Genomic DNA, 126,450 nt, shown 5'->3' on the forward strand with positions numbered 1-126,450 from the left:
CAGTGCTGTTCTTTGCTTTGTAATGTCACTTGGTAATTCTGCTTGTTGTAAGATCAGACCAAATCAGGGAGAACTATTGGGAAATTAACGTGACAACATAGGGAGACACCTACGTTGTTAAATTGTAAGTGTCAAAAATGTTGCCAAATTTCTAATTGAGGACTGGAGACAAGTTGCAGATGCCATAATAGAGGAGTGTCCAGGCACTCTGTCCTCATAAACCACTTAAATACATACCAGTGAACCTCAGGTGTCATTTGTAAATTATATTCTCCTATTTGTACCCACGTCGTAGGATGGAGTATGAAGGAAGAAATAATGGGAGCTTGTCAGAAAGGCACACTGTAAGTCAGCCAAGACAGGAGTTAGCTTCCGGATTTTACGGACTAATAAAATGCCATTATGCCAGAGGGTAAGATGCAATTGGCTAAGGTGTATGACAGATATTATTGTTGATTTATGTATACTGAAGATGATTGATTTAAAGTTAATGAAAGGTGGGAGTAATTGATAAGAAAACCTATAATTGACCTGTTTTGAATTGTATACATCAGATTTCATCGGAGAGGTCTAGCTGCTCTATCTCAGAGCTGCCCTGACCCTTTTGGTCATTTCCTAGCGGCCGCTGGTCCAAATAAAGTTACATCTTTAAACTGAGACACTGGCCTTGTGAGTCTTGTATTGTTTAAAGTTAAGGCAGTACCAGCCACCTCGGTAACCCCACCAACGCACACCAATAATCATGGGGGGGGTTCAAACTACATATGGACTGGAAAAATCAGATAGGCAAGTGTAGCCGAGACAAAAGGTTCATAGAAAACTTTTAGGATAGTTTCTTAGAAAAGCACATTATGGAGCCAACTAGAGAGCAGGCTATAATAGACCTAGTATTGTGCAACCGGATAGGATTAATTAATGACCTCATAATGAAGGCACCCCCAGGTAACAGTGATCATAATGTGATTGAATTGTACATTCAGTTTGAGGGACAGAAGAGTACATCCAAGACTAGTATGTTAAACTTAAAGACGGGCAACTATGTGGGCATGAAAGGGGAACAAGCTAAAGTGAACTGGCAAATTAGGTTAAGGGATGGGTCAATGGAGATGCAATGGCAGGCATTTAAAACAATAGTCATCAACTTCAGAAAGCATGGTGGAGGACATGCCACTGTCTACATCAATGGGGATGAAGTAGAAATGGTCGAGAACTTCAAGTGTTTAGGTGTCCAGATCACCAACAACCTGTCCTGGTCCCCCCATGCCGACACTACAGTTAGGAAAGCCCACCAACGTCTCTACTTTCTCAGACGATGAAGGAAATTTGGCATGTCAGCTATGACTGTCACCAACTTTTATAGATGCACCATAGAAAGCATTCTTTCTGGTTGTATCACAGCTTGGTATGCTCTGCCCAAGACCGCAAGAAACTACAAAGGGTTGTGAACAAAGCCAGTGCTTCACTCAAACCAGCCTCCCACCCATTGACACTGTCTACACTTGCCGCTGCCTCAGAAAAGCAGCCAGCATAATTAAGGATCTCATGCGCCCCGGACATTCCCTCCCACCTTCGTCCATCGGGAAAAAGATACAAGAGTCTGAGGTCACGTACCAACTGATTCAAGAACAGCTTCTTCTCTGCTGCCATCAGACTTTTGAATGGACCATCCTCATATTAAGTTGATCTTTCTCTACACCCTAGCTATGGCTGTAACACTACATTCTGCACTCTCTTCTTTCCTTCTCTATGTACGGTATGCTTCGTCTGTATGGCGTGCAAGAACCAATACTTTTCACCGTATGCTAATACATGTGACAATAATAAATCAAAGCAAATCACATCAATATTTCAGAATAAACAGGATAGGTACATTCCAACGAGAAAGAAAAAATCCAAGGACTGGACCGACTATCCGTGCTTAACGAAAACATTTAAAGCTGGTATCAAACTTAAAAAAAAAAACATACAATTGTGCAGTGATGGGTGACAGGTCAGAAGATTGGACAGAATATAAAAAATGGTAAAGAATGGCAAAAAGATTATTTAAGGAGGGAAAAATTAGAGTGCGAGATAAAGCTGGCCAGAGATATAAAGAATTCTCTAGATATTATAAAAGGGAAAGAGTTAACAAAGTGAACATTGGTCATATAGAAACTAAGGCCGGAAATCTCCAGCTGTTCACACCTGCTGCCAGCGAGGATGGAAAGTTTGGTGCTTCGCCAAATCTCCATTCACTGCAGCGAGACCGGAGAATCCCGCTGGTGTGGATGGCTGGAGAATCCTGCCCTAAGTCTGGAGAATTACTAATGGAAAATAAGGAGATGACAGATGAACTGAACAGGTATTTTGCATCAGTCTTCACTGTAGAGGGTGCAAATAACATTCCAGAAATAGCTGCAAATCAAGAATTGGAAGGGAGGGAGTAACTCAAGAAAATTACAATAAACAGGGAAGGATTTAAGGAAGGGTGTAAATACATTGGAAACGGTTCAGAGAAGATTTACTAAACTAATACCTGGAATGGGAGGGTTAACTTATGAGGAAAGATTGGACAAGGCGTATCCACTGACGTTTAGAAGAGTAAGAGGCAACTTGATTGAAGCATGTGAGATCCTGAGGGGTATTGACAGAGTGGATGTGGAGAGGATGTTTCCCCTTGTGTGAGAGTCTAGAAATAGGGGTCACTGTTTAAAAATAAGGGGTCGTTCATTTAATGATGTGGAGATGCCGGCGTTGGGCTGGGGTAAACACAGTAAGAAGTCGCACAACACCAGGTTAAAGTCCAACAGGTTTATTTGGTAGCAAAAGCCACTAGCTTTCAGAGCGCTGCCCCTTCATCAGATGAGTGGGAGTTCTGTTCACAAACAGGGCATAATCTCGTTCATTTAAGACAGAGACGAGGAGAACTTATTTCTCTCGGAGGGTGGTGAGTCTTTAAGAACTTTCTTCCTCGAAAGAAAATCAGCGGTGATAGAATGATCTTTCCTCACACAAATTCTGTGGAATTTCATTTTGCAGCCATTAAGTCTGTGAGGTCATTGTGCAACAGATTCTGTAGGTAATTGGACAATAACAGCTGTTAAATCCACAGGAGATACGTGTTGCATTTTTAATGTCTTTGGAATGTTCCAAAAGATCATTTACATTTGAATGCCCCAACTAGACGAGCAGGCTAACTTCGAATCATAGAATCCCTACAGTGCAGAAGGAGGCCATTTGGCCCATTGAGTCTGCACCGACCACAATCCCACCCAGGCCCTATCCCTGTAACGCCACATATTTATCCTGTTAATCCCCCTGACACTAGGGTCAATTTAACATGGCCAATCAACCTAACCTGCACATCTTTGGAGTATGGGAGGAAACCGGAGCACCCGGAGGAAACCCACGCAGACACGGGGAAAATGTGCAAACTCCACACAGACAGTGACCCCGGAATTGAACCCGGGTCCCTGGCACTGTGAGACAGCAGTGCTAACCATTGTGCCACCGTGTGCCCAACCTTGAGCTGTTTCCAGTACATTAGCAGACAAAAAGAAAGAAGTCACCTGACCCCCTTGACTCAATCTTGTTACAACTCAGATTGTCCATTCTCCATGTTCTTTTTAAAGGAAGTGTGCATTTTTCCATATACCCGTGGACAAGCCTGCCTGGATACAACAATTACTTTTAGGTGGAAGTATTCTGGAAGTTGTTCCATGTCAAGATAAGCTTCTGCCTTACTGTTGTCATGGAGCATTCAGGCGGTCACATAACTGATGGATCGTTGAGGGCAGAGCAAATTTCATGATGGGCTGAATTGTTCTCAATAAAGGGCGGAATTACTCTCAATTCCAGCATTTAATTATTTAGGAACAATTCAACATTGACAATCATATTTATTCATTATTAATTTGGAAAGGCAAGACATACAACATGTCCAAAATTGCTTGGCACAATGCGTGACATTGTAAACAGTTTGAACTTCATTGTCGTCTGATATGAAACTTTCTGGAAAATTTTGGTACACTTGCAAAATCTATCTTTTCTTATTTAAGTAACAAAACAAATCAGCATTCTGTTGAAACATCTGTCACATGTTGCATGTTTATTTGTTGCTGCATTTTGCAATTGCATCATTTTGTGTTCCATTCTATTCTGGGTTCGGTGCACTTTGCAGCAAGGCAGTTGCAAATCTTGTGCAAAACTTAAAATGGACTGCAAATGACATTGTCAGGTTTAAAATGCTGGGTCTCTGAAACATGTTAAAATCGAGTGGTTGGAGAATGGATCAGCAACCCTCAACAGGGGAGGGAAAACTTGCTTTAACAAATAGATTCTGAAGAGCTGTGACTGAAGCGTAAGAAAATTATGAAGAAAGATGCCAATTTTTCTGCTTTAGGTACAAACATGTGGAGAATTTTCCATCGCAGTAATATATCTTCTCTGAAATCAAAAGGGAAAGAAAGGGACAAATTATATACTGGAGGAATCTGTAACCGAACAGGAGTAAAATGGTACAGCTGAATAGGGGTGTAGGAGAATCATAGAATCCCTACAGTGCAAAAAGAGGCCATTTGGCCCATCGAGTCTGCACCAACCACAATTCCACCCGGGCCCTATCCCTGTAACCCCATTTACCCTGCTAGTCCCCCTGACACTAAGGGGCAATTTAGCACGGCCAATCAACCTAACTCACACATCTTTGGACTGTGGGAGCAAACCCATGCAGACACGGGGAGAACGTGCAAACTCCACACAGACAGTGACCCAAGCCGGGAATTGAACCCGGGGCCCTGGCACTGTGAGGCAGCAGTGCTAACCATTGTGCCACTGTGCTGCCCTTACCAAGCTCTGAGGAGTAGCTGATTTCTGTATAATGGAGAGAGTTTGAGAGTTGTATTAGTTGTGATGGCTGCCTACTTTCACGATCCAGCTCAGAGTTGCATGCTTTTTCACGTATGCATGAACATTCTTTGCAATTGCACCGATCATTCCCCATCATAGATAATTAAATAAATGTAAGTTGAAAACACGATCTCATTTCTAAGTCATAGACTTTGACAGTGCATCACTGAAATACAGACTGGCTGCAATGATAGAGATCTTCCCAAAATATGGAATGAACCAAATGGGCAAAATTAATCCAGGCAACGAGGGTCTTGCTCATTGGCTGGAAAGCTGGCGAGATGCCAGATGTCACCTCCTTTGGGGAAATCAATATAAATTTTAAAAAAAGCTACAGAAAGTTGAAGAGAGTAATTGGAAACAATTAAGTTAGGAGATGTTGTGAGAATAATAGGGTGTAATGTAATACCCTTCCCCAGTTGCATTTAATCAGGCAGGATCGAGGGTGCCAGATGAGGACCCCGCTGCCTTCCTGCCATATTAAGTGACTAGCATCAGGCCTACCCTATAATCAAGGACCTCAGAGGATGGAAATCCAACCCACACTCCCCCCACTGAGGACTGCTGGCTAATCAGAGGCCAGCAGCTCCCCATTGAAGGCAGTGCCAACAGGGGCATGGTGGTAGCTGCTGGTAATGCAACCACCAGGGGCGCAGGATTGCCAAGTGACTCAGATCACAGGTGATGAAGGTGGGGGGGGGGGGGGGGGGGGTGGGGGGATATCACAGGGATGGGGTCACTGGCTAGGGGGACAAGGAGGTCAGAGAAAGGTGGGGGGAGTTGGCTGTCATTGGATCCCTACTTTCCAATGCCGGGTCCCTCAGTTAGGCACTGACTGCCTTTGAACGAGGATTCTCCCCCCGAGAGGTCCATCCGCAAACAAGCCTGACAGGACTTGCTTTCAGATTCCTCATGAAGCCACTACTCTGCGTACCACTGGTTGAAAATCAGTGGTGGCAGGATAAGGCCCTTAAGAGGACATTAATTGGCATCGGGATGGGAAGGCCTTCCATGTGCCTTTCCACCATGGACTTAATCCCCCCCCCACTTTCTCTTCAATGGGGAGCCACTGGATTTAATCTGGGAAGAGGCAGGAAGACAGCGGGGTCCTCATCTGGCACCCTCAATCCTGCCTGATTAAACGCAACTTGGGAAGGGTATTACATTACAGCCTATTAGATTTCTCACAACATCTCCTAACCCAATCATTTCCAATTACTCCCTTCAATTTTCTGTAGCTTCATTTGATTTATGCTTTAGGTGTGAAAAGACCAATATTTTCTTCAAGTAGTTTTGCAGTTCGACCCCTTTTCCCATCTATTTATTTATTCAAGATGATATTTCCAAGATATTTCTGCCTGTTTTTCAGTGTATCTTCACACCCACACTGTTTTTCCCTTTGGGGAGGGTGGGGGAAGTGGTGGAAGGATTCCAGAGCTGATTACCAGTCAGTTGAATCATGTTTTGAGTACTTCTTCCATGGCCAACAAGTCCTGGCGTTGGACTTGAACCCGGAGTTTCAGGTCCAGCGATAGGGGCGTACCACTGTGCCATAATTAGACCTCCTTATGACTGTCATTCACGCTGCACAGATACAGGCCAGGGAGCTGTGCTGTTTAATTTTAATCAGCCGGCAAAGGTCAAGTTGACTATTTGTTATTACAATGTATGTTTCTCTGAGACTTGATGAGATAGGAACTTCATTACATTCTTATCTGTTGGAAGACATTCACTTCTTAGCCTTGACAGTCTGGCTTCTAAAAGCCAACTTAGCTGAGTTCTTAGTTCTTAAAAACATAGGCCCTGATATTCTGATTCAGAGCTCGGGCATGGAATGATCAAACTGTTCCCTGGGAGCAGAAATTTTTGGTGGATCTTTTTTTTTTAGAAACCCTACAATACAGAAAGAGGCCGTTCGGCCCATCGAGTCTGCACCAACCACAATCCCACCCAGGCCCTACCCCCACATATTTACCCGCTAATCCCTCTAACCTACGCATCTCAGGACTCTAAGGGGCAATTTTTAACCTGGCCAATCAACCTAACCTGCACATCTTTGGACTGTGTGAGGAAACCGGAGCACCCGGAGGAAACCCACGCAGACACGAGGAGAATGTGCAAACTCCACACAGACAGTGACCCGAGCCGGGAATTGAACCCAGGTCCCTGGAGCTGTGAAGCAGCAGTGCTAACCACTGTGCTACCGTGCCGCCATTCTAAGTTTAATTTTAAATTGCCATGGGCAGAAGCAAATGGGCCTCAGCTCCCGAACCTACATGTTGAGGCATGTCTGGGAAATTCTGGGCTTTGCCGATAATTCTACTCACTATGCCCTTAGAAGACATCAACTGAACTGTAGGCAGTTGAGAGTTTGTGTGAATTCTGTTGAGGCAGAAAGTCTTCATCTGCTACCCGGAGACTAAGGTAATCAATCTCTGATCAACTATCTTAATAATGCATTTTGAAGCATTCAAACTTTCCATTTGCCTACCGCCCTGGATTGGGCCTCTAGATCCATCGAGTGGCATGATTAGTCATGCTGTGCCTTACAACAACAGGGCGGCTTTGTGGCACAGTGGTTAGCACTGCTGCCTCACAGTGCCGGGGACCCGAGTTCAGTTCCGGTCTCCGGTGTCTCACTGTGTGGAGTTGCACATTCTCCCCGTGTCTGTGTGGGTTTCCTCCGGGTGCTCTGGTTTCCTCCCACAGTCCAAAGATGTGCAGGTCAAGTGGATTGGCCGTGTTAAATTGTTCCTTAGTGTCCCAAGATGTGTAGATTAGGGGGATTAGCGGGGCAAATATGTGAGGTTGAGGGAGTAGGCCTGGGTGGGATGTCCCGTCAAAGAGTCGGTGCAGATTCGATGGGCCAAATGACCTCCTTCACCACTGTAGGGATTCTATGAACAGATCAGGACAATCATCACGGAATGAATTTCAGGCACAGAAGGCCTACCTCAGCCATATAAATTATCCTAGCTGTGGCCTTAGAATTTGGGAAGGCATGAGATGCCTGTTCTGCCACATTTACACTGCTAGATTTAGCCCGTTGGCCTTTCAACCCCCATTTATTTAACATTCCAGGACTGTAGTTTTAACTCTCTCAATTTTTCTAGCTCTGAGAAGTGTGATATAAAATATTCTTCTTTGGGTTAGCTAAAAATCCCTCCTGTCTGTTACAAAGCCATGCTTTATATCGAAAATGACTTTATGTATTTATTAGGCTGCAAACCACTGGTGGAGTTTTAAAAGGACTGAATGGCAGGATTCTTTTAAAAAGGAACTTAGTCAACAGCTGCTAAAATGGCCAAACATTTGCATCAGTGTACTTTAAAAATCCCAAACTCATTAAAGAGGAGTCAGCCTATCTAGAAAACCCCAATCCAGACAATGATCTGGAAGGAATGTGAATGGACTATCTCTTCACCCCATTCACAGAACATCCAGACAATCACCAGGCTATAATACTGGGCCTGGAACAAACATTAGACATTGACACTTTGGACAATGCATTCTGGCTGAGAAAGGGGCTTCTCTGGCCATAGTATAACAAAGTCAACTTGTTATAACCTTTTTCAATAAATCTGGGGAGAGGAGATCATGTGACATATTCACAGACCCGCCTTTTGTTTTCAGAAACTGTTTTTCCCCAAGCCACAAGACAGAAGAGGAAGAGAAACCAAGACGAAGGACTCCTGATTTTGGCTCTCTCTCTCTCCATCCATCCAGCAAGGTTGAGCCCTGCCTACTGCTTTGAGCATTCACCTACTACAGGTTGTGTTTTCAAGAACCAACTCAGAAATTTCTGTCTCCAGAAGAACAGAGAAACAGTCCATCAACTTCTTTAAACCATCTCAATAATGAATCCTGAGGGACCATCAGGCACTGCCTGTAACCAGTCAAGTCATTAACCTACAAACTCATATATCAGTAACTTTTATTAGACTTTCAGGACTGCTTAATCTATGCTCCCACTTTCCAACTTAGCTGTGTGTGTGTATATGAACGAATCTTTGGGCGTATGTGGCATGAAAGTTGGAGCATTTTTATTATTTTGTTTCAGATGGTTGTTTAAGTATAATAAATACTATTCTCTTTTCTTTGTAAAAAAGGTTACAAGGAAAACTGTCTGGCTGTGTTTTTTAATAGTCACAGCCCATAAACGGTTAAATAGTTCCTGAATTAGCAAATGCACCCTGTTAAAAAAACCCTGTTGCAATGGAAAAGGGAGTGGGAAAAGAGGGGAGACATTCTACCACTCCTCAGCTGGCACTCTTATTAAAATTCACAGTTTTGAGGAATTATTTGTGCATGCATCCATAGGTATTTCCATCCCTCCACACTCTGGGTTTTTAACATTGAAGTTCTGTTGCTGCAATCAGGTGGGAAGGGGTAAATCGGCTCCTTTCTATTCAACCTCCCTGGTTGCTCAAAAAAAAGGTTTAAGTTTCTTTTTCATGAGGACGTGCCTTTTCCAAATCAGAATGTATTTCACTATTTAAGCTGTAAGCAATAAGGAGCCAGTCAAACACTCACACACACACGCACACTCACACACACACTCACACACACACACCCACAGACACTCACTCACACACACACCCACACACCCACCCACACACACACACCCACACACACACCCATTCACACACACACACACACTCACACACACACACACTCACAGACACTCACACACACACTCACACACCCACACACACCCACACCCACACACACCCACCCACACACACACCCACCCACCCACACACACACACACCCACTCACACGCACACACACACTCACACACACACACACTCACACACACACTCACACACACTCACACACACACTCACACACACTCACAGACACACACACACACTCACACACACACTCACACACCCACTCACACACACACTCACACACACACCTACACACACTCTCACCCACACACACACCCACTCACACACACACTCACACACACACGCACACTCACACACACACTCACACACACACCCACACACACACCCACACCCACTCACACACCCACCCACACACACTCACACAGACACACACACACACACATACACTCACTCACTCACACACACACACGTTATAGAGTGGGAGGATATATTAAGCAGCCATTAAGTCCTATGAAAGTTACTGAAATATGGGTCTTGTAGGTTGATGAGTTGGCTGGTCTCAGGCTGCATTAGATGGTCCTTAGGGATTCATGAATAAGATAGTTCAAAGATGTTAATGCACAATTTCTCTGTTCTTCTGGAGATAAAAAGAATAATATATCGTTAAGTATCTTTTAATGATGCTTGATGCTAGATTTTAAATGCTGCAGCTGGTTACGGTCAACTGGTTTTTTTGGAAGTGGTTGAAGTTGCAATTATTATGAGATCTCGTTTCTCTGGTAGAGTCAGTTTCTTGAACTGGGTGACACATTTATTCCAAAAGTGAGCGAGGGAGAGAGAGCAGCCTTTAGCCTGTTTCCTCTGCTGAAGTCTTTCTTGACACCATCTTTGTCACTTGCAATCTCTCTCCAGTGGTTGCCCAGCCTTGCCTTGAAGCACTTCACCCATTGTGTACTGCCGAGAAGTTTTGAGGGTGTTTGCTTATGGCAGGTATCGATTGTAGGATATGCCCCTCTGTTCCCACTCCACTGAGGGTGATTTATTTCTCACCTTTACCTTGGAATGTGAATTTGCATTTTTAACCAGTTCGGTCTCTCAGTCCAAAATTTCCAGTCAGCTGAAAGTCGAAAAATTATATCTTCAAAAGTAAAGGCCATTGCCTCATAACACACCATCATAAAGGAGTGAAATGAGATTCACTTTAATTTAAAGTTTTTAAAGTTTATTTATCAGTCACAAGTAAGGCTTACATTAACACTGCAATGAAGTTACTGTGAAATTCCCTTGGTTGCCACAGTCTGGCGCCTGTTCAGGTCAATGCACCCTAACCTAATTACAATATGTAAAAACACAAAACAACAAAAATACACATTCACTTCCAGTCACTCATTTAGTCTTGATCTGGAGTATCTCATTATCTCTAAATGAATCTCTGGACAGGGTATTCATGATCACATTCGATTTCCCGGCAATGCTGGTAATTTCGAGGTGATATGTTCAGAGAAACAAACTTCAACAGAACAGGCCCGCTTTCAGCGTTTTGACTTTTCCACAAAGGTCAAAGGCTTGTGGTTGGTATACACTCTGGTCTCACTGTATCTATAGTGTTTGAGAGTCAGTTGAAACCCGAGGATTTCTTCTCCTTCTGTGGAATAAAATTTCTGATGTTTGTTCAGTTTTTTTGGAGAAGTACCCGGTTGGTCTTTCTCCTCCTGATTCATCGTCCTGGAGAAGGACGGCCCTTCCCCTGAGGTGAGCGGCATCGATGACTGCTTTAAATGCTTGGTTAAAATTTGGAGCTGCTAACACCGGTGCCTTCATTAAAATGGCTTTCAGCTTCACAGAAGCTGTCTGGCACTTCCTGGTTCATACCACTATTGCTTATTTCTGTAGCAGGTCTGTCAGCGGGGCAGCTCTAGTATTAATGTTTGGGACGTAATTCTGGTAGAACAACCCAACCCTAAAAATCTCACGATTTCTCATTTTGTTGTGGGAATGGCAAACTGTACGACTGTTAGTATCTTTGCAGCTCTGGGCAGTACCTGTTGCTGACCTAACATGTGTCCCGGACAGGTCACCCGATCTTTAGCGAGCTCGTCCTTTGCGAGATTGACCACTAGGTCAGCTGACTGTAATTTCTGGAAGAGGCTTCCAGTAGCTCTAAGTGAGTTTCCCAGGTGTCACTGTACATGAGGAGTTGTCTAGATATACTGCACAATTGGACAAGGCTGATTCATCAGCCTTTGAAAGATGTCTGGGGCATTTCTAAGTCCAAATGGCTTGGACTGGTATAGCCCATGCAGAGTCACGAAGGCAGAGATTTCCTTTGTATGGGTGGCCAAGGGAACTTACCCGTATCACTTGAGTAAATCTATTTTTGTAATATCGGCTGCGTTACCTGCTCAATCTATGCAATCTTCCAGGCAGGAAGGTAGCTCTGGCCACTGCATTGACCTTTTGGTAGCCAACGCAGAGCCTTGTGGAGCCGTCTGGCTTGGGCACGAGTACAGCAGGGAGCTCCAGCTTACAGCCAGGCTCTATCAGTTGGTGCTCCAGCATGTGGTTAATCTCCTCCCGAACCTGGGCCAGTTTTTCAGGATTCAGACGATGGGCATGTTGACGTAGGGGAGGGGCTTGTTCCACATCCACATCATGTAGGGCTAAAGAGTGCAGCCTTGGCTTGTCTCTCCAAGTATTTTTAAATGCAGTCAGCAGCGTATCAGACTCCTTCTTCTGCATTTAGGTAGGTGAACATGGTGCCCAATTTTGCGAGAGGTTCTGTATTTGCTAGCCGGGCAGTGTGGGGTTCAATGTGGGCCTCACTCACATCTTCCTCCAATTCATCCTCACTGTTCCTCTCGCCCTTCAGGTCTCTCGTTATTGGACCGACCGTTAACAGCTTGTCCCCTTCTTGGCTGGGGTTTATTTCATCATGTGACATGGCCTTTGGTTTTTTTTCCTGTGGTCTGTGGTGTCAATTAAATTACACTAACCATCTCCCTAAGCATCTTTGCTACTTTGAATGAGCCACTGAACTGGGGGGGGGGGGGGGGGGGGGCGATTCTTCCAGCCCGCTGCACTGTTTTTGCAGTACAGCAGGCCGAGAGACTCAAATGGAGGCCATTTTGTGGGCTTCCCGCTGGGTGCCACGGGTTCCATGAGTCTCTGGCAGCTGGATTTCCGGCGCCATTCTGGCGCAAAGCTGAATAAATTATGGTAATCCTCATTTTAATATTATTTGCATCTAGTTAGAGGGCCCGGGACTGAAGTCTTCAGGCCCGCTAGTGTCTCCCTTACCGCCAGGAGTGTATCACTCCAGCAGGGTTTACAATAGCTCCCCACTTGCAGGAAGTTGGCAGCCCAACCCCGCTGGAGTGAGGGGGGCCATGAAGGCCTCCCCAGAGGGTTGGGGGGGTAAGGGGGGTTGCCCCCTGGGTGTTGCCAGCCTGGCAGTGCGAGCTTGGCCCCCCCAGCACTGCCCTAGGGCATCTTGGCACTGCCCACCAGGCATTGGGCAGTGCCAAGGGGGTGGAGCCTAATGGGAGCGGGGACTAATGGTGGCGGGGCCTCTGGGGGTGATCAGCGGGGATGGGGTGGGGGGGACCCGCTGCCACTCTGCAGAGGGATCAGTGACAGAGGAAGGGAGGCCAGTGATTGGGACTGAGCATCGGGGTGGGAAGGGGGCTGTTGGGACATCGGGACTGCCGGTGGGGAGGGAGGGGAGTGTGGTGAGATTGAGAAGGGCTTGGTGAGGCTGGCCTGGACACGTTAGGGAGGGCCAACGATTGGGCCGTGGGATGGTCATACAGCCAGCGATAGGGGGGTGGCGGGGCTGGCCTCGATTGGGAGGCCAGCAGTGCGGGGTTACTGGGCTTGCGCCGATCCCGGCGCTGACAGATTGGCGCATGCGCAGTGGATCCCTCAGCGCTATGCTGCCAGCCTCTCCAGTGGGGATAAGCCCTTCCCACAGGTTTTGTGCGAGATTCACACAAGTGCACTCTGCGAGAGTGTGGGAGATTCATTTTGAAAATCCCGCTAAAAAAACCCAGCGGGATTTATTCCGGTTTTTACACGAATTCAAACTTTTTGGGGGAGAATCCCACACCTGATCTTTTAGTGGTTCACCCAGTATTGGGTAAGGAGCAAGCTACCTTGTAGTCTCCTGGCTGCAAGGGTTCGGGCCCTGGCATGATTGTCCGCCTGTTTTTTCGTAACAGTCTGGGAGATTTTTAAATGCTCTCGAGCCATTTCACAGGCTCTCATGGGAACACAGTTCAGTAACCTAACAAGGAGGCAATGATAGTTTAATTTAATGCTCTCTTCATTCGATGGCCAGTTTCATGCACTTCCACAAGAAGTTTCTAGTTCGCAGTCAGGAACTGGAATACCAGCTGATCTTCCTCTTTCTGCTGAGCCAGCCCCCCAGAATCAGTTAACCTCAGCACATATGAGAGATTGAGCTAGGGGCTAGTTTACATGCCTAAACTATTCACCAGATAAATTAGCTACTGGTTTTAAATCATGCTTTAGGATGCTACTATGCATGCTGGCCTGGGTATCAGACGAGCTTATGCAGTTAACCATTTCCCCTTTTAGCTTGTGGTTCAGTCTAAAATAAATAACATTTTATTCATAAAAAGCTTCAAAGCCTAAACAATAACGCTGGAGGCTAATGTAATGTATGGTTCATCAGCCATTTTATTGTTATACATTCGAGCAACTAAGTCTGAGTTCCTGTCCATTCTTATAATTTCAATTTAAACAGGAACCAGGTGTAGTTTAAAACAAATGTGAAACCATAGCTATTTCTGTCATAAGCTAATCAAAATCAGGAAACGTCACAGGAAAATATTTGGTTAGTTTAATTAATCTTAGTGAAAATACTTAACATTTATTTTGTTGTTCTCGGGGTAAAATGATTTTATCCATGAAGCATGGTATATTGTGACAATTTAGATATTCTTTATCATTTGTCTGACATGGGCCATTTTTTTATTCCTTCCTGAGGCAATGTGAGCCAGACAATATTGAACTCACGAACAGACAGATTGTACGTATCAGCTCAGAGTGTTCAGGATCAAGTGAGTGTTGTGCAGTCATACACATTCAACTCAGATTTTGTAAAAGATTACGTGTTTGGCACTGAAGAGTTCAAATAAAGCCCGGAGCACCTAAGTGAAGAATGTGCTGTACGATTTAAAATGACATCACTATGTACAGTGAGGGTAGTTTTTCTCTCTCTCACACTTGCTCGCTTAACAAACACAAGCTATTCGTTTGCCTATTCTCTGTCTGTCCAAACACGTTTGAAAGCAGTAGGGCAGCTCATTTGCATCATTGACCTTCGACAGCAGGCTTGCCCAACCTTTTCACATAGAGTCATAAAGGCATAGAGGTTTATAGCACGGAAACAGGCCGCCCCTTTTTTTAACCCCTAAGCTGGTCCCAATTGACCCATATCCCTCCATATCCAGAGAAAAAAGTCCCTCCATATCCATCTTACCCATGTAACTGTCTAAACGGTTTTTAAAAGACAAAACTGTACCCGTCTCTACTACTGCCTCTGGCAGCTTGTTCCAGACACTCACACCCCTCTGTGTGAAAAAATTGTCCTTCTGGATCCTTTGTATCTCTCCCCGTCACCTTAAACCTATGCCCTCTAGTTTTAGACTCCCCTACCTTTGGGAAAAGATATTGACTATCTCGTTGATCTGTGCCCCTCATTATTTTGTAGACTCCTATAAGATCACCCCTAGGCTCCAGAGAAAAACGTCCCAGTCTATCCAGCCTCTCCTTATAACTCAAACCATCAAGTCCTGGTAGCATCTGTGAGGTCCACGTTTCAATTCTTTTCTCACTCAAGGGGCCAATGAGCAAATTTTGATTCGTCATTAAATATGAATTTTAAATGATCAATGTCAAAGCAATAAATTGATCGTTTAACAAAATGCAATAAATAAAAAGTGCCAGTATAAAGTGCCAAGAAGCAGGGTTAACCAATAAGACCTTATTTACCTTTACATTTAAGACAGTAAGAAGTCTCACAATACCAGATTAAAGTCCAACAGGTTTATTTGGTATCGCAAGCTTTCGGAGCGCTGCTCCTTCATCAAGTGAGTCACTCACCTTGTGATACCAAATAAACTTGTTGGATTTTAACCTGGTGTTGTGAGACTTCTTACTGTGCCCACCCCAGTCCAATGCTGACATCTCCACATCATTACATTTAAGAAGCAGAGCTAGACAGGGACAGACTAGGCCCCAGGTCCCATCACAGAGAAGGGCTAGGGAAGAGAGCTGATCTAAAGAGTTGGACTCACCCAGCACTGATCTTTCATTCACACTTCATGCTGGCCTCAGCGGAATTCATACAAAAGTGGGGGTTGGAAGCGGGTTACCTTTCAGCTTGGGCAACACAGTGGCTTATAGGGCGACACGGTGGCACAATGGTTAGAGCTGCTGTCTCACAGGAACCCAGGTTCAATTCTACCCATGTCTGCATGGGTTTTCTCCGGGTGCTCCAGTCTCCTCCCACAGTCCAAAGATATGCGGGTTAGGTGGTTTGGCCATGCTAAGTGGCCCCTTAGTGTCCAAATGTGTGCAGGTTAGGTGGATTAGCCATGATAAATACATGAGGTTACGGGGATAGGGCAGGGTGTAGGCCTGGGTAAGATGTTCTATCAGAGAGTCGGTGTATGTCGATGGGCCGAATGGCCTCCTTCTGCACAATAGGGATTCTATAGTTTTATAACTGGGGTTTCCTCCTCTCCTGGCCTGCATTGCGAATAGGTTTTTGGGAAGGAGAAGGAGGAGAGTAGGGTGTGTTTGTCCAGCTCACTCTCAGTCTCAGGGTTCTCACTCTCACCCACTCAGACTCGCCCACTCATTTAGTCTCACTCACTCACTCAGACCCACCCTCTCAGCCTCACTCTCCACCTGGGCCCTTGAAGTTTGGGCACTTTCAGGAGGACTCAAGCAGGAGATAATGGCTGGGCAGGCCCTCCTCCTATTGGTGGGTCTTTCTGACCTGCACCCGCTCCTCAGACTTCCCCAGCCTCCTCCCAGTTCCATCAACTTCCCAACCGCCACCTGGTTGCTGTACACCTGTTGATTCGGACTTACCACTCATTTCGCCAGCCCTCTCCCAGGCCCTGGCTTCGCTAGTTTGGGGAGGCCTGCACATCGATCAGTGCTATCAGGAAGCAGCACAATCTCAGCTCATGTTTTCAGCCAACTCTGTGTGTGTTTGCAGATTTTTATATTTTGATTCTGTTTTTAAAAAAATATATACCTATGATCAATTAAATAAGCAAATAAGAGGAAGAGGCCCAGCTAAAACAGACATATTCAGGTGAGGACCTGAATATTAAACCAGACTTAAAGTTTATTTATTAGTGTCACAAGTAGGCTTCCTTTAACACTACAATGATTGCCCAAAGGAGGCAGAGAGTGGGTATAGATGGGTCTTTTTCTAAATGGAGGTCGGTCACCAGTGGTGTGCTCCGGGGATCTGTTCTGGGACCCTTGCTGTTTGTCATTTTCATAAATGATCTGGATGAGGAAGTGGAGGGATGGGTTGGTAAGTTTGCCGACGACACGAAGGTTGGTGGGGTTGTGGATCGTCTGGAGGGATGTCAGAAGTTACAGAGGGACATAGATAGGATGCAAGACTGGGCGGACAAGTGGCAGATGGACTTCAACCCAGATAAATGCATAGTGGTCCATTTTGGTAGGTCAAATGGGATGAAGGAGTACAATATAAAAGGAAAGACTCTTAGTACGGTAGAGGATCAGAAGGACCTTGGGGTCCGGGTCCATAGGACTCTGAAATCGGCCCTGCAGGTGGAGGAGGTGGTTAAGAAGGCGTATGGTGTGCTGGCCTTTCTCAATCGAGGGATTGAGTTTAGGAGTCGGGAGATAATGATGCAGCTATATAAGACCCTCGTCAGACCCCACTTGGAGTACTGTGCTCAGTTCTGGTTGCCTCATTAAAGGAAGGGTGTGGAAAAGATTGAAAGGGTGCAGAGGAGATTTACAAGGATGTTGCCTGGATTGAGTGGCATGCCTTATGAGGATAGGCTGAGGGAGCTCGGTCTTTTCTCCTTGGAGAGACGAGGGATGAGAGGAGACCTAATAGAGGTGTATAAGATGTTGAGAGGCATAGATCGGGTGGACTCTCAGAGGCTTTTTCTCAGGGTGGAAATGTCTGCTACGAGAGGACACAGGTTTAAGGTGCTGGGGGGTAGGTACAGGGGAGATGTTAGGGGTAAGTTTTTCACACAGAGGGTGGTGGGCGAGTGGAATCGGCTGCCATCAGTGGCGGTGGAGGCGAACTCAATAGGGTCTTTTAAGAGACTCCTGGATGAGTACATGGAGCTTAATAGGATGGAGGGTTATAGGAAGGTCTAGAAGGTAGGGATGTGTTCGGCACAACTTGTCGGCCGAAGGGCCTGTTTGTGCTGTAGTTTTTCTATGTTTCTATGTTTCTAATGAAGTTACTGTGAAAATCCCCTAATTGCCACATTCCGGTGCCTGTTCAGGTAGACTGAAGGAGAATTTAGCATGGCCAATGCACCTAACCAGCACGTCTTTCCGACTGTGGGAGGAAACCGGAGCACCCGGAGGAAACCCACGCAGATACGAGGAGAACGTGCAGACTCTGCACAGACAGTGACCCAAGCTGGGAATCAAACCCGGGTCGCTGGCGCTGTGGGGCAGCAGTGCTAACCACTGTGCCACAGTGCTGCCCCCTGAAACTGTACTTGAAAGAAAGTGCACTGGCTGTGATCGTGCCAATATTGCACCTCCTCACACTCCCCTTTTTGGGACTCCAGTAGCTGCGACTATGATTTTCCTCATGGCCTTCCCAGATCACTCTGCCAACTTGGCCCCTGTTGTTCCTTTAGGGGCCACAGTACAGGGGAGGCGAGAGAGAGCCATGCTGTGAAAAATAAAGGAGGAGCCACTCACACTTTTGCACTGTTCACTGCTCTTCCAATCAGAGACTGTTTGTCTCCTGAATTTGAGGCTGATAGGCTGACCAGTGAGCCCATCTGCAATAAAAGTGGGTGAGAAACGGCCTGTGATTGGAGGAGCAGCACCTTGCAAATTTTTATAGAACTTTCCTGTAGTTTGAACAGCGAGTCTGCTGACCGGATGGGCTTCAGTGGCTGGATTGTGACCCGTGGGCTATGGGTTGGACAAGCCTGTTCCACAACATATGGAATTGTATCGAAAGAACTTTGAATCTCAAAGCTTCCATATTATCATGTTTTAATAGCAAAATATAGCGACTGCTGGAATCTGAAACAAAAACGGAGAAAGCTCGAAAAACTAACAGGTCTGGCTGCATAAGTGGGGAGAAAAAACAGAGTTAACATCGCGAGTCACCATGACCCTTCTTCAGAACTAAAGAGAGGGAAAAAGAGGTGGAAAATCTGGAGCAGTGATTAGCTGGAGCTTGGAGAGATTATAGCAAAATTTAAGAACAAGTTTTTGATTTGATTTAATTTATTATTGTGACATGTATTGGTATACAGTGAAAAGTATTGTTTCTTGTGTGCTGTACAGACAAAGCATACTGTTCACAGAGCACATAGGGAAGGACAAGTGAGGGTGCAGAATATAGTGTTACAGTCGTAGCTAAGCTGTAGTGAAAGATCTACTTAATATAAGGTGCGTCCATTCAAAACTCTGATGGCAGCAGGGAAGACACTTTCTTGAGTCGATTGTTACGTAATCTCAGAGTTATGTATCTTTTTCCTGACCGAAGAAGGCTGGCTGCTTGACCTGGTGGGGGAGAGAGAGGGAGGGTTTTGCATAGGAAAAAAATATATTTTAGGATATAAAAAGAGTTTAGGATGGAAGAGAAAGATGGAGAGGGCAGCACGGTAGCACAGTGGTTAGCACTGCTACCTCACAGCGTCAGGGACCCATGTCCGATACCCGGCTTGGGTCTATGCAGAGTCTGCGCGTTCTCCCCGTGTCTGCGTGGGTTTCCTCTGGGTGCTCTGGTTTCCTCCCACAGTCCAAAAGACGTGCTGGTTAGGTGCAGTGGCCATGCTAAATCCTCCCACAATGTACCCGAACAGGCGCCATACTGTGGTGATTCGGGGATTTTCACAATAATTCACTTCATTTCACTGTTAATGTAAGCCTACTTGTGACATTAATAAATAATCTTAAACTTAAAAAGTCACAGTTTAAAATTGTTGAGCTGAATGGTGAGTCCTGAGGGCTGCAATGTGCTTAACTGGAAAATCAGACACTGCTCCTTCAGTTTGCATTGGGTTTCACTGGAGCAGAAAAACCCTCTCCCGCTGGGCCATCTGTCACTTACTCTTAAGTTTTGCTACATTTTTTTTTCAACCTCTCCCAGCTCCCATTAATCACTGTTCCAGCTGTTTCACCCCCTCATATATAATCATTTTTGCACTGTGGCACAGTGGTTAGCACTGCTGCCTCACAGTGCTAGGGACCCAGGTTCGATTCCTGGCTTGGGTCACTGTCTGCGTGGAGTTTGCACGTTCTCCCAGTGTCTGCGTGGGTTTCCGCCGGGTGCTCCGGTTTCCTCCCACATTCTGAAAGATGTGCTGGTTAGGTGCATTGACCTGAACAGGTGCTGAAGTGTAGGGGAAATTTCACAGTAATTTAATTGCAGTGTTAATGTAAGCCTTACTTGTGGTTAATAAATAAATAAACCTTAAACTTTTATTCTAAAGAAGGGTCATGCGACGCGAAACGTTAATTCTGTTATCTCTCCCTTTGGATGCTGCCAGACCTGCTGAGTTTCTCTAGCTTTCTCTGATCAGGTTTTATTTATTAGTTACAGCAATGGGTGTAATATTGGTTAGCAAATGGAAATAAAAGAAATAAAGGGCAGGATCTTTCCTACTGTGTGTTTCACAGTGACTGAGACAGCCTGCCATTGGCCGGCAGTGGGACCTCCTGGTTCCGCCATTGTCAACAGGGTTTCTGACTGAATGATCATCTCACCGCCAGGGCAGGGGTGCATCCTCGGCGGGACCGGGAAATTCCAGCCAAAATATTTAATGAAATTATTCAGCATTTCATATACCAATTTTGTTTAAACTGCTGAAATACTGGAGAAAAGGCTTACTTTATGCAGCCCTTAATATTGTGAGAGCTGCTTAAAGTTTAAAGATAGTAATCACAAGTAGGCTTACATTAACATTGCAATGAAGTTGCTGTGAAAATCCCCTAGTCGCCACACTCCGGCCCCTGTTCGGGTTACACTGAGGGAGAATTTAGCATGGCCACTGCACCTAACCAGCATGTCTATCAGAATGCGGAAGGAAACCAGAGCACCCAGAAGAAACCCACGCAGACACGGGGAATATGTGCAGACTCCGCACAGACAGTGATCCAAGCCAGGAATCGAACCAAGGCCCCTGGAGTTGTGAGGCAGCAGTGCTAACCACTGTGCCACTGTGTTGCCAAGGAAAAAGATATTAGTGGTTGTAAAAATCATTTGCTGTTGATAGTATGTAAACATGTCAATGAAGGATATTATGAGAAAGTGATTGTCCAAGGGGGGAGGGGCCTTTTATTTTAAATGATGGACTGGAAAAATTGAAGATTTGGTTCTTTCCTTTCTCCCCTTCAAAACATAGAAATGCTAGATGCAATAGTGTCATGATCGTGTAAAAGACATTTCCTTTAAGCAGTCCATGAACTAAGAATTTGGGCACTTGCGTGCAGCCCTTTTTTAATTGTGGAGTGGTTCAGTTTGAAAACAACCCAGCAAACAAGCTTTAATCTTAAACAAGATAAAAGTTATATTATTACAAAAATGGTTGCTGAAAGTTACTCACCTAAAAGTGATAAAGTCATTAACTAAGATCTTTTTGAAAGATTAAAGGCAGATAAAGATACTTAAAAGATGATATTTCAAATGGGCGGCACAGTGGTTAGCACTGCTGCCTCACAGCTCCAAGGACCCGGGTTCAATTACGGCTTTGAGTGGCTGTCAGTGTGGAGTTTGCATGTTCATAGAATAGAATGTTCTCCCCGTGTCTGCGTGGGTTTCCTCCGGGTGCTCCGGTTTCCTCCCACACTCCAAAAATGTGCGGGTTAGGTGGATTGGCCATGCTAAAATTGACCATTAGTGGCTTAGCAGGGTAAATGCACAGGAAAGGGCCTGGGTGGGATTGCTGTTGGTGCAGGCTCAAATGGGCTGAATGGCCTTCTTCTGCACTGTGGGGATTCTATGAAAATCAGTCTTTGTGAGATATCATCACGGGCCCATTGCTTAAACTCCTTCGTTCCAGAGTGAAGGAGTTGGAACTTAATGGCTGGAATTTTACCGGGCGGCACGGTAGCACAGTGGTTAGCACTGCTGCTTCACAGCTCCAGGGACCTGGGTTCGATTCCCGGCTTGAGTCAGTGACTGTGTGGAATTTGCACATTCTCCTCGTGTCTGCGTGGGTTTCCTCCGGGTGCTCCGGTTTCCTCCCACAGTCCAAAGATGTGCGGGTTAGGTTGATTGGCCATGCTAAAATTGCCCCTTAGTGTCCTGGGATGCGTAGATTCGAGGGATTAGCGGGTAAAATATGTAGGGATATGGGGGTAGGGCCTGGGTGGGATTGTGGTCGGTGCAGACTCGATGGGCCGAATGGCCTAGTTCTGTACTGTAGGGTTTCTATGATTCTATGGGAATTGGAGCGGGCGAGCAGCAGACCATGGTCCTCGGGCAGGATTTTAAGGGTTCGGGATGAGCGAGGCCATAAAATCCTGCCCAGTGTGTGGGTTAGCAGCAGTGATGTCTTCTGCAGTCGGCGGTTTGGAGGTTTGGCTTTTGAGGTGGACTCAGCAGGTCAGTAGGTTTCTGGGAGAGAGAGAAAGTTTTCCATTCCTCACTAATTCTGCAGCTATGACACAAGGAGGTTGCCAAGACTATTTCAGCAGAACAACAATTGATTCCTTAATACCTTCCTCTTTGTCCATCCTTAGCCAAAGACTCTGTCTAAAACAATGGCCGCGATTCTCCCATCGCGACCCGCAACTTTCCTAGCGAGTTGTGGTGGGAGATGCGCATCGCCGGCCTTGTACCGGGATTTGCGCATCTGCCGGGAACGCATGCGCATCTCCCAAACCCGGCGAACATTCGCCGGTCAGACCACGCTGGAAACCAGAGGGAAGGCAGGTAAGTCATTTAAATCTTTTTAAAATGTATTTTAAATATGTTTATCAGTTCACTTTCAGGAACTTTCCGGTCCCGTTTGAATCTCCCACCCCGCAGGAGTACTTCATTCTGGCGGGGTTTACACTAGCTCCCCATGTTCGGGGAACTAGCGGGAGAGCCCACCGGAATGAAGGGGGGTCAATCGGGGCCCCCCAGGGGGTCGGGCGGCAGGGGGGGTGGTGCCCCCTGGGTGTGGGCAGCCATAACACTTGCAACTCGGCCAATGTTGTCTACCTGATACATTGATGGATCCCCCACCTCCACTGATCACCCCTGGGTCTGCCCACAATAGGCCCTGCCCCCTTGGCACTGCCTGATGCCCGATGGGCAGTGCTAAGGTGCCCCTTGGACGTGGGCATTTTGCCCCTTGGGCAGTGCCGGGGAAAGGATGTCCCAAGGCATGGTACATTGGGGAGACCATGCAGACGCTACGACAATGAATGAATCAACACCACTCGACAATCACCAGGCAAGAGTGTTCTCTTCCTGTTGGGGAACACTTCAGCGGTCACGGGCATTCGGCCTCTGATCTTTGAGTAAGCGTTCTCCAAGGCGGCCTTCACGACACACGACAGCGCAGAGTCGCTGAGCAGAGACTGAGAGCCAAGTTCCGCACACATGCGGACGGCCTCAACCGGGATCTTGGGTTCATGTCACACTATCAGTAACCCCCACAACTTGCCTGGGCTTGCAAAAGCTCACTAACTGTCCTGGCTGGAGACAATACGCATCTCTTTAACCTGTGCTTAACCCTCTCTCCACTCACATTCTGTACCTTTAAGACTTGATTACCTGTAAAGACTCGCATTCCAACCATTATTTTGTAAATTGAGTTTGTGTCTTTATATGCCCTGTTTGTGAACAGAACTCCTGATGAAGGAGCAGCGCTCCAAAAGCTAGTGGCTTGTGCTACCAAATAAACCTGTTGGACTTTAACCTGGTGTTGTGAGACTTCTTAATGGGCAGCCTGGCAGTGCCAGTCTGTGTCCCCCGGCACTGCCCAAGGGGCAAAATGCCCATGTCCAAGGGGCACCTTGGCACTGCCCATCGGGCATCAGGCAGTGCCAAGGGGGCAGGGCCTATTGTGGGCAGGGCCTAGGGGTGATCGGTGGGGGTGGGGGGTCCTGCTGCCACTCTGTAGACAGGATCTGTCTGGGATGGAGGGAGGCCAACGAAGGGGGTGGTCTGCTGGGGGAGGGGGGGCTACCTCTGGGAGGGGTCAGCGGGAGGAGGTGTGTCTGCCGGGGTGAGGGGTGTGGGGGGATCGCCACTGCTAGGGGGGGGGGGTGGGCTGTGCATTGGGACGCTCCAGGACGGGGGGGGGGGGTGCGGGATTCAGGGCTGGCCCAGGAATTGGGGGCCGCAGTTGGGCCCTGGGGGTGGCTGGAAGGGCAGCACAGCTGTGATCACGGGCTGGCCAGCGATCGAGCTGGCCAGCAAACGGGGAGTCTGACAGATTGGAACCACTGTGCATTGCAGAGTTCCAGAACTGTCAGACTCTGGCGCGAATAGGCCCATGTGTTTTTAATGATAGATCATAGAAGAACATAGAAAAACTACAGCACAAACAGGCCCTTCAGCCCACAAGTTGTGCCGAACACATCCCTACCTTCTAGACCTACCTATAACCCTCCATCCTATTAAGCTCCATGTACTCATCCAGGAGTCTCTTAAAAGACCCTACTGAGTTCGCCTCCACCACCACTGACGGCAGCCGATTCCACTCGCCCACCACCCTCTGTGTGAAAAACTTACCCCTAACATCTCCCCTGTACCTACCCCCCAGCACCTCAAACCTGTGTCCTCTCGTAGCAGACATTTCCACCCTGGGAAAAAGCTTCTCAGAGTCCACCCGATCTTTGCCTCTCAACATCTTATATATCTCTATTCGGTCTCTTCTCATCCTTCGTCTCTCCAAGGAGAAAAGACCGAGCTCCCTCAGCTTATCCTCATAAGGCATGCCACTCAATCCAGGTAACATCCTTGTAAATCTCCTCTGCACCCTTTCAATCTTTTCCACATCCTTCCTATAGTGAGGTGACCAGAACTGAGCACAGTACTCCAAGTGGGGTCTGACGAGGGTCTTATATAGCTGCATCATTATCCCCGGACTCCTAAACTCAATCCCTCGATTGATAAAGGTCAGCACACCATACGCCTTCTTAACCACCTCCTCCACCTGCGGGGCCGATTTTAGAGTCCTATGGACCCGGACCCCAAGGTCCTTCTGATCCTCTACCGTACTTTCCCTTTATATTGTACTCCTTCATCCCATTTGACCTACCAAAATGGACCATGACGCATTTATCTGGGTTGAAGTCCATCTGCCACTTGTCCGCCCAGTCTTGCATCCTATCTATGTCCCTCTGTAACTTCTGACATCCCTCCAGACTATCCACAACCCCACCAACCTTCGTGTCGTCGGCAAACTTACCAACCCATCCCTCCGCTTCCTCATCCAGATCATTTATGAAAACGACAAACAGCAAGGGTCCCAGAACAGATCCCTGGAGCACACCACTGGTGACCGACCTCCATTTAGAAAAAGACCCATCTATACCCACTCTCTGCCTCCTTTGGGCAAGCCAGTTCTGGATCCACCGGGCAGCAGCCCCTTGGATCCCATGCCCTCTCACTTTTTCTAGAAGCCTTGCATGGGGGACCTTATCGAACGCCTTGCTAAAATCCATATAAACCACATCTACCGCCTTCCCTTCGTCAATGTGTTTAGTCACATTTTCGAAGAACTCCACCAGGCTCGTAAGGCACGATCTGCCCTTGACAAAGCCATGCTGAGTATTCTTGAGCATGCTAAACCTCTCTAAATGCTCATATATCCTGTCCCTCAGGATCTTCTCCATCAGTTTACCAACCACTGAGTTTAGACTCACCGGTCGTTAATTACCTGGGCTATCCCTATTCCCCTTCTTGAAAATAGGAACCACATCCGCAATCCTCCCATCCTCCGGCACCTCTCCCGTCTCCATCGATGACGCAAAGATCATCGCCAGAGGCTCTGTAATCTCCTCCCTTGCCTCCCACAGTAACCTGGGGTACATTCCATCCGGACCCGGCGACTTATCTATCTTGATGCCATTCAAAGATTCCAGCACAACCTCTTTCTTAAAGTCCACATACTCAATCCTTTCAGTCCACCGCACGCCCGCAGTACATTCACCCAGGTCCTTCTCCTCTGTGAAAACCAAGGCAAAATACTCATTGAGTACCTCTGCCATTTCTACTGGTTCCGTACAGACTTTCCCGCCTTCACCTTTTATAGGCCCTATTCTGTCACGTCTCATCCTTTTACTCTTCACATATTTATAGAATGCCTTAGGGTTCTCCTTAATCCTACCTGCCAGGGCCTTCTCGTGACCCCTTCTGGCTCTCCTAATTTCCTTCTTTAGTCCCTTCCTACAAGCCGTATACTCTTCTAAATCCCTATCTTCACCAAGCTCTCTGAGCCTTTTGTACGCTTTCCTTTTCTTCTCGACTAGGTCCCGCACAGCTTTCATGCACCATGGTTCCCACTGAGAGATCTGACACCTGTCCAGGTTCATTGGTCAGTATCAGATCAAGTACAGCCTCTCCTCTTGTAGGCTTGTCCACCTCTGCTATTATTGCAACTCTCCAGGATCTGTTTCCCTATCTGCTCCTCCACCTCCCTGTTACTATTGGGCGGCCTATAGAAAACTCCCAGCAAAGTGACCGGTCCCTTCCCACTCTGAACTTCCACCCACAGAGACTCGGTGGACAATCCCTCCACAGCATACACCTTCTCTTATTGATATTCACGATTGGGACCTCTGCAGTGCACAGAGTGCGGAGATTTGGGTGAAAAGCTGAACTGACAAAACAGTCGGGATTTAAAAACAGTTTTCCTGCCAATTCAGCACTTTTGGGAGAATTGCCCCCAATGCTTCTCGAAGTTCTTCCTGGGGTTTTGTACACAAAATGTGTGTTTTTAGCCAGGCTTTATACCATTCCAAAATTTAAAATGGCTGCTATCCCAAACTGTCAAATCATGCTTCCATTTTAGGTATTGGGTTAGGTCCCCTCTGGAGGCATAGTCCCACCCATTGTCTTTTTAAAAATCTTTTAGGGACCCATTGTCTTTTTAGCTGAGGTAATTACCCTTTCAAATATCTCAGCTATTAACTTGATTGGTTCTCATTCTCCCAGGTTTGGAAGGTATGGAAGAGCTATTCACACCCCCCAGGGAAGCCAGAATGAGTTTCTGTTGAGCCTTGTAGAAATGCAAGTTGAATTTCAAACATCTTCACATGTTTGGATATGTCTACCTGCAGTCTACTTTGAGCCTGTTAGAGTTTGACCACATTGCAGTTGGGAAAGGTCAAGTGACTCGTGGCAGCCATCTTTAAGACACATGTCTAGTTAAAAAGGTAAATTAGCTTTTTTTTTGCAAAATCCTATTATACCACAACCACTGGGGCAGGACAGTGGTTAACACTGTTGCCTCACAGTGCCAGGGACCTGTGTTCGATTCCTAGCTTGGGTCACTGTCTGTGTGGAGTTTGCTACCAAATAAATTAGGCATTTGCTACCAAGTAAACCTGTTGGACTTTAACCTGGTGTTGTTAAAACTCTTACTGTGTTTACTCCAGTCCAACACCGGCATCTCCACATCATGTGTGGAGTTTGCACATTCTCCCGTGTCTGCATGGGTTTCCTCCGGTTGCTCCAGTTTCCTCCCACAATGCGGGATGTGTGGGTTAGGTGGATTGGCCATGCTAAATTGCCCTTTAGTGTCACGGGGACTAGCTAGGGTAAATGCATGGGGTTATGGGGAAGTGGCTGGGTGGGATTGTGGCTGGTGCAGACTCGATGGGCCAAATACCTGCCCTGTGGGATTCTATGATTCTAACTACACCTCCGTGACACTAATGATTGTGAGACTGGAAGTGCATATGTATGTGTGAAGAAACAGATTGTTTTAAAGAACAGGAACATGTTTGGGAAACTCTGGTTCCTGCAACACTTTGATGACATTGTGGGATATCCAGAACAAGGGTGCATAACCTTAAGGTCAGAGCTGGGCTGTTCAGGGTGATGTCAGAAAGCACCTCTTCACACAAAAAGTAGTGGAAATCTTGACCCCCTCTCCCCAAAAGGTTGTTGAGGATAGGTCAATTGAAAATTTAAAACCTGAGATTGACAAGTGTTTGTTAGGCAAGGGCATTAAGGGATCAAGGTGGGTCGACAGAGTTAAATTACAGATCAGCCATGATCTAACTGCATGGTGGAAAAGGCTCAAAGGGCTGAATGGTCTATTATCTCAATATTCTTATGATTTCCAAGCCTGGTAATAATTCAGTTTCAAAAAATAATATCAGATGCCTTTGTGAATTGTTGAGTTTCCCAATTGTATATCCACGTTTATTCTGCATTTCATATTTTAAAATTGCAAGTAAGAGTGTGTTTGCAACAAATGCCTATCCACAAAGGCTTCTTTTAAAAAGGAATATGTTAGCGTAAGATTCCCTGCTGGCCAAATTTAAAGAGGCATTTCCTGGCACGGAAGTTGAAGAGAGTACATTAAGTAGTAAAGGCAGTGTCAGTAATCCTAGTACCAGACAGATCAGGCAAAAGCAAAACAGAAAGCAAAGGAAGTCCAGGTTAAACTGTGTTTATTTCAATGCAAGAGGCCTGACAGACAAGGCAGATGAACGCAGGGCATGGATGGGTACATGGGACTGGGATATTATAACAATTACTGAAACATGGCTAAGGGAGGGACAGGACAGGCAGCTCAATGTTCCAGGGTACAGATGCCAAAGGAAAGATAGAACAGGAGGTAAGAGAGGAGGGGGAGTTGCACTTTTGATGAGGGAAAACATCACGGCAGTACTGAGAGGGAATATATCCGAGGGTTCAGCCACTGAGTCTATATAGGTTGAACTGAGCATTAAGAAGGGAGAAATCACTTTGATAGGGTTGTACTATAGGTCCCCAAATAATCAGCGGGAAATTGAGGAGCAAATATGTAAGGAGATTACAGATAGCTCCAAGAAAAATAGGGTGGTAAATAGGGGATTTTAACTTTCCCAACATTGACTGGGACAGGAGGAATTTCTCATTCAATATGTGGATGGCCCGACTAGAGAGGGGGCAAAACTTGACCTCCTCTTGAGAAATAAGGAAGGGCAGGTGACAGAAGTGTTAGTGAGGGATCACTTTGGGACCCGTGACCATATTCTGTAAGTTTTAAGATAGCTATGGAGAATGATAGGTCTGGCCCAAAAGTTAAAATTCTAAATTGGGCAAGGCCAATTTTGATGGTATCAGGCAGGAACTTTCAAAAGTTATTTGGGGGCGTCTGTGGAAAGGCAAAAGGGTGTCTGGTAAATGGGAGGCTTTCAAAAGTGTGTTAACCAGGGTTCAGGGTAAGCACATTCCACTTAGAGTGAAGGGCAAGGCTGGTAGAAGTAGGGAACCCTGGATGACTCGGGAAATTGAGGCCCTGGTCAAGAAGAAGGAGGAGGCACATGACATGCATAGGCAGCTGGGAAACAAGTGAATCCCTTGAAGAGTATAGGGGGTGTAGGAGTAGAGTTAAGAAAGAAATCAGGAGGGCAAAAAGGGGACACGATATTGTTTTGGTAGATAAGGCAAAGGAGAATCCAAAGAGCTTCTACAAATACATAAAGGCCAAAAGAGTAACTAGGGAGAGAGTGGGGCCTCTTTAAGGTCAATAAGGTCATCTATGTGCAGATCCACAAGAGGTGGGTGAGATCCTAAATGAATATTTCTCATCAGTATTCACAGTTGAGAAAAGCATGGATGTTAGGGAACTTGGGGAAATAAATAGTGATGTCTTGAGGAGTGTACATATTACAGAGAGGAGGTGCTGGAAGTCTTAAAGCGCATCAAGGTAGATAAATCCCCGGGACCTGATGAAGTGTAGCCCAGGACATTGTGGGAGGCTAGGGAGGAAATTGTGGGTCCCCTAGCAGAGATATTTGTATCATTGATAGTCACAGGTGAGGTGCCTGAAGATTGGAGGGTGGCAAATGTTGTGCCTTTGTTTAAAAAGGGCTGCAGGGAAAAGCCTGGGAACTACAGGCCAGTGCGCCTCACATTTGTGGTGGGTAAGTTGTTGGAAGGTATTTTGAGAGACAGGATCTACAGGCATTTAGAGATGCAAGGACTGATTAGGGACAGTCAGCATGGCTTTGTGAGTGGAAAATCATGTCTCACAAATATGATTGAGTTTTTTGAAGGGGTAACCAAAAAGGTAGTTGAGGGCAGTGCAGTTGATGTTGTCTACATGGACTTTAGCAAGGCCTTTGACAAGGTACCGCATGGTAGGTTGTTGCATAAGGTTAAATCTCATGGGATCCAGGGTGAGGTAGCTAAATGGATACAAAATTGGCTTGATGACAGAATAAGAGTTTTAACAATACCAGGTTGCTACCAAATAAACCTGTTGGACTTTAACCTGGTGTTGTTAAAACTCTTACTGTGTTTACCCCAGTCCAACGCCGGCATCTCCACACCACTTGATGACAGAAGCCAGAGAGTGGGGTTGTAGAGGGTTGTTTTTCAAACTGGAGGCCTGTGACCAGTGGTATGCCTCAGGAATCAGTGCTGGGTCCACTGTTATTTGTCATTTATATTAATGATTTGGATGAGAATATAGGAGGCATGGTTAATAATTTTGCAAATGACACCAAGATTGGTGGCATAGTGGGCAGTGAAGAGAGTTATCGAGGATTGCAACGGGATCTTGATCAATTGGTCCAGTGGGCTGATGCATGGCAGATGAAGTTTAATTTAGATAAATGCGAGGTGATGCATTTTGGTAGATTGAACTAGGGCAGGACTTACTCCGTTAATAGTAGGGCATTGGGGAAAGTTACAGAACAGAGAGATCTCGGTACAGGTTAATACAGGTGGACAGAGTGGTGAAGAAGGCATTCAGCGTGCTTGGTTTCATTGGTCAGAACATTGAATACAGGAGTTGGGACGTCTTGTTGAGGTTGTACAAGACATTTGTAAGGCTACATTTGGAATACTATGTACAGTTCTGGTCACCCTATTATAGAAAGGGTATTATTAAACTAGAAAGAGTGCAGAAAAGATTTACGAGGATGCTACCGGGACTTGATGGTTTGAGTTATAAGGAGAGGCTGGATAGACTGGGACGTTTTTCTCTGGAGCAGAGGCTGAGGTGTGATTTATAGAGGTCTATAAAATAATGAGGTGCATAGATCAATTAGATAGACAATATCATTTCCCAAAGGTAGGGGAGTCTGAAACTAGAGGGCATAGGTTTAAGGTGAGAGGGGAGAGATACAAAAGGGTCCAGAGGGGCAATTTTTTCACACAGAGGGTGGTGAGTGTCTGGAACAAGCTGCCAGAGGTAGTAGTAGAGGTGGCTACAAATTTGTCTTTTAAAAAACATTTAGACAGTTACATGGGTAAGATGGGTATAGAGGGATATGGGCCAAAAGCGGGCAATTGGGACTAGCTTAGGGGTTTTAAAAAAAAGGGCAGCATGGACAAGTTGGGCTGAAGGCCTGTTTCCATGCTGTAAACTTCTATGATTCTATGACTACGAGCTTCATCACAGACTGGAATGCTCCAGTTCATAGAATTTATAGAATCATTACAGTGCAGAAGAGGCCATTTGGCCCATCGAGTCTGCACTGACTCTCTGACAGAGTATCTTACCCAGGCCCTCTCCCCCACCCTAACCCTGTAACCCCACACATTTACCATGGCTAATCTATCTAACCTACACATCTTGGGGCACATAAGGGAATTTAGCATAGCCAATCCACCTAGCCTGAACATCTTTGGACTATGGGAGGAAAGCGGAGCACCCGGAGGTAACCCCTGCAGACACGGAGAGAATGTGCAAATTCCACACCAGAAAATCCAGCCCGATGAATCTGGTCACGACTGCTTGTGGTTTGCAGGAGCTGGCTGCGTGCAAATTGGCTGCTGCATTAAAAGTTTATTTATTATTATTGTCACAAATAGGCTTTTTAAACACAGCAATGAAGTTACTGTGAAAATCCCCTAGTCTCCACATTCCAGCGCCTGTTCGGGTTCACTAAGGGAGAATTTAGCATGGTCAATGCACCTAACCGGCACATCTTGTGGGAGGAAACTGGAAAACCCGGAGGAAACCCACACAGACACGGCGAGAACATGCAAACTTCACACAGACAGTGACCCAAGCTGAGGATCGAATTCAGGTCCCTGGCGCTGTGAGGCAGCAGTGCTAACCACTCTGCCGGCCACGGCACAATTTCAACCCAAGTCGCACATCTTTGGAGTGTGGGAGGAAACCGGAGCACCCGGGGGGGAAACCCACGCAGACACGGGGAGAACGTGCAAACTCCGCACAGACCAGTGACCCCGAGGGCCAGAATTGAACCCGTGTTCCTGGCGCTGAGAGACAGCAGTGCTGACCACGGTGCCAAGCGACAGCTTGAGGAATACGAGCCACCCTGGGTGTAAAGTGCTCTGGGTGTGTCCTGTGGGTGGGGGAAGGTGCTATATAAATGAAATTTCTGTTCTAATCTGCCCCCCCCCCCCCCAGTCTCTGGCTGCTGAGGGCTGGGCCCCTCTCTGACGTCAGAGGCTGGGAGGCAGCAAGATGGCGGCGGCTGGCGGGCGGAGCTGAGCGACTGAGAGGGCGGTTCGGCAGCGGGGAGGCCGCCTCGCCAACAAACACCCCCCCCCCCCCCTCCGACTGCAACAACACCTCCAACACTACCACTCTTCTCCCCGGGGGATTATGCCTTATCGCCGAGGCCGGGACCTGAGTGCAGAATGCTGCGTTCCACCGAGTTTTTCCGCAGCATCGAGTGTCCGTTTTACGGCGCCGGGCCCGGCTCCTGTAACCGGCCCTATTGTCACTTCAGGCACCGCAGCCACAAGCCCAGGGACAGGCCGGAGGGAGACGGAGCGCCTCTAGCAGCCGACCGAGGTGAGTGGGCCAGGAGGGGGAGGGGGAGGGGGAGGGGGAGGGGGGGGATTCTCACCTTGTCCGTGGAGGGTCTCCATTTAATCCACCTCTTCCCCAAATCTCCCTGGCCCACTCATTAAAGGGGGGCTTTGGATCATTACTCAGGGGTGGTCTTCATGTCTTGTGGGTACTGGGGGGGTGGTCCTCTTGTTGTGGGTACTGGGGGGGTGGTCCTCTTGTTGTGGGTACTGGGGGGGTGGTCCTCTTGTCGTGGGTACTGGGGGGTGGTCCTCTTGTCGTGGGTACGGGGGTGGTCCTCTTGTCGTGGGTACTGGGGGGTGGTCCTCTTGTCGTGGGTACTGGGGGGTGGTCCTCTTGTCGTGGGTACTGGGGGGGTGGTCCTCTTGTCGTGGGTACTGGGGGGTGGTCCTCTTGTCGTGGGTACTGGGGGGTGGTCCTCTTGTTGTGGGTACGGGGGGTGGTCCTCTTGTCGTGGGTACGGGGGGGTGGTCCTCTTGTCGTGGGTACGGGGGGGTGGTCCTCTTGTCGTGGGTACGGGGGGGTGGTCCTCTTGTCGTGGGTACTGGGGGGGTGGTCCTCTTGTCGTGGGTACTGGGGGGGTGGTCCTCTTGTCGTGGGTACTGGGGGGGTGGTCCTCTTGTCGTGGGTACTGGGGGGGTGGTCCTCTTGTCGTGGGTACTGGGGGGGTGGTCCTCTTGTCGTGGGTACTGGGGGGGTGGTCCTCTTGTCGTGGGTACTGGGGGGGTGGTCCTCTTGTCGTGGGTACTGGGGGGGTGGTCCTCTTGTCGTGGGTACTGGGGGGGTGGTCCTCTTGTCGTGGGTACTGGGGGGGTGGTCCTCTTGTCGTGGGTACTGGGGGGGTGGTCCTCTTGTCGTGGGTACTGGGGGGTGGTCCTCTTGTCGTGGGTACTGGGGGGGTGGTCCTCTTGTCGTGGGTACTGGGGGGGTGGTCCTCTTGTCGTGGGTACTGGGGGGGTGGTCCTCTTGTCGTGGGTACTGGGGGGGTGGTCCTCTTGTCGTGGGTACTGGGGGGGTGGTCCTCTTGTCGTGGGTACTGGGGGGGTGGTCCTCTTGTCGTGGGTACTGGGGGGGTGGTCCTCTTGTCGTGGGTACTGGGGGGGTGGTCCTCTTGTCGTGGGTACTGGGGGGGTGGTCCTCTTGTTGTGGGTACTGGGGGGGTGGTCCTCTTGTCGTGGGTACTGGGGGGCTGGTCCTCTTGTCGTGGGTACTGGGGGGGTGGTCCTCTTGTCGTGGGTACTGGGGGGGTGGTCCTCTTGTCGTGGGTACGGGGGGGCGTTCCTCTTGTCGTGGGTACTGGGGGGCTGGTCCTCTTGTGGGTACTGGGGGGGTGGTCCTCATGTCTTGTGTCGTGGGTACTGTGTCCAAATTAAATTATGCTGCTGAATTTGAATATCCCCTGGGAGGAAGTGGGAGGGCCTTCCTTCCTGGTACATGCTTCAGTGTTTTGGTTTGTGTTATGTTCAGTAAGGTGTCAAGGCCAGGCAGTTTGGAATCAGCTTTTTAACTCCCAGCGAGAGGGCAAGAGTGAATTGTATTACCAGGTTAATTTGTGTGCTGATCTGAGGTATGTATATCTGCTTGATGTGCTTGAGGCTGGAACTGACTCTCTCCAGATTAAAAAGGTGTGACATTTCTCTGAAAAAATGTGTCTATGTAGCTTGACCTCGTTTGTAATGAATAGTTTGTCATAGTTAAATTTATTTAGCTTATCAACCAATCCAGATCTAACTGCTGTGATCAACGTAATGCTACACAGTAGGAGTACCGGGGTGGGCGGCAAGTAGGCAGTGAACTCCAGCTTTCTTACAGTTTTAATTATAAAACTTGGTGAACTGATCTATCATTATTGGATCAATTGTACATTTAGACACAGTTCAAAGAAAATATTATCTTTGATATGCAATGCATTAAATTTAGATAAATCCACCTGAGATACATCAGTTATTTTCACAGATATTACAAGTATACGATTTCATGCAGAATAATGATATGCATTTTCCTGACTATTATAGATGTTTAAAGATCATAAAGAATCATAGAATCCTACAGTGCAGAAGGAGACCATTTGGCCAATCGAGTCTGCACCGACCACAATCCCACCCAGGCTCTATCTTCATAACCCATGCACATACCCTAGCTTGTCCCCCTACACCTGACATTAAGGGACAATTTAGCATGGCACCTAACCCGCACATCTTTGGACTGTGGGAGGAAACTGGAGTACCCAGGGGAAAGCCACGCAAACACGAGAGATTGTGCAAACTCCACACAGTGACCCAAGCCGGGAATTGAACCTGGGTCTCTGGCGCTGAGAGACAGCAGTGCTAACCACTGTGATACCATGCCACCCTGTCACTACTCAGTGACTACTGGTGACTATTCTGCTCTTTGTCAATGTGTTTCAAAAGGAGCTCCATAACCTTCACTCTTCTTCTGCTTCAAATGTTTTCCTCTTCAAAATTGAATCATCTCTACCTGAACTTCTTCCTGTGTTTCAACAGTTCATTGTAAAGAAATTTATCAAAACTTCAGTGCATTTACATAGCAACTGTTTTAAGTTGGTGGTCCTTCACAGGATAATCTTTCTCTGTTCACTTTATCAAAACCGCTTTTAACTTTTAAAAATCACTATTCCATCATATTTTACTTTCTTTGGTAAAAATGAAAATAATCCCAGCATCTCAAGTCTCTGTAACTAGTTTCTCATAAAAGTTACCATTCTAATGAACTTACTCTCCGTATTCCATATCTTTAGTCCCTATTCTATAACAATGCATCCAAAACTGGACTGAGATTCCGACTACAGCCTTGTACAAATTTACCTTCACTACTTTGGCCTTGTTCTTCGTCCTCCTATTTCCTAGAATCACTACAGTGCAGAAGGAGGCCATTTGGTTCATCGAGTCTGCACTGTCTCCCAAGAGCATCTTGCCCAGGCCCCTCGACCCTGTCCTATCCCCTTAACTCCATACATTTACCATAGCTAATCCATCTAACCTACACATCTTTGGACTGTGGGAGGAAACCAACGCAGACACGGGGAGAATGTGCAAACACCACGCAGATAGTTATCCAAGGCTGGAATCACACTCGGGGCCCTGGCGCTGTGAGGCAACAGTGCTTGTCACTGTGCTGCCCCACAGTATAAAACCACTAATATTGGTTTGTTTATTTTTAAGCTCCATTTATCCCTCCTTGCAATTTCTGCTCCTTTACAGCCTTTTGCATCTTTGGGTGGCACAGTGGTAGCACTGTTGCCTCAGAGCGCCAGGGACCTTGGTTCAATTCTGGCCTTGGGTGACTATCTGTGTGGAGTTTGCACATTTTCCCCATGTCTATGCGGGTTTCCTCCAGGTGCTCGGTTTCCTCCCACAGTCCAAACTTGTGCTGGTTTGGTTTATTGGCCAAGCTAAATCGCCTCTTAGTATCAGGCGGATTAACAGGGGAAATACATGGGGTGGTGGGGATAGGGCCTGGGTGGGCTTGTTGTGGGTGTAGGCTCGATGGGCCAAATGACGACCTCCTGCCCTATAGAGATTCTATGATTCAATTGAACATATATTCTAATTCTTTTTCCTTTATTAAAGGCATCGCACACAGTTCTCCGCATTAAATTTTATACACTTTGTTGTTGCCTCTTGAAGTCTTTTACAATTCACTTTATTGCTTGCCTTTTCCCACACTGATATCGTTTTTGAAAATGTTTTTCCAGTACTCCAACCTAAATCATCTAATTGTGTACAGGCAAAAAAGTTAATTGATTTATGAAATCGGGGACTTCCAATCTTGCTCCTATCTAAGTATCAGCTGTTGACCTTACGTTATGGCCCATTAGCAAACACTCTAATTAATTATAATTTCCTGATGCACCATATTCTTGAATGTTTAGTAAAGTGGAATGTCCTTGAAATTTCATGTGCAGTACATTTACTCATATTGCCTTAATCCAATTGATCACTTCTTCAAGAAATTATGTTAAATTTGTCAAATACATCTTTTCCATTAAAAAAACCCAATGCCAACTGTTCTTGGTTAACCTTTGAAGGTTAGGTGACCTTCTTACCTGAAAGCTAAATTTAGATTTTTCTTCTAAGACTTGCTGGAACATTATGAATGTAACATTATTATAGGTTCTGATTTTTTTTGTTGCTTCCTTAGCATTGTATCTTGATGAAAGTAATTGACACATTACTTGACACTTACTCTTGGCTGAGGCTGATTACCTTTGCGGTATAGTAGAAAGTGAGAGTACATCAGAGTGTTGGTCATCTCAATTTATTTGCAAGTGTATACTTGGAGTTGAAGGACTTTAAGGAGAAATAAGTGAAAAATATTTTTCGAAATTTACAGGAAACTAGAAAGTTTTGGTTAAATGGAGCCGAAGTTCAGTGGTAGCAATTTTGTCTCTTATCGATAGACAATGGGTTCAAGCCCACTCTAAAGATTTGGCCACATAATATGGTGTAGTATTGAGGGGTCTGCTGTTTTGTAGGTGCTGTCTGAGATTTAATATTCAATTGAGATACAGTCTGTTCTTTTGTTTTATCTCCGAACCATCTTGAGCTTGTGAAAAGCGCTATATAAATGCAATTTCCTACTTTAACGAAGACCTTCGGAAAATGTACTTTTGTGCTATGTGCTTGATGATAGAACTGCTACATACTGAGTTGACCTATATTTGATGATACAAATAGTAACTGTGATCACAAAATTGTCACAATCTTAAATGCATGCTGTGTCTAGTGCTGTAGGAGATTGTAGAATTTGTTTTAATATACTGGTCATTTTATTTATGCATTTCATTGAATCATACAGCATAGAAGGAGGCTATTTGACCCATTGTGTCTGTGCTGTCACTGTAACAAAACTATCCAATTGGCCACAATCTCTGTGGCCCAGAAGTTTTTTCCCCTGTTCAAGTACAGATCCAACTTCCTTTTATCCAGATCATTATAACTTGTGTTTAATAAATTTATGTTATGCAGTGTTTTAAAAAAAAATTCTCCTCTTCTCCCCCTGTTTCTTTTATAGATCCATGTTGGTTGACGTGTTAACCCAAGCATGTTCTTCCAAGTGACAATTTTGCCCTGAATTAAAGTTTTCGTTGACCTGTTAATATCTGATTCACACTAACTCATTTTCCCTCATGTACCACTCCCACATCTAAGGTGCATTTAAAAATTGTGATTAAAGCCGCTTCTATTTCCAACCTTGGGCAACCTGGGACTTGGGTGATTTTTCTATTTCTGACTGCTGTCAACATTTAACATTTTTCTTTTGCCATTTTTATCCTATCCAATTTCAATACCCCTTTCTTTCCCATGACATCGGCAGCATTCTCTTTTGTGAAGACTAATGCGAGGTATTCATTTAGTATCTCATCTGTATCTCCACAAGCTTTCCATTTTTGTTCTTAATTAGATCTTTCCTTTATGATTAAACATAAGAGATAGAAACAGAAAAAGGAGGCTAATGATAACTATCAAGTTCATAATAAGGTAGAGAATCACACAGAATACAGAGCATGCAGAGGAGAACCAAACTATATTGTTGTTCTTTCACTGCCACTGGGTCAAAAACCTGGAACTCCCTAACATTGCTGTGGGTGTATCTACACCATATGGACTGCAGCAGTTTAGGAAGACAGCTCACTCCACCTTCTTGAGGACAGTTAGGGATGGGCAAGAAATGCTAGCTTTGCCAGTGATATTCATGCCTCACGAATAGAAAAGAATAAGAGCCTCAGCGTTCCCTTTTATGTTATCTGCTAATCTTTTCTCGTACCCTCTCTTTGACACTTTTACTTTCTTTTTCGGTTTTCCTCTGTGTGCTCTGTTTGATTCTCTATCTTATTATGAACCTGACAATTATCATTAGCCTCCTTTTTCTTCTCTCTTTTTAATCATCAAGCTCTACCTTTGGATGTCTTTCCTTTTTCCTCTTCAGTATGTACCTAGACTGCAGCTGAATGATGTGCTGTTTGAAGGATCGACCTTCCACTGCTCCACTATTCCCGAAAGAACAAAAATAAATCTTTAAACTGAATGAAGTGGATCTCTGAGCAGTACACGAGCGAATTGTAAATTGGGGAAGAAAACAATTCCACAAAGAACCAGAAATACAACAGGAAGCAGGGAAGAAAACACCAAAAGATTCGGAAATGGAGCACCAACACAATACTTCCAAATTCTGTTCAGTCTTGCCAAAGCTGGAAAACTACTTGCTGAGGGCTTTGTGTAGACTGGATATTTTTTTAAATCTCAAGAGCAGCCAAGAGTGTTTGGAGCCTGCACAAAGCAAAGTTCCACAAGGAAACACAGTAGAGAGAATTCAAACTAATCTACACGCTATATTACACAAACTTTGTTCAAATATTGATTTTCCTGCAAGTAAATTGAAATTTCCAACGTGTAAAGCATTTCTTCTTTACTTCATTCTCATTCCAATCACTTGATTATTTCATCTGGTGTAAAGAAAGAAATGCATTTACATTTTACATCATCTATCATAATTTCAGGATGTTCCAAAGTACTGTGTAGCTATTGAAGTCTGTTGAAGTGTTGTCACTATTGCACTATGGAGAAATGCATAAATCAGTGTCAAATTTAATGCCTGTTATGGTTCAGGTCAGAAACTCCAAAGTGTTTTATGAAGCCCGCCTGAACCATAGGTTTTGCACCTTGAATTTGGCTAGGGTAAGCATGAGATGTTTCACTTCAGGTATGATTCAAGTGATCCACTAGGGAGCTATTATCAAACAAAGTTTATTTAAGAATATAGTCAACATGTACAGTAAGAAAGTTAGCAAGAACTTTTATCAATTATAAACAAGAAACAAAACAACCACTATAATGAATAACCCTTAACAAATATATATAAGCTGTCCCAATCAAAACAACCTCCATAAACAACCCTTTAACAGGTTCAATACAGTGAGGTCTACTGCTCAAGTGATAATTGGATTGAGGCTGTTAGTTGAATTCTGCAGTCAAATGCTTTTGAGACTCAGAACAGTTTGAAGACAATACAGCCTTCCAAAACACCAGGGAGACTCTGGTCCAGCCCCCCAAAACAGCAGTTTTTCACTCTTCAGGAAAACAAGAGAAGTTCCAAAGAAAAAAACAGAGAGAGAGAGAAAAACACTTTTTAGCTTGCTGTCCCTTCTAAAACTCAAACCTGCAGCTCCAAACTGAAAATGAAACTTTAAACTCACTGACAAAAACAGTCCAAACATATATGGCCATCTTCCTAACAATGCAGAATCATAAAACTAACCCCAGAGTAACGACGTACAACCCCATTTAAGCCACTTAAGTAGCAATAAAAGGACTCGTCGTAGTCAGCTCAGCAACAATGACATCACTGAAGCTGTGAGCTAAGAAACATCTGAAGCTGTGAGCTGCAGAAATCATGTTTTTTTAATAAAGCTTTCTTAAAGGTACATTAACATCAGAATGCCTGCCACATTTTTGGAACAGATATCAACTATTACGCAAATATTAGTTTTTGACAAAGAGCTGAGGTCAAAATGCAGCTGACTGAAATTATGTTTACCTTTCCCTAAAGTTACTCTGATGACAAATATCCCAGTAAATAGTTACTGCGCACAGTTTGGCCTCCTATATTGTAAAAATAATTTGAGGTTCTCAAGATACAAACTGATTTATAAGGATGACACTAACATTAAAAAAGGTTGAACAGGCTGGGGCTCTTTAGGAAAGAGATGCCAGAACGGTAACCTGATGGAGGTCTTTAGGTAAGGAAAGGGTTTGATAGGATAGATGTGGAGTAGATGATTCTACTTGTAGGGAGACCAAAACTGGAAACCATGGTGGCACAGTGGTTAGTACTGCAGCCTCATAGCGCCAGGGACCCACGTTTGATTCCTGGCTTGGGTCACTGTCTGTGTGGGGTCTGCACGTTATCCCCGTGTCTGCGTGGGTTTCCTCTGGGTGCTCCAGTTTCCTCCCATAGTCCAAAAGACATGCTGGTTAGGTGGATTGGTCATGCTAAATTCTCCCTCAGTGTACCTGAACAGGCGTCGGAGTGTGGCGACCAGGGGATTTTCACTAACTGCATTGCAGTGTTAATGTAAGCCTACTTGTGACTAATAAATAAACTTTAATGTTGCCATTAATAAATACAGTAGCATTCAGGAGAAACTTCCTTGGAGCATATTTGGAATCTGGATCTCACTAGTTGAGCTGAATAGCATAGATGCAGTTAAGAAGAAGCTGGATAAGTAAACCAGGGAGAAAGGAATAGAGGTTTTTGCTAATGGGGTGGGTGAAAGTTTTGTGGAGCATAAACACATATGAGGCAGTTCAACTAGGTGATCCCTTTCTGTGCTTACATTTCTATGTAATGCAGATGAAGTTGTAGACCAGATATTACAATGCTCTATTGATAAACAATATATTTTGCTTCTGACATTTCCCTTTTATCCACTCGTAATATAAATACTTTCACACTTTACTGCACACCTGGAAAAGAAAATGACTGACCTGTATAGCCTTTATACCAGAGATGCCAGTGGGTCAACATAACTCTGCCTGTGATCACAATTACTGATGAACATTATAGTTTCCACATGGAATAAACTTTATAAAGGCCTTGTGCAATTTAAACTTTATTAACTTTAGATTTACAGAGATCTGTAAATTACATTTGAAAGAATTCATAATGTTTTTGGCAATGTATTGACTTCAGTTCTGCTAGCCATAATACTTTTCACTTTTTTTTCTACAGTTGCTATTTTAATTAGTTTCAGAATCTGCAAAAACAATGTTGCAGCATTAACATTAAAAGAAACTTTGAATTGCACTTTTTAGGTGCCATTTGTAGCTTTCTTCGATGTAAATGATGTGTTTGAGAATTCAAAGGCAGCTTCTATTTGATTAGAGTTGCATAGGAGAAGAGTTGTTATACTAAACTCCCTCTTTTGAGATCTTGACATTGATGTTTCTCGGTCCAACTTGGCTGAAACTCGTTAACTCAGCACAGACTAAGAATTTTATATGTTAACTGTTTGGCCTGTATGATACAGCTGTGTTGCAATTATCAGCCTAGTTTTTGGAGAACCTTAGAATTCTCTTTTTTTAATAAAGAATTCATTTGGACATTACATCTTTAAGTTGTCATGTAAAAGTCAAAGTTGCATTTGTTTTGCAGTTAAGTTTTATTATCTGCTGCTGGATTTTGAAATTCTGTAATAACAGTACCGCAAGTTTAGAAACAAATCGTGGAACGTGGACAGTTTTTTGAAGTGTTGTCCAAACACTAATTTTAGCATTATACTTCCTATTGAACTGACAACAGAATGCTTCAATCAGGCAGACGGGTAGTTGTGCAGAATTGCTCGTCACCCAGATTTAATCAGAATCGCCAAAAGCAACATGTCCACGCATGTTCGTGCGTGTGTGCAGTGTAATAAAGGCAGGAAATGTTGGAGATATACAGCAGGTCTGGGGCACCTATGGAAGGAGAAAGAGTTAACGTTTTAGGACAAAGACCTTTCATCTTGAAACATTAACTCTGTTTCTCTCCACAGGTGCTGCCAGACCTCCTGAGTATTTTCCAGCATTTTCTCTCTTTACTTCAAGTTTCCAGTACCCGCGGTATTTTGCTCTTGTATAACTTCTCTGTAACTGATTGGAGAACAGCAGAACTGCAAACAAATTTATGATTACACTGAGAATGGAAGGAAAAATATTGTGTCATGTGTAACTTTTTTGTAGTTAAAATTGCCAAGGCAATCTTAAAAGGGAAATCGCATTCTCAGGGTTTCCTACCTATAAGACCATAAGACATAGGAGCAGAATTAGGCCACTCAGCCCATTGAGTCTGCTCCGCCATTTAATCATGACTGATTTTTTTTTCTCATCCCCATTCTCCTGCCTTTTCCCCATAACCCCTGATCCCCTTATTAATCAAGAACCTATCTATCTCTGTCTTAAAGACACTCAATGACCTAGCCTTCCACAGCCACCTGTACAACTATTTCAGTCCTACTTTGGAGTTTATGAAATCCTGAAGGACACAAAAAATAAGTGAATGCTATAAGCAGTTTCCGCTTAGTGAATTGTATAACTTGCATATATGTTTGTATATAGTGGGGTAGATTTTTTATACCATTTTGTCTGCTGTGGCATAGCTCAGGGAAACACTATTTCCCTTCCTGCTTGTTTCCCACATAGTTTCCCCTGTTTTGTTACTTTTCTCTTTGACTTTTTGCTTCCCTTGCTCCAAGTCTTTACATGCTTTCTGCTATTGGGGAGGCTGACCACCTCTGGTGCTATATATTTGATCTCACAGATGTGATGGGAAAATTTTCCTGGGCTATGAAATATTGAATGTTCACATAAAATGGGTTTTGCAGTTTTGATTAGGAATCCTGAAATCTTTTAGTTTGCTGCAAAAACATAGATACTATCGTTAAAAAAAAAAATTGCGACCTATTGTTGTTTCTGTGCATGTTTGTCCTTGAGTCCAATTACTGCTTTTTAAATCTTTTGTTCCTTCTCACTTTCACACTCTCGTTTACCTCTCTCATTCTGTCCTTCCTCATAATTCTACCCGTCTTCCCCCTCACGTGCAACCTAAGCCAGTCTTAGGCTCTGATTTAAAGTTGCAGCAGGAATGGAGGAATGTGTGACGTTGTGTATTTCTCTGTTTGCATGTATGACCCGTGTGCCCCTCATTCCCTTCTGCACCAGGTGGATCTGAATGAGTGGACTGGTGGCCTGGGGTTGGGAGGGAACAGTTGGGTGACTGAATCTGGAAAGTAATGGGAATAATAGAATCTGATATTAGTCCAGTATTTTGGAGTAGTTTGTAGGCCCCCCCGAACAGCAATTATATTGTTGGACAGAACATTAAACAAGAAATCATTGGAGCTTGTAACAATGGCAACATATTAGTTATGGGTCTTCTTGTAGATTGGCGCAATCAAGTCGGCAAAGATGGTGTGGCAGATGAATTTGTAGAGTGCTTTTGTGACATTTTCCTGCTGCAATGTGTTGTGGAACCAACATGGGATAAAGCTAATTTAGATCTGGTATTGTGCATTGAAGCAGGGTTAATTAGTAGTAAAAGATCCACATAATACAATTTGAATTCTGCATTAAGTTTGAAAACAACATACTCCAATCATAATCACGAATCTTAAACTTTACCAAAGCCAATTACATAGGTATGAGAGGAGAAGTGGCAGAGGTTGGGCAAAGGTATGATGGTAAATAAACAATATAAAACTTTTAAACAATTCTAAATGTTTAACAAAAATGCATTCTGTTCAAAAACTCCGTGCGAAAGATCATCCCGTGTCTTACTAAGAAAGCTAAGGAAAGTATTAGACTAGAGAAGAGGCTTACAATGTTGCAGAAATCAGTACCAAGTCTGAGGATTGGGAATAGAACAAAGAACAATACAGCACAGGAACAGGCCCTTCGGCCCTGGTCCAAACTAGACCATTCTTTTGTATCCCTCCATTCCCACTCCGTCCATGTGGCTATCTAGATAAGTCTTAAATGTTCCCAGTGTGTCCGCCTCCACCACCTTGCCTGGCAGCGCATTCCAGGCCCCCACCACCCTCTGTGTAAAATATGTCCTTCTGATATCTGTGTTAAACCTCCCCCCCCCCCCCCCCTTCACCTTGAACCTATGACCCCTTGTGAACGTCACCACCGACCTGGGGAAAAGCTTCCCACCGTTCACCCTATCTATGCCTTTCATAATTTTATACACCTCTATTAAGTCTCCCCTCATCCTCCATCTTTCCAGGGAGAACAACGCCAGTTTACCCAATCTCTCCTCATAACCAAGCCCCTCCATACCAGGCAACATCCTGGTAAACCTCTGTACTCTCTCCAAAGCCTCCACGTCCTTCTGGTAGTGTGGCGACCAGAACTGGACGCAGTATTCCAAATGCGGCCGAACCAACGTTCTATACATCTGCAACATCAGACCCCAACTTTTATACTCTATGCCTCGTCCTATAAAGGCAAGCATGCCATATGCCTTCTTCACCACCTTCTCCACCTGTGACGTCACCTTTAAGGATCTGTAGACTTGCACACCCAGGTCCCTCTGCGTATCTACACCCTTTATGGTTCTGCCATTTATCGTATAGCTCCTCCCTACATTATTTCTACCAAAATGCATCACTTCGCATTTATCAGGATTGAACTCCATCTGCCATTTCTTTGCCCAAATTTCCAGCCTATCTATATCCTTCTGTAGCCTCTGACAGTGCTCCTCACTATCTGCAAGTCCTGCCAAACTTATTGATCACCCCAGTTACACCTTCTTCCAGATCGTTTATATAAATCACAAACAGCAGAGGTCCCAATACAGAGCCCTGCGGATCACCACTAGTCACAGGCCTCCAGCTGGAAAAAGACCCTTCCACTACCACCCTCTGACTTCTGTGACCAAGCCAGTTCTCCACCCATCTAGCCACCTCCCTCCCCCTTTATCCCATGAGATCCAACCTTTTGCACCAACCTACCATGAGGGACTTTGTCAAACGCTTTACTAAAGTCCATATAGACGACATCCACGGCCCTTCCCTCGTCAACCATTCTAGTCACTTCAGAAAACTCCACCAGGTTAGTGAGGCATGACCGCCCTCTCACAAAACCATGCTGACTATCGTTAATGAGTTTATTCCTTTCTAAATGCGCATACATCCTATCTCTAAGAATCTTCTCCAACAACTTCCCCACCACGGACGTCAAGCTCACCGGCCTATAATTACCCGGGTTATCCTTCCTACCCTTCATAAATAACGGGACCACATCAGCTATCCTCCAATCCTCTGGGACCTCACCTGTGTCCAGTGACGAGACAAAGATTTGCGTCAGAGGCCCAGCGATTTCATCTCTCGTCTCCCTGAGCAGCCTTGGATAGATTCCATCAGGCCCTGGGGATTTGTCAGTCTTTATATTCTCTAACAAACCTAACACTTCCTCCCTTGTAATGGAGATTTTCTCCAACGGTTCAACACTCCCCTCCGAGACACTCCCAGTCAACACATCCCTCTCCTTTGTGAATACCGACGCAAAGTATTCATTCAGGATCTCCCCTACCTCTTTGGGCTCTAAGCATAATTCCCCACTTTTGTCCCTGAGAGGTCTGATTTTTTTCCCTGACAACCCTTTTGTTCCTAACGTATGAATAAAATGCCTTGGGATTTTCCTTAATCCTGCCAAGGACATTTCGTGACCCTTTTTGCCCTTCTAATTCCCCATTTGAGTTCTTTCCTACTTTCTTTGTACTCCTCCAGAGCTCCCTCCGTTTTTAGCTGCCTGGACCTAACATACGCCTCTCTTTTCTTTTTGACCAGTCCCTCAATTTCCCTGGTTATCCATGGTTCTCGAATCCTACCCTTCCTATCCTTTTTTACAGGCACATGCCTGTCCTGTAGCCCTAACAACTGTTCCTTAAAAGACTCCCACATGCCAGATGTGGATTTACCCTCAAACATCCTCTCCCAATCAAGAGCTGCCAATTTCTGCCTAATCCCACTAAAGTTAGCCTTCCCCCAATCCAACACCTTACCCTTGGGACACCACTCATCCTTTTCCATCACTATCCTAAAGCTAACAGAATTGTGGTCACTATTTGCCACATGTTCCCCTACCGAAACTTTGAAGACCTGACCGGGCTCATTCCCCAGTACTAGGTCCAGTATAGCCCCCTCTCTAGTCGGGCTATCTACATATTGTTCCAAAGAACCCTCCTGTACGCATTTTACAAATTCCTCCCCATTCAGAGTCCCAGCTCTCAGCGATTTCCAGTCTATACCAGGGAAATTGAAGTATTAAAAACCAACAAAGGGCCACCAAAAAGTTTAAAGGGGAAAAAGTCGGAAAGTAAACTAGCCAGGAAAAATAGATAGTAAGTAAAAGCTTTTTATAAGTATATAAAAAGGAAGAGAACGGTTAACTTTAACATTGGTCCCTTAAAACAGTCAGGAGAAATTAACGTGGAGACTGAGGAAATGGCAGAAACATTGAACAAATATTTTTGCCTTTCTTCACAGTAGAAAACAAGTTGTGCTAGAAATAGAGGGTAACCTAGGGGCTAATTTGCATGAGGAAATTAATGTAATTTATATTAGAAAAGTGCTGGAGAAACTTGTGGGACTCAAATCCCCAGGGCTTGATGGTCTACAGTCTGGAGTTCTAACCAAGATGGCTGCAGAGATAGTGGGCGTGCTGGCAATGATTTTCTAAAATTCCCTAGATTCTGGAACGATTCCAGTGGATTGGAAGTTAGGAAATTTAACATCACTAGTCAAGAAAGAAGGGAGAGAGAAATCCAGGAACTACGGGCCAGTTAGCCTGACATCTATCACCAGGAAGTCTTATCAATGCACTGAGAAAAGCACAGTTCAATTAGAATAAGTCAGCATGGTTTTACGAAAGAGATATCCTGCTTGTCAAACTGAGGTTAGAAACATAGAAGATAGGAGCAGGAGGAGGTCATTTGGCCCTTCGGGCTGATCATCCAACTCAGTAGCCTAATCCTGCTTTTTCCCCATAATCTTTGATCCCATTCATCCCATGCGCTATATCCAGCCGCCTCTTGAATACATTCAATGTTTTGGCATCAACTATTTCCTGTGATAATGAATTCCACAGGCTCACCACTCTTCGGGTGAAGAAATATCTCTTTGCTCCATCCTAAATGGTCTACCCTGAATCCCCAGGTTGTAACTAGTAGGGTAGAAACATAATAGGAGTAAGCCATTCGATCCTTCGAATCTGCTATTCAGTATGATCATGGCTGATCTTCTATCTCAGTGCCATTCTCTCATACTCCTTGATGCTTTGAGTTTAGAAATTATCTATTCCCTCCTCAAATATATTCAGATGGCCTCCGCAGCCTTCTGTGGTAGATCATAGAAACCCTACAGTGCAGAAGGAGGCCATTCGGCCCATCGAGTCTGCACCGAACACAATCCCACCCAGGCCCTACCCCCACATATTTACCCGCTAATCCCACTAACCTACGCATCTCAGGACTCTAAGGGGCAATTTTTAACCTGGCCAATCAACCTAACCCGCACATCTTTGGACTGTGGGAGGAAACCGGAGCACCCGGAGGAAACCCACGCAGACACGAGGAGAATGTGCAAACTCCACACAGACAGTGACCCGAGCCGGGAATCGAACCCAGGACCCTGGAGCTGTGAAGCAGCAGTGCTAACCACTGTGCTACCGTGCCGCCCAGAAGTCCATAGGCTCACCACCCTCTAAATGAAGAAGTTTCTCCTCGTCTCAACCCTAAATGGCCTACCCTCCTTACTAAGGACCTGTACAGTTGCAGTAAGACATCCTTACGCCTGTACTCGATGAAGGTCAACATACCATTTGCCTTCCTAACTGCACACTGTACCTGCATGTTTGCTTTCAGTGACTGGTGTACAAGGACCCCAGGTTCCTTTGTACATCAACATTTCCAAATCTATTATAATTTAAATAATACTCTGTCATTCTGTTTCTCTGTTCGAAGTGGATAACGTCACAATTTATGCTATAATGAATCTGCCATATATTTGCCCACTCAGTCAACTTGTCTAAATCACCTTGAAGCCTCTTTACATTTTCCTCACCACTTACATTCCCACCAAGCTTTGTGTCATCAGCAAACATGGAAATATTACATTTGGTTCCCTCATCCAAATCATTGATGTATATTGTGAATAGTTGGGGCCCAAGCACTGTTCTCTGTTGACCCCACTAGTCACCACCTGCCACTTCAAAAGAGACCCATTTATTCCTGCTATCTGCTAACCAATTCTCAATCCATGACAAAATGTTACCCCCAAGACCTTTTGCTTTAATTTTGCACATTAACCTCTTATGTGAGACCTTATCAAAAGCTTTGGGGTTTTTATTATGTTAATGATGCTATATAAGTGCAAGTTGTTGTAGTTATTATGACAAGTGTATAACTTCGTGTGTATGTACTAATGTCTTTGATATGGATCAAATAATCCTTTGTAATGCCATTGACGCGGCTTGACTAACGGACTACCTTGAATTTCTTTGCCATCATCCTGTATTTATTTATTTATAGTAGTCTTTCAAATTTAAAGTTTCAAAAATAAAAATCAATAGCTCTATCCATAATGTAAAGACATTGTGTTACAGGTACTGTTTTGAAATTGCTTACTTAGAACAAAACAAAGCTGCAGACCCAAATTTAACTGTCAGCTCTGAGTCACTCTTGCATTATGTTACATAGAATATACAGCACAGAAATAGGTCATTCAGTCTATGGTCTACACAAACTTTAATCAGCACAACCTCCTAGACCTTTCTCACAGGACTTGCAATTCACAACAATCAAAGTTGATAATCCAATGCAGACTAAGGGAGTGCTACGCTGTCAGATGTCATTTACAGAGGAGACATTCAACTGAGACTCTGTCTGTCCATCAGTTGGACGGAAAAGATTCCACAGCACGATTTTGAAGAAATGCAGGGGAATTAACTGAGGGCCAATATTTGTCCCTCTATCGAAGTAAAAAAAAACTATCTGGACATTATCACATTGCTGTTTGTGGAAGCTTGCTGTCTACAAATTGGCTGCTCCCTTTACTGCATCACCAACATAAAGCACTTCATTAGCTGGAAAGAACTTTGCACCATCCTGTGGTTGTGAAGAGCTTTCTGTAAATAAAAGTTTTCATTTCCTTTAAATGCATCTGTGCTATTTGTCTCCACTATTGTTGTGCTAGCAAGTTCAATATTTTAGTAAAACAGTTGAGTTAATGATTGCTTTAATGTTCAAATCATTTTAAATATTGAAACTTCATTTTGTTGGTCTACAATGGATTCAAAGCTGAAGTTGATGTTATGATGGTCTCCAGCCCTTGCGTCAATGATTTGCTTTATTTCACATACAGATTACAGTGCACACATGATGTGTGTGCAAAGCTGATGCCACTACCCATCCTAACCATATCATTTTTTAAACAAATGGTGTTGCATCCCCTTTCTCTCTTGTCCCCACCCCCCCTCTTGTTTTGCATCAATATAGTTTGTACATTTGGCAAATGTAGATCAGTCAACAAAAAGGCCCTCCATTCCATCACTGGTCTTATGACTTGAGTATTGGCTAGCACCCAGATAGTGTTATGGAATACCGTTCATAAAAGGGAACTAGTGTTGCTGTTAAAAATTGTTTTATAAAGTGGCTGTTGTGATGAGGTCTGTCTGAACATAATTTTGGATCCTGTTGTAATGACTTTTTTCACAAGGTTCATACTAATCTGGGTCATGAAAAGAATAGTTTCAGATCAGTGGTACTGCAGTTTGTGCAGAATTGCCCAATTGCTGGGGTAAAGTAGTCTGGTGCAGAACACACAAATGTTCAATTGTATGCTTATTCTGGTGTGCACCATGTAAATTATATGGTAGAAAAACTTTAGACCCCAAATTTCCAACCCTAGTGGTTTCATTTGGGTTCCTTCTTTTATACAGACATTGGAGTGGATGTGGTTGGTTATGTTGCTGGTTTAGCAGGTTACTCCATGAGTCATATATGATTTCAGTTCTTGTCTTTTATGGAACATTGATGTTGGTCACTGCATTTATTTTCAACCTCCTGAAGGAAAACAATATGGTGGCGTCATGAGCTTTAAATCTGACCATTTCTATCAGTTGTCATTGTTGAGGGTCCCATCACCTGTCAATGTTTTTGCTCAAGTAATCAATGACAACTCCATTTTACCAAGAGGCTACAGTATGGGGGTAGCCCTATTATGTGAATTGAAGAGAGAGTTGGATAGTCATTTACCTGGAGCTATTCAACTACATCTCATCATAACTTGCTGCATCCCAGGAGATGGATCTCAAATCTGTTTTCTCGGATAAGGTGGATGTTAGTGAGTGAAAACAAGTAAGATACTTTTTCTGCATCCTTACAATTCAAAGCCTTTTTTTGAATTTAACTTGTTGGAAATATGATAAAAATGTGGAGAGGGCAACAGGGCATCTGGATCTTGAGTGAACGGCAGGGCCAACACTTAATCCCAAAATTAAAGGTTCTGTGGGGAATAACTCACCTGATGCCCAAAGACTGTCCACCTTCTCCAAGCACAAATCAAGAGTCTAATGGAATACTCTCCACTTGCCAGGATGAGTCTAGCTCTAACAACACTCAAGAAGTTCAACACCATCCAGGACAAAGCAGCTTGCTACCTCTTTCACAAACATTCAATCCCTTTGCTACCGACGAATAGTGGCAGCTGTGTACCATCTACAAGATGCGGTGCAGGGAACTCATCAATGTTCCTTCGGCAGCACTTTCCTAACTCATGACCACCATCATCTAGGAGGACAAGAGCAGCAGATACCTGGGAACACCACCACTTGGAAGTTCCCCTCCAAGCCACTCACCATCCTGACTTGGAAATATATCACTGTTCCTTCACTGTTGCTGGGTCAACATCCTGGAACTCCCTCCCTAACAGCACTGTACCTACACCTCAGGGACTGCAGCGGTTCAAGAATGCAGCTCACCACCACCTTATCAAGAGCAACTAGACAATAAATGCTGGTCTAGTCAGTCTCGTCCATGTCCCCTAAATGAATTTTTAAAATTGCAATAACTAAGGAGATTAAAAAAAAACAGGACTGGCTGAGATGGAGAGTGAATTACAGTCAAATTGGGCACAAAGCAAAATGAGTAAAGGAGATATTGGATTGAGAGAGAGAAAGGGAACATGGAGAAAGTAAAGCAAGAAGGCACATTTAAAATTTACAATTTAAAAATCTTCTTATCTGAATTTTTTTTAAATTCTTCCTTTCTTTGAGTTACAAAGCCAGTGAGCAGAGTGGACAGGGCAAACCCTTAATCCATCTCCTTTATTTCAAAAGCCAATTCAAATTGAATCCATTTCACAGTCCCCACAAATTGGACAGACTAGATGGAAGCTGACAAAATAGGCATTACACCTGATCCTATGCTTGATCTTAGCCAAAAGGCTGTATCTGAATGAGGGGCCAGAGAGGTTGGTTGACTCTCAATGCATCAACAATTATCACAGTTTAAAGAGTGCCTGTGATGCTAATTATCAGATTTATGAGTTTACTGGACAATTAATAAACAAATCCAGCTAGTCTTAAAATGATGGGGAGGATGAGGGCAAGATGCCATTCATGCAAAGCAAATGGAATGGTGTAAATAGATGGATATTCACAACTGACGCCACATCTCCTAATCCCTGAACTTGTTGGCCAATGTTCACGATAATGATGCATGGCATTAACATACTGTTGTTTTTCCAGCAAGACTCATTGATTTTACGTAGTGTGTGGCTGAGCCAAGCAGATCAGGAAAGACCCAAATGCAACCCCTTGTCTATATGATAAGTAACTCCTCTTAACTGAGGTAGCTACAGATGTCTTTTGTGTCCTTCATAGGAAAAAGTAGGAAGAAATGTCAAGCAGGTTTTCTACTTCTATTCCTATAACAAGTGGCATCTATTAGTGCAATTAAGTAGTTGCTGGATTGACATTGGTTAAAATGGATGTAACCGTTCAGTGCACTTGGATGAGATATGTGAGGCACCCATGCAATGCTACCCCAACAAGAAATCAGTGCCTTCAGACGAAGAAAGAAACATGTTCATAAAACAAATACTGCTAAATAGGACAATCAAAAGTGTAATGTATTAAGTTATTTCCATTTGTCTTTTGAACATTTGTTTTGATTTTCTTTACAATGTCTTTGATGTCCTGGAGCTCTGCTTTTCTGAAGATGCTGATGCAGAATGGTGTATAAAGCATCAAGAACCTAGACAGGAATGGGTCATCCCCCACATCTGTTGCATCGAATTACTGTTATGTGTGCTGAAACTATGTGCTTGAAAAGTGATTTTTTTTCAAAGATGATAATTAAATTGAATCAGAGCCTTTTAGTTAATGGAATGAGTGTTCAACTATTCCACTTCAAACACATCTCTTTCAAAGTGGTGTGTTAACCACACAGGCATAGTGTTGAGATGGTAAATTTTACAACAGTCCATTTGACCATATCTTTCATTGAACAATCAAATAATTACAGAATGCCATCTTGCCAATCACATGGCTGGTATGTGAAATAAATGTTGAGAGGAACAAATTAAATGGGATTTAAACATATTTTGCTAAATCATTTGATTAAAACATTGTGAAAGCAACCACACTTGGGCTTAGTCCTGGTCTCATTTTGTGTCACTTTAAACAAAGCTAATTCAACACCCCTCAGCAATAGATTTAATTTCACTTCAATGCCCTTACAGGCTTGGATTGATAAGGCCAACCATTCCACCTCTACATTAATACATTCATTCATTGTATCGTCAGAGATCACTGGAAAGCATTTGGGAGTGAATGAATCTTACCTCACTAACTGGAGTGCTGAGACAAATTGCAGTATGTCAACAGCTGCCTGGCTGAAATAAAAAACACAAAATGCTGGAAGCATCAACAGATTAGATAGCATCTATGAAGGAAAGTGACGTTAAACATTTTGTTTCCTTTTGACCCTTCACCAGAACCCCAACTGCCTTCTTGGGTGGACAATTGGCAGAAGATCTAAAACATTTAACCCTACTTTCACCTCTCCGTAAATACTCCCTGACTTGCTGAGTGTCTCTAGTAGTTTCTCTTTTATCTCTATTTTCCACATCTGCAGCATTTTACTTTTTGCTGCCTAGATTAGATGGCTTAACCAACCATGGTGGCACAGTGGTTAGCACTGCTGCCTCACAGCGCCAGGGACCAGGGTTCAATTCCCGGCTTGGGTCACTGTCTGTGCAGAGTCCGCACGTTCTCCCCTTGTCTGCATGGGTTTCCTCCGGGTGCTCCGGTTTCCTCCCATAGCCCGAAAGATGTGCTGGTTAAGTGCATTCTCCCTCTGTGTACCTGAACAGGTGCCGGAGTATGGCGACGAGGAGATTTTCACAGTAACTTCATTGCAGTGTTAATGCAAGTCTACTTGTGGCACAAATAAATAAAGCTTAACTTTAAACTTTGAAATTAGTGACTGCTTTGTCTGTATCATTGAGTGCACGTCACACAATACTGTTTCTACATGGTTTGCCTCATTTATGAGCCGCACTTTGTATCAGGCTCATGACAGCACCCTAGCCTCTCCATCAGAAGGCTGTTGGTTCAAGCCTCACTTGAACGTGCAATCTAGGCTGATAATCCAGTGCAGCACTGCATTGTCGGATATGCCAGTTTTCAGGCAAAATGTTAAATCTCGTTTGCCCCCTCGGGTGGTTATAGATGATCACATTGCTCTAGAGCAGAAGAGATTTACTGGATTCATGGCTAATATTTATCCTTCAGCCGAATACCACTAAAATCAGGTTAGCTGGTCTTTCAGCTCAGTGACATTTGCGACATCTTGCTGTGGTTAAACTAGCAGCTTTCAAAAATAATTAATTGGATGTTAAAATGCTTGGAATATTCTGAGGATTGCTTGTACCCTCTGGTGCTGAGCACAACAGCATTAGGTTGAGTCTGATTTGCTCATCCATGTTGGAAAAATTGGCTGCTTGGAGGCGAGAGTCAGTATGCATAGAAAGGGAAGTTCAGAAACATAGTGAGTAACAATTTGAATGTGGTTGGTATGACATTTTAATATCATCATGGTACCTCTGAGCATTAATTGACTTTTAAAAATACATGTGGTTATATTTGTTAGCTTTGAAGTGACTATACAATTGCAATCCTTTATTGAGAATTCTCTCTCCTATTTCTGACCAAAGGCTCTAAGGAACTCTTTGGCTCTTGTTTGGCCTTTTCACATGGGTAAGTCTGGTTGATGAGCAGCTTATTTAACTGTAGGTGGCATTGCAGCCAGGCATGAGCCTTTCCTCACCTTACTCCCACAATGGGGGATGTTTTAATAGTGATCAGTATACAAGTCAGTTGTGGAGCAGGGGTTGTCTTTTCATCCCCACCGTAGGGCAGAGGTGCGCCTAATGCCTTCCCAATGGACGTGGGTAATTCAGCACAGGTAATGGCAACTCGCCTGTGTGGCTCAGTCGCAAAGCTGCCGTTACGTTTGCATGAGTCGCGCCTAGATATTTTTGACTTGAGCTGAGTTCAACTCCCCATGGTCCCTCAACTGGGACCAACAGTCAAGAGTTGGGAGTTTGCACACGGTTAGAAATTGCAGTGTTGTGCGCTCAGTAAGTATACTGTTCTTAGGGTTGATTTTTGAATGCAAGCTCCTTATAATCCTGCAAGGAGCGTCCTGGAACAATTTCGTTGGGAAGAGTGGGGACTGTGAATACAGTCCAGCCTAAGCTGTGCTTGTCTATTGACCCCAGAAAACCACATGCTCGGGATTTAGAGGAGTTCTGGTATAAGAATTGTTGTTGAATTGAGAATAACTGTGTTGCTTTAATTTGCATCTCAGAAATTTTCTCCAGATCAGTGGAATCATGTAAGTGGTGTCAGTAATTAATCTGTGTATTCTTGAACACTGCTCAAAATGAAGTGCAAGTTGAAGGTGAAATCATCACTGAGGCATGTGCACTTTTCTCATACTGAGGTGTTTTTAGGGGATGGTCCAATGAGATATTAGCAGCTGCGTAACCCTGGGATCTCTGATACCGCAAGCATATTATCTTCAGAAACCAAGTGGTCCCTTGTCGGCAGTGCATATTGCAAATATGAGTGGTGCAGAGAGTGGTACGGTGCAAAGTTAAATTCTAGGAAGACATGAACAAATATATCTTATACTTGTTGAGCAACAAGAATCGTGGTAAATGATTGTTTGTCTGTCCGTAGATCTATTTTTAAACTTTGGAAAAGAAATAGCATGTGGGATTCTACTTTTGGTCAATCCTTTCTTGATGTAGATGATGTTTAAAATATTTGATGTGGATTGTAAATGTGCAACTCTGTCAGAACATGTTTTATAATTTCTGGTGCAAGATTGTGCTTTTCTAGCAAACCAGGTTTGCTAGCAGGTTGTGTATTGCTCAGAACAGGTACAACTACATCAGACTATTGCTTCATTTACGCGTTTATTTAGAGCACGTTGTTAAATGAAGCAATGAATTTTTTCTTTCTTGTTCAGTGTTACTAGCAATTAGCTGTTGGGTTACTTACAAAACAGTTGTCAAATATTAACTAATATGGCAACCTTTGATATTTTTGTGCATACAGTGAGCAAAGTAGTTGCTCAGCCTTGGATTTTTGTGCCTGCCAGTCAGATCCTGAGTGCAATGGCTGTGATGATGCGACTGATTTTGTTTGTTCCAAAACGAGTGATTTTTATTTATGTATCTTAGTCTGACCCTTGTTGGAAAATACACAAGTATAAATGTCAGTTGGCAGTAAGATTCAGCTGTGGCTCCCTGCCTACCCCTACCTTATCCGCTGAATCTACAAACAAAAATGATCTTAAGGTAGGTACCAGAAAGCTGACGTTACCTGCAGATCTATACCTCAATGCTAGTAAATAACTTAAAAACGAGCAAGGATCCTGTTTGATTTTGCTCCAAATGGGATGCTGGTGCCAATTATAGTATTTGTATTTTTGTTACAGCTGAGATTTTCTAATCCGTATGGATCAGAGTGTGAAAATGTGACCATAGCTCAGTATAAACTACAGTTTGCACTGTCAGGGCGTTCAAACTTTGTGCATCCCTAAATTTTATATCCCTTTAGTCTGCTGAACTAACCTAGTTATTTAGTTGATTGTAAGAGCTGACAGCACACCTACACTGCTGGGTCTGTTCTCCAACTCAAAAATCCCAGGAAATTATGATGTGTAGGAGTTACAGAACAGCACAATAGTAAAATTATCGTGCCGTGTGAATAATGACGCAATTGTGTTATGCAGTTATTCACACGGCGGAATGATTTCCTGGAACTTTTTCCCTTTTTGTCAAATCTACGAATAGTTGATAGTCATAGCATCACTTTCCCATTCACGTCAGTGACGGTGGTGAATTTCCTGGATTTACGCTGGTTTTCTCACCACAGCCCAATGGCGCAGGTGGACCTGTGGTCGCCTGCTATTGATGAGAGCACCAAGTCCAAGATTTCTAATTAATGACCGTCCTTATACTGGGCCAGCCCCTTTGTTATAGGGTTCTTAATGTTAAGTTTCTTACTGTTTTAGGGAGGGAAGAATTACATGAAAGCAACATGGGGACATTTTCCAACAATGAGTATGCCATTGTCTTTCTTTGTGATGTGCTTCTTAAAAATCAATGCCAGTGACTTTGCAAATTTGAAGATGCCCTTTTTGTATTTTAGATCAACTTTCCAAAGACAAAAACATGATTATACATGTTTAATAATACAGTAGAGTTAATGACTCAACTTCAGAAATCTGGTGACTGCCTTGATGACGTTTATTAGAACAACTTGTCAGAAGCAGTTTAGTTAGTCTCCTCAACTGCTGAACATCCAGGCATGAGACATGGAATAAAATATGGTGTGGAGATGCCGGCAATGGGCTGGGGTAAACACAGTAAGAGTTTTAACAACACCAGGTTAAAGTCCAACAGGTTTATTTGGTAGCAAATATGAAAATTAGCAACGAGAAATAGCAACGAAAGCTAATGGCATTTGCTACCAAATAAACCTGTTGGACTTTAACCTGGTGTTGTTAAAACTCTTATTTTATTTTATGGAGCAGGAACTGTCTGGCTTTTTGCAATGTGACATTCTGCAACCTCTCTTGGAATATATTTGGTTGTTCACATTTTTTATTCAATTTAACTGATTTTTAATAGATTACATTCAACAACAAAAAGGTTGACAGGTGAAGTAGTGGAATGGAGTTTTTTAAAGAGGGAGCTGTTATGCTAGCTGTGAAAACAAATTGTTCTGGATTGGAATTTGACAGTAACACTTGGTCTGTTACATGCAGATCAGACCAGATAATAATTCTTTGAAAACGTTCCACTGGTGAAAAATAACGTTGATGACAATGTTATAAATTGGGTGTATAGCAGTTTAATTGGAACCAGTACCTGGTATTAAGAAAAACTGTTGGGGAACTAAAAGTTGGTTGGGAAAGTCCCTTTAATAAATGATTTGGGCAGTCTTCAAAAATGGATATATTTAAGTTTCAGTTTAAGTTTGTATCAGAGAGTGATGATAGCTGTGCTTCAAATAAACTTGGTTTCAGGTCAAGACGCACCAACCAGTACATTGTCCTGATATTTGTAGCTGCAGCAGGAATAGCAGCATGCATATACCCATCTCACCAATAACGGCTGCATGAGAACACTAGAATGTATGCAAAAAAAGAACTATCAGTGAATTTTTAAGAGTTATAAGGGTATGGTTGTAACACTTGTTTACTCTTTTTGGTTTATATATTTTCACGTCTGTTGAAAGAGTTGCTCTGCAACACACTTTCTGTGGTGACAATGGGTAAGCAAAGAAAAATCCTCCCTTATCAATGGTACTTTTGAAGCAGTTCTTGAAATGTGTGTGTCTGGGGTGTCTCTCATTAGATGCTAAATTGTTGGTTCTGTTCTGCTTCTAAGTAGAGAATTATCTAGCTGCCATTCAACATCCACCCCCAGAGTCAGTCAGTCCCGGAACTTGGAAAAATATTGCACTGGGGGGAGAGAAAGGTACAGGTGGAGAACACGCACAGCTTTGCATCACAGTTGCAACTAGCTGAAGTAAATGCTGTGAACAGCAGAGGAAAATTGCTGTTTTGAGACTATTGTTTGTGATTTCCACCTGGTTGCAGCACGTTTTGCTGCCTACTCAATTCAGTTAACATTAGGCTCAGTTTAATGCAATAAAAATGCAAACATCTTAATTCTCACTTTAGGTTATCACCAACTGTTTCCTTTTCTCTTCATGCCACTCTCATTCAAATTAAAAAGTTATGTAATATTTTTGATTTGGTAAGGAAGGGCAAGAAATTGAAATAGTAATTACCTTACCATGTGGAAATAATCTTTCTTTGGATTTATGTTAATCCAATGGCTTATTCTAGTGTTACATTGAAAGGAATAAACTGTATTAGTGTATGATAATTCAGTTTTGTGGATTGTTTTGAACCCTTTACTTAATATTTACAGTACTTTAATGTTTGTCTTTCTGTAGAACTTGGTTATGATCCATATAATCCTGAGCTTCCTAAGGGTTCTTCCAGAAATGGAGATGGGATATCAGGTGACCTTACAGAATCCAGCTCCAGTACGCTTGAATTGGAACTGGTCAACAAAGCCATTGAAGTTGTCAAGAATGAAGTTGAACAAGAGCAGAAAAAGCTATGGAGATATGAGGATCTTCTGGATGCAGAGGAGTATGTCCCTTCAACACCATCAACACAGAAGGCACTTGGCAAGACCAAGAGTTGCAAAGAGCTTTCACCTGTTGAGGATAAACTGACAAACTCTTTGGAGTATAATCCAGACAGTTACTGTCTAAACAGTAATGTGGAGTATACCCCTACTCCACTTTCAGTTACTGCTTGTTTCAGTAAATATACTTTGGATACAGATGATGAGGCTGATGCAAAGGGTAGTTCGTTAAAATATGTTCCAACGCTTGTGACTAAGCCAGTCAAATATGCTACCTCTGTACCCAGTAATAAATATGTGATTGACAATACCAAGCCATGTACTGATTTAGAGTATGATCCTTTGTTGAACTATTCAGCACGGCTGATGAGCAAAAAAAGAACAAAGGAACAGGGAACCAAGAGACCCAGAGAGAGCAACTCTGAGGAGCACAAAGCTGCAGCAAAGAAACGTTGCCATCGCTTGAAGTCCAGCAAATGTGATGTGGAGTTCCCAGACTCTGGAGATGAACTTAATAATAGCTATCCAAAAAGTCATGGGGACACTTCAAATCCTGCGTATGGTGACAATAAGTCGGATGAAGGATTATCTTTAAAGGCCAAAGACTTGAATAAACGATCTATGAAAGAGATTGCAGTTCAGTATGATGTAGACGATGTTTGCTCTTTTGAAAGCAAACAACAAGAGAATCGAGGGAAGCAGAAGTTGAAAGCCACCAGTCATTCATCTAAGATTCCAAAATGCAACAAGGAGGAACTTAAAGGGCGAGAGCGTAAAGAGAAAAAGGATAAAGGTAGCCTAGATGGCTCAAAACTGAAAGTGAAAAAGGACAAAATTGACGGCACTAAAAGCAAGTCTTCCCACCACTCAGAGAAAGCTAGCAAAAAGGGGAAAATAAAATGCGATAAAGACAGACTAGAAGTTAAGCAAGAAAAACAAGGGGATAAATTAAAAAGCAAAGAAAAGAATGGTGATAACTTGGTTATTGAAAAGAAACACAAAGGTGATGAGAAGCATAAGGTCAAGGAAGAAAAACAAAAGATTAAAAGTGATGGAAGTTTGAGTAGAAAGATGGAAAAAGGAAAATCTAGCAAATTGAATGGGGTAAAAAGTGAAAACCAATCAAAATCTAGATCAAACAGTTCGACAGAGAGTGCAGGAAAAATCAAATGTCATGGAGTTAAGATCACAAGTATCCCGAAATCTGACAAAAATGACGACTCAAAATCCAAAACGTTGATGCATAAAAATGGGATTCATGTCGGTACTAAAAGGAAAGGTGAGGAGATTAGGGGTTCAAAATCTGTGAAAGATAAAGCAAAACATTTGGAAAACCGAAAAGAAAATGCATGCTTTGCAAAGCGAACACTCAGTCACACAGACTTGTTTGGTGATGACAGCAGTGATGACGAAAGCACCAGCAAACCCCTCACTGCCGTAACTTATGAATCGGACTCTGACCGAGACCCCTATTCTAGTTCCAGTGATGATGAAACTGGGGGAAACTTAGAACAAAGATCTTTGTCTTCAGCGGATGAGATTGATTTCCCTGGTCTTGAAAAGGATTTTGAATTTGAGTCGGATCCTATGGAGGAATGCCTGAGGATTTTCAACGAGTCTAAAGAAGTGAAGAATGAAGATAAGGGCAGAGTTTCCAAGCAGGTAAGATTTTGATTGTCTGCTTTGTTATGAAATAGTAATAGTATGTCTATCTATGACATTTCTTTGTTTCACACACCACATAGTGGAGTATTAAGGGATGCTAAAGATGTCTGTAATCTCTCGCTTGATTTCAAGGAGCAAGCAATTTGACTTTAAATGCAGCACATCCTCAGATTCACCATAAGTACTGTTGCAACAAGTTCTAAAATTATTATAGAAACATTATACTTGTTCCTGTCTGTCACATTTCTACATAACCACATTTATATGATTCATTTAGTTTCTTAAATACTACTTCTTTAAACATCCAATTATTCTTAAGCAGTCAGCTACAGCAGACGTTATTTTTGAAAATTAATTTTTCAAACTCGTTTTTAAAAAAAACAAACCGCTTAACAACAATATTTCAACTTGTAATATTTTCTAACTTTGGTTGTGAGACTATATAGTTTCTCTGAGACTTATCATCTAATTTGATTTGATTTATTATTGTCACATGTGGTACATACAGTAAAAAGTATTGTTTCTTTTGGGCTATACAGACAAAGCATACTGTTCATAGAGAAAAAAGGAGGGTGCAGAATGTAGTGTTACAGTCATAGCTAGGGTGTAGAGAAAGATCAACTTAATATGAGATCGGTCCATTCAAAAGTCTGATGGCAGCAAGGAAGAAGGTGATCTTGAGTCGGTTGGTACGTGACCTCAGATTTGTGTATCTTTTTCCCCATGGAAGAAGGTGGGAGAGAGAATGTCCGGGACGCATGGGATCCTTGATTATGCTGTCTGTTTTTCCTAGGCAGCGGGAAGCATAGGCAGAGTCGATGGATGGGAGGTTCGTGTGATGGACTGGGCTTCGTTCATGACACTTTGTAGATTATTGTGGTCTTGGACAGAGCAGGAACCATACCAAGCTGTGATACAACCAGAAAGGATGCTTTCTATGGTGCATCTGTAAAAGTTGGTGAGAGTTGTAGCGAGCATACCAAATTTCCTTAGCCTCATGAGAAAGTAGAGGCGTTGGTGGGCTTTCTTGACTATAGAGTTGGCGTAGAAGGACCACAGCAGGTGATTGGTGATCTGGACACCTAGAAACTTGAAGCTCTCGACCATTTCCAGTGAAATCCGACCCACTACTGTGATGTCATCAGCAAACTTGAAAAATGGAGGTTCATCTCCGCAGTGTCCAGAGCAATACCCCTTTATTCTTTCCGCTCGCCTCACTAGCGATTAATCCAGGATTACTCTCCCAGTGTTGTCATTTTCCAACATACTTTTCCTCAATGTTGCCACTAAGAAGAAATCTCCACCAATTCTTGAAAGCTCAGGAGAACGTTGGTGCTGCTTAACTCAATTGAATCCAGTACACTGATAATCCCAGTATATCATATAACAATGCAATTTGACTGATTCAGTTGTCACAAAATGGTGGCCCTGGTATTGAATGATGTGGTATCCTCTCAATGGAGATGTAATAGTATGGATGTAATCCTTGTATCAACATTTTAAGTCTATGTGTACAACAGGAAAACTATATGTTAGCAGGAACATTTCATTTGGGTCGAATTGCATCATTCAACATTGAACTTTCTAACATCAAAAATATGATTTTAATCAACAATATTTTATAAAAGTATAATTTACAAGACAGTTACATTTATTAGGATATTTTATACATTAAATGCATGATGAAAATATAAGTTTGTGCCTTCAAGTGAAAACTTAATGAAGGTGTCAAAGGCATCAGCCTTTGTGTAAAAAAAAAAATGTTGACTTTGACTTGATATTATTCCCTAGAGCAATGGCCCGAATTTTGCAGTCAGCAGCAAAGTAACAGCACTTGCCACTGACCTTGAAAGCTTCCCACGGAAATCTAATGATCTTTGTGGCATTGATTTCACCTTTTCTGATGGTAATTTGATTCTGGTGCCAACTGAAGGGCGTCTCCTGAGTCCAGCTATACTGATACTATTCAGCAGCCAGTCGTATTCTCACGATAGCAAAGCAGGAAGTCAAAGTGGCTCATTATTCGTCACTGTTTAACCATTTTACAAAGCGGTAAAGATTGAGACATACACATGGGATGAAGATAGAAGCTAAAATAGAAATTTTTAAAAAATGTTTTAAAAACTAATGGAATTGTTACCATGAAATTTGACATTCCACAATGATTAGGCTTTTTGGAATCAGAGAAGTTGTTCAGTACTTATTACAATAACATGTATTCACATGTTATTTGTGACGTTTACATGGTGAGAATGTTGCTTTCCGTATGTAGGCTGTAATATTGTCAAAATTATCCTCATGAATTTTCACTTTAATGTAAAGGAGGTCTTTTGTGGTCGTCCTCAGCAAGTTGATAAATTTTGTGTGGTTGAAGAGCAAAAAATTCTGGTTTACCAGTGGAGCAATGTTGTGTTCTCTTGAGCTCCTCCAAATAGAAGTTGGGTCTCCTCTAGGAGGGGTGTAATTGGGAAGAGATGCAATAAAATTATGGAGCTAATAGCAAGTTATTTTTGTTCCTTTCCCCAAAGGGGTTTCTTTTATTCTGTGCTTTCCATTCCACTATGCCGTAATTGATAATTAGCTGAAGCAAAAGGTGTTGGTCTTCCCTGGGGGATAAGAGTCCTTCATATAATTCATCCGTTATTGCTAGACTTCTATTTATAGTATGAAACAATATATAGTATACTGAACATTTGACTCTTGTATTGATCGCAAAGCTGCTCAGTGAGCAAGAGGGAAGATTAATTAGAAAACTGCTGTAAACCAAGCCAAGCATTCTCTACAGATTTCCACCATGCAAGTTAACAAAAGCATCATCCCATTTTATGAGTTCATTCAGATCTGGTTGCTCTCCAGTTATATTTCTGAAATCATCATTGGCCAGCAATGACTTTTCAACAGATACCTGACTTCCAATTAGTGCTTCAAGTAATGCAGTGGGGCTACTTTTGTTCGCAAAATCTCCACCACTTTTTTGTGCAAATCAGGCTTCCCAGCATTATGATTATTAACATGTGTCCTGACTGACTTTGTCTATCTGCTGCTAACCAGTTTATCAATTCTTGGTTTGTTTCTTCGGCCTTTATACTGATCCAATGATCCAAAACACCATGAGTGTTTTAACAGAACAACTACTAACATAGCTTTTCCTGAAATAAAACTGCATCATGACATGCATGTTCCATCTGCAGTCAGCTGGTGCTTCAAAGTTTTTATAGAAAAAAGCTCTTGTGATTCCGTTTGCAGTTATCCTATGAAAACAGCTCAGGTTGGAAGCTTATGGACTAATGTTGCATCAGTAGCAGAAATGAGAAATAGCAAATTTTTGACACGTTGTTATAGAGTGGCACAGTGGTTAGCACTGCTGCCACTCAGCGCCAGGAACCTGGGTTCAATTCCGGCCTTGGGTGACTGTCAAGTTTGCACGTTCTCCCTGTGTTTGCGTAGGTTTCCTCCTACAGTCCGAAGATGTGCAGGTTAGGTGGATTGGTCATGATAAATTACCCCTTAGTGTCCCAAATGTGTCAGTTAGGGGGATTATTGGGGTAAATATGTGGGGTTACGGGGATAGGGCCTAGGTAGGATACTGTTGGAGAGTTGATGTAGACTCTCTAGGCCAAATGGCCTCTTTCGTTGGGATTCTGTGAATACATGACAAATTTACATAAAGGCAAAATAAATTTTATTACTACACGTTTTCATTTAGAACGCACCACTTGTTTATAGCTGACACTCGAAGACAACTCGGATATTACTTGACTTCACTGTGTTCACAAACTAAAGCTCAATCATTTTATCAACTTACAAAGTTGAGGATATCAAAAGACTGACTTGCCATCAGTTACTCTGCCATTACCCAAGTCAGGGGATTAGCCCTAGTTTAATAAAGAGTGCAGGAGGGCATGCCAGGGGCAGCACCAGGCATACCTAAAAATGAGGTGTTAACTAGGTCAAACTACAACACAGGGCTACTTGTGTGCTAAACAGAGTAAGAAGCAAGTGGTAGACAGAACTAAGTGATCCCATAGCCAACGGATCAGATCTAAGCTTTGCAATCCTGCCACATCCAGTCGTGAATGGTGATGGACAATTGAATAACTTGGGGGAGCCCAGCACGTCAGTGCAAACGATTAGGCTGAAATATTTGCAACAGTCTTCAGTCAGAAGTGCTGAATGGATGATCTATCTCTGCCTCCTCCGGTGGTTCCCAACATCACAGATGCCAGTCTTCAGCCAATTTGATTCACTCCATGTGATATCAAGAAATGGCTGAAGGCATTGGATGTTGCAAAAGCTATGGGCCCTTATAATATTCCAGCAATACTACCAAAGGCTTGTGCTCCAGATCTTGTTATGCCCCGAGCCAAGCTACAGCACCGGCACCTATACAGCAATATGAAAAATTGCCCAGATATGTCCTGTACATAAAAGGCAAGATAAATCCAAGGTGACCAATTACTGCCTCCTTGGTTTACTCTTGATTGTCAGTAAAGTGATGGATGGAGTCACCAACAACATTATGAAGTGACGCTTGCTTAACAATAACCTGCTCACTGATGCTCAGTTTGCGTTCTGCCAGGGCCACTCAGCTCCTGACATTGCAGCCTTGGTTCAAACATGGACAAAAGAGCTGAACTCCATAGAAGAGTGAGAGTTACTGCCCTTAATATCAAAGCCACATTTGACCGAATGTGGCGTCGAGGTGTCTTAGAAAAGTCAATGGGAATCGGGAGAGGAGGGACTCGTACCTAATGGTAAAGTTGGATTCATATCTAATGCAAAGATTGTGGTTGTTAGAGATCAATCATCTCAATTCCAGGACATCACTGCAGGTGTTCCTCAGGATTGTCCTATGCCCAACCATCTTCATATGTTTCATCAATGACCATCCTTCCATCATAAGGTCTGAAGTGAGGATGTTCACTGATTATCGCACAATGTTCAATGCTGTTTGCCACGACTCAATACTGAAGCAGTCTATGGCCAAATTCAGCAAGACTTGGACAATGTGCAGGCAAAGGCTGAGAAGACACAAGTAACATTTGTGCCAGGAAATGACCATCTCCAACAAAAGAAAATTTAAGCAAACCACCTTGACATTCAATGGCATTATTATCGCTGAATCGCCTACCATCATCCTAGAGGTTACCCTTGACCAGAAATTGAACTAGCCATAAATGCTGTGGCTACAAGAGCAGGTCAGAGGCTAGGAACTCTGCAGTGAGTAACACAACTCCTTACTCTCTGAAGCATGTCCACAAGGCACATGTCAGGAGTGTGATGAAATATTTATAGAATCGTGTAGAAGGAGGCCATTCGGCCCATCGAGTCTGCACTGACAACAATGTCACCCAGGCCCTATCCCCGTAACCCCACGTATTTTACACTGCTCATTGCCCTGATGCTAAGAAGTAATTTAGCATAGCCAATCAACCTAATCCACGCATCTTTGGAGTGTGGGAGGAAATCGGGGAGAATGAGCGAACTCCATATACACAGTCACGCAAGGTTGGAATTGAATCCGGGTCCCTGGAGCTGTGAGACAGCAGTGCTAACCACTGTGCCACTTGTCTGGATGGATGCTGCTTCAACAACACTCGAAGCGTGGCACCATCCAGGACAAAGCAGCCTGCTTGATTGGCACCCCATCCACAAACATTCACTCCCTCCACCATCGAAGTGTGTACACGGCTGCCATTGTGCTACCCAAAAGATGCAATGCAGGAACACACCAAGACTCCTTAGGCAGCACCTTCAAAACACAACCAACCACTTAGAAGGGCAAAAACTACAGACAATTGGGAACACCTCCAGCTGGAGGTTGCCCTCCAAGCCCCTAACCATCCTGACTTGGAAATATACTGTTGCTGGGTCAATATCCTGGAACTCCCTCCCCAACAGCACTGTGGGTGTACCTACACCACATGGACTGCAGCAGTTCAAGGCAATTAGCGATGGACAATAAATGCTGGTCTAGCCCACAATGCCAGCATCTCATGAATGAATAAATGAAAAATTGTTTTCAATACCCTGAAACACTCATGCAAACACAAGGAGACCACTCTTACTCATGTGTCTCCCATGCTCAGGTTCCCTGCAATACTTTTATTATAATAAAAGCAAAGTATTGCAGCTGTAGGAGATCTGAAATAAAAACAAAGTGCTGGACAAACTTTGGCATTACCTGTGGAGAGAATCAGTAATGTTTCAAGTAGCTGTGAGGCAGCAGTGCTCACCACTGTGCCATGGGTGGCACGGTGGTTAGCACAGCTGCCTCACGGAGCCAGGGACCTGGGTTCAATTCCAGCCCTGGGTCACTGTGTGGAGTTTGCATGTTCTCCCCATGTCTGCGTGGGTTTCCTCAGGATGCTCCAGTTTCCTCCCACACTCCAAAGATGTGCGCGTTAGGTTAATTGACCATGCTAAATTGACCCTAGTGTCAGGGGATTAGTGGGGTAAATATGTGGGGTCACGGGGATAGGTTTTGGGTGGGATTGTGGCCGATGCAGATTCAATGGGCAGAATAGCCTCCTTCTGCACTGTAGGGATTCTATAATTCTACGAAGTCCAAAGTGATGACTTCAGAACTCAAAATACCTCTTTATTACTTGAATTTACCTTCTCTCAGTAACATATTTAACTTGCTTTCAAAAGAATTCAAGGACTCTGTGCACATTGTATGCTTTGGTAATCTCTTGCCAAGAATGAGGATTCTGTGCAAATAAATACCTCCTAGCATCTAACATAACTCCATGCCTATATTTTTTATAAACTTGTCCCATCCTATAATTCTTAAATAATCCATCCAACTTGATGGAATCAATTCCCTCCTTCAATTTAAAAATGTATTTTCTAAGACTGTTTCTCGAATGAAAATTCTCCTGGAACCTGTCAAAAGTTTATTGGCCAAAGAATGAAAATGATTTTCATCACCTTCTCCTGATGTATCCCAGCATGTCTGAGGACCAGATGAACAAGACTCTGCAAAAGTGGTCAAATCAAACTCTTGTTGGCCAAGTATTGTATTCCTAATTTTCTATTTCCTCGCAGTAAGATCCAAAGCTGCATTTGCTTTTCCAAATCTGACCAGTGACTTTTTTGCTAGTCAGAAAGTTCTGGAAACCACAGCATACGATGACTATTGCCACCATCCACAAATTTCCTCAAAGAATTCAGAATAAGTGAAAGTGGGTCTCCATTTCCTAAAATACTGAGATTCTCCAGGCGCAGATGCACTTGTCTTTTTCAGCACCTTCCACTGTCAGAGTAAATGTCAGAGAGAGTGCAGTGCCTTTTTCCAGTCCTATTCATTCTTGGGTCTGACCCATAATGCCCACAGTCTGATTACTTCTCATCTTAAATATTGGAACTGCTCCCTCTGAGTATTCATGATGTGGAGATGCCGGAGTTGGACTGGGGTAAACACAGTAAGAAGTTACTGTCAACAGGTTACCTGTTGGACTTTAACCTGGTGTTGTGAGACTTTTTACCCTCTGAGTATACCAGACTTATCAAATACATAATGCTATCTTACATAATTTCTTTCAACATCCTAGAACAAAAGTAATCTGATTCAGTAACTTTATCCTACCTAAGATCATTGACTTCTATAGCATAAAACTTAAAAGTACCCATATCTGGAATTAGTGGTACTGATCAGGGAAACAAAAGTATCCGTGTAGCATGTCGACTCCTAGAAACATAGACTAGTACAACACAGAAGGAAGCTTTTGACCCATCTAGTCTGTGCCAGGTCTTTCCAAGGACAATCTAGTTAATCCCACTCCCCCCTCACCCCATATTTCTCCCAAGTTTTTTTTTCTCCATTTAAGTAGCTGTCTAATTATATATTAAATCTGTATCCACCAACCTACCAGGCAATGCATTCCAAATCCTAAACACTCATTGTATAAAAACATTTTTCCTCATGTAGCCTCTGGCTCTTTTGCCAATTATCTAGAATCTGTGTCCTCTGGTTACTAACTTGTTTATTATTGGAAACCGTTTCTCTTTATTTTCCCGAGCTAAACCCTCTGCTTAAAGGCTAAACTTGTTGCACGTTATTTCTCAGGCTGCAAACAGGTCAACATGTGCTTATGGTATATAATTTTCTACATTAAAATTTTGCAAAAGATGGTCAGACTTCCAGACAAATGTGAGGTAATGCATTTTGGAAGGTCTAATATAGATAGGAAAGATACAGTAAATGGCAGAACCCTTAAGACTATTGATAGGCAGAGGGATCTGTGTGTACAGGTACACAGGTCATTGAAAGTGGCAACGCGGGTGGAAAAGGTAATCAAGTAGGCATACGGCATGCTTGCCTTCATAGGCTGGGGCATTGAGTTTAAAAATTGGAAAGTCATGTTGCAGCTTTATATAACCTTTTGTTAGACCACACTTAGAATATAGTGTTCAATTCTGGTCGCCACACTGCTAGAAGGATGTGGAGGCTTTGGAGAGGGTACAGAAAAGATTTATCAGGATGTTGCCTCGTATGGAGGGTATTGGCAATAAGGAGAGGTTGGAGAAATTTGGTTTGTTCTCACTGGAACGACCGAGGTAGAAGTCTACAAGATTATGAGAGGCATGGACAGAGTGGGTAGTCAGAAGCTTTTTCCCAGGGTGGAAGAGTCAATTATTAAGGGGCATAGGTTTAAGGCGCGAGGGGCAAGGTTTAAAGTAGATGTGCGAAGCAAGCATTTTTACACAGAGGCTAGTGGGTGCCTGGAACTCGCTGCCAGGGGAGGTAGTTGAAGCGGATACGATAGTGACTTTTAAGGGGCATCTTGACAAGTACATGAATAGGCTGGGAATAGAGGATACGGTCCCCGGAAGGATAGGGGGTTTTAATTCAGCAAGGTTGGTGCAGGCTTGGAGGGCCGAAGGGCCTGTTCCTGTGCTGTAATTTTCTTTGATCTTTGTTCTTACCATGCAAATGGTGGACTCTGTTATTTTGGCACCTTTAAATAAAGGATGATCAACACTGCTAGATAGACCAAGGAGTGGGGTGTGGAGAAACTGGTGGATACAGTGCCAGTTGGTATGCATGTGCACCTGGCACCTGGCTGATCAGCCTCAGGAGTTACTGAACTTCATTTTTCTTTGACTTTATTTTTTTCTTTTATTTCTGGCTATTGTTTGAGTATCTGTTCAGCATGTATACTGATGGTGGATTGAACACTTTGTTTAGCTCTGGTGGAAGAATTACTATGACCATTGTCTGAAATGAGTAGAGAACTAAGTTGATATTTTGTTGTATTACACTGTACAAGCTTAGTTTGACAGTGAAAATACTCTTCCCAAGAAGGACTTGTGTAACAGCTGCTGCTATTCAGTTACAATATATGAAAACATAGAACACAGAACAGAGAACATTACAGCGCAGTACAAGCCCTTCAGCCCTCCATGTAGAGCCGACCTGTGAAACCAATCTAAAGCCCATCTAACCTACACTATTCCAATATCATCCATATGTTTATCCAATAGCCATTTAAATGCCCTTAATGTTGGCGAGTCCACTACTGTTGCAGACAGGGCATTCCACGCCCTTACTACTCTCTGAGTAAAGAACCTACCTCTGACATCTGTCCTATATCTATCACCCCTCAATTTAAAGCTATGTCCCCTCATGCTAGCCATCACCATCCGAGGAAAAAGGCTCTCACTGTCCACCCTATCCAATCCTCTGATCATCTTATATGCCTCTATTAAGTCACCTCTTAACCTTCTTCTCTCTAATGAAAACAGCCTCAAATCCCTCAGCCATTCCTCATAAGACCTTCCCACCATTCCAGGCAACATCCTGGTAAATCTCCTCTGCACCCTTTCCAATGCTTCCACATCCTTCCTATAATGCGGCGAACAGAACTGTACGCAATACTCCAAATGCGGCCGCACCAGAGTTTTGTACAGCTGCAACATGACCTCATGGCTCCGAAACTCAATCCCTCTACCAATAAAAGCTAACACACCGTACGCCTCCTTAACAACCCTAACAGCCTGGGTGCCAACTTTCAGGGATCTATGCACATGGACACCGAGATCCCTCTGCTCATCCACACTACCAAGTATCTTGCCATTAGCCCAGTACTCTGTATTCCTGTTACTCCTTCCAAAGTGAATCACCTCTCACTTTTCTGCATTAAGGGGCGGCACGGTAGCACAGTGGTTAGCACTGCTGCTTCACAGCGCCAGTGGCCTGGGTTCGATTCCTGGCTTGGGTCACTGTCTGTGTGGAGTTTGCACATTCTCCTCGTGTCTGCGTGGGTTTCCTCCGGGTGCTCCGGTTTCCTCCCACAGTCCAAAGATGTGCGGGTTAGGTTGATTGGCCATGCTAAAATTGCCCCTTAGTGTCCTGAGATGTGTAGGTTAGAGGGATTAGCGGGTAAATATGGAGGGATCTGGGGGTAGGGCCTGGGTGGGATTGTGGTCGGTGCAGACTCAATGGGCCGAATGGCCTCCTTCTGCACTGTAGGGTTTCTATGATTTCTATGATTAAACTCCATTTGCCATCTCTCAGCCCAGCTCGGCAGCTTATCTATGTCCCTCTGTAACCTGCAACATCCTTCCGCACTGTCCACAACTCCTCCGACTTTAGTGTCATCCGCAAATTTACTAACCCATCCTTCTACGCCCTCATCCAGGTCATTTATAAAAATGACAAAATCCTGGGATTTTCCTAGTTTTACTCAACTTGTAGCTTGATACTGCACAGCAGCTGGAATACTGTGTGCAGTATTGGTCCCCTTATATGAGGAAGGATATATTGGCATTGGAGGGAGTGCAGAGAAGGTTCACCAGGTTGATACCGGAGATGAGGGGTTTGGATTATGAGGAGAGGCTGAGGAGATTGGGTTTGTACTCGTTGGAGTTTAGAAGGATGAGGGGGGATCTTATGGAGACTTATAAGATAATGCGGGGGCTGGATAGGGTGGAGGCGGAGAGATTCTTTCCACTTAGTAAGGAAGTTAAAACTAGAGGACACAGCCTCAAAATAAAGGGGGGTCGGTTTAAGACAGAGTTGAGGAGGAACTTCTTCTCCCAGAGGGTGGTGAATCTCTGGAATTCTCTGCCCACTGAGGTGGTGGAGGCTACCTCGCTGAATATGTTTAAAGCGCGGATGAATGGATTCCTGATCGGTAAGGGAATTAAGGGTTATGGGGATCAGGCGGGTAAGTGGTACTGATCCACGTCAGATCAGCCATGATCTTATTGAATGGCGGGGCAGGCTCGAGGGGCTAGATGGCCTACTCCTGCTCCTATTTCTTATGTTCTTATGTTCTTATCACACAGTTGGAGGGGAGGGGGACATGGTTCGGTGTGCATCATATGTAATAAAGTCACAAACTCAATTGATAAAAGTAGGCTTTTTGTTAGAAGTAGCATAGGAAACTAACTCCTCCATTTTTCTGACTAACTTAAATTGTGTTTGGAAGTGTTCCATGACTTTCAAATTTGTACTACACGTTTTGTTTTTGTTTCGTATGTAGGTGTCTATGGAAAGTAATGAAGAAAAAGAATCCAGCCTAACCACACTTTTCCCAGGGCAGAAAAGGAGAATTTCACATGTTTCAAAGCAAGAAAATGTAAGTGGAATATTAAGGTTATACTGTCATGACTTTGCATATTTAGGTCACTGCCTATCACCCTGCATTAGGTTTCCTACTTTAACTAGCATCGGAGTTAAGAATGCACTGCAAAGGTGAATGCGTGTGCTTGCTGCGCACCCATCTATGCATTCCCAAATGATGGGCTGAGAAGCATTTCAGAGAGCAGTTAAGAATCATTGCTGCAGGTCTAGAGGCCAGACCAGGTGAGGTTGGCAGATTTCCTTCACGAAAGGACATCACTGAAACCAGATGGGTTTTTCCAGCAATTGATGGGGGTTTCATGGTCGCCATGACTGAAACTAGCTTTGCTTTCGATTCCTTTCAATTAAATTTAAATTTCACCAGCTGCCATGGTCGGGTTTTAACCGATATCCTCAGGGCATTAGCCTGGGCTTCTGGATTGCTAGTCCAGTGACATTACCATTAAACCACCATCTCCCCTTCTAGTTGGGCTGAAAGTCCTGTTTCTGTACCTGTGCTTTGAATACGATGTGCTTTGCCATAGTTTGATTTTTAACTCATGAACTCTGGAATTATAGTTGACATTATTGTATCTTGCCTAAACTCAGTGATGAATCAGTTACTGTAATAGTCTCATGATTTAGACACATTTGAGTAGAACTTTGCTCTCAAGCTTCAACATGATGTGTGAAACATGATTGCAAACTTCCATTTTAGAAAGAAAAACAGAACTTTCTTGCAATAATAGAAATGCATGTGACAACATTTATTTTTCCTTTAGGTGGAACCAACCAAGCCAGTCATCCGTCCTTTTCGTAGACTTACTGCTCAGGAGGTTTGCTATCAACGGAGTTTGATGGCCCAGCAGCAAGCAGCACAGCTGGCAGAAGTGGAAAAAGCAGTTAGCACCTCTTCCACCAATCGAGGGGAGAAGAAGAGAATTGCACATAAGCCAAAAGCAGACGCAGTGCCATCAGCAAAACAATGTAAGTTGTCATTTCTGTTTTTGTGTAATACCACATGTAACTACTTTGATTCTGTTATATTTGTAATCCCTGGAATAATTCTGTGATCCGTGCTCTCTTCCACCTCTGATCTGTGACCAATTCGCTCTTCCATGTGTCTCTGGGTCTGCATTAATGACCATTGATTGTTGACCATCGCAATTCACTGTTTTCTCTCCAGCTAAAAAGGCAGCAAATACAAATATGCAGTAAGGCTGTTCCACACGAAGTAAAAATGCTCTATTAAAATAGAATTCATTCATTATAATTCTTAGCTCTACAACCTTTTGGAATCGGACACTTTTGATGACTAGTAGTGCCAAGTAATTGAAGGCAGGAGTTTTGGTGCCTAATTTCTTACTAGGTCTGTGATACGAAAGCCAATTTTGGGGCCCCAACTTGCACCTTTTCTGACATCAAATAACACACAGATTAAAGGTCACACCTTTTGAGTCATAGAATCATACAGAGGCCTTTCAGCCCATCGAGTCTACACAGCCAAAACTACACTGAATCTAAACTAATCCCACTTTCCAGCACTTGGCCCATAACCTTGAATGTTTTGATATTTCAAGTGCTCATCCATGTACTTGTTAAAGTTTTTTTTTGAAGTTTCCTGCTTCTGCCACCCTTCCTGGCAGTGCATTCCAGAGTCCCACCACCCTCTGGGTGAAAATAATTTCCTTCAAATCCCCTCTAAACTTCCTGCCTCTCACCTTAAAATTATGCCCTCCCATTATTGACCCTTCAACTTAGGGGAACACTGTTCCACCCTGTCCATACCCCTCATAATCTTACACACCACAATCAGGTTACCCCTTTAATGCACCGATTGCCGTACAAGTGTTTTTCATCTTTCAAAAATGGCAAATACCAATAATGTGTATGCTCGTGCTGTCAGAGTATTGCATTTGTACCTAAAGATACAATTGTGAACTTTATTATCCTGTATAAATGTATGGATATAATATTTACTGTTGAATTGTCAGAGTTTTAGTAATTTGTTTTGTGTACTTTAGCTCCAGTAAAGCTGAAGATGGAACCTTTAAATAGAACTGTAGAATCTCCTAATTGCCCAAGGAACAGCAGCCTCGGTTTTAAGTCTCAAACCATTGCTGGTATGGCATCTAAAACGGCATCTAGTACAGCACAGAGGAGGGTAGCACATGCCCCCACTTTGAAGGTAAACTTCCACATGTTGAATCTATACAAGCTAGAATACAGATATTGGAGCATTTAGAAGACTAGTGCAGCAGTTTTGTTTTTCTGCAGCTTCTGATTCCGGTTCTGTTGCAGCAATTAGTTTGAAATTTTATTTCTCTATATCGGTTTAATATCCCCTCCTGTTTTTCTCCTCAATAGCTTCCTCTTTTTTAAATTTGGAATTGTGTTGTGGGGTTTCATTGTCATCAATAGCACGCTGGTACATTCTGCCCTGCCTCTCCTGTGTGCCACGTAACCGGCACTAGTCTCCGCGAGCTACTTTGCTTTAGGCTGTCATTCCTCATAACACATGGCATTGCCTTGCATTAACGGCTGCACAGTGCGAATTTTCTATCTGCCATCTGGTTTGAGTTTTTCTGCTTTCATACAATATGGCACCATCACAAAAATCAGTGTTAGCATCCATTATCTGAAGTGAAACAGGACTGATTCTCTGATCTCTCGCACTCGTTGTTGAAATATTCAAGGAAGAACCAGTCTGGTGCATCTACTTTGCAAAACAAATTTGTAAATGATTCCCTAGCCAACAGCCTCTGAGAATTTTGCGTGCTTTGGAAAGATTAGTTTTGAAAGCAAGGTGCCAAAGCAGATGTTGCCAGACCCACACATTGCCAGCATTTTCTGTTTACAGTTCAGATTTTTTAAGGTTTATTTGTTAGTGTCACAAGTAAGTTTACATTAACGCTGCAATGAAGTTGCTGTGAAAATCCCCTAGTCGCCACACTCCAGCGCCTGTTTAAGTACACTGAGTGAGAATTTAACATGGCCAACGCATCTAACCAGCACGTCTTTCAGATTGTGGGAGGAAACCGGAGCACCCAGAGGAAACCCACACAGGCATGGGGAGAATGTGCAGACTCTGCGCGCACAGTCACCCAAGCCGGGAATCGAACCCGGGTTCGTGGCGCTGTGAGGCAACAGTGCTAACCACTGTGCCACCGTGCTTTTGCCTTTGTGTTATAATTTAGGTAATGCTGTCTTATCTGGAGGCTTGCAGCTTCTTTTGAAACTGATCCTTCGAAAGCTTGCAAATTCTTGGTGCTGTTGGCTGTGGATCATTTCTTTCAATTTTGTTTGCCATAGTAGATGTGTTGGAAAAGTCCTTTTTTTTATTGAATATTCCAACAATGTGATTATGACCGATCAGAGATCTGTTTCACTCTGATACGTATTTTAATCTGTCTGATTTGTCAATTTCTAGCTTCAAGTATTGTAGATGCTCATGCTGAGTTTTCTGCGGGAGAAGGTAAAAATATGCAATAAACTTTGCCCAACAAATGGCCTCTTTCTGCACTGTAGGATTCTATGATTCTATAAGTAGTTGATTGCAATCTGTGACTGTAGTTCTGATGTGTGCCATTTCATATTATTTGCATGCGGTTTAGAGTGGTGATCTTGTAGTTCTTCTAATTTGTCTCTAATAGTGAAATATTTGTTCTAGCTCCTTTTGTGATAGTAATATTTTGGAGTTTCAGTGAAGTTAGTAGTAACTGAATTTTTCAAAAGAAGTGTCTTGGGCTTACTGATATATTTAGACCTTACAATTGGCACAATGTGTCCTCCAATAATTCCGACTTTGCAATTGTAACTAAATTTCTGTTGTGGACACCAGCCTTTATGTATCGTTATCTCTAACCAATGTGAAACGTGTTCGACATTGTGCAAACTTGTCTTACGGAGGGCCAAGATTTTTATTCCATCAGTCTGAGACAGTCTCGGTTGCCCTTTGTTTTGGAAGGATCATGAGCCCCGAATTATAGGAATGGACTGACCAAATGTTCAGTCAAGGGACTGCTTTAATGAGATGAAGGTAGCCATGATGTGGAGATGCCGGTGTTGGACTGGGGTAAACACAGTAAGAAGTCTCAACACCAAGTTAGAGTCTAACAGGTTTATTTGGTAGCAAAAGCCACTAGCTTTCGGAGCGCTCACTGCTCCTTCGTCAAGTGAGTGGGATTTCAGTTCGCAAACAGGGCATATAAAGACACAAACTCAATTTACGAAATAATGGTTGGAATGAGAGTCTTCACACGTAATCAAGTCTTAAAGGTACAGACAACGTGAGTGGAGAGAGGGTTAAGCACAGGTTAAAGAGATGTGTATTGTCTCCAGCCAGGACAGTTAGTGAGATTTTGCAAGCCGTGGGGGTTACAGATAGTGTGACATGAACCCAAGATCCCAGTTGAGGCCGTCCTCATGTGTGCGGAACTTGGCTATCCGTCTCTGCTCAGCGACTCTGCGCTGTCGTGTGTTGTGAAGGCCACCTTGGAGAACGCTTACTCGAAGATCAGAGGCCGAATGCCCGTGACCGCTGAAATGTTCCCCAACAGGAAGAGAACACTCTTGCCTGGTGATTGTTGAGCGGTGTTCATTCATCCGTTGTCATAGCGTCTGCATGGTCTCCCCAATGTACGATGCCTCGGGACATCCTTTCCTGCAGTGTATCAGGTAGACAACGTTGGCCAAGTTGCAAGAGTATGTACCGTGTCCCTGGTGGATGGTGTTCTCATGTGAGATGATGGCATCCATGTTGATGATCCGGCACGTCTTGCAGAGGTTGCTGTGGCAGGATTGTGTGGTGTCGTGGTCACTGTTCTCCTGAAGGCTGGATAGTTTGCTGCGGACAATGGTCTGTTTGAGGTTGTGTGGTTGTTTGAAGGCAAGAAGTGGGGGTGTGGGGAAAGCCTTGGGCGAGATGTTCGTCTTCACCAATGATATGTTGAAGGCTCCGGAGAAGATGTCGTAGCTTCTCCGCTCCGGGGAAGTACTGGACGACGAAGGGTACTCCGTCCGCCGTGTCCCGTATTTGTCTTCTGAGGTGGTCGGTGCGGTTTTTCGCTGTGGCGCGTCGGAACTGTCGATTGATGAGTCAAGTGAGGTTTTTCGCTGTAGCGCTCGACTCATCAATCGACAGTTCCGACGCGCCACAGCGAAAAACCGCACCGACCACTTCAGAGGACAAACACGGGACACGGCGGACAGAGTACCCTTCGTCGTCCAGTACTTCCCCGGAGCGGAGAAGCTACGACATCTTCTCCGGAGCCTTCAGCATATCATTGGTGAAGACGAACATCTCGCCAAGGCTATCCCCACTCCCCCACTTCTTGCCATCAAACAACCACACAACCTCAAACAGACCATTGTCCGCAGCAAACTGTCCAGCCTTCAGGAGAACAGTGACCACGACACCACACAACCCTGCCACAGCAACCTCTGCAAGATGTGTCGGAACATCGACACGGATGCCATCATCCCATGTGAGAACACCATCCACCAGGTACACGGTACATACACTTGCAACTCGGCCAATGTGGTCTACCTGATACGCTGCAGGAAAGGGTGTCCCGAGGCATGGTACATTGGGGAGACCATGCAGACGCTATGACAACGGATGAATGAACACCGCTCGACAATCACCAGGCAAGAGTGTTCTCTTCCTGTTGGGGAACACTTCAGCGGTCACGGGCATTCGGCCTCTGATCTTTGGGTAAGCGTTCTCCAGGGCGGCCTTCATGACACACGACAGCGCAGAGTCGCTGAGCAGAGACTGATAGCCAAGTTCTGCACACATGAGGACGGCCTCAACCGGGATCTTGGGTTCATGTCACACTATCTGTAACCCCCACGACTTGCCTGGGCTTGCAAAATCTCACTAACTGTCCCGGCTGGAGACAATACACATGTCTTTAACCTGTGCTTAACCCTCTCTCCACTCACATTGTCTGTACCTTTAAGACTTGATTATCTGTAAAGACTCGCATTCCAACCATTATTTTGTAAATTGAGTTTGTGTCTTTATATGCCCTGTTTGTGAACTGAAATCCCACTCACCTGATTGAGGAGCAGCGAGCGCTCGAAAGCTTGTGGCTTTTGCTACCAAATAAACCTGTTGGACTTTAACCTGGTGTTGTGAGACTTCTTAATGAGATAAAGTCAGAACAAGTTTAAGTTCTCAGCTAAGCTAAAGCAATAAACTCGGGCAGTGATTTACAGTCTATGTAATTCTCGTATTATGACCGGATGGGGTCACACAAGTACTTCACTTCTTGTAGCTTTTGATCTTCAGGTTATTTTCTGTTCTCTTTCTTCCTCTTCCTCGTCTCTTGTCTTGTCTTGTTTTCTAAATTTTTCCACTGTGTGAACCAGATCGGGAGGCACTGTTTAATCCTGGCTCTTTTCTCGTTAATCTCTCCCTTGTCCAATCATTTTCTGCCTTGCGATCATACTTTTCTTGACCAGCCAGGAACCGTTTTATATGGTTTTTGCTAACATTACATATTTATATAATGCCTTTTGTATTTACCCCTATATCTCGAGCCTTTCACATACCGTACTTTCTTATCTCGTAGAGAAAGACATCTACGTTCCATTCTTGCGCAAGCGGTTTCTCACAGGCAGCACTGAAGGTTTCACTGTTTGTTACAGCAAGCAGCAAAGCTTGACAAGCTCCCAGAGTCCCTCCCTCTACCTTGGCATCTTTTCTATATTTCACCACACTTCTCAGTTTTCCCACTTTATTGAACGACCAAAGTCCTAGATGTTAGTTTCAAATAACAAAGTTAGATTTTAATGATTAGATCTTTGGTTAGTAACCTAATAATCTTACATTTCTGAAAGAGCTGAATCCTAACTTATTTTACCCAATATTCCTTAACATGTTTCATATCCTCAGGACATCCCAAAACACCTAATCTGTTGCTTTTAGAATGTGTTGGCTTGTTTTGCAGGCAGAAACAGCTACCACTTTGCACTTGGAAAAGTTCCAAAGCAATATTGCAATAAATGAACAAGTGATGTGTTTTTGTGGAGGTTGAAGGATAAATTTTGGCCAGGGCACTGGTACAGTAATCTTATTCAAAGAAAAATGCCATGGTGGTGTTCTTCTGTCTCATCTGAAAGATAGTTCTTCCAAAAGTGCAGCAACCCTCAGGACAACATTGGGCCATCAGCTTAGAGGCTATGCTCAAAATCCAGAGCTTTACATGAATTCATGATCTTATTTGGAGGTGAACGTGCGACAGTTGAACGATAAGGATTCTTAAAACTTTAGAGTTTTAATTGGCTAAGATATTCTTTAATCAGTGAGGTACCAAAATGAGTTTGAGGTGTTATTTTTGGCAATAAATGTTGTAATTGCTTAAGTTTTCAGTCTTTTGGTGATCAGAGCAATTTTGTATTAGTTTTTTCTAATGTTGTCTATTTGTTTAGCACTCTTTTAGTCATCATTGTGCTATAATAATATATCTTCTACATTATGGATCTCAATTTGGATTATCTAACACAACACTTTCTTCAAAGTGTTCAAAATAATTAACTTTTTGTTCTATTATTTATAGATGTGTAACAGAAGTAACTTGTATTTTGGAATTAAATTTTGGTTAGAAAATGTAGAAGTATTTTTGTCGAACTATGATTTGAATGTTTCAGTGTTTATTTCTAAAAACGGGACATTGAGTTTGAGTTCAAAAGAGAAACCTGCTGAGATTTTCCAGCATTTTCTCTTTTGGTTTCAGATTCCGCAGTAATTTGCTTTTATGTTGTGTTTGAGTTACTTGCTCTAAGTAACTGCTCTTTGAAAAGAAAAAAATTGTCGTCACATTGATTTGAATATTTATTTTTATTGTATAATAACCGCTTTTTGGAAACAACCTTTTTCACTTGCAAGACACCTGACCATTTCTTGCAATTTAAATTTGTATTAGAAATATTTATTTACATGTCTTTAAGATGTAATGTTGTTACAGGGTAGCAGTGAGATTTTCTATATGGAGTAATTATTGATTAGGAGCGCTGCTGCATTTTCAGGAGTATCATTGAGCACCATCTGTAACTTGTAAACTGCTGATAGTGAAACTTTGGGTTTATGTAATCATCAGTACCCAGAAGGTTGTGCTGCAATATCATTGAAACATGCACTGTTGTTGTGTATGATATTGGTGCATTCATCTGTGCTACTTCCATTCCCACCAGCATTGAGTTTTTCCATTCAAATTTGTACTATCTTATTCAATGATGTCATCACCTTCATTGGACTAAAATCAGAACAATACTTGCAACTTGGGTGGCAACAAATAGACAAATGTTAGAAAAAAAACGAATACAAAATTGGATGAGAAGGTGGCTCAGTGGTTAGCACTGCTGCCTTACAGCGCCAGGGATCCGGGCTCGATTCCTGGCTTGCGTCACTGTGTGCGGAGTCTGCACGTTCTCCCCATGTCTGCATGGGTTTCCTCTGGGTGCTCCGGTTTCCTCCCACAGTCCGAAAAAACAGGCTGGTTAGGTGCATTGGCCGTGCTGAATTCTCTCAAATAGGCACCCAAGTGTGGCGATTAGGGGATTTTCATAGAAGCCCTACAGTGCAGAAGGAGGCCATCCGGCCCATCGAGTCCGCACCGACCACAATCCCACCCAGGCCCTACCCCCCACATATTTACCCGCTAATCCCTCTAACCTACACATCTCAGGACTCTAAGGGGCAATTTTTAACCTGGCCAATCAACCTAACCCGCACATCTTTGGACTGTGGGAGGAAACCGGAGCACCCGGAGGAAACCCACGCAGACACGAGGAGAATGTGCAAACTCCACACAGACAGTGACCCAAGCCGGGAATCGAACCCAGGTCCCTGGAGCTGTGAAGCAGCAGTGCTAACCACTGTGCTACCGTGCCGCCCATAATTTCACAGATTTTCACAGTAACTTCATTGCAATGTTAATGTAAGATTACTTGTGATACTAAAATAAACTTAAGCTTAAATCTTGAAATCATCAGTTTTATTAAAACATCATGAGAATGAATGGATGGTGAAATACCTAGATAATTTGCATCTAATTATCTTTGAACTGTTGCCTCCAATTAATATGCATATCCTACACCTGGAGGCAACAGTTCAGAGATAATTAGATATGAATTATCTAAGTATTTCACTATATATATAATATATATTTAAATGTTGCCTGAGATTAGGGAGGAAAGTAGTGTATACTTAACTGCAGGATTAACTGTCCTATCTTGTTTGCAGCAAAAAACTAGTTTGCACTTAGTGAGTTCTCCAAGGGGAGGGCAACTCTCAAAGGCAATTCTAGATGGGCAGTAAAAATGCTGGACTAGCCAGCGACACCCACGTCCCATGAAATAATTTGTAAAAATTTAAGGAATGAATCTTGTATAGAGGTTTTCCTTTTCTCTGAGGGAAGGGTACAGTGCAACATTTACACAAGGCAGTGTTTACTTGTATCAAAATCATGTTGGCACCTGCTATCTGAAAAGTGGGGCTAAGTCTGTTGCTAAAAAATATTAGGAAAAGCACCAGAGCTAAATAAACCATCTCCTTTGCTATTTTTCTCCAAAAACTAGTCAAGCTTGAAGAGACCCACAATTCCTACAGAATATGGCTCCAAAGTTCCTACCAATGTGAGACAGCGGTATTTGAATGTGTTCATTGATGAATGTTTGAAATTCTGTGGATCTGAACAAGTGGCCTTTGAAAAGGTACAAGATTTTATATCTATGGTATGTTATTAAAATAATGCTTGGGAAATGCATGCCAATTCTAATGATGAAGTCTTCCAAGAATTTACGTAAATTGTTAAAAATTTAACAGTTTGTGAAGGAGCTTATGTCAACTTGTTTTTGCATAAATGTGCTTGTTTTAATCTGGGACTGCTGTTTGGTTACAATTAAGAATAAATTCGTCGTTGTTTACTTAATTTCTCTTGCTCTCGTAAAATATAACCTCCAGATGTTGAAAATGACCTTCGGTCGAGCAGCATTTGCAAAAAGAAGGATGATGCTGTGAATATAAAATCCACCGCAACTTGCATTTATCTGGCAACTTTTAAAACAGTCAAATATATCCCATAATGTTTTACCCAGGATATAAAGTGTTAAGCAATTTTGGGGGAAAAAAGTGACTTAAAATTGGGTTGGAAGAAGGTTTTTACAAAGAATTAGAGAAAGCAGAAGTGTTTGGTCAGCTGGTTCCAGAGAATAAGACCAAGATGGCTGAAGACTCTGCCACCAATGGAAAGACAATAGAATGGTGGGGTTTGAGAACCCAAACTATTGAGATGGGGAGCTGGAGGAGATTGTAGAGGTAGGATTGAAAAGGTTGAGGAGAAATTTCAAGATGAATGTAAGAATTTTAAATACAACATTTTTAGGGCATTTTTTAAAATTCTTGCAGTGTTCTGTGACAGTACTTTTTTTTTTACAAACTGCTTAGCACGAGGAAATTTGGAACTTTAACCTAGTTGTGTTTGCTGTCTTAACTCTGCTTTTGAAAATCTGCTAAATTTGTAGCTTGCCGCTCAGGTTTGTACCTTACAGTATTACTTCAACTGAGTAAATGCAGGTTAATCTTGCTACAGTAGAAAATGGGAACCCATAATATCTCCTCAATGTGGATACGTCTTTACGGTTGTATAGTTAATTGTTATGTATAAAGAATACTTGACCAGCTGTGATATTTCCACTTGAATGTTGCAGGCTTTAAGTGAAGAGAAGACTGTATATCAACGAAGTACTAGCAGGACAGTGTACCTGAATGTGGCTGTAAATACCTTAAAGAAGCTGAGGAGTCAAAATGATGCCATACCATCACCTACAAAGAGTATGTTGCTATATAATAGTTATCAGTTTACTTCCCGTCAGGCTATAATACTTCTGTCTTTTCTGTTTTCTCCTCTTTACTCCTGAAGACATTGACTATTTAGGAAGGTACAGTTTCACTGACTTGCTCAGCTGTTTGATTACATTAGTGATCGGCATGTCTATAATGACTCTCTTGACCATTTAATAGAGGATTTAATAGAGATTTAATCTGGACACAGGTGAGGTCCCAGAGGATTGGAGGATAGCTGATGTGGTCCCGTTATTTAAGAAGGGTAGGAAGGATAACCCGGGAAATTATAGGCCGGTGAGCTTGATGTCCGTGGTAGGGAAGTTGTTGGAGAGGATTCTTAGGATGTATGCGCATTTAGAAAGGAATAAACTCATTAACGACAGTCAGCATGGTTTTGTGAGAGGGAGGTCATGCCTCACTAACCTAGTGGAGTTTTTTGAAGTAGTGACTAGAATGGTTGACGAGGGAAGGGCTGTGGATGTCGTCTATATGGACTTTAGTAAAGCGTTTGACCAAGTCCCTCATGGTAGGTTGGTGCAAAAGGTTGGATCTCATGGGATAAAGGAGGAGGTGGCTAGATGGGTGGAGAACTGGCTTGGTCACAGAAGACAGAGGGTGGTAGTGGAAGGGTCTTTTTCCGGCTGGATGCCTGTGACTAGTGGTGTTCCGCAGGGCTCTGTATTGGGACCTCTGCTGTTTGTGATTTATATAAACGATCTGAAAGAAGATGTAACTGGGGTGATCAGTAAGTTTGCGGACGACACAAAAATGGCTGGACTTGCAGATAGTGAGGAACATTGTCAGAGGCTGCAGAAGGATATAGATAGGCTGGAAATTTGGGCAAAGAAATGGCAGATGGAGTTCAATCCAGATAAATGCGAAGGGATGCATTTTGGTAGAACTAACGTAGGGGGGAGCTATACGATAAATGGCAGAACCATAAAGGGTGTAGATACGCAGAGGGACCTGGGTGTGCAAGTCCACAGATCCTTGAAGGTGACGTCACAGGTGGAGAAGGTAGTGAAGAAGGCATATGGCATGCTTGCCTTTATAGGACGGGGCATAGAGCATAAAAGTTGGGGTCTGATGTTGCATTTGTATAGAACGTTGGTTCGGCCGCATTTGGAATACTGCGCCCGGTTCTGGTCGCCACACTACCAAAAGGATGTGGAGGCTTTAGAGAGAGTGCAGAGGAGGTTTACCAGGATGTTGCCTGGTATGGAAGGGCTTAGTTATGAGGAGAGATTGGGTAAACTGGGGTTGTTCTCACTGGAAAGACGGAGGATGAGGGGTGACCTAAAAGAGGTGTATAAAATTATGAAAGGCATAGATAGGGTGAACGGTGGGAAGCTTTTTCCCAGATCGGTGGTGACGTTCGCGAGGGGTCATAGGTTCGGGGGGGGGGGGGGGGGTGGAGAGAGAGGTTTAACACGGATATCAGAAGGACGTATTTTACACAGAGGGTGGTGGGGGCCTGGAATGCGCTGCCGGGCAAGGTGGTGGAGGCGGACACACTGGGAACGCTTAAGACTTATCTAGATAGCCACATGAATGGAGTGGGAATGGAGGGATACAAAAGAATGGTCTAGTTTGGACCAGGGAGCGGCGTGGGCTTGGAGAGCCGAAGGGCCTGTTCCTGTGCTGTATTGTTCTTTGTTCTTGTTCTTGAGTAAAAAGAGCTCAATGTTCTTGCTCTATGGCATCCACAAGAGCACTTGCACAGTAACTTTCATATATTTGTGGGCGGCACAGTGGTTAGCACTGCTGCCTCACAGCGCCAGGAACCCGGTTCGATTCCTGGCTTGGGTCACTGTCTGTGCAGAGTCTGTATGTTCTCCCCGTGTCTGCGTGGGTTTCCTCCGGGTGCTCCAGTTTCCTTCGACAGTCCAAAAGACATGCTGGTTGGCTGCATTGGCCATGTTAAATTCTCCCTCAGTACACCCTAACAGGCGCCGGAGTGTGGCGACTAGGGGATTTTCACAGTAACTTAATTGCAGTATTAATGCAAGCCTACTTGTGACACTAATAAACTTTGAAACTTTAATATAGAAAAATATTTCTATAATAAAAATATTTCAATGTTAGGTTAGCATAGGATTCAGCAATTCAGTTGAAAATGGTTCAGAGGAGGAGCAGGTGGTGAGTCACATGGAAAATCTCAAGAGGATAAGGGGTGAGACAGGAGAGAATCTAGAGAAACACCTGGCACTAGGGCAAGGGAAGACCTGGGAGGAGATTTGACTTGGTGGGCAACTCGAGGTCTGTGGGCAGCAGTGGTCACTGAATGGATGATTTCAATTTTAGGTGAGTCTGAGTTCCTCTCCCCTTTTGGAGGAGAGGAATGGAGGGCCGAAGGGCCTGTTCCTGTTTAATGCTTGAAGTCAGCCAGACTTGTTGGATTGCTGAACCAGTTGTCTACAGACATGCGCATGTCTGCACCACTTGTACTTAAGGAAGCAGTGATGGGATACATCTGAAGCATGACTGGGGATGGGGAAAGATTTTGCTCGGGACAGTGACATCAAAGTTAGATGTAAGGTCGAGGATGGAAGCACAAAACCTAGGTGTTAGGGAACTTGAAAATGCAATTATAAGTGTCTTGAGGGTGGGGGAAGGGTAGTATTTTTATCAGCTAAAGAATTGGAAGGATTTGTGGGTGATGAGGTCCAAAAGGAAGTGTATGTTAATGACTTTTTAAGTCAAACCATGAAAGTAGAGGGATGCTGTGAGACCGCAACATCAAAACACCATTAATGTGATAGCATTTAACCAGAGGGAGTAGGTGAGGAAAATTGGGAATGTGAAGTGAATTGAGATGATGTTTGAAATTAGAGGATTAGCAGATGTGCAGTGCCAAGGCTGAGGAAGAGTGGTGCATCTGGAGAGAAATTCGGGATGGAATTGGGAATGTAATAGAGCATGAGGGAATGTAATAGAGCATGAACATTTTAAAGGTGAGAAAGAAGGTGCCGGAGGAACAGGGAGGGCTAACAGTGTAATTTGATGACAATACCAAACTGCCACTCCAGCAATTTGGGCAGGGAAAGTGAGGAGGCTTCGGTAAGAAGCAAGATGTAATAACCCATGAGCCAGGTTTCTGCCAATCCATGGTGACAATGCTATTGTCCACAATGTTGTCATTGATGAAAGGGCCTTCTTTGCGAGTGAACGGACGGGTGATCTAAAGTGAGATGTGGAGAGAAGCAGTAATTTTTGACCTGCTGGAAGAAGTTAAGGGGGCAATGGTTGGTGTCAGCAGAAATTGCTGGAGAAATCCCTATCGCAGATTGAGCTTTCACCCAAACTCTTATTGAAGTGCACAGTAGGACAGCTGGTTTTGTAAGCAGAAACCTCAAATTTCATTCTCCAGCATGTATTGATCACTGTTGCTAAAGTCTAACCGATAACTACTAATTGCAATCTTTCAGTTATTGAAGAATAGATGGAATGTCGATCACATTCACCTGTCATCTTGAAAGGATGATGTGGAGATGCCGGCGTTGGTTCTAATCTTGAAAGGAAAGGTTCTAATCTTGAAAGGATCCAGACATATGCTTATTAGGCTAAATCTACTTAGTCAAATTTATTTTCCAGTGAACCTAATATAGACAAAGAAAAGAAGACAGCAAGATATTGATGTAGCCAATCTTGCACAATCTGTCAGCTATTTGAAACAAGGAGATGTAAATAATGACTGTTAAACTGTAGATTCTGCAACAAATCTGCCGACAGTCGGTGACATCTTAATTTAAGAAGTATTTTAGATACTTCACCGAAAGGTATTTCTGAACTGGTTAATTTTACTTTCAAAGATTGGCCTTTTAAGGATGTATTTGGTGCTCGTTTACCACTGGTATAAAGCGGGTTGGCTTGTCACCAACTTTATAGTTTCTGCCCGAGTCTTAACTTGAGAGTCCAACCTGAGAGTGGAAGGAAATAAAATGAGATTCCGCTGTGGACATCAGCCCAATCTGCTTCACTTCAGAGTAATTTGGGGCCTTTGCACTTGATTCATGCTGCGCCCGTTTAGTGTTGCAAAGTGGAAACCAATTGCTGAATTTATGTGAAATGAATACCTCCCCCCAAGCTGTTTGAAAGCAGTTTGGTATCCTTAGTTTCAGAGTACCCAGATGCTGCTTCGCTGTTTTCACTGAGACAGCCCGTTTAGGTGATTGGTGTTGTAAATGTGAATGGGTGCTTTCGGGCAACACCAGCCTTCTGATACTCATGGCTTTTACACTTTCCACATGAAACTGACGAGCTTTTGCAAAACATCAATTTGTTCAAGAACCGTGTTCAATAAGATTTCAATAATCTGTGTTTCAAACGATGGCACTTGGAGGGGAAGTATGTAGGAAGTGTAAAACGCATGGAATTAATAAACTGCACTCCTGAAAATTTTGTCAGTTGACACCATTCAGAACGAGGTGCTGCTTGTTGGTACATCAAGCAATGCTTCGTGTTACAGTTATAATAAAGAAAGCTGTTGGCAAGAAAACCAGGGACAAATGACTCTAATAGAGAGAAGCCTTTGGGTTCTTGTTTTTTTTTCTCTCTCCTGGAATGTTATTAATTACTGACTAAGCACTCTGAAAAGGTTCTAATTAATTCTATTTCCACTACTGACTATGCCTTCGCTCAGAGCCTGTTGCTGTATGTGCCAACAAGAAAGTCCAGTCACATGAAACAATGCTTGGGGGAAAGTTGGCCATGAAGACAAGTTTCACTCTAAATCGATCTGGAAAACAGCAAGATGTTGAACTTGCGGGTGAGTGAAAGTTTCTAAAATATTTGGTACTGGCCAGATTCGTATTCGTATTTATCTGTTCTTCTGCAATCTAAGTTGAACCTGCATGTAATGTGATAATACAGTGGATTGGAATCCCCAGTATGCTGCGCTGTGGTTCTGAACAGAGTGCCCTGCTGATCTTTGCCACGATGCTGGCGAGGCACTGAATGAAGATCAGACACTTCCCCATAGCAAGCGAAGAAATTGACAAGGAAACTCCATCTGGCCAGTAGCAAAAGCAGCACTGGCGAAAGATTAGCAGCAGGCCCCTATCTGCCACATGATCTGTTACTATAAAACTTTGACGATTAGTAACCACATCTAGGGGTGAACTGCAAAAATTGTCATCCAGATTGTGTTCAGTCATAAACTGCTGTCAACTTTGCTGTGAATGAATGCAAGTCTTATTTCATTGCAGGTGCGATGCTGTACAAGAGACTGACCGAGTATGTTTTAACGGAAGAACAATTGCAAGAAAATAGCTACCCAAGGCCCCATCCAGAGAAGCCTGGTATTGCAGTGCTTTATAATCAGGATGAGAGAAAGAATAACACGGACCGTAAGTAAATGTATACCACAAATAAAAGTTACTTTTTTTTAAAAAACCTTTTAAAAAAACCTTTTAAAAGGCACCAACAGATTTTTCTTTCGAGTACTTTTAACTTTTGTACTCTGAAAGTTAAAGTGTTCAGAGTAAGCAAACCAACCAACTCTCTTCCAGCATCCACAAAATAGCTTTTATTAATGGCCAAAAGAAACTGTAGAGCTGGAATTTTGAAGTAGCAGTAAATTTCTCTTGCTTATCTTACAAACTACAATTTTCACCCTTTACTGTAAAGCTCAATGGCGATTTTAAACTCCCCTAACTGCTTTTAATTACCAGAAACAACACTGTTCATGATGCTGTCTAAAATCTCAGATTTGTTTTCATATCTGCCAGTTTCTTCCCCCTTCTGTTCTTCTTGATGATGCCTGAGCAACTTTTAAGAATCAAATATCCCAAACTTCTTATATCGGTTGTCATTATTGTCAAAATATTTGTTGCTAATTGCCATCCAAGGTTAAGCTCAAGTGACATTTCTTCGTGTGTGTGCCTGAACCTAGCCTTTTGTCTGCTTGAAGGCTCAACTGAGTTGTGTGGATTATGTAATTTTTGCATCGGGGTAAAGCCGGGCCTGTGTGAGTTTCAGCTGACTTCAGGATGCTGCAGCTGCAGGTCATTAATGATTATTTAATGCAACCACAGGCGCCTGTGCATATTTGTTGAAGGCAGTATCCCTTTAAGGGGCTGCCCCTTTTACTTTGTCCCTCAGTTTGTTTGATTTGGTTTAATTGATTTGTACAGAAGAGTTGTGAAGTAATGCATTTTGGAAGGTCTAATACAGATAGGAAATATACAGTAAATGGCAGAACCCTTAGGAGTATTGATAGGCAAAGGGATCTGGGTGTACAGGTACACAGGTCACTGAAAATGGCAACGCAGGTGGAGAAGGTAGTCAAGAAGGCATACAGCATGCTTGCCTTCATCGGTCGGGGCATTGAGTTTAAAAATTGGCAAGTCATGTTGCAGCTTTATAGAACCTTAGTTAGGCCGCACTTGGAATATAGTGTTCAGTTCTGGTCACCACACTACCAGAAGGATGTGCAGGCTTTGGCGAGGGTACAGAAAAGATTTACCAGGATGTTGCCTGGTATGGAGGGCATTAGCTATGAGGAGAGGTTGGAGAAACATGGTTTGTTCTCACTGGATCAACGGAGGTTGAGGGGTGACCTGATAGAAGTCTACAAGATTGAGAGACATGGACAGAGTGGATAGTCAGAAGCTTTTCCCCAGGGTGGAAGAGTCAATTACTAGGGGGCATAGGTTTAAGGTGCGAGGGGCAAGATTTAAAGCAGAAGTATGAGGCAGATTTTTCACACAGTAGTGGGTGCCTGGAACTCGTTGCCAGGGGAGGTAGTGGAAGCGGATACAGTAGTGACTTTTAAGGGGAGTCTTGACAAATACATGAATAGGATGGGAATAGAGTGATATGGTCCCCGGAAGGGTAGGGGGTTTTGGTTAAGTCGGGAGGCATGGTCGGTGCAGGCTTGGAGGGCCAAAGGGCCCGTTCCTCTGCTGTAATTTTCTTTATTCTTTGTTCTTAGTTGAAATCCTCCCAAATGCCCCAACCGTGAAAACTCAGTGTCACCCTGGGGGAGAGGCCAGATTTGGTGTTGGGGACTACTTTGAGCAAATTGACTTTTGAACCGGTGTAATTAATCATGGAATTGAAGTGCACGTGACTATGTAAGCCAGTCATACCCATTTCAACTTCCATGATCATTTTTGCTGTTATTGTCAATGTTACCCAGTGCATCTGGATGGAAAACATGCAGAAACCCCAGGCCCGAATTGTGGTGGACTATTTAACTGCAGATGCATCACATCGGAGCCACTGTCACCAGGCATTGCATTAAGCCTAAAGTGCAAAATTAGACCATTCAACCCAACTGCTCTATGCCAGCATTTATGCTGCACACCCTCCTCCCATCTCATTTCATCTAATCCTGTCAGCATACTCTTCCATTCTGTTCTCTCTCGTATATTTCTGTACCTTGTCCTTGGATGTCGCTATGCTATTACCCTCGGCTGCCCTCATTCCACATTTTGCCACTCTGAGTAAAGATGGTTCTCCAGAATTCCCTATTGAATTTATTAGTGACTCTTACGGTCCCTGGTTTTTGTATATTCTAAGTGGAAACACATTCTCTGTCCAAGGTCACCTCTTTGATATTTATTTCTACAGAAAAGAGCCCCAGCTAGCTCAGTTTTTCCAGATAATTATGATTTCTTCTTTTTGATATCATCTTTACAGAACTCTCTTTTCTTTTCATCTTCTCTAATGCTTGTATATCCTGGTTATAATACGGATATAAAAACTGTACACAGTACTGCGTGGTCTTACCAAGGTTCTACACAAGTTTAACATGACTTTCTTGCTATCCAATCCTCTGTCTAAAAATGAACCCCATTGTTTGGTTTGTTTTTCTCAATGGCTTATTAACTTGTTGCTATTTTTAGTGACTTGTTTATCTATATCCCAGAATCCTTTGCTCCTCATCCTTGTTGCGTCTTCTACTGTTCAGGCAGTATGTAGTCTCTTTATTCTTTCTACCCAAATGCACCATCTCATACTTGCCTGTGTTTGTTTCATATTTAATCCCAAGATGAACCTCCAACCACATTATTTAAGACCACGTGTTTCCACATCAGTAATGTTGCCCAACTTTGCCCTGTCTCAGCTTATTTGCTGAAATCCTTGAGCATATCTTTGTCATCTCAAGTCCAATATTCCAACATGTTCCTAGCTGGTCTCTCGCATTGTATCCTTTATGAATTTGAGATCATCCAAAACTCTGCTGCCATATCTTCACTCACACTCAGCCCTGTTCATCTATCACCCGTGTGCTCACTGACTTGTCTTGACCCAGTCAAACAGCATCTTCATTTTAAAATTTTCACCCTTGTTTCCAAACCCTCTGCGCAATTCTGGCCTCTTGAGTATCCCCAATTTGAATGTTCCACCATTGGATGTGTCTGTTAGGGTAGAAAATAGTTAACAGTCAGGTTAGTAACTGTAGGTTAATTGGTTAAGCACATCTCTGGCTGTATATAAAGGGAAAACAGATGTAAAATGGTAGAGATTTACATCAGTAAGAATAAAGCTCTGTAGAAGAAGGCAAGACATAGACTGAAATTTTCCAGCCCTTTCAGAAGGTGCGGGGCATGCCAAAACCCTGTAGAAATTGGTGGGACTGGAGGATCCTGCCGCCGGCCAATGGTGGGCTGCCTCTGGAAAATATGCTGCATGGGCACTGGAAAATCCCACCTTTGCTTTCTGTCTTTGTTTCGCGACTAGCCATTGGAGTTTAACAGTATCTTCAGCTGCCTAGGCTCTAAGCGCTGGAATTTCTTTCCTACACCTCTTTGCCCCTCTGTTCACTTTCCTCCTTTAAGGCACTTTTTTTTGGCCATCTGACCCAAGATCACCTTCCAGTGCTTGGTATATTGGTTTATAATGCTTCAGTCGGAGTGCCTTGGGATATTTTAGTACTTTAAAACACAATATAACTGCAAGTTGTCATTGAAATTCATTTACAAACTAATCACCCATTCTGCAAGTTTATTTACACACTCCTATCCAGCATGGGTTCTTGGATAGTGATCAGGCGATTAAATTCCCCAACTGATTTAGCCAATTTGTCCCTCCTATACCTGCTGAAGCTTAGGTTGGCAGATTCAGTTGCTGACACCCTAAACCAGCTAACCTGTCGAATGAGCATGGACGTGATTTCTAAAAGCAGAAAGACTCTATGGACTTTTAAAGGCTTAGTATAATAGTGTATAATTTAAATGTAATCGATTTCTAAAACCTCTGCAAGTGGTTGTCAGTTCCAGGTGTCAGATTACACCTGCCACTTGTCTACTCAAATAAGTTGTCCGAATATAAGAACATAAAACTGGCCTTACCAGTTAAAGCGGAGAAACATTTTTATAATGGCTCTTTAAAATCAATTTGTACGAATGAAACATCCATGATGTTGCATAAGAGGAGTTATGAGCAAGTGAAGCTGCGATGGAGGGCAGGGAATAATTAATTATACCCATGGTGCATTTATGTAATGGAGTCCCTGTTTAGGAGTCTCAAAATTTATCCTTGCATTTACAAAATTTTTCCACGCTACTCCATAATAAATTCTGTTGAATCTTAGTAATTGCAGTTCCGAAAGCGTTAAGAGTTGGTTGAAGTATTAGAGTTTCTTTATGTGCAAGTGGAGGAAACTGACGTGCAAAATGGAGGTGTTGCAGCGCCACCTGTTGTGGAGCTGTGTTTGCAGCCTACAAATAATTTCACTATAAACAATTTCCACTATAAACAAAGGGTTTTATAAAGGAAAAATTGTCAAGTATGACAGTGTATGGTTCTATAATCAGAGATTATATGCAGGTGAAAACCTTTTACACCGGTTGAGTGAGTAACTAACAAATGCTTAAAGGATGTGTGATGACAACTTCTGGAAATTCCATGTAGCTGAATATGTGTATTCGCACTTTACTGTCTAAAATATGCATATTTCATGTCTGTGTTATAACTTTAGCTCTAATAAGGATCTGCTGCCGCTGTGGAGCTGAGTATAATGTTTCCATTAGTGGGGATTGTATCCGCAAAGAAGAGTGTAACTACCACTGGGGACGATTACGCCGACATAAAAGTGAGTACAATGTTGATATTTAATTGTGGAAATGATGTAAAGAGAAAGCTTGTTGTATGATCAGGGCACAGTTTTATGTTACACCAGTGAATATTTGAATATAATTTTGTTTTGCTCCGACCAGTTTAAGAATCTTCTATCATGTGAGCATATTGGAGTTAACATGTTACATAAAATGTACAGCATAGAAACAAACTATTCATTACAATTGGACTTCACTTGTGTTTACGCTCTACACTCACCTCCTCCAACCTGCTTCACCTAACCCTATCTATATGATGCCATTCACCTCAGCTAGTCCTTGTGCTGTAAAATTCCATATTCCAACCACTCGGAGAAGATGATCCCCTGCATTTACTGTTGGATTTATTGGTGACTAACCTATGTTTATGACCCTTAATTTTGGCCTCCCCCACAGCTGAAGACATTATCTACCTTATCAAACTTTTTAAAAATCTGATTAGCAGATTACTGCACTAAAATAAACCCTGCTTCAAAAGATCAGTATTCACTAAATTTTTTGCTCTTCTTGGTGGTTAATGCACAAAATGTCAATAGAAAGTTGTTTACATGTGTTGGTACCATATTATTATAATCTTGTAATGATACTTAAGGGAAAAATTCAGCTTTATTCTACAGGTAGTTGGTATCTCTGGAGGAATTCAACTCAGATGCTGGAAGAGCAGGATAATTACTAATCTTAGCCTTAAAAGTCGTAATGTTAAGTAGAGTTAATGGACTTTTGTTTATTTATGTTCCCCTGTGATTTATGATTAGAATGATTGACAGGGTCATGTGATGTCATTTATGTGCAGTCCTGGGTCTGTAGCAGATAAAAAAAGTTTTTGCAGAAAGCAGTTATGTAGGAAGTGAGAAGGATTCTGTAGGCTTCTGGAACTCTCTCTCTCTGAAAGCCATGATGTGGCGATGCTGGCGTTGGACTGGGGTGAGCACAGTAAGAAGTGTCACAACACAAGGTTAAAGTCCAACAGGTTTATTTGGAATCACGAGCTTTCGGGGCGCTGTTCCTTCATCAGGTAAGACTCTCCTGATAAAGGAGCAGCGCTCCAAAAGCTCATAATCCCAAATAAACCTGTTGGACTTTAACCTGGTGTTGTGAGTCTTCTTACTGTGCTCGCTCTGAAAGCTCCAAGACTGTTAACAAACTTTAAAGCATTTATGCCTGGGTTTGCTAACTTTATTTAAAAGTGAATTTGAGCTATGTATGAATTTGGGCTTATTTTAAACTGGAACAGTCGTAAGCTAGAAAGTAAAACTGCTTCCTTTCATTTTTAAATGTTGTTCAACTGTTGATTGTTAAGTTGCTTCATTTGTTAGCGTAATATTTAAATTGTTATTAATTAAAGTTGCTTTCGCTATAAAAATCCCTCCTTTGTCAGTGGAATAATTCCTGGAAGGAAATATCCTTTCCTCACATTTTTGCCAAAATAGAAAAATTGTTGGGGGTCTGGCTTCATAACATACCATGAGGTTCTGATTCGGGGCCCTAACAGAAATTGAGGGCTCCTCTGGAATTAAAAAGCATAAGGGTGGCATAGTGGTTAGCACTGCTGCCTCACAGCACCAGGAACCCAGGTTCAATTCCCGGCTGGGGTCACTGTCTGTGTGAAGTCTGCACATTCTCCCCGTGTCTGTGTGGGTTTCCTCCGGGTGCTCCGGTTTCCTCCCACAGTCCAAAGATGTGCGGGTTAGATGGATTGGCTCTGCTAAATTGCCCCTTAGTGTCAGGGGGACCAGCTAGGGTAAATGCATGGGGTTACGGGGATAGGGTCTGGGTGGGATTGTGGCCGGTGCAGATTTGATGGGCCGAATGGCCTCCTACATCATAGGATTCTATGATTTCCATGAACTCCTCATTTTGCTTGGGATTATTGAATTTAAAGACAGGTGAGTGTGGAGAACTGATGCTTTCTATCAGGTGTTGCATCAGGTGTTGCAATAGGGAGTGTCTTGTGAAAAATAGCTCTTTCAGTGGCGAAAGATTTTCTGGGTATGGAAGAGTTCACTCGAGTGGTTTGCAAAGGCTGGTCAAAACAATTTGACCCACACGTGACAGTTCCCTCCCCCCAGGAAATCAGCCCTCAACGACGACATACCAAATTCCTGTAATTCTACCTACTTTTGTCATCTCTGAATACCACATCCAGATCCTGGGAATTCTATTTTCAAAATTCCCCAGATGTCCTTTCAAAAATTGACCTTCACCTGTCTCCAATGTGGAAAAATTCTTTCATCAATTCTCCTGTAGATACTGGACTTTTTAGGTGGTGAAAAAGTTGCCGTAAAATTTAGTACATAATTAAACAAATTATAATAAGTGCCACTGATTTCTAATTTCCATAAAAATGTGCATGAAATTATAACTTGAGATTGTTAACATTCCTAAAGGACTATGCTCTGTTGCGTAACTGCTCCAGTATCACTGTAATTGGGTCCAGAGTGTGCAGATTTAATCATCTTGGGTGGAAAAGGGATGGCATGTGACCCAAAACCAGAATAATTTGGAATAACTTGCCTACAAGGACCACCTCACTAAGGTCAGAAGACCAAGAGCAGAAATAGCCACTTTAATAAGCTGGGAGGTTTACCTTGTGCTGCTCAAACATGATGTGGAGATGCCGGCGTTGGACTGGGGTAAACACAGTAAGAAATTTAACAACACCAGGTTAAAGTCCAACAGGTTTATTTGGTAGCAAAAGCCACACAAGCTTTCGGAGCTCCAAGCCCCTTCTTCACCTGAAGAAGGGGCTTGGAGCTCCGAAAGCTTGTGTGGCTTTTGCTACCAAATAAACCTGTCGGACTTTAACCTGGTGGTGTTAAACTTCTTACTCTGCTCAAACATTGCATAGCTCTCTGGTACTTAGTTGTGAAATTTACACTCTTGAGAACTGAACTGCTCCCACACACAACCTAGTTGATCTTGCAACTAAAGAAGGAGAATAACAGCAGGTATTGTGGGACCAGCCAGCACCAAATGGCTGCCTTTGTTCACAATATATTATGAAGCTCATGAAAAAGGTTAGGGCATGTGGAGAAAGTAGATACGTGGCCGAAAGGATAGCAAGAGGAGTAGTGGTAAAAGGTTGTTATTTAGATTGGAGGAAGGTAGAAATCATTGTTTCACGAGGATCTGTGCTTGGAAAACGGTTATCCGTAATTGACATCAACGATTTGAACTTGAAAGCAAGTCACTAACAAAATACCAAACTTGGGAGGAGTCCACAGCTAACACTAAGGAAGAAGGCAGCATAATTAATACAATGGAACCTTAGAAAGCTTGGAGGTGGGGCATTTAAATGGTAAATGAACTTTAACACAGATAAATGTGAGATGATGAACTTTGGCAGGAAAAACAGAAACATCACTTGTACTTCAGGGAATAAGAAACTGGAGTAGATGAGCAGCAAAAGGATCTAGGGACACTGGTGAACAAATCACTAAAAATAAACTTCAGATTAACGTAGGAATTAAATTCTAACAAAGCACTAGGGTATAATTCTAGAGGCATGGAATTTAAAAATAATAAAGTTATGTTAAACTTGTATTGAATGCTGGTCAAAGAGTACTGTGTACTATTAAAAGGGCTTGGAACACTGGATAAGTTGATAGAAGACTTAGAAAGATGGCACTAGAGCCGCGAGATTATAGATATCCAGAAGGATTGAACAGTTTGGGACTTTGTTCTTTGGAAAAGAGAAGAATTGGAGATGGCATGATAGCAGTCTTTAAAAATTGAGTTGAGCAGGGTAGGTGTGGCAAGAAGGTTTTCCACTTGTGGGAGAACGCAAAGCAAGGAGCCATAATGACAGGCTAGGTACTGATAAATCCAAAATGGAAATAAGGAGACGTTTATTTATTCGGAATGGTTAAAATGTGGAATTCTCTACCCCAGGTAATAACTTGGATGTTTTCAAAAGGCAAATGAACAAGCACATGAGAAAGAAAAGGAATATAAAGATGCACTGAAAGGCAGAGTTGAGGCAAATGGACCCATCAAATTCCAACACAGATTAGCACAAATTACCTATTTTGTGCTGTCTATTCTATGTAATTTTATGTAATTTTGTTACTTTCCAGGCTCCACAATCTTGATCTTGAAAGCTGCTGGGTGGTGAAGGCATGTGTTTTGATATTTTTAGTTGTAGTTTATCTCCTTTTATAAGTTTGTATCATGTTTTTATTACAAATTGCTCATACAAAGTTCAGCAAATTGATACTAAATGAACATTCTACCTCTGACAGAAAACATACAAATGAAATTCAAGAGTTGATTCCTTTTAAAATTGTGCAAGTATTTTCTAATCTTATTGTTTATATTGCAGTACCTGGTGGTTGGGAAACACAGTACAACTGCTGTGGAGGAGCAGTGGGATACGCAGGGTGTCAGACAGCTAAGGTAAGAAAGACTGATTAAAGGTGATGGATCATGAACTCATGAACTATTAGGAACAGAGAACGTGTTGAGAAATAGTCCAATCCACAGGTATCTGTAGAGATGTGTAAATTAATTGCAGATCAGAATGTCCATACTATTCAATTTGGTAGCGGGCAGCATTAAAACGAGTATATCAACATCTAAGCTTAATGCTGTTAGTTTTAGTTGAAGATTTCTTTTAAAAAAATTTTTTACTCCATTCTTAAAGTTACAAAGCCGACGCTCAGAGTGGACTGGGCAAACATCTCCTTGCTTGCTCCAAAAACCAAATTCAAATTGAATCCAATTCATGGTCCCCACAAGAGAGACGTACAAGACCCAAGCTGACAAAAGGTTTGCACCGCATCTTGGGCTTGATCTGACATTTGATCTCAATCAAAAGGCTGAGATTGGAATGGAGAGGTTAATGGTATCTGATTTTTGATTAGGCTGTATAAATTGCTTCCCCCATACTTGATCAGGTGATCTGCAGCTAGTGCACAGTCAGTTGTGATATTAGCAAAATTGTTGAGCTCCGAGGCATCCATGTGTATTACTCTTTCTATGTACGAGTATCAAATGTCTTCATACCTCTAAATGAGAATATAGAACCATAATTTATATGGTACCTTAAGTCATCTAAAATGCTTTTCATCCCATGAGCTGTTTTTGAAGTATAGTCACTGCTGTACAGGCAAATACAGCGGCCAATTTATACGCATATCACACAAATCACTATCTAGTTGATTTGTTTTTGTCATTTTGATTGAGGAAGGATGTTGGCCACAATTTTGGAGACTTTTAATAAATAACGTGGCTGCTCATTTCATGGTACTCTATCAGGAAGAATCACATTATAAAATATACAAGTGGCACTCAAATGATTAGCACTCAAATTATGCATTCCAGACAGCTTTATCTACTTCATGTATTTTACACCTCAAGCAATGGATTGACTATATATCTTTCCTAAGGTGATGGGACGAAAGGGATCAAAGGATAACGGGAAAGGCAGGATCTGGATATTGATTTTTGATGATCAACCATGATCAAAATGAATGGTGGAGCAGGCTCGAAGGACCAAATGGCCTACTCCTGTTTCTAGTTTCTATGCTTCTATGAACTCAAAATGGACCGTAGTGTTCCAAATGAAGCCTGGTCTGTAAGCTGTATGACTGACAGTACTTGGCTACTCATAGCAACAAATGAAATGGGGGCAAAAGGCATTACAACCCCTCGAGTCTGCTTTGTCATTCAGTAGGATTATGGCCAATCATCTAACTCAATTCCCGGCCAATCTCCAAATCTCTTGATTTGCTTTGTGTCTGATATTTGAAATGATTTGTGACAAAACACAATAACCCAGATAGCCCTTTGATCTTTTTTTTCGAACAATAAGCAAACTTTTATAAGTTTTATTTTATTCATTCGTGGGACATGGGTGTCAATGGCTGGCAAGCAGTTATTGCCCATCCCCAGTTGCCCTTGGAGGGCAGTTGAGAGTCAGCCACATTGCTGTGGCTCTGGAGTCGCATGTAGGCCAGACCGGGTAAGGACGGCAGATTTCCTTCTCCAAAGGGCATTAGTGAACCAGTTGGGTTTTTCTGACAGTTGACAGTGGTTTCATCGTCATTTGTTGATTCTTAATTCCAGATGTTTTTTATAGAATTCAAATTCCACCGTCTACCGTGGCGGGATTCGAACATGGGTCCCCAGAACATGAGCTGAGTTTCTGGATTAATAGTCTAGCGATAATACCACTAGGCTATCACCTCCCCTTCAGTGGCAGCAGAGAAGGGAGATAGGTATGCTGTCAACCCCCAGAGACCAGTGACACAAATGCAGAGGTTGCAGCTGTGGTTCTGATTTCCCTTTTGAGCTGTAGTTTCTGCTTGTTTGCAGACAGGCATGGTGTTACATCCATGATGATTGTTAATGATCTGTAAGGTCATTATGTGAGTAAATTGTGATTGAAACTTGTGACTGTTATTTCAGTCCCCGTTGTAAACTAAGGTTGGATTACTGCAATTAATGCCATAACTATGAAGGAACTTCCAGAGGGGCATTTTATTGAGGCCGAAATGAACATTTCAAAGAAACGTTGTGTAATATATTGAAGCATTCCCTTTTATTAATCTTTTATATTAGTTTGAATGTATTCTTCTTGCAGCAACATGTACAGGATGGTCGTAAAGAAAAATTAGCTGGTTTCATGAAGACGTTTGATAAAGAAATGCCACCAGATGAAAACCCAGGTATCTTTGCCCTGGATTGTGAGATGGTAAGGACTATCAATGTACAGCATCAGTATGTGTATATATATGAATAAAAGTATGGATTTATGCCAGTTGTTCTTCATACAGCCAAGTTCCTAAAATCAGCTGTGTTTGAAAGGGAGGAAGGAACAGGAGCGAGTCATCATGGTCAGTGATACATAGCAGCATTGTTAGTAAAGCCATGAGAGCAGGTCACCTGTTATTGCATGACTAATGCAGCCCAGAGACAGAGGGAAAATATAGAAAAGGATCCTGAAGGTATAGGATGCATTGCTGTGCATTGTTATTCAGTACTCAACACTTTAAGTAACTGAGCAATATTGAGCATCCTGGGATATGATCAAGAGCCATGAATCAACCAAATTGGAAGCACTAAAATGCTGACCTATATAGAGGAGCAGAACAGATACTTATGGCATGAGTGAATTCTGTGCAATGCAGAAAAATATAAGCGGGTATACCTTGTTTTTTCTGCACTGTGCATCAGTTGGTTTTGGTGACAATCTGCTCTACTGGTCAGATGACAGACTAGGACAGGTTTCCACTGAATTTGCTAGTTCACACTACATTAATGGTACAGTATAGATGTGCAGAAATATTTTGCACCAATGATGCCTTGTTCATTCACATGTTGGAAGCATTACAATCTATTCAATAACGAAAAACATCAACAGTAAGTTTCTGGACTCTTAACTTTGCAAAAGGTTATCCATCCTGAATTAGTATTACATTCTATAGATGTCAGAAATGCTATTTTATATACCATTTAACTAACAAAGGATTTGGGTATGTATGTCATGTGAAACTTTGCTTTGTATTATGGCTTTCCTTCTTCATTTAATAACCAGATGACTTTCTTTCCAGTGCTACACAAAGCAAGGTTTGGAGCTGACAAGATTGACTGTAATCAACCCAGATCTAAAGGTGGTGTATGATACGTTTGTCAAACCAGACAGTAAAGTCATTGATTATAACACCAGGTATGTTTAATGATTAAGTGGCAGCTCTTAACTTGTTACACTTAATTTATCATTAGAAACTCAGCCTTTACTTCCTGCAGTATTGTTTGTAGTGTGTGTAAATGATCTGGAGGAAAATGTGGGTGGTCTGATTAGTAGGTTTGTGGATGACATGAAGATTGGTGGAGTTGCTGATGGTGCCAGGGATTATCAGAGGATACAGCAGGATATAGATTGGAGACTTGGGCATAAAAATGGCAGATGGAGTTTAATCTGGACAAATGCGAGGTGATGCATTTTGGAGGATAAAATTTAGGTGTGAATTATACTGTAAATGGCAGATTCCTTAGGAACATTAACATACAGAGGGATCTGGGAGTGCAGGTGCACGGTTCCCTAAAAGTGGTCACACAGGTGATTAAGAAGGCATATGGTATGCTTGCCTTCATCGGCCGGGGCATTGAGTACAAGAGTTGGGATATCATGTTGCAGCTATATAAAACCTTTGTCAGGCCACATTTGGAGTGCTGCATGCAGTTCACCATAATACCAGAAGGATGTGGAAACTTTGGAGAGAGTGCAGAGAAGGTTCACCAGGATGTTCCCTGGTCTTGAGGGTGTTGACTATGAGGAGAAGTTGAATAAACTAGGATTGTTTTCACTGGAAAGATGGCGGCTGAGGGGGTGGCCTGATAGAGGTCTACAAAATTATGAGAGGCATAGACAGGGTGGATAGCAGAGGTTTTTTCTCAGGGTGGATGTGTCAATTACACAGAGGCACAGGTTCAAGGTGAGAGGGGGAATGTTTAAGGGAGATGTGCGGGGGAAATTTTTCACGCAGAGTGGTGGGTGCCTGGAACGCACTGCCAGAGAAGGTGGTGGAAGCAGGCACATTGACACCATTTAAGAGGCATTTGGATGGGTACATGAATAAGGAGAGAATAGAGGGATACGAACCGAGTCAGGGCAGAAGGTTTTTTCTGGTTTAGTTAGGGCATCATGATCGGCACGGGCTTGGAGGGCCAAAGGGCCTGTTCCTGTGCTGTACTTTTATTTATTCTTTGTCTTAGTTAACTTGGCCTTTTATAAGATGAGTCACTGCCAAGAACTAGTTGCAATAATAAGGGATGACCATAACTGTGGAAAAAGATTGCTGGTCATTTCCACAATATAAATTTTGTTTTTGTAAGTAGTTTTATGGACTTGAGATGTTTGCACTGAAAATAAGAGATCAATCTTGATCCAATTCGTAATTTCCATACTTTCCAGCAACACTAGAGTTGTTCAGATGTAATTTGAGGGGAGGCAGTAATAATCCAAATCATATCCAATTTCCATGATAAATATGAATGTAAACTTTCCTTTTAATCCAATTCCTCCCATACTTGGTGTTTCCTTCCCACCATACTTTTCCAGAGGTTTGGCTCTTGCTGGGAACGGGTTGCATGCCATCACCATACTGATGTCTGACCTCACCCAGATGCAAACTCTGAAAGCCCATTTAACAATTGTCAGCAGGTCATTCAGCCCAACAGGGCATGGCAGTTAAGACGAAACCTGTGAAGAGATGTACATGACTTAACAGGAGGGCATGGGATGTTCTTATTCCCTTGTCCCTTTACCCCTTTCCAATCACTGCTGCTCGAATTAGGTCAGCTAACTCAGCGCAATCAAGGATCAAATCTGAGTCGGAACTAGCTCCGTATCTTCTGAAGGAGCGCATCTATCTCCACTTGGAGAGGCAAAGCTTGATCAGGGATAGTCAGCATGGCTTCGTCAGAGGGAGGGCATGCCTAACAAATTTGATTGAATTTTTTGAGGAGGTGACCAAGTGTGTAAACGAGGATAGTACAGTCGATGTAGTTTATATGGATTTCAGCAAAGCCTTTGACAAAGTCCCACGTGGGAGACTCATAAAGAAGGTAAATTCATGGTCAAATGGGCAGATGGAATTTTACATTGGACATGCTAAATTGCGCCTTAGTGTCCCGGGATGTGTATGTTAGAGGGATTAGCGGGGTAAATATGTGGGGTTATGGGAATAGGGTCTAGGTGGGATTGTTGTCGGGGCAGACCCGATGAGCCGAATGGCCTCCTGCACTGTAGGGTTTCTAAGGCGGAAGGGCAACTTAGTAAGGTTGTGATAAAAAGTATATGGGACATTTGCCTTTATCAATCGAGGCATAGAATACAAAAGCAGGGAAGTCATGTTGGAGTTGGATAGAACATTGGTGAGGCCACAGCTAGAGTACTGTGTGCAGTTATGGTTGCCACATTATAGGAAGGATGTGATTGCACTGGAAGGGGTGCAGAGGAGATTCACCAGGATGCTGCCTAGATGGAACGTTTAAGTTATGAAGAGCGGTTGGGTAGGCTTTCGTTGTTTTCGTTGGAGCAGAGAAGACTGAGGGTGACCTGATTGAGGTGTACAAGATTATGAGAGACATGGACAGAGTGGATAAGGAGCAGTTGAAGGGTCAGTCACGAGGGGACATAAGTTCATGGTGAGGGGCAGGAGACTTATGGGGGATGTGAGGAAAAACATTTTTTACCCAGAGGATGGTAATGGTCTGGAATGCACTGCCTGGGAGGGTGGTAGAGGCGGGTTGCCTCACATCCTTTAAAAGGTACCTGGATGAACACTTGGCACATCATAACATTTAGGGCTATGGGCCAAGTGCTGGCAGATGGGATTAGGTCAGAGTTCAGGTGTTTCTAATGTGTCGGTATGGACTCAATGGGCCGAAGGGCTTCTTCTGCGCTGTATGATTCTATGATCAGGTAAAGTGATGCACCCATTACCCGAGCCATTGGGAAAGCAGTGGAGTGGTGAATTTCTTGTAAATTGATTGTTTTAAATGGCATTCTCCGTGGGGGTAGGAGTGCTTCTGCAGGAAAGACTTGACCACTTTACATCATTGGGTGAGAAAAAATACTTTAAATTATGAAATAACTGTTGTGCGTATGGTTTGGTATTGAGACAGTGCTTTGGTTTTGGATATCAGTGACTACTGGGCTGCAGTTGTTCTTCTCAAGATTAGACACATCTAAATCCCTTGATTGCATTGTTCATTTGTTATTCACTCCAGTCCATCATTTCTACTCTATTGTAAAACCTTTCAATTCCATGCTTATGAATTTTGGGTACCGATCTACTTTTAGTCAATTACATTACTGAACCTTCTATTCATGAAAAATCTTATTGCCACTGGCTTGGAGTTTCCTCCTTGAATGTTGTGCCCAGTTTGCCAGTGTCAGTTAAGATCCAAGTATCCTCCCAACCTCACTAGACTGGTCAAATTTGAAATGAGTGTTTTTGCTGATTTATAATCAGAATCCAAGGTAAGCAGCAAACACATACCACGTTCCTTTAAGCACGAACATTTTAGTTTCAACTCATTTAACCATTTGCTCAGCAAGTTTAAGAAGCTGTATTCAGGCATGCCTTTCAATTCTTCGTTCCAATTAAAATTTGGGAAGACTGAAATTGTCTTCAGCCCCTGATACAAACATCATTCCCTGGCCGCCAATTTCATTCTTGTTCCTATCCCATCCCATTTCCCACCCTTCATAAACTTGAACTCATTCAAAACTCTGCTAGCCATATCTTGGAACCAAATCCTGTTTACCCATCACCTCCTGTGCTCATTGACCCAATAGGCTCCTGGTTCAGCAGTGCCTTGGGTTTTAAAGCCCTCCATAGCCTTGTTGTCACTCAACATTGTTGCATCCACCAGCCCTACGGCCGTCTGAGAGCCTTGCATTCCTCCAAATCCACTCTGTTGGATTGTATGAAGGACAAGTATAAAAGATCAAGGTGGCGGGCATATTGTAATTAAGCACATAATTCACATGCTCAAAATTCAGCGATTCTTTTAAAGCCCATTACTTGTCTGCACCCAGATTGCTGTTGTATCTCTGCCCTGGTGTTTCTTTCATGTTGACATTGTGTTTAAAGTGAGGCAACTCATTCCTTTTCTTCTATTTATGTAGATTTTCTGGTGTAACAGAGGAGGATATGGAGAATACAACAATCACTATTCGTGATGTACAGGCAGTATTACTGAACATGTTCAGTGCTGGAACTATATTAATTGGGCACAGCTTGGAAAGTGATTTATTTGCACTAAAGGTATGCATTGAAAAGAAATTCTAATTTAATATCCATTCTCCAGCAAATAATGAGCTGTTAACCTGAGCCTTGCAGCAACATTTCTGCAGCAAAAGACAAATGGCATGTTGGCCTTCATTGCGAGAAGCTTCGAGTACAAGAGCAGGGATGTGCTGTTGCAACTACACAGGGCCTTGGTGAGGCCACACCAAGTGTGCAGTATTGTGTGCAGTTTTTGTCTCCTTTTCTGAGGAAGGATGTTCTTGCTCTCGAGGGAGCGCAGCGAAGGTTTACCAGGCTGATTCCGGGGATGGCGGGACTGATGTACGAGGAGAGATTGACTAGGTTAGGATAGTTTTCGCTGAAGTTCAGACAAGTGAGGAAGGATCTCAGAGACTTATAAAATTTTAACAGGTCTAGACAGGGTGGATGCAGGAAGGATGTTCCCGATGGTGGGGGTGTCCAGAACCAGGGGTCACAGTCTGAGGATTCAGGGTAGACCATTTAGGATGGAGGTGAGGAGACATTTCTTCACCCAAAGAATGGTAAGCCTGTGGAATTCATTACCACAGGAAGTAGTTGATGCCAAAACATTGAATGAATTCAAGAGGCGGCTGGATATAGCACTTGGGGTGAATGGGATCAAAGGTTATGGGGGAAAAAACAGGATTAGGCTATTGAGTTGCATGATCAACCATGAGCATAATGAATGATGGAGCAGACTCGAAGGGCCAAATGGCCTCCTCCTGCTCCTATCTTCTATGTTTTTAAAATAACTTGGCAAGAATTTACTCTTCCGTATTTAGAAAAATGGGCATTTTATGTTTTGTACAACATTAGAAATTTGTATGTTTTGAGTAACCTTAATAATGGAAATGATCTTGCTTTTTATATCTGAAGCATTCATGCTTTCTACAATATTTATATTCAGTTAATGCATATTCACAGGGCATTGCACAGTGCAGGGCAAGAGTATGTGTAACTCTGAATATTACAAAGTATTTACAAACCCATACCTTACTGTATGTGCTTTCACAAGTTGGGTCTGAATGTCCTGGCTTCAGATCTGGCAAAGGCTGTAAAATTTGTTCCAAGTGCAACAGCACATTTGCAATCACTGATGTTCGTAATTATTGCATAAGGTGCTTGATACCAAAACCATTAACTTTAATATGGCCTTTATTGTATTCCTTCTGTTTTATGCATTTAAGTCAGAAAAAATATGAAGCAAAGTTCCCTCTAAGCTAGCTAAGGTGGCGGGTGAGCACAAGTTGGTCCCTCTGCGCGACTGCAAAATAACTTTTTTTTTAAAAAATTAGCAAATGTAGCTTTAAAGAATGCACAACTTAGTATTACAGATATTGAAATTATGGACTTTTGTATTGGTCTTATAGTCACATCATGTTACACTTTGCTTTTGACTCTATTTTGGTCAGAGCAATAGCTTCTCAAACTATTTGTGTCACAAGATGAAGTTGAATTTCTGTACCTGGTTTTGAATGAAGAGTTCTGTTACTGAGCAACTGGCTATTTTAATTGCATCTATTTTTTTTAATACTCCTATGAAACTTTTCTTTCATTCTGAGTTTTTCTATTTTTGTTGTTTTGATACAGAATTGTACACACACTTGCCAAGGTTAGATAATTTTCTTGTGTGCAATTTACTGTATTATTTGCCATCTAAAATTTGCTGACCAGTTTAATCTAAAAAATTTTCATTCTATGAAGTAATGTTACTTGATAATTAAAGCACTTTTTTTACACAAGTGTTCTTGCCTGTTTTGCCCACCTTTGGTGTTGCTACAAATGTCAACAGCTTCTGGAAGAACTAAATGCAATTCCCTCTGGCTGCTTCTGACCATCATTCGTACTGATTATGTATCTATTTTTAAGATAGTAAACACAAAGAATTTTTGAAAAAGCAATGATGGTGACTGTCAGCATTCATCATCATTACTCTTTCAGTGGGAGGGGCATGTAAGATGAAGTGGATGCCTATCCTACCAATTGGATTGGCTGGCAGCTGCAGAGCACACTACCTCTACCCCAGTGAGAGGTGGAAGTCCCACTCCGCCCTCATTAATCCACCCCTCAGTGTTTTATGGCTGCAAGTCAAGTACATGTTCCACATGCCAACGTGGTTTCCAAAGCATGTCATCCCCCCCCTTCCACTCCACAACCACACATTATTCAGCCCGTTGTGTTATGATCCCACCAATCCAAGCTTGTAGAGGTGTATCATATCTTGAGGACAAGATGAGGGGTCATACGACACCAGGTTACAGTCCAATAGGTTTATTTGAAGTCACAAGCTTTGAGAGTGCTGCTCCTATGACTCTCTCCAACTTCTACAGATGCACCATAGAAAGCATTCTTTCTGGTTGTATCACAGCTTGGTATGGCTCCTGGTCTGTCCAAGACCGTAAGAAACTACAAAGAGTCATGAGCGACGCCCAGTCCATCACGCAAACCAGCCTCCAATCCATTGACATTGTCTACACTTCCCGCAGCCAGCATAATCAAGGACCCCGGACATACTCTCTTCCACCTCCTCCTGTCGGGAAAAAGATACAAAAGTCTGAGGACCTGTACCGACTGACTCAAGAACAGCTTCTTCCCTGCTGCCATCTGACTTTTGAATGGACCTACCTTGCATTAAGTTGATCTTTCTCTACACCCTAGCTATAACTGTAACACTACATTCTGCACTCACTCCTTTCCTTCTCTATGAACGGTATGCTTTGTATAGCACGCAAGAAACAATAGTTTTCACTGTATACCAATACTTGTGACGAATCAAATCAGATACCAACACAACCTCTCCATCCCCCCTACCAACGCAATCCTCCCAACCAACCATCCATTTACCTTCTCCCTGTTCTGTCAATTTCACTGGGCTCTTTAGACCTTCTTGCTTTATGGCAGCCAGTGCAGAAACAAAGAGGGGCATGGCCTCCGAGTTTGTTGGATTTGCAATGTACTGTGACCTCCAGGAACTCTTTCACTCCAGGCTCCAAGCAGCTTCAGTCAGTGGAAGTTTGAATGAAGTTTTCCAGAGTGGGCCAGTACAGCTTAAGCTTTTGTAATTCCAGTGGGACAGGACTTCACATCCTTAGTAGGAAATTATGACCCATCATGTAAATTTGGATATCATTTTTCCTATTGGCAAAAATATCTAATTACTATCCATTTGCAGAACAATTAAGGTCTTAATCCTTCTGTTCATCTAAGAATTTGGCAAGTTGTCAGGGTGCTTTTAAGAGTGGAAAGCTAATGCCCTCTCTAATGGATTAAAGTCTTACAGATTGCAGTGTGAAAATTTGAGTTATTGGATTGTTTACCAAGCCACTAGCTTAAGTAAAAGCAAACAAAAACAGCCATTTCAAGATAATTTGTTAAAGCATTACCAGTGCTGCAAAGTTAGACCATATATCTAAGGTATTTAGACCAGGTGTGGTGCTCCTTATTTAATCCTGAGTCCATGTTTCCAAGCAGAAGTGCACATGCTTAATCTTGGATGAGCACAGGATCAGAGTCGGCTTTGATGCCTCACCAGTCAAATTGCTCCCTGTTGTTGTTTGCTGTTTAGATTCAGGCCTTAAAAATTACTATTTCATGAAATATCAAAGGGTGTTTGACACCATTGGAAACCTCTCCTAACATAGAATCACTGGCTTCAGGAAAGGAATGCTAAATTGGTAAGAAGCAGCATAGAAAGGATATCATACAAAAATGTATAGTGTTTTAAAAGTTGTATATGTATTCATGAATGTGTGTACATAATATGTATGTGTGTACATTAGATAATATCCCTTGCTTTGAGGATGCAAAGCACTCTGAGGAAAATTGGCTTAGTTCATATACCACAGAAGCGGAGTCCAAGTTGTTTATGTAGCCAATAGGATACTATTTAAGTTTAGAATTTGATTAAACCTGAAAAATACATAGCAAACTTTTACTTGTTACAACCTGCATGAGGTCTTAAACAGCGAGTCCATACCCCCTCAAGTGGACAGAAGATACCATGGGACTATTTTGAAGAAGAGCAGGGGAATAACCCTTGGTCTCCTGGCTAAGAATTGTCCTGATGTGGAGATGCCGGCGTTGGACTGGGGTAAACACAGTAAGAAGTTTAACAACACCAGGTTAAAGTCCAACAGGTTTATTTGGTAGCAAAAGCCACACAAGCTTTCGGAGCTTCAAGCTCCGAAAGCTTGTGTGGCTTTTGCTATCAAATAAACCTGTTGGACTTTAACCTGGTGTTGTTAAACTTCTTACTGTAATAATTGTCCCTCAGTCAACATCATAAAACAGGTTATCAGGTCATTATCACGTTGGTCTTTGTGGGAGCTTGCTGTGTTTTTATTCATTCAAAGGATGTGGATGGACTTCATTGGCTAGGTCAGCATTTCTTGCCTGTCCCTAATTGCCCTTGAGAGAGTGCAAATTGGCTGCTGCATTTCCTACATTGCAACAGTGACTACATTTTTTACAAAAGTACTCCATTGACTGTAAAGTGTTTTTTTTCATATCTTTCTTGAGGCATGGGTCCCATTATTGAACTTCATTTTCAAGTTTTCTTCCCTCACTACCTTGGAAGTCAGGGAATAAAAATACATTCACATGGTCTTTTGCTTTTCCAACTTCTCTATCCTCTCAAGTCCTTGAGTGTATTGTTGCCTCTCAAAATCGATGCTCATCTTTAACATGTCTGGGGCCCTATCACAGTATGAAACAGACCTAATTAAAATCACATGCTAACCCCTGTGCCTGTGACCATTTGTAAACTTTCCCTCCCTTTCTGCTTCAATCTGTTCTGCAGTCTTTGCCACAGTTAACCACACAATCCTCTATTGTCTGTCCTGTGTTATCCAGTTGAATAGGACCTTCCTTGCATGGTTCTGTTCTTATCTATCAAATCGTCTAGTGACTTCTCTTCTCACTCCTGCGCTGTTGCCTCTGGAATCCCCCAAGGACCTACACTTGGCCCCTTCCTATTTCTCATATGTATGTTGGTTCTGGGCAACATTACCTAAAAACCAATCAGATTCCACTTGTATGCTGATAATACCCAACTCTACTTCACCATCACCTCCCCTCTCTTTCGCTCCATTGTCCCTGATCTTCACATTGTGTCTGGCATCCAGTACAGGATGAGTAGAGGTTTACTAACCTTAAATAATGGAAGACTGAAGCTAGGTCTTTGGTCCCTGCCAAAAGCTCCTTTCCCTAGCTACCTACTCCATTCCTTTCCTCAGCTATTGTCTGAGGCTGAATCATTGTGAGGCCACAACCTCGGTGTCATATTTGATAAAGATTAACTTTTGACCATACATCTGCCCATCACCAAGAGCATCTACTTTCACCTCAGTAGAAATTGCCAGTCTCCACCCCTGTCACAGCTTATCATTCCCTTCTTTGTTACCTCAAGACTTGACCATTGCAAACCTCTCCTGATTGTTTTCTCATCTTCTGATGTGCATAAACTTGAGCTCATTCATAACGCTGTTGCATATGTTCACTGACCTGCATTGGCTCCCAGTTGTAAAATTATCATGCTTGTTTTCAAATCCCGCCATGATTTAATATCTCTATAATTTCCTTGAATCATGCTAGGTTTCTGTATTCCTCCAATCCTTGTCACTTGCACATCCTTGATTTTAATCACTGCATTATTCACAGTGGAGCCTTCAGCTGCCTGAGCCGTAAGCTCTGGGACTCTCTCCTTAAACCTCCATGCTTCTACCTCCCCACCTTTTACGATGCTCCTTAAAACCAACAATTTTGGCTAAATCTTTAGGTACATGTTCTAATATTGTGTGTGATTTTGGTGTCAAGTTTTGTTTGATAAAGCTCCTGTGAAACACCTTGGTACATTTTATCATGTCAACAATACTTTTATAAATGTAAATTGTGATTGATACATTTTAAGTATAATCTTTTGAAAAGTTTAAAATAACCATGGGAGCAAATTGATTCCCATTAACTATGGTGAAAATAAGTAGAAGTGACAGCATAGACAGTACAACTGTGTTTCTTCTCTTCCAGCTTATACATAGCACAGTGATTGACACAGCAGTTGTGTTTCCACATCGACTGGGATTTCCGTATAAAAGAGCACTGAGAAATTTGATGGCAGACTACCTCAAACGCATCATCCAGGATAATGGTATGTGGTGGTTAGTGAAGAAAAGGCAGTGCATGTATGATTATCTATGAATTAAAGCAATTGGGAATGGGATTTCCAATAATTTTAGGCTTTGGAATTATTAGTTGTTTATTGCCTGAGGATACCATAAATGTCTGACAACTTCAAATTAAGTAAAGATGCTGTTAGTTCCTTTCAGACTAACAGACTGCTTGTAACAAAACACTGCACCTTAAAGCAGTCCAGATCAGAAGCCCTGAGGTATGTTATGAAGCAAGACTAGACCCCAATAGTTTTCAATTTTGTCATAAATCTGAGGAAAGGATGCTTTACTACAGGAGTGATTCTACTGTAGTAAAGCTACAGAGTGGCCAAAAATAGTGGAGAAACAAGTGATTGGGAAAAATTTAAGAAACAACAAAGAGAGACTAAGAAAGCGATAAAGAAAGGAAGGATAGACTATGAAGCTAGGCTAGCAATTAATATAAAAAATGATAGTAAAAGTTTTTATAAATATATAAAAAGGAATAGAGTGGCTAGAGTGAATGTTGGACCCTTGGAGGACGAGAGGGGGGAGTTAATAGTGGGAAATGAGGATATGGCTGAGTCTTTAAATAAGTTTTTTGTGTCGGTCTTCACGGTGGAGGACACAAATAGTTTGCCAAATATTAACGATAGAGGGTTGGCAGCAGGAGAAATACTTAATACGATTAATGTTACCAGAGAGGCAGTGCTGGGTAGACTAATGGGACTGAAGGTGGACAAGTCCCCGGGTCCGGATGGAATGCATCCCAGGGTATTGAAAGAAATGTCAGAGGTAATAGTGGATGCGTTAGTGATTATTTATCAAAACTCGTTGCATTCTGGGGTAGTGCCGGTTGATTGGAAAACGGCTAATGTTACGCCGCTGTTTAAAAAAGGAAGGAGACAAAAGGCGGGTAACTATAGGCCGGTCAGCTTAACGTCTGTAGTAGGGAAAATGCTGGAATCCATTATTAAAGAGGAGATAGCAGGGCATCTGGATAGAAATGGTTCGATCAATCAGACGCAGCATGGATTCATGAGGGGAAAGTCGTGCTTGACGAACATGTTGGATTTTTATGAAGATGTGACTAGGGCGGTTGATGGAGGAGAACCGGTGGATGCGGTGTTTTTGGATTTCCAAAAGGCGTTTGATAAGGTGCCCCATAAAAGGCTGCTGAAGAAGATTAGGGCACACGGAGTTGGGGGTAGTGTGTTAAAGTGGATTGGGGACTGGCTATCCGACAGGAAGCAAAGAGTCGGAATAAATGGGTGTTTTTCCGGTTGGAGGAAGGTAACTAGTGGCGTGCCGCAGGGATCGGTACTCGGGCCGCAACTGTTTACCATTTGTATAGATGATCTGGAGGAGGGGACGGAGTGTAGGGTAACGAAGTTTGCAGACGACACAAAGATAAGTGGAAAAGTGAATCGTGTGGAGGACGGAGAAGATCTGCAGAGAGATTTGGACAGGCTGAGTGAGTGGGCGAGGATATGGCAAATGGAGTATAACGTTGAGAAATGCGAGGTTATACACTTTGGAGGAAATAATAACAAATGGGATTACTATCTCAATGGAAACAAATTAAAACATGCTACCGTGCAAAGGGACCTGGGGGTCCTTGTGCATGAGACGCAAAAGCCCAGTCTGCAGGTACAACAGGTGATCAAGAAGGCAAATGGGATGTTGGCCTATATTGCGAGGGGGATAGAATATAAAAGCAGGGATGTCTTGATGCACCTGTACAGGGCATTGGTGAGGCCGCAGCTGGAATACTGTGTGCAGTATTGGTCCCCTTATATGAGGAAGGATATATTGGCATTGGAGGGAGTGCAGAGAAGGTTCACCAGGTTGATAGCGGAGATGAGGGGTTTGGATTATGAGGAGAGGCTGAGGAGATTGGGTTTGTACTCGTTGGAGTTTAGAAGGATGAGGGGGGATCTTATGGAGACTTATAAGATAATGCGGGGGCTGGATCGGGTGGAGGCGGAGAGATTCTTTCCACTTAGTAGGGAAGTTAAAACTAGAGGACACAGCCTCAAAATAAAGGGGGGTCGGTTTAAGACAGAGTTGAGGAGGAACTTCTTCTCCCAGAGGGTGGTGAATCTCTGGAATTCTCTGCCCACTGAGGTGGTGGAGGCTACCTCGCTGAATATGTTTAAAGCGCGGATGGATGGATTCCTGATCGGTAAGGGAATTGAGGGTTATGGGGATCAGGCGGGTAAGTGGTACTGATCCACGTCAGATCAGCCATGATCTTATTGAATGGCGGGGCAGGCTCGAGGGGCTAGATGGCCTACTCCTGCTCCTATTTCTTATGTTCTTATGTTCTTACTGACAAATTGGGGTCTTTTTAACAAAGCAAGCTTTATTCATAATACAGTTTAAGTATAACTCTAACAAGATGAAAACAATTTAACTCCAAACCATTGAATAATCCTTAAACATGAAAAGAAACAACTCTTAACTTCTAACTTTTCAGTTCCAATTAAGCAGTATTTATCTTATAGCCTTAAACCCCACTTTAAAAATAGTTAGCAAACCCAGGCATACTTGCTTTAAATTGGGTAAACAGCTTTGGAACTTCCAGAGAGAATTTATAGACAGAGAGAACGCTTGTAGGCTTCTGTTTTTAAACAGCCTTTTCCAGCAACTGAACACACAGCTGTTTGTCTCAGCCACAAATCTAGCTCTCCCCATTTCAGGTATCACATGACTATATGACCCTGTATACCTAACTCGCCTTTCCATTACTTTAATCAAGAAAATACCGCAAGGGTCTTTTTCTTTGGTAAACAAAAGCTCATCAAGTCTTCTGCAAAATAATTACTTTGGTGGCTAAAATGAGTAATTATTCTGCTTTCCAGCATCTGCTGTATTCCTTTCAGACTAACAGACTGCTTGTAACAAAACACTGCACCTTAAAGCAGTCCCCCCCTTAAACATAACACATATTAATAGCACAGTATAATCACAGCCTATTTTCTTTCTCCTGAAGATCTGAAATCTGTACAGTTGCACTGGAAACACACTTAGTTTTTCAACTTGTAAAAGATTGGGAGGAATCCAATAACCATCGTTTGTATTATGTTTTGAATGAACACGTTATTTGTTGAAGAAATTAAATAGAATTCTATATCTGTCGCCTTCCCACTGGAAAAACACTAGTTATGAAGCCATGATTCAAATTTCATTTAAAGTTCCTCTGTGCATAAGTTTTTTTATATTTTAAACATTTTTTTTAAATTGTTGAACTTGTACATTCTCAATATTATGCATTACATCTTGTTGGATCCATAACTATTGGATATCAGTGCCGTGGGTAGGCCAAGAAATAACCCTGAGCCACAATTGCACTATCCCCAAGTGAATGTTTTGGAGTAGAGGTCTGATGAGGGAGAGCCCATTCTTTCTTGATTGCTTATTCTTTGTTGGTTAGAGTGTGTTATGGAAATTACATATTTTCAAAGAGGATAAAATTAATACCAACACACAGGCCAGGCAGCGCTGCATACTTTGCTGCAACTGTCACGAGCATGAATTCCATCTCGAGCACCAACTGAATTTCTTAATTTTCTGCCCTTTGTCACTTTGAAGACAGTTTGTCTTTGCTGTGGAATCATGTTGTCTTGGAACCAATTTGGGGCAGCAATATTCAGTAGCCTTGGTAACGTTCAAAGCCATCAAAGGGAGTTGACTTTCATCCAGCTGCTCATGTTGGATTAAAACTTCTTCCTGGAGTGCTAAGACCCACCATATTGCCTTGCCCTATGCCCTGACCAATTTTCCAGCTTTCATCACGTAACCATCTCTATTAACAACGTTTTCTTTTCCACAGCATACAATTCAGATAAAATCTGGTGATCGTAGACAATGTAATGTATTAACATTTACTTTTATTTAATGATCCAATATTACTTCAGTTGGTTCTCCAACTAATGAGATATCACCATGAGACGTAATCTGATGATAAACCCTATTAAACACAGCGCACTCTGTCACTGTGGACTCTGAGAATTCTAGACCATTACAGTATGTAATCTCCTCTATTTTGTTCATTTTTGTTACCAGTTGAAGGACACGATTCCAGTGAAGATGCTTGTGCCTGCATGGAGTTAATGATGTGGCGATTGAAAGAAGATGCAAAATTGAGAAGATGACATCTCCCGTCTCTTTTCACATGTGCAAAGGACTGACATTGCCAACAAAAGTCAAAGATACGGATGTTGTGATTTGTAATAGTTTTGCAGAACAAAAGGCAAAGTTTAGGCTGTTAAAAGATGATCCAAAACTGCCTTTTTTGTTTACAGTATTTATTTGTTTTTATATATGTAAAGATCTTGTCACAACAATTAACTCCACACCCATTGTAAATGTTCAATGACCACAATTAGACTTAGTAGCATTTTGACATTTCTTTAAAGTGGCATTCCACGAAATGCAGTCATTCTTGCTGCTAACTAACTAGTACGTATGGGTAAGTATAACTCAGTAATACAAAGCCAGTGGATTTTAAAAAAAATCCAATTTAAGAAAAACATTTTGACTATCGACCCAAAGATAGAGTATGCTTTTTCTTAACTTCTCTGTTTCATTTCTTCAATGTTGTGTTATGTGATTTTCAATGCTGAAAGGATTAAAAATCTGATTCTTTTATATGTAAAGCCTGCTGAATAACTTTTTCACTTTAGCTGCACACAATTTTTCAGAAGTGTTTTTTGTAAGACTGATTTGGTAAATTATCTATCGTGTCGACCGTTACATTATACTTGGAATACAGCAGATTTTTGAGTTGTTGCTCGGATATAACTTCCTCACTCCTTTCTTGCTCCACTCCAGAACTTAGAACAGACTGGCTGACATTTTCTTTGTCTCCTGCTTTCATTAAGCATCACCTCACCTCTCACCTCTCTGTTATGCTTTTTAACTGGTCATGCAGGTCCACATTGAGACAATTGTAGACAAACCAAGACTTGTTGGCTCCCAATTTCGTATCTATTGCACTGTCTAATCATATGTTACTGCCTAATTCCATACTGACAGATTTATTGTGGCTTTGTTCCTAGTTTGGTCAAATGCGTGTTATTTCCCATGTGATTTTCTGTTTGTTACTGCACCTTTATTTCTTCACACTGATTATTGTGTCTGAAATGAGAGAAATTATTGGGACTACCTTTAGTGACTATATTGTAAAAATGTGCCACATTGTTTAGTACTGGCATACAGCGAGGACACAGTTGCCCAACACCATCTTTTGTGCACAAGTCTAAAGTCTCAATGCATTTCAGAAAGAAAGTTCGACCGAATTTGGATTTTTTTTAACCATAAATATTCGACTGTTTTTATTAGCTTAAAATTGTACCTTAATGGCAATATGTCTTTAACAAAACAGAAGTACTGCTTTATATGCCGAATATTAGATAAATTGAACTTGCTTAAAAAGCTTCTATGATAGCACTCTAGATCCAGCAAGGATTCAGGCAGGACTTTAGTTGTACATTATGATATTTGACCTGCAGAATAATCATGTACTGATAGCTGCAGTTGATTTTATTGCTTATCCAGTAAATAGTAGAAATATTATCTTTTTAAAGTTTTTATATAAAAATATATATATATATGTAAATATGCGTTTGTGTTTTCAAGGGTAAAATACTAGAGATTATAGATAAAGTTTACTAAACTATACCAGTTTATGAATATCATTGGGACTGTGTTGCACCTTGTAACTGCTTTACATATTCCTAAAATGGTTGTTAATATTATACTTAAGGTGGCTTGGCACACTGGAGTCTGCCGTGAACTATTGTTTAAAGGCAATAGTTTTCGATCTAAACTTGACAAGGTAGTATGACAGTCATTGAGTAATTTTGGGTACTTTGCAACATGTGATAAAGGGCTAACACTGCAGGAGGAAAATATGCAACAGTGTAAAATAAACCTTGCTGGTTAAGAGAATTACAGCGGGCTCCCTGACAGCTCAGTGTGGAAAAGAACCATACAGGCAGAAAAGGTTCTGTTTTAGTCCCTAATGTATGCTGCAGTGTGTGACAATAAGGATACTAAACCTAACCTCTGAGCTAAGGAAGGGAAGATCAGCCAGCGTTCCAAATCTAATGATTAGCCACTGACTGTGCATGTACAGTCACTGAAGGCCAGGGTGGAGTACTGGGATCTGTCAGTTTGCATGGAAACATTTATTGCATCAATTAATACTTTCCTATTGAGAGGGGAAGATGATGCTTTCACATTGTCTTTTCTACAACTTTGAATAGTAAGTAAAGACAAACATCTGCACTGAACATTCTTGGTGAGGAAAACTTAGCATTTTAATTCTTCAAAATTATTTTTATCGAGCTTTCTTAACGACTAAGTCAACAAATGCATTGTGTGCTGTGGTTCCAAAGCCATACAAAAGAAGGTCCTAAATTCTAGTCCTGGTTTGAACAACGTTAACTGATCCCAGTTAGAGCAGCGGTTGGGCCACCACAATTCGTCTTTGATCTTTTCTTTAACCCGAAAGCGCAGTCACTTTGGGATCTTGTGCTTGATTGCTGCCCAGTCGCTATTGCTAGAAAGACCATGGCCATAGGTGTCTGGTGAGGACAGAACCTGACTTAACTGTGAAGGACTGTAAATGACAATAGCCTCCTAACACTTGCTGTGGCCACTTGAATGAGGTACTGACTGGAGTGCTGCTGACACATAGGGAATTGACCCCAACCGGAATTGAGAAAGAAGCAAATGGGAAATCTGTATTCCTATTTATGTTGTTTAAACTTTTTGTTAAATGCACAATATTTCAATATTGTTTAGAGCTGCAGCTAAAAGAAATTCACTGTCTTAGGCTTTCTCCTTTTGGCTTATTTCAGAAAAGGTGATGGTGTTGAAGGGAATTAAGATGAATTAAACTCTTAAAAATGAATGCCTTGTCTGCCCTGTGTTTGCAGTAACTAGGTAGCCTTTACCCACATTTTCCCAGGCTTTAAATAAATTGGGAAACTTCTTTCTTTCGACGCCCAGGCTGCTAATCAGGTGGTTTGAGTTTGATTTTCTGTTTGCAATGGCACTCGTTTTGTTTCAGAAAACCAGATTCTAGACTACTAATTAGCCACTTCACAATAACAAACAGGACAATTGTAGAGTTGCACCTTTTGCTTGCTGTTGAACAGTTGTTAGTGTGAGGGAAAAGCTTTGGGCCAGTGAGACCTATCATAGTTTAAAGCAATGAAAAGAGTGGGCTTATGTTGGAATTTTTTTGTTGGGGAGAAATGATGAAGTAAGCACGTTTATAAAGCTGTGTTATAATTGGTAGCAAAGTTTGAAGAAATATTATTTATCAAGATCTTTTAATTTCATTACTGTAAATGCTAAGTTTGCAAGTTTCATTTGAAATCTGCAAGTGCTGGTGAGAATATTTGGAAACATCATCACCTTTTTTGTTTAAAGAGCCCCCAAATCGGTACTAAACACGACATCCCTTAATAATTTAATCAGTTTAATGTGTTAGGTGAATAATATTTGTGTTTTTTTTTTACATGTTTAATTTTGGATGTAAAATACTAAGATTCTATGGAAATAATCCAGTGAGGGAGGAGGTTATGCTCTGAATTCGTACAGAGCCCTGATGTACAGTAAGCATGAAAATGCAGTGAGTTATGTAAAGATTTATAGTATTCACAAGATGTTCTATTTGTAGGCCTTTATGACTGGTCTCTGAACAGAAAATAACTGCTAATGATTTGGAAAGACCAAGTGAAAATTTTAAATACAGTGCTGAGTTTTAAACCAAGTTGGATAGAAAACTAAACTTCTGTAGTGTCGACTAAGCATTATTAAGAGGTGGAACTGTGATTATATATACATATATATATTCTGTAGTAATTTACATTCCCTGTTTTGCAATAAACTTTTTTTTTTTAAAAAACGCTAAAGGTTTCTTGTGCACTTGCTTTACATTTTAATGTTAAAATGGCTCTTTAGGATGCATCTTATTACAGCGAGAATGAAGATTGCTACCGGGAGCCTGATGGCTGAACTATTCCTGCTTTCAACTGGGCAGTTTTGAAGCGATTGTTTGTGTCACGTTGCTTTTCTCAGGAATTAGCTACCTGGAATACTGTGATCAACCATTCCATTTCATTTTATTTGAGGGGGTCAGGTTGCTGTTGCAGAGAACTTTCACCCTAACTTTTACTGTGCCCCCTCCACCCCCCCAAAAAAAAATAAAGCTATCGAACAAATCAACGGAGAAATCCATGATCCAAAATTTCGGAAGGAGGTAAATGGGAGAAAGGCAGCCTCTATGGGTGATAAAACAGGAGGTGAAACAAAACATTTGAAATGTTTGAGTGGGTGTTGAGTATTATAACTAATGCCGGATGCATCACTTGGTGTTCATCATTGATTTGCATTCCCTTGGTTGCAGACTGGTGGATGAGTGCAAGGTATTTGCTAATTTAAAACCTGCTTCTAAACAAACTTAACTCATGAGAATATTGTCTTTTTAACATTTTTTTAAAATGCTAACATTTTTTAAGCTTATACAAGTAACTCACCAGTGCAGGAGTTTAATTGAAGAATTTCATCACATTGCATTTGTCCCTTTTTAAACAGTTACTGACATTTTATCTTAAACTGGTATGTCTTAAATTCTGTTGGTTAGAAAAGCTCAGGTTTTGGGTGAATGTCTGCTGCATGTTTTTTTTTTCCAGAGGATAGCCTCATCTGTTGACCTCTATACAATGTCCATGACCTTTAGGGTTATAGGTGACCAAGGGGATCGATTTTGGTAATCAGGAAGTCTTTTAACTTTTTCTTTATTGTGTTTTTGGAAGCACGTGGTATGTTGTCATCTGTTTCTTAAAGTTGAAAGGCTACATTGTGGTGGTATTGATCACCAATTGAATTTTGCAGAGCAGTGAAGAGCTTTTAAGTGCTTAACTGACCAGTGAATACCAATGTTAATTTCTATATTGATTGGTGATTATCAAATTAACCTTGGACAGATTGGCTGAGCATCTGTTGTAGAAAGATAAAGCTGATGCAAATGTTAGAAACCAAGTTTTCACCTGCCCCACACGTATAAAAATATTGCCCACCTTAATTTCAATGTTGGATTTTATAAACTAATCTAAATAATAGTGTATTGCAATGAACATGCATTCCAATATCTAAATTTGCCAGCATAGTTAATTTGAGTACAATTAAGGATTCAGTAGCACTGAATTCCTAATCTGAATTCAACATGTGCACCAAATAGTAATTTTGAAACTAAGTAAAATGCACAATTCCGTGTTCCAGTTGTTCTTTAATTACTCAGTCAATTGGCTAAGAATGATGAAACAAAATTAGATCCGTATTTTTGTGAACCAGTTCAACTTCCTTTAAACTGAAACTCAGTGTTGGACAAGTTAGGCCAAGTGCAGCTCTAAGGACTTTGGTGCCCCACTTCTGTCAGCCTGATGAGAGGTGGAATTAATTCTCGTGAGTTACTTCTCTCTGCCATCAGTCAGTAGCCTATATGCGACTGAAAAAAAAAAGTAATAGCCCAGGACACTGGGAGGAATGAAAGGAATTTATTATCAGATATAAACTCAGATTATTTGTGCAATAATAACAGCACATCAAGGTCAACGTTGATTTAGAAGAAGATCGTGCTTGACCAGAGAATGTGACATTCAGCTGGGTCTCCAGCCATATTGCAGAAAGTATTTGACAACAATCCACTTGAAAGACCATTGGTTAAGCTCAAAGCTGAGTCCAGTGAAAATCTTGTACATGAGTTTTTAATCGATTGAAGAGTGGAAAACACTGCTTGCTAGAAGCGATTTGATTTTTAAAAATCTCTCCCTTGTTTACAAATGCCTTTATGAACTCGCCCCTCTCTACCTCTGTAACCCCCTCCAGCCCCACAACTGAGACATCTGTGCTATTCTAATTCTAACCTCTTTAGCATTTCTGATTTTAATTGCTCCACCATTGATGGCAATGTCTTCAGTAATTAAGCTCTGGAATTCCCATCCCTGAATTGCTCGGCTTCTCTGCCTCTCTTTCCTCATTTTAAGATGTTCCTTAATACCTACCTCTGACCAACCTTTCAGTCATCTGTCTTTAAGAGCTCCTTATATGACTGGTATCAAATATTCCTTTATAATACTCCACTGAAGTGCCTTCTGATTTTTTTTTAAAAGAAGGATGCTGTATGAATATAAGTTTTTGTTGGCTAAACTAGGATGGTCCAAATGGCTTTTTCACCTGTAATAACTTGGTTACACTTAAAAAGCTTTTCATTACAATAACTTGAACTTTTCAATCATCAGAATATGGTGGCCTATAATGTCTTGATCTTGTGCCATTTGCTTTTTTTGCACTACAGCATATGAACATATGTGCTTTTGAAGATTTTAGTTTGAATAGCAAACTTGCTTTCTCTATAAATATTCACCTTGCTTTTTTCAGGTGTTACGAGATCACAATGTTTGTGTTGGGGTCTCAAATGTGCATTTGCAATTTGTGAAGTTATTTTACTACGCATGGAGTGTGGATATCGAATTTTGTTCTTGGGGTTTGAAACAGTTCATCTTTATCATTGCAATTTAGGCTGGCCTTTCAGTGTAGTACTAAGGGCACGTTGCAGCAAAGTCAGAAGTGCTCTATTTCGGATTGGATATTAAATAGAGCCCCCATCTGTCCACTCTCTTGGCAGTACACTGCATTAATAGCGAGAGAGTTGTCCACTGTCCTGACCAACATGTATCCCTCAGCCAACATCAATAAAACAGATTGGTTATTATGTCAATGATGTTTGCCAGCCCTGTGCTCAAATTGGCTTTTCAGGCAAGTGACCCCACTTCAAAAGTATTTCATTGAACCAAAACACTTTGAGATTGAAGTTTTGAAAGTCATACGTTCTTTTTTATATATTTAATTCCTTGAATAGGTTTGACAAAAAACGATTTCATTTGTGTCATACTGGCTTCAAATTGTATATTTATACTAGTGTCAAAGTTATCAAAGCTTTGGTGAGGAGTTTAAAATATTGTTTCTAGGGCAGTGGAAAACAAAAGTGATTGATGGCAGCTGAATATAAAAATCAACCGTGTGCCCAGCTCCTAACCAAGTGTTTGGGGTTGAGATAGAGCTACTGGCCAGTAAACTTTCTTGGTTGAATGGGTAAATTGAATTTTGTTGATGACAGAAGAGGAAATTTTAAAAAACACTTGGTTCATTACGCTCCATTGTGCTTTCTACTGACACGAGGGGACTGATGTGAGGCTCAGTTCACCTCAGAGAAAGATCTGGTGAGAATATGCGTGGGCTGGGGATGACTGGCTGGAAGAGAATTAAAACTGCAAAATATGCAGTTATAGGGTGACCTTATAGAGGTCTATAAAATAATGAGGGGCATAGACAAGTTAGATAGTCAATATCTTTTCCCAAAGGTAGGGGAGTCTAACACGAGAGGGCATAGGTTTAAGGTGAGAGGGGAGAGATACAAAAGTGTCCAGAGGGGCAATTTTTTCATAGGGTGATGAGTGGAACAAGCTACCAGAGGTATTAGTAGAGGCGGGTACAATTTTATCTTTTGAAAAGCATTTAGATTGTTACATGGGTACGATGGGTATAGAGGGATATGGGCCAAATGCAGGCAATTGGGATTAGCTTAGGGGTTTTAAAAAAAAGGGTGGCATGGACAAGTTGGGCCGAAGGGCCTGTTTCCACGCTGTAAACCTCTATGACTCTGTGCTTTAAGAAAAATTATTGGCTTCTTACACATTCTTGGCCAGGAATAGATTGCCCCCATGAATTTTAGGTCACCCAAAACTCTGCTGCCTCTGTCCTAACTTGCATCAAGTCCTGTTCACGCATCACCCGTGTTCTGATTAAGCAAGGCCTCTATTTTTTAATTGTTATCCTTTCTTTCAAATACCTCAGTGGCCTCTAACCTTATGTTTGTAGGTGGCACAGTGGTTAACACTGCTGTCTCTCAGTGCCAGGTGCCCGGGTTCTATTCCTGGGTTGGGTCACTGTCTGTGTGGAGTTTGCACGTTCTCCCCATGTCTGCGTGGGTTTCCTCCGAGTGCTCCAGTTTCCTCCCACAGTCTACATGACCCAAACAGGCACCTGAAAGTGGTGAACAGGGGAATTTCATAGTAACTTCATTGTAGTGTTAATGTAAGCCTTGAGACTAATAAATAAACTTTTTAAAAAACTCAACTCAACATGGCACAATTAGTTTGGATAAGCTCAAACTAATCTGGCAGTATCAATGTGGTTTTGTGAAAGGGAAATCCTGTTGTTGGATTCTTTGAGAAAGTGACACGCTGTTTAAGGTAAAGGGGAACTGGTGGATGTACTGTACGTAAATTTCCAAAACACGTTTGATAAAGTGCCACATCAAAGGTTATTGTGGAAAATAAAAGCACATGTTACACGTGGTAACATTTTGGCATGGGTAGAAGATTGGCTGGCTAATAGAAGAGGCCAATAAATGTGTCTTTTTCAATTTGGCAAGATGTAATGAGTGGTGTGCTACAGGGATCAGTGCCAGGACCTCACCTCACATGGATTCATGAGGGGAAAGTCGTGCTTGACGAACATGTTGGATTTTTATGAAAATGTGACTAGGGCGGTTGATGGAGGAGAACCGGTGGATGCGGTGTTTTTGGATTTCCAAAAGGCGTTTGATAAGGTGCCCCATAAAAGGCTGCTGAAGAAGATTAGGGCACACGGAGTTGGGGGTAGTGTGTTAAAGTGGATTGGGGACTGGCTATCCGACAGGAAGCAAAGAGTCGGAATAAATAGGTGTTTTTCCGGTTGGAGGAAGGTAACTAGTGGCGTGCCGCAGGGATCGGTACTCGGGCCACAACTATTTACCATTTATATAGATGATCTGGAGGAGGGGACGGAGTGTAGGGTAACAAAGTTTGCAGACGACACAAAGATAAGTGGAAAAGTGAATCGTGTGGAGGACGGAGAAGATCTGCAGAGAGATTTGGACAGGCTGAGTGAGTGGGCGAGGATATGGCAAATGGAGTATAATGTTGATAAATGCGAGGTTATACACTTTGGAGGAAATAATAACAAATGGGATTACTATCTCAATGGAAACAAATTAAAACATGCTACCGTGCAAAGGGACCTGGGGGTCCTTGTGCATGAGACGCAAAAGCCCAGTCTGCAGGTACAACAGGTGATCAAGAAGGCAAATGGGATGTTGGCCTATATCGCGAGGGGGATAGAATATAAAAGCAGGGATGTCTTGATGCACCTGTACAGGGCATTGGTGAGGCCGCAGCTGGAATACTGTGTGCAGTATTGGTCCCCTTATATGAGGAAGGATATATTGGCATTGGAGGGAGTGCAGAGAAGGTTCACCAGGTTGATACCGGAGATGAGGGGTTTGGATTATGAGGAGAGGCTGAGGAGATTGGGTTTGTACTCGTTGGAGTTTAGAAGGATGAGGGGGGATCTTATGGAGACTTATAAGATAATGCGGGGGCTGGATAGGGTGGAGGCGGAGAGATTCTTTCCACTTAGTAAGGAAGTTAAAACTAGAGGACACAGCCTCAAAATAAAGGGGGGTCGGTTTAAGACAGAGTTGAGGAGGAACTTCTTCTCCCAGAGGGTGGTGAATCTCTGGAATTCTCTGCCCACTGAGGTGGTGGAGGCTACCTCGCTGAATATGTTTAAAGCGCGGATGAATGGATTCCTGATCGGTAAGGGAATTGAGGGTTATGGGGATCAGGCGGGTAAGTGGTACTGATCCACGTCAGATCAGCCATGATCTTATTGAATGGCGGGGCAGGCTCGAGGGGCTAGATGGCCTACTCCTGCTCCTATTTCTTATGTTCTTATGTTTTTATATATATTATGTATATATATATGGTCACTGCTACCTAGGGGTGCCTTCACTATGAGATCATTAATTACACAATACTAGGTCTAGCTCTCTGGTTGGCTCCAGAATATGCTGTTCTGAGAAACTATCCCAACAACATTCAATGAACTTATCTAGGCTACCTTTGCCCATTGGATTTTTCCCGTATACACGTAAAATAATCTTCCATGATTATTGCCACTCTGACAAGTTCCAATTATTTCTTCCTTTATGCTCCACCCTACCATGTGGTTATTATTTGGCGGCCTGTACAGGACCCCCACAAGTGATTTCTTGCCTTTACCATTTCTCATCTCTACCCAAACCATTTTCACATCCAGGTTTCCTGAACTCGTCATCCCTCTCTATTGTGCTAATGCCATCATTAACTAACAGAGCCACAGCACCTTTTTCTATCTTCCTATCCTTCCTATATATCTTGTACCCTTCAATATTCAACTCCCAGTTCATGTCCTCCAGCAGCAATGTCTCCGTAATGGCTATTGAATTATTTATTTATTTTTATGTGCTCTCTTCATTTTGTTTCAAATGCTGCCTGCATTCAGACACAGAACTTTTAGTTTTATCATTTTATTATTTTTAGGACCTCTGGTGTCATCTGTCGATTTACTGTTAGATTTGTACTCTGTCTCTTCCTACCAGGTTAGTAATTTCTGATGATCATAGAAATCATAGAAACCCTACAGTACAGAAAGAGGCCATTTGGCCCATCGAATCTGCACCGACTACAATCCCACCCAGGCCCTACCCCCATATCCCTACATATTTTACCCACTAATCCCTCTAACGTACGCATCTCAGGACACTTAAGGGGCAATTTTAGCATGGCCAATCAACCTAACCCGCACATCTTTGGACTGTGGGAGGAAACCGGAGCACCCGGAGCAAACCCACGCAGACACGAGGAGAATGTGCAAACTCCACACATGATGATGCCTTCTTTTGAAATGAGAGGAGAAAAGATGTGAAAGAGTGTTTAAGTGAAGGACTTGTTGAGTGTGGTGATGAGGTTGACGGTGTGAATTGGAGGGAGACACAAGACATTGGGAATGAGAGTAATGCAGCTACATGGAGCACTTGTTCTTCAGTGGCACTGGTCTCCCAATGGGATTGGGCTAGGCAGTTTTGTAAAGAGGCTGAAGACTGGCAGAACCCTTGCATGACAGAGGCAGCCCTGGTGATGCTAGACCTGAAGAAAGTTTGCACTCTCTGAGGCCCAGCTGCCTTCTGCAATTACCTCCATATCCCTCTGACAGCTGCTGGGAATTATTTCCTGTCATACATTGATGATGCCAGTTTTAATTAGACTTTTATCGCCCATGTCACTGATGCAAAGAATGATCAGGGTCACAAAATATATGGCCTCGATTTGATTTTGGACTGGGTAACAGTGAACTTGCACTTTCTTTGACTATCTGACAACTATGAAATAAGGTTCCTCATGTGCTGTGCTCTCCAT

The 126,450-nt window shown here is 42.6% G+C and overlaps 1 protein-coding gene across 3 annotated transcripts; it reads left to right on the top strand.

The window, feature by feature from the left end:
- The first annotated feature begins 32,327 nt into the window (after positions 1–32,327).
- Positions 32,328–115,749, top strand: rexo1 (REX1, RNA exonuclease 1 homolog). 3 transcript variants are annotated; one of them, XM_078198353.1, is made up of 16 exons: positions 32,328–32,686; positions 58,810–60,671; positions 72,167–72,262; positions 73,029–73,233; positions 74,271–74,434; positions 81,832–81,966; positions 82,963–83,086; positions 87,741–87,866; positions 88,306–88,446; positions 93,027–93,140; positions 97,484–97,557; positions 99,746–99,856; positions 100,716–100,831; positions 104,804–104,942; positions 110,970–111,090; positions 115,160–115,749. In XM_078198353.1, exons 1-16 carry the CDS (start codon positions 32,530–32,532, stop codon positions 115,246–115,248), a joined length of 3,774 nt encoding a protein of 1,257 aa, XP_078054479.1. In that variant the 5' UTR covers positions 32,328–32,529; the 3' UTR covers positions 115,249–115,749. The 3 variants fall into 3 exon arrangements, with proteins under 3 accessions (XP_078054479.1, XP_078054477.1, XP_078054480.1); XM_078198351.1 differs by having other exon boundaries at positions 32,334–32,686; positions 81,832–81,987; XM_078198354.1 differs by lacking the exon at positions 32,328–32,686 and adding an exon at positions 55,377–55,486 and having other exon boundaries at positions 81,832–81,987.
- The last annotated feature ends 10,701 nt before the right edge of the window (positions 115,750–126,450 follow it).

Source organism: Mustelus asterias, chromosome 26, assembly GCF_964213995.1.
Source record: "Mustelus asterias chromosome 26, sMusAst1.hap1.1, whole genome shotgun sequence".
NCBI lineage: Eukaryota > Metazoa > Chordata > Chondrichthyes > Carcharhiniformes > Triakidae > Mustelus > Mustelus asterias.

Coding starts and splice junctions, on each gene's coding strand:
- rexo1 (XM_078198351.1), top strand. CDS start 32,530: ATGCTGCGTTCCACCGAGTTTTTCCGCAGCATCGAGTGTCCGTTTTAC. Junction 83,087..87,740: donor CATACCATCACCTACAAAGA/GTATGTTGCTAT, acceptor GCCTTCGCTCAG/AGCCTGTTGCTGTATGTGCC. Junction 99,857..100,715: donor TTGCCCTGGATTGTGAGATG/GTAAGGACTATC, acceptor CTTTCTTTCCAG/TGCTACACAAAGCAAGGTTT.